The sequence below is a fragment of the Arachis stenosperma genome, chromosome 5 (assembly GCF_014773155.1).
Source record: "Arachis stenosperma cultivar V10309 chromosome 5, arast.V10309.gnm1.PFL2, whole genome shotgun sequence".
In the NCBI taxonomy this organism is placed as follows: domain Eukaryota; kingdom Viridiplantae; phylum Streptophyta; class Magnoliopsida; order Fabales; family Fabaceae; genus Arachis; species Arachis stenosperma.
Genome location: NC_080381.1, coordinates 132,191,792 through 132,328,404, shown reverse-complemented (window position 1 = coordinate 132,328,404; position 136,613 = coordinate 132,191,792). Strand labels below are relative to the sequence as shown.

Below are 136,613 nucleotides of genomic sequence, written 5' to 3'. Positions count from 1 at the left end.
CATTTCTCTTATTTTTTGACAAAAATGCCCTTCATCCATCATTTACCCTCATTTGTTCTTTTTTCTTCAACAACACAAACAGAGTTACAGAGAGGAGGGAGAGCAAGAAACAAAGAAAAGAAGATAGGGAAGGGTGGAGAACGAAGAGGAAAAAAAAAGAGAAGAGGAAGAAGAAGGCCGACAAGAAAGGGCGTCGTTGTTGACGTTCTCCTTCGGCGCCAACTCAATCCCGTTCTCTCCTTTGACGCCGACTCTTTCTTCATTGCGCTCTTTCTCGCACAGTACCGACCTGCGTTCTTCCTCTCTCGCAGCGCCGCGCCTTCGTTCTGCCTCCTGCATATATTGTTATTGATTACCTGGGTTGAAGTTGAAATCTCCCAATTAAGTTGAATTTCTTCCCAAAAAGGAAAAACAACACATTGGAATGCGAATGTGACTAAGTAGAGAAGAGTGATGGATTGGAACTACCCTTAACTACATTATGTCGGAAAGTCAAAGCATGCGAAGGGGATAGCTCGCCTTTGAGCTTAGCAGATACTTCGTTCTTTTTTTCTGTATTAAATAGGTAAATGGATTTGGAAACATTGGTCCATTTTGGTCAATTAAATTAATCATTCTTGAATTTTTTGAAATTTTTTTATCTTGAATTTGAATGTGGTGGTGTTGTTGTTGATGAATTTTTGAATCTAAATATATTGTTATTGTTGATTTTGTGTTAGTTTTATTTGATTTTGTTGAAATTTAAAAAAAAATAGTTAGTGTTGTTGTTGAAGATTTCGGTGAAGAGAATAGAGCAGGGAGGCTGAGGAATAGTGGAATGAGGAGGGTGAAGAGGAGAGATGATGATGAAGGGTATTTTAGTCTAAAAATTTAAAAAAATGATTATTTTAAAGCATTTTTAAACATTGAGGATGATTTTAATAAGAAAAAAAGGTTGGGGACGATTTTGATTTTGACCGTATACCTTAAGGACGAAAAAAGTACTTAACCTTACATTATACAATACATTTTAGATAGATTTTAGGATAGTTTTAGGGTACTTTAGTTTTAGGTTTTCTCTCAATTTCTTTAGAGTTTAATTAAGGTTTGTAAAATTTTATACCTTCAAGTTTTGATTTTGGATTCTATCAATTTTCATTGTAAGTATTTCTTTAATTTTCTCTTTTATTAAACTACTTGTCTTACACTTTCTTATATTTTCCTTTCCTTTATCAATATATACATAATTTTGCAATTTTGAGTTTGAGTTAATGAATTTGATGGTTGATGGCTTTTATATGTTTCTTTGAGTCACTTGTGTTGATCTTGATCATTTGTGATTCATAGTTTTTATCATTTTCCCAATTTTGCTATGTTTTATGATTATGCCCACTTTATGTTTGATGAAATGTCAATTTTGATTATGGGGTAGATTTCCACCTCTTGGCTTGGAAAAATGAGTATATGGGACACTAGAGTTATAATGTTCAACATTTAGTGATAATTCTTGGGTTGTCAGTTGTTATTATTTCCACTAACGCTAGCTTCTTGCTAAGGTAATTAGTAAGTTAGTTAGGATTTGTGAATTAATAACAATTATACTCACTTGACTTACTCTTCGATGTTAAGAGTTGACTTAGTGAGATTAATCCATCATAATTATCATAGTTGTGGTTATGGCAATGAAGGAATTCCATAACTCATCCCAAGTCAAGGTTCCATTTATGTTTTGAACCACATTTTCATCATTTTAAAGCATTACTTGTCCATATTAGATAGATAGTTCCTTTATTGCTTCATTAGTTTATTAATTGCAATTTTGAGTGTTCTTTTATTTCTTTAATTGTTTGCTTTCATCATTGAAAATCTCCTTGCTTTCCACAACCAATTTTATGCACTTAGTTGGTACTAGTTCTTAGGGAAGACGACCCGAGGTTTGATTACTCTCGGTTAATTTGATTATAAATTTTTAAACTTTGATGGTGGAGTTGGTTGCTGATTTGGTCTATACTTGCAACGGAAGTTATTTTAAGTGAAAAAATCCAAACCGGTGCAAATTCTGCTCATCACTTGGGCAACTATCTTCATCTTCTTGTTGTGAAAGAAATAGGAGCATTTATTCTTTTATATATTTCCTAAAAAGAAATAAGCTGAAACCTAAACGTACTAAAAATTTAGTATTTGTCCACACTAATCTTGGTTTTCTTTCAAAAAAGATTTCACAATACAATGAAGGAGAAACTATGATGTGGAATATTATTAGAGATAATTTTTTGTCAATTGATGAAAAAATGGTATCCTTGAAGTTATCCACCTTTCTCTTTGATGAATGATGAAGCAGAGTTGAAAAGAGTAACTTTTTTCTAATGATGAAGATATCAACCATATATAATGGAAAAATAGTGCGACTTTAGATATTTTTTTGTGTACATGTGATGTACTAATTCTATTAAGACATAAGAGTTTATGATTTTATCTTTTAAATATCTATACATTTTAAGAATAACTGCATATCATACTATTGTTTTTGAAAATAGTCATTAATTTAATATTAATGAATGTATAGTATTTATATATATGTGTCCCTATGTTCGACAAATTTTTAAAACTAGTGTGTCATCGTGTTCTATGTCGTGTCGTATTTCGTATCTATATTCGTATCTGTGCTTCATATAGTTGATTGGGCTTGTTCCACTTATATAAAGGATTAGAAGGAGTCCTCATATGCTTCATATGGGCATGCTGATGAGATAAAGATAGTTCATGGCCCATGTTATATTTTTTCTTTCTCAAGATTTGAGTCCGACCCTCCGTATCATCAAGATATGCATGTTATCTATGAATTACATGCAAATCACTTCTAATCAAATCTGGAATAGTGGTAGTTATGCTGCTCTCTTTATGATTCTTGCCAAATTTAAATGTTTCTCTTTTAACACTTGCTGCCTTATTTGAATTTAAATTTTTCGGCGGTTGTGTTACCACCTTCTCCATTGTGGCCTTAACTACTTCTCTGATCGCCAAATTGCTACCGTTCTTGCAAGCCTTGGTATCATGTCCAAACCTAGAGCAAGAGTCACAAATAAGATGGAGGTTTTTATAATCAATCTCATACCTATATCTTCAACAATGATTTTCTTAATTACCGACAATTCCAAATCTATTTAAACATAAGCACGCACATAAGTTCATAACATTCTCATTTCCGCTAATTTGATTGCCAAATCAACTTTGATTGGATTATTTACTGCCGTCGTAATAAGAAGCATAGCCTCTCTCTAGTAGCAATACATTGATAAATTAGAAATTCTAATTCACACTAATGTTGAACCAAAGTACTTCTCATTTGAAATAAAATCTTGATCTCAAGGCTTTACGGCTACATAATATCTCTCAATCATTTCAACCAAATTGTGGTACATATATTAGAGAATATTTATAGTAAAAATGTGTATTCTCACTTCTCTATTTATATCTATTTCATCTTCTCTATTTACTTATTTTACAACACAAATCAATAGTCTTAGAAAAATTAATATTATTTGTTAAGTAATCTCTTTTGTTATTTAGAATAATGGCTTTAAATGATTAAATTACTAAATTAAGTTTTCAAAATAATATTTTTAAATTAAAATATACAAAATTATAATTTTTAAAATAGAAAACATATAATAATATGGGACTAGTTCAATAATACTAATATTTATTCTTAGAGTAAACTACCAAAGTATTCGAAAATGTTTACATTGCTAATAAAAATGATTCTAAAAAAGATTTTAGAGATCATATTTTAATGTAATTTTTTACAAACATCGTTAGAAAAATAATATATTTTATTTTCAAAATTTGGTAATTTTTATATCAAGTAATTTTTTAAAATTATTTTATTATGAATGACAAAATTTTTTGAAAAATAAAAAATCTAAAAATTAAATTTTGTTCCAAAATTTTTTATACATTTTCTAAATATTTATTCAAATACTATTAAAAAAATTCAAATTAAATGTATAAAACATTTTCTAAAGACAAAAACTTTTTATCATTTATAAAAAAATATAATTTACATTAATTATTTTTAAATTATTCAAAAATTATTTTATTCAATAATATTTTTTAAAAACCTTTTTTGTTCACGCTTAAATTTTTGGCGTAGAGAATTGGTAGTTAATTCTTATCCCAATCGGATTAAAGATTCGTTTGAAAAGTTTTAAAAGTAACTTTTTTTGAATTTTTGACTTATAAAAAGTAGTAGTATTAATGTCTGATACAATTTTTAAAACCAAATTGTAGCTTTCTAGTAAGCTATTTAGGAGTTTAAAGAGAAGTTAAAAAAATGACTTTTCTCATAATACTACTAATTTTTTATTGTGGGCTTGTTTGAGTGAGCTTCTAAAAAAAGATCTTTTTCGAGTTATCTTTTTTTAAAAGATCTTATGGAAAAGTAAAAGTAATTTTATGTTTGGGTATCTCATACAAAAAATCTTTTTATCTATCAATTATGTTTGGATATAATAATATAAAAGTACTTTTTGTTTATTTATTACATGAAAAACATCTTTTTTTTAAGGAAAAAAGACCTTTTAAAAAAAGATGTAAATTACAGCTTTTCAAAAAAGATGTTTTTTTTATTTTTCTAGTACTTTTACTTTTACTATTCAAAATTTGCCAAACATACTAAAAAATAAAAAAAGATTTTTTTTCATTAAAAAAGATATCTTTTTTCAAAATAATAAATCTAAACAAATATATAAATTTTTAAAACTAAAAAATCAAATATAAAATAATTTATTTATAAATTATTTTTAATATAATTATTTATTATTAAAATTATTTTTTTAAAAAAAACTTAATTAAGCAGTTTATTCAAACTGATTTAAAATTTTAAGTCCGGATCCAATTGAATCAGAACCACTTAAATACTTGAACTGGGTCCAGCACCCGGAGGTACAGTCTCAAACACAAGCTGACGTCATCTTATCGCTTTCGTCCTTCTAAATACATCACTCCACAGTCCACACCGACCCCCCACAGACCGCACACCACACCACACCACAAACAGGAGCCACTTGGAGCCCCGAGCCGCAATATAAGTGGAGCGGAGCCGAGCCAAGCTGATCCAGGCGCCAAGCGATGTGGAAAATAACGGTTTCCATGGAGAAACCACAGTCGTCGATCCTCTCTGTCTCTCTGCCAATTGTGGCGTGTCTTTTCTCTCTTGCTCCTTTCTAAGGCCCAATCTCATAAATAATCTCATCTCATCTCATATTCTTATTATCTCATAAAAAACGAAGACTTCTCTCTCTCTTTCCCTCTTGTTCTCTCTCCTTCTCTTAGGTTATCGCAGTCTTCGGTGCAGGGTAAACTTCCAATCCTTCTCGCAGTATTTATTTCTTTTTTTTTATTTAACTTGGATTTACTGCAAATAAAGTGGCTCTTCTTCTTTTACTGGGCCTGTCGCCGAGAAAGTAACTTGTAATTTATTTTATGAGCTGCTGCTTCTTCCTTTTAAATACTTTTAGGGTTTTGCTGCTCTGAATTTGAAAGGTGATAGCTTGAACGCGATTTCACCCGAATTTTTGGAGTTCGACATGTAATCCGTAAATAATATTTTGCGAATTCTTTTATGTTTTCTTTTTAGTGATTTTCTTTTTTTAAATTTTCTTTATGGGTTTTGTTTGTGGGGAGCATAAGGGTTGAGGGCAAGAACAATGGATTTGCATCTGTGGTTGATTTTAATGTTTGGATGGTAATTTAGTTTTGCTCGGGTATCCATGAATATTCGTATTGTTCTTTTGAGAATATAATGTTGTTATCTTTTCGAATTATGGGGTGTTCCAACTAACTAAAAACTGTATATGTGGCTTATCTGGTTTAAGATGGAAAAGCTAGTTGTTGTTGTCAACTTGATTGTTATTGGCGAAGCTGCACTGCAGTTTTACTGGGAAACGCTTGATTATTTTGCATAATTATGATGCTTGTGATGGTGTGATGGTGTGATTATAGATAATCTTGATCATTTTGCATTCATTACATTGTGGATAGTTTCTCTATCACAGTTGTGTTTCTTTGATTATGTGAATATTTGTTCTTTGAAAATCTGTTTTATTGAGCTCATAACTTATGATACCTTGAAACCTTTTTTTATGTCAGCATTAGTGGTAAAAATTTGGGACCAACTAACCTGGTACAAATATAAGTATGTGTTTTATTTGATTGAATTGTATACTCATTGTGAATAACCTCTTTCCTTTTGATGTATGGTGTGATATGAGCTCTGGTGTTTAAATGATACTATTAAGTGTTTGTTCTATTCTATGCTGGTTCAAAGCTTCTGCCACATAGAATTAATCTAAATTACAAGGTTTATGCTTTTTTAAAATTATGGTGTTCAATTAAAATCTTTTCTCCTGAACTTTGCTGTTGTTGTATTTATGCAATAATTGTAGAACTTAAATGGTAATTTTGCATACCAAAATTGCTGAAAATGCAATAATTGTAGAAATTAAATGGCAATTTTGCATATCAAAATTGCTGCTACTTTTTTAAGTAGGGGAGTGATTGACTTGATTTTACTTTTTACTAGTAGTTTTATTAATTAAAGTTTCATTTTGTGTGTAGAAAATAACTATTCTTTTATGGAAATTGTAGATCGCTCATGGAAAATGGTGATATAATTGATTTCATCTTCTATTGGTGATTGCCAGATAACTTAGAATGAAATATGTTTATTGAGTGCGAACAAGGTGGTGTTTTGCTCAATACCGGTATAGTGTTTTTTTGAATCATATTCCTTTGTAACCATGGCTGCTGATCAGAGGAGAAAACGGTTAAATGGTGCAAGCATTGTCAGTTATGGTTCCAGAGAGCAACAAAGGGCTAAGAGAAAAAATTTGGGATTGATGCAGCATGACTTAAGGATGAAATCTCACATCACTGTTGAGTGGGACAGTAGTCAGAAAAGGGTTGTTGCCAAACAGGAACAGATTGGCATCACCTGGAGACAAATGAAACCATTTTTCAATTTTGTATCCAATGATCACAATGTCCTGGCAGATGTGTTGACCGTACCTAAAGAATTCTTTGACCTGGATAATTTAAAGGAAGTGCTTTCATATAAGGTAATATATACTGTCGCACTCAGTTTCTATTTATATCAGCTAAATTAACCTTAATTTTTTTTCTAGTAATTAAATTATTAAATAATCTTTTGTTACAATTTTGGAAATTTGCAGGTTTGGAAGAACCATCTTTCAGAAAATGAGAGAAACCTTCTTGTGCATTTTCTTCCTCATGGCTTGGAGCCACATCAAGTTGTGGAAGAATTACTTGCTGGGAATAACATTCACTTTGGAAACCCCTTCTTGAAATGGTAATATCGCTTCTAATTTCTTTATATTTCTTTCTTTAGCTCTTTAGAGACATGGTCTGCTGTTTGTAGCATTTACATCTAATCTTGCAGATTATATTATACTACATGTTATATTTTGATTATTTTCCATTTTTAACGATTGATTGGATATTTGTTGTTGATATATTGTTGAGTCTAGATGACGGCCTGATATTAATTTGTTGGGTTGAGTTCACCAGCTTTACCAATTATATATTATATATTTAGTATAAATTAAGTTGTGTTGAACTTTTTTAATTCAGTCTAGGTTTAACTATTCTTGCAGCATGCTTGACCAGTTTTCTTGAATTAGCCTTTTGTTGCATTAGAAACACTCGTCTATTTTTCGTTACTTGAAGTTGTCTTGTTTGGTGGAAGTTTTGCTTTGATCATCATTCGTAGTTTCTATTTTTCACATTTTACTTTGTTTTATCTGACTACCTGTTAGGATTAGAAACAAATTCCTCAATGGGCTATAAGTTTGTAAGTGTAAGAAATTCAGGGGAAGTTTGGGGTTTACTCAAAATCAGTTTAGGGCAGGATTGAGTGGGACCTTAGAGCCTAACTACCTTTTTTTGGGGAGTGAGGAATGAGAGACTCCCAGTTTGGCAGTAGAATATGTTATGAGGAAAACCTGTACACAGACAAGGTAGGAATTGGCTAGGAGAGTGAGGTGGCTACAGTGTCTCATTTCGCCCTTCTACTTTGCTAATTCTGATATGTTTTCTTCTCAAGCAGTAGAGCTGAGACCCCAGCGTACTGTGATAAATAATACACCATACGTATTCTTTCTGTTTTATTGTGTGGTTCCTTACAATACCACTTATATGCCTGTCTAATATAGGTTCTGATTATCTTTCAGCATGATCCTTTTGCGTTTTACTATTGTCATATTGTTAAACATGGAATACCTTTCTTCCCTTGGTTTGCTGATCCTTTGTGAAATTAAACTAATTGTTGTGTACAAAGAAAATACAACTAAATCTTAAGGAAGATTTTTACTGAACCGCTATAAGAGCAGCACGGGATTGAATCTTGGATGGTGAAAATCCTACTTGAAAATAAGCTAATGGTCAAAGATGAGGGTGTCACATTGCGTGACTCTCACATTGGACTAGGTAGAATTGGAAATGTACTTTAGAGAAAGTTGTGGTAGCATTTATTGTTGAAAAGATTGTAGAATCTTGAACGTGTGACAGGACACCATGGTGTCACTTGACCCGTAAAGTTCTGTCCCATCAGGCCATCCCTGGGAGGTGGGAAAGGCTTAGTTGTTGTTACTTTTCATGAAAATCTTCTCTTCAAAGTCACAAGTAGCTTATAAATATATATTTGCAGGGGTGCTTCACTTTGTTCAGGTGATCTTCATCCTGATGTAATTGTTGATCAGGAGCGGCATCTGAAGTCTGAGAAGAGGGCATACTATTCACAGTTGCATAATTATCATAATGAGTAAGTCATCCATTGATATCCACTGTTCATCAGCTTGTGTGATTGTGTCTTTTTGGCATGGCACTTAATCCAGTATTGACACTGTTCTTTTTCAGTATGATAGGATTTCTTGTTAAGTTGAAGGAAAGATGGCAAAGCTGCAAAGATCCAGAAAAGGATATTGTGCAGAAGATATGGAGGTTGATGCTTGCAAGACTTTCTATCCATTTTATTTGTTCGCAACACACCTGCACACACAAAGTCAGACAGGACATATAGTAGAAGCATGCCTTTTTACTCTTTGCTGCTTCCAATGCTTGCATTAGTGGTTCAGTAGTACTTCAGTAAGAAAAAGCTGCTCATTGCTGTAGAAGCAGGGGAGAAAATAACTGGAAGATATCCTAAAAATTGCTCACATGATTTTTGGTTTATGGAGAGATAATCTGAAATGTCATCTTACCCTATATACATATGTATAATACTTGGAGAGAATTCATGTTGAATATTGAGCTTTGTTGTTATGGGGAACCTTCTTTATTTGAATTTCAGACTTCATTGATGTCATTCCCATTTTCGTTGTACTATGCAGGTCAAAGAATGTAGAGAAAAGAGTGTCCTCAAATGTGAATGACTTGAAAGTCTATGATCATGATGGAAATTTTACAGTTACATCTGAGTCGTGTTCCTGGGATGCAGAGGAGAAGGAATTTAGTTGTGACAATCAAATTTTCTCAGTGAAAAGGGATGAAAAACTCCAAAGAAGGTAACTTGTGAATTTGGATGGTTTGTTCACATAAGGGTTGGCCTGCAACATGTATGATAATTGTTTACAAAGTTGATTAATTTGCCATCTTTTGAGCATTTTGTAAAGCTGAGATAATGTGATAAAGAAATCTATGAATTATGTACCCAAGACTGCTTAATTAATAGATTTACCTGAATGTTTGCTTAATAAATCTATGAATTCTTAACTAATACACATAGTTGCTGATGGCACTATCATGGTTTTTATGATTGTTGTCTTGTTTTGAATGATTGTTAACTTCTTCATGGGTGGTTGCTCCTTTTGGCACTATCCCCTGCTTATTGAACAATCATCAAAAATTTATTTTCTTATGAGATGCTCATTTGTATTGATGCAATGTTTATTGGTTGCTAGTCGTAGTTTTTTGTAGCATGGCAAATGCTAACCTTTGTATAAATGTTGTGTGGCTCTTGTACAATGCTTGTATACCCTATGATATGCTTTGCAATATATATAATCCCAACCTTCCCCATTGGTTGCTTTTGAATGAACTAGATGTTGTTAGGTGATGTCCAGGTTGCTTCCGATATTTGCTCATACTGTTGAGATGCTGTGAAAATCTTGAATTTGGTGACTGTTGTCTGTTGTTATTATAAGAAGTTCTTACTTTAATTTGATGACTGTCTATGACAAGCATGTTAGTATGCAACATTATTATGGAAGAATCTTAGTATGCTAAAGTTATATTGATATCATTTTGGGCACATTACTTTTCTGGCTTGTTTATTTTTCTTTGCCATAATTGTATGCTTTTGTTCGCATTGTTTAGATTTAAGACTCCTGCTCGATGCTTTGCTATGTTTCTGTCCTATTTTTGGAGTAAATAGTCAAATTTGTCTCTGAAAAATCATTTGTTCTCCAAATTGGTCCCCCGAAAGATTTTTTTTAATCAAATTCATCCTTCAAAGATTTTAAGTTCATCATATTGGTCCTTCCGTCACTTTCTTTGTTGATGGTGTCAAAATTTGTTAATTTGGCACATTAAGTGACATCACAACACACAACTAAGAGTCGTAATTGACTATTAACATAATTAAGTCTATAAAATTAGATCAAATCAAAATCTAATTGAGGGGAGAACTTGAGGCATTAGAATCCTTTAATTTGGGGTTGATTTGATCTAATTTCATTAACTTATCATGTTAGTTGCCAATTAAAACTACTAGATGTGTGTTGTGATGTCACTTAATGTACCATATTAGCAAATTTTTACGTCATTAGCAATGGAAGTGACGGAAGGACGAACATGACTAATTTTTAAATCTTTGAAGGATGAATTTGATTAAAAAGATCCTTTGAGGACCAATTTGGAGAACAAGTGATCTTTCAAGGACTGGTTTAACTATTTACTCCCTATTTTTGTCTTAATTTCTCAATACTTGTCTTTTTAATAATGCATATATAATTGTTTGGAAATTTCAGCAGGGTGCTGGAAATAGGCAGCATGAAAGGTAAATCTACAAATTTGATGGTTTCATCTGATGATGTGCATAATGTTGGAGAGAGGCTTAAGAAAGGGGACAAACTGTCCAAGCGCAATATTCACTCCACTGACGGTGACAAATACATGTCGTGTATCAAGGTTAGACCATCCTACCTTGTTTCTGAGATATACTGTGATGGCAGGGAGAGAAGTCCTGGTAGAATGGTCAGTTGGTTCACTCGTGTCAGTAATTAGAGGGAAAGCCAAAATTTGTTTCCAGTTACGTGTATTATTTTCATTTCTTATGGGTTCTTAGGTTATATTTTGACCGACATTATTGGTGTACTTGTTTCCTTATGAAGTATTTATTCCAAGGGAACATGCTATAATGTTTAGGATCTCCTAGCCTTTGTTATAGATATAATTATTAACCTTTTCTTTATTTACTTCTTCCGGTAACTTGCTAAGAGTTCTTTACAATAAAGAGTTTTTTAACTTGCCTGAGTCTTTTCCTTCAAGATGAGGAGACCAAGGAAAATTTTAAATTTTAACTATGAATGTTTTTAATATTCTCATAGGTTAATTTATGTTTCTTCTGTGCTTCAGATTAGTAAGCAGCAGCATGAACTTGTTAAGAGTATGAAGCAGTCTGGTAGAATCATTCAGTCTAAGACCCTTAACCGTGTTTTGGGCAACCTTGATAACATTCATGTGCAACCATATGAAGTTTTTGTCAAAGAAGAACAGAATAAGTTGCATGAGCATTGGTTAGTGAGATTTGAGCACTTTATTTTTTAGTAGTTATCATTTCAACATATGATTTTATCAATCTTTTTGAAAATTTCATCTGTATTTCTTAGCAGACTCTGTTTTATTTCCATAGGTTAGAGTTGGTGAACAAAGCCCTTCCTGCAGCATACGCAAATTGGATGGAGAGACACAGACAGAGACACGCAGTGATAAATTCGTTGCTGGTGGAGGTGAAGGAAAAATCTAATCCACTCGGCGAGGTCTGTTATAGTGGTTCCTTTTCTGAATTCATATTTCCTATGAGCAAGATTGCTCGTCTTCTATAAACTTCTCAAATGCTTTGAATATCTTATTACCAGCATTTATTTCTGGTAATGCCTTCATTTCCATTTATCATTTATACTTCAGGAAGAGGACAGTTTTAGCCCAGCCAGCGAGCTTCAGGATAAGGATGAGACTAACATGAGCTCCGGGGATGATCTTCAAGATCAGGATGAAGCAAACACGACATCAAGTGGTGAGCTTCCGGATAAGGATGAGGATGACGTGACATCAGGGGGTGAGCTTCAGGATAAGAATGAGGATGACATGAAATCAAGCAGTGGGCTTCAGGATTCGGGTGATGATAATACAGCAGGTAGAAAGATTCAAGGTCATGATGAGGATGATGTGAGCTTGGAGAATGAGCTTCAGGAACTGGCAGAGGATGAAGTTCAAAATGATAAGTCTAGCCTGAAAGATGAAGTTTCTGTTGCAAGGACCCCAGAAAACCAATCCCCACATGACACTTATGGTGGTAGGATTGACGAGTTCAACTCAATGAGTATGAAGTTAGAAAAGAATTTAATTTCCCCAACATTGGGCAATGCATCACAAAATAAAATAGATTATCCAGGGGATAAGAACACGCGGGATGTTTCTATTGATGAAGGACGCCCTTTCAATTCTAGCAGTGATGTATGGCAAGCAGTTGAAATGCCACATCCATTCTTTGATACTGCTGGGACCCATGAGTACACAACCCATGGATTATCATTGGCGAATCCTAGAGAGAATGAAGAACGAGCTTGTTTGATTGACCTTGAAGCTGGGTTACATCAGGAAGAGACTGGTAAAGAATTGTTACACAGACAGTTACATGATCAAACCTTCAGTTCTTACCAAAGCCAGGGTCGAAGTGACTTGCTTCAATCTTTCCTCAAGGGAGATGGTGTGATATCCTATCATCATGAGCAAAAAGGATCCGAAATGAACTTCCAGGCTTCGAACAATGTTATAATGGGGGATAGCCAATTATCTAGCCATTTTAAGGACCCTTTGCAGACATCACTGTCTTTGGACCAGGGGCAGAGGAGAGCTAATGAGGTTTACACATCAGAAAGCATGCCACAGAATATTTATTCCAATGGAGGAAGGTACTTAGTCCCCAGGCAAGCTCGGTTAGTTCCCGGGCAAGATTCATTGGCCGCTGTAAATATGCCGGATTGGAGCTCCAATACTGCTCGCACACCTTCCCAGTCTCACTTAAATACTGCAGATTTTAGTGGTCATCATTGGTTTCCTGCTGATCAAGTTCATGGTGGCTGGAATGGATCTGATGGCAGCAGTATTTCAAGTCACAGTCTTGGCACTGCAACAAACTCTGATCAGAGCTTATTTAGTATTCTATCACAGTGTAACCAGTTACATCCGCGTAGCTCTTATGATTCGTTCCGAAACACTGATGACTTTCTAGCACAAAGACCTTATGGAGTAGTAGATACTGATACCTCCAGGACCAATGCTGTTGCTCCACAGGCTTCTCATCCGCTAGAATACTTCAGTGGACGCGAGGCACCTAGTAGTGGCCTGGTACCTGATGATATGGCATGGATGAGCTTGCCACATCAGAATGATCAAATGGGAAAGCCATACTTGAGATCTTGGAATCGGTAATGAATGTTTTTTTACCCATTGGTGGCATTGTGAGATGAAATACGCACACCCATGTGTGATTGTTCTTTGCGAGTAAAGCCACAAGCTGGGAAGATGAGATAGGTTTGTGTACATACAAGACCGAGTTCAACTCAACACCATGTACATATCTAATTATTAGACGAGCAGGAAAGAAGGCAATGGGGTAAATATAACCTTCAAGAATTTCAGCTTGTTACTTTGGAAAGTTTTACATAATTTTAGGTTTTTTTTTTTCTTATTGTCTTTTTCCCCCTTTGTTTCTGGAGAGGTATTTTTTAAAAATAATTTTGGAAGGTAAGAAATGCTGGAGGCTGGTGCCTTTCTCAGTTATAATTTGTTGCTCACATCAATAATTTCGTCCTATATTCATAATGCCGAGACAACAAATGTGCTTGAAATAATCGCCTAATTTGTTCTTTTATAAGTTTCGCTAATTGTAATCGACTATTGTGAAGATAACATTCAAGAATTACAACTGTTGTTACTTTGCCAAGTTACGTTATATAATTGTCGTATTGCTTTTGATTCTTTTTCCCTTTTACCTTTCTCGAGTTATACTTTTGTCGTCACATTAATCATTTAGCCCCGTTCACTGTAGACAAAGGGGATTCGCAACTTGTTACATAAAAAACACCGGGAAGATTAATCGATCGCAAATTTAGCCTTATGCAACAAGTCACCTCATCCTTGCATGATCTGAAATCGAAAGGGTTGGAGACTTGGAGCCGTGTAGTGTGGTTTTCTGGATGGCTTTTTTGGTTTTGGAACCTCCAATAGGAGTGAGTGTGAGGAATAACAAACACTTTTAAAGATATTGCTTAATAGTGATAAGTTATTTTGGAAGTATAACACTGATGGTGTGTATTTGGTAAAATACTCACTTCGACAGTAGAAGGGGTTTACAGTTTACTCCACGGTCATTATGAATTTCGTCAAATTTCGGAGTCAATATGGTGTGGGATAACACCTCCTAAGGTGTTTTTGTTTGGTTTGTATGTAGAAATATGGTGAATTCTATAGTACCTATAATATGATATCTAATTTTTGTTTAATTTGTTACTGTAAGTTTTGAATATTTAATAATTATTTATTTTTATATTTTTAAAATTAAATATTAATTTTTAACTTTTTTAAAAAGTTAAGCAATCACCTAAAAATATATCAATGTCAAGTCTTGGTGACCAAGTTTATGGCTATAGGTGGCTAGATTTTGGCCAACCCATAATAGCTTAACATGTGGCATGAGTGAAGGGTAATTTACATGTGACAGTCTCTTAATAATGTTTAGTGCAGTAAACACAAATTTTTTATCACAAGGTTATTTGTGGAAATTAATGATATATGGGGTATAACTGTAACTTGACATTAGGTAGTGTCGGAAAGGTGTGGTTGCAGGCGTAACTGCCAAGTGCAGGCAGCCATGGTTGCAGGTTGACGCTATTGGAAAGGAGAGGTTATTTTTTTTTCCTTTTTTTTTTCGCCGAAGGAAACGGATCCTTAGTCTACTCTCGATCTAGTCCTCAGAGATCCGTGTTAACTCGCTGATCTTCACGATCGTCTCCTCCGCCATCCCAATTAAGCTGCACCGCTTGCGCTGTCGGAGGTTCTGCTGCTGGTTCCGATTTTGAAGACGGCGAACGAGCTTCACTGCGCCGCACCTCTGGCTTCCCTTATAGTGAGCGAGCTTCTATTCCTCTCTTGATGAGCTGCTGCCTCTGATGACGGCAATCAATCTTTGCTCCTTGGCAGTTCTCACAGCTCCATGGAAATCCAGACGGCACTGCTGCTGCGGCCAGAGCTTGACGGTTGTGCTTTGTGATCGAGCTTTCTAAACCAATCTGGTCGTCTCTCTATCCACGGTCACTTGCTCCATCCTCCGCCTCCATTATTCCAATTAGAACTTGACGGAGGCAGAATCCAGCGGAAGTAGGAGAGGCTTTTTCTTTTTGGCCGTGGGGAGGGAAGGGTTGAATAAGATAGTAGGTTGGTGCTATTTAGTATTTAAGGACGGTAATGGGTCTCCACTGGGCGGGGACTCTCCCCCGGCCCGCTGTCCTTTGTCCCGTTTAGTAAGATATTTCGGTTTTAATTTAATTTTTGTCTCAGATTTTTATTTTTATTTTTGGGGAAGATAGATATTTGCAGGTATTTATGAATATACTAAATTTTAATTTTTTTAAATTTATACAATCATGATAAATTCTATACAATTTAATTAAATATATTAAATTAAATACAAATTTAATATAATAATATATATATAAAATTTTTAATATATAAATTAAAATAAAATAAAATAGAATTACTTACATAATTTATATATAAAAATATTTAAATAAATGTTTTTTAAAAAATTTTACAAGTCTTCGTAAAATGAGTACCTCAATCTCTGTCTCGATTTCTATTTATTTGTGAGAATAAATTTTTATTTTTGTTGAGATTTTACAAATTTTTGTTAAATTTTTTGTCACGAATAATTCTTAAGGGTGTGGATTTTTTTGCCATCCTTAGTGCTATTGGGTTTTAATTTTTTTAAAAGAATTGAGATTTTTGGATTTAATTTTTATCTGAATAAATTCTCATTAAAATAGGATCTACCTAAGAAAAAGTACTTGTCATTAAATAGTTATTAGAGGCATCTTAAAAATGTACATATTAAAATATGGCTTTTAAATTAAGTTTTGAATTAACTAAAAAATCGACCGAGAATCGATTGGTTGAATTGGAACCTGGCCGGTTTTGGCAAAATTCACAAAAAGACATTGTTTTAATCTTTAAGAATTAAAAAGAATATAAAAAATCAAGAAATCCTAAATCCCTCTTCCACAGTCATTGAATGACAACGCAAGGAAGAATAAATTCAAATAGTAATAAATAAAGACAAACAAACCAATTAGAAGCAGATTCAGACAACTGTGAGCACACAGGAGATACACATTGAGAGCATAAAAGCAGAATAGTAACACGAGCAGAAGCAGATTGAGACAGTGTGAGTAAGAAAAAAGGTTATGACAATATTTGAAAGGGAGAGGTAGAGCTAGAATGACAATGGCGATGATGAGTACATGTCTTGGAGGAGAGGCAGAGCTCGATGACTAAGTATTAGAGAGAAGGTACTTTGAACAGCTTCATAGAGAAAGAAGAGGAGTGATTAATTTAAGGTTGGATAGAAACAATATCTTCTGCTAGGTTTAGCTTAAGTTGGGTCTCCATCCTATTAGTTGGTATATAGAAAAAGGCGAAAAAATTTTGGTAATCTTTTTCTATATGTCAGTCAACAGGGCAGAAGTCCAACCCAAGCTAAAACAAAATATAGGGTACAATGGATTGCTTAGAATAGTAAAGCGGAGTGGACTAGCGGGTTTGGAGCTAACTTGGAGAATCGCAATGTAACGCAAAAAAAGAGATCATTTTATCCTTAAAAATTTGGTAATTTGTGTCCATTGATTTTTTTTATTTTTATTATTATAAATGATTGAAATTAAAAAAAAATGATATCTCTAAATGAAATCTACAAATATTAAAAAAAATTCAGATCAAATGAATAAGTTATTTACTAAAAGCAAAAGTCGTTTGCCTTTTATAAAAAAATATGTTATTGTTTGTATTTTTAGAAGTTTGATAACGATATAAATTTTTGTGCACTATTTTTTAGTTTACCATTTTTGGTTAAAGAATAAATTATGCGTATCTTTCCTTAATATAATCACTTACTAATAGCCAAAATTTTGTTTAAGTGAGATGCGTATGCTCCAAGGACACCCAACTGAGCTCTGCTTGTATGATAACAGTACTTCAGACAATCAAACTCTACAATTCTATACTTCACAACTCACCAAATACTATAATTCTTCACCCCCTATATACACAGTTTTCTTGCTTCTAAATTAGTGGCCCACCCTGAATTTAATGTCCCCGTCCAAGTTGTATTCATCTTCTACACCATAAATACTTCAAAGTGGATCCTCTTCTGTCACATCAAGTTCCAATGTCTACTAGTAGTTAAGTACACTAGATAGGTCCTAAAGTGAAAGCAGTGCAGGTAACAGAAATCTCCATCTCAATGTAGTATTCGCTATAAATTTATCTTCCTCAGAACTACTGGAGGACCCTTCGGTCTCAGTAATATATTCCTTATGTGACTCAAAGTCCTCCTCCATGTATTCTCTTGGTGTAGCGTAATGCTATGGAGATGCAGCAATCGATGATCTAATGCTGGTGATATAGACGGGCCTGTTCTATCACCACCAATCTTATTTGACACATAGCTCCATGACCTGCCGCGCTAAGAGTCTCCCATGAACCTCAAACATCACACGCACGTGTTTATCGCCTAAATCCAAAAAGAGACTAAACTTGAAGTTTCGATTTGCCAACACTGTGAGAAACCTGTACCCGATCCTCATAACCTCCCTCCAATTATGAACCACATATTTATCAAAATCAATTTCTTTAGAGCCTTAACAGTATCAACCCAAAGGGTTCAAAATAACACAGGATCGAGAGATTCAAACACAACCCCTTTGTCATTATCTCTTATACAACTATTTGCATAAATACTCACAATAATATACTCATTACTAGACATGTTGAGAGAATATGAGGAAAAAATTAAAATGAGAATGGTTAGAATGACATGAATAAGCTCCTTATATAGTAAAAAAAATTGTTTGTCTCGTGCATATCACATGCACATAAATAACAATGTGCTTAAACACATATCTCGTCATCAATATGCATAAGATAAATTTAAATGTATCTCGTCCTCAGCGCGAATGAGATAGCACCAGCTCATATTAAAAAATATATCACAATTGTAAACATGATACGATGCTTGTGTTTTATACATATCTTGTCCCTAGTGAGACCGAGATACATTAATATTTAAATTATTTTTTATGAGGACGAGACATGTAATGAAGGGGAAGAATGTAAATTTCTAAACCCACGACTTTAGTTGTAAATTTAGTATTTATTTTATTTATTAAACAAAATTTTGTAGTATAATACATATAATCTAAATATTAAAACATATAGTATACATTTTTTTGAAAGAAAAAGCTCCACACAATAAGAATGACACCTTTTAATCAGTATATAATTCAGATTTTGGTGATTTTTAGAAAAATGGTATAATATCATTATTTACTGAGATATGTTGATCAAAATTCGCCCATAATATATTATAATTGTAAAAACGTAAAAAAAAAACAATTGGCATCCAGCAAATTTGCTTTTTTAAAATTAAAAAAATAAAATAACCTGTGACGATTCACAGTCAGCGATTACTTTTTGAAAATTACAAAAGAAATATAAATTGAAACTAGCTAAACACAAGAGTGGTTATTTTTTAAAACATAAAATACATTTGTTTAACTCACTTTCTTTTTGTGTTTCTTTTCCTACATCTCTACTTGATAACCAACTTCATGTTCCCTTTAATTTTTTCAAATGGTCCCACCAATGGAAATCTAGATGATATAATGACTATTTAAGATAATTGGTTGGATCGTTGGTCAGAAATTATTTTAAATATAGAAAATTAAGTGGTGTTTTTTGTTAAATATTGGTGTTTTAGGTGCTTTACAGAAATGTGAATTTGTCAGATTTACTTTGACAACACACAACCTGCGTGATAACTTTAGCATAGATTCGAAGCAGCTTGAACAGGGATTCTCAGCAGAAATTCGTCACGTGTCAAGCCCTCGTTCAACATGCACCATGCGTGATAGCTTTACAGAGATTCCATGCACTTTCCCAAAAACACTTTAGCAAAGATTCTCAGCAGGGATTTGACACGTGGCAGCATCCCCTCAACACGCAGGCTGCATGATTTCACTTGGCTGCTTCCCACCAGCACGAAAGTCGCGTGTTGACCGTGCAACCAGGCTGGTCTAGGACACATGGCAGCCTCCTAACAGCACGCATGGTGCGTGTTGGCTGCTGCTTCTCGAGGTGTTTCCATGCAGGAAACAACACATGCAACGGAAAGTGTCCTGAGTAAATGCATGCGAGGTTGGTGAAGGGTAGGTTAGTGTATTGGCGTGTATAAAAAGGTAGGGGTGTTGGGGTTTTGCTGTGTGTGAGGGTGTTTGTTGTGTGTGAGTGAGGGTTGAGGTTTTACTGTGTGTGAGGGAGTTTTGTTGGGTGGCGGAGTTTTGTTGTGTGTGAGGGAGGGTGGAGGGTGGGTGGTAAAGGTTTTAGAGAGTGTAAGGGTTTTGGTGAGTTTGGAGAGGGCTGAGTGTGTAACACCCCAATTTTCCTAAGCTTTATCTCTAGCCGTAAAGCAAAGGTCAATCAGAGGTTACGACAGTCCTAAGGCTCATACATAGGATATATGTAGAAGAAATAATATAATCTAGAAGCCTGATGAAGGATATAACTCAAACACAGGATTTAAAAGCGCAAAGCAAACTAACGAAGTGTCCAACTTAAATTACAAGAATAGATGTGATATAAACAAGGATAATAGCATAGTAGTGTAATATCATAAGAAACTAGTCATTGCTCGTGGAGTTTAAGCCGGCTAGCCAAACATACAGACAAGAGGAAACTGAAGTTTTAAATGACTTATACAAGTTTTATTCTCCCTTAAATACAGGCCTCTAGGCCAAAAAAAAAAATATAAAAGCAAGAGACAAAAACAAAACAAACAAAAAAGACTCCAAAAGGTATCCGGATCCCCCGCTTCTGTCACCAACCAAATAACTCACCGAGGTGGGTTGCGACCTGCATCTGAAAAATAATAACAAAGTATGGGATAAGAACCGGAGGTTCTCAGTATGGTAACAGTGCCCAATGATGCAAGATGTAAGGCCCCGGGACGCCGAAGGCAATCCTAGAGCTTCACATCGCATACGGGTATTCAAGCTTAGAACAAAATAAATATATACATAAAGAACTTAAACCATAAATCGGGTTATCTAACTTAGGGAAATTCTAACTAATGCTAATAACACCGCTGTGTCCCACAGCCTTCGCCAACCTAACCTCCGTGCGATCCCATCGCCACCGCCTACCTAACCTCCTCAGCACCAGACAAGCACAAATAATGCAAGCAAGTAATACACAGATAATAATCATATATAGCAAGTAATTCAAGAAGCAAGTAGGCATATTATACAAATAGGCAAGCCCAAGTAGTCAAAGCAAGCAAGCACATAAGAGATGCATATGATGAATGCCTATCCTATTGGCTCGTGATATCACTTGTCGGTCCGTAAATGCCAACCCGACACATCCTTCCGGATGTAGCCTTTTCTGCCACGTCAGAGATATAGTTTCCTGCACACTCATACAGCAGCAGTCTGCTGCGTCAGATATATAGTGCCCTGCACACTCCTGTAGTAGGGAGTCTACTATGTCAGGGATATAGGCCCCGCACACTTCTTGCAGCAGAGAAAGAACCGTCCACAAACAATTCATGTAGCAGAACAATATGCCACGCCGGAGATATGGGCCCCGCACACTCTCAACATTCAACTAAACATGCAACAGACACATCTGCCACGTCGGAGATATAGGCCTCGCACACTCTCATGTGGTCCAACATTTCCTCATTATTCATTTCCAAGTTTTTAACTCATCACAGCCATCATCCCTTCATCACTTTCATTCCGAGCTCATTAGGTCATCAACTTCCCAACACATTGTCAATGATCACCATATGCACCACTCTTCCTTCCCTCTCAACTAACTCATCCGTAATATACCAGAAACCTAACCTCTGTTTGCTAACTTTTCACAATAATCATTAACTAAGGCCCTTATCTTATTTCCCATATTCCCATACTCAAAATTAGTCCTAAAAGCCTTAAAATGGTGTTATAGAAGCTTACAACCTTGTTGGGAAGGTGAAATGGTTGAAAACAAGTTTAAATTTGTGAACCAGGACGTGTGCATCCACACAGGGGTGTGCATGCGCATGCCCAGGACGATTTTCAAAGTGTGCATATGCAAAGGTACAAAATTTTATAAGGTCTGTGCACTCGCACAAGGTGTGCTAGCGCCCCCAATAAAGTAACCTTCCCAATGTGTGCGTGCGCACAGGTCTGTGCGTATGCACAGGTTACAATTTTTCCTTGATGTGCGCACGCACAAGCTGTGCTAACGCTGCAAGTAGAATGCCTGCCTCTGCGTGTGCGTGCACACAGGTCTGTGCGTCCGCAGAGATCATGATTTTCACAGAGTTTTGCGTGCGCACAAGGCTGTGCGTCCGCACATATGAGAAAATCCTGAAATTCTGCAACCTTGCAGAATCTTAGTTTTTCAACACCAACTTTGAATGATCATAACTTCTTCTACAAAATTCCAAATTTTGTAAACTTTATATCAAATTGAAAGGTTTTCAATAATCTTTAATTCTAATCCAATTTTAACAAATTTTGAAAAACCGACGCAGAAGTTATGATCAGACAAAGATCACCAAAAATTCATTTTTACCCAAAAACCACATAAGCTCAATTTAACCACCTTTCAAACCAAAACCAATTCAAAATCTACCCAATCATCATAAACCACCACCACACATAACACATTACCTCTTCATATCATTCTCCTCAATTTTACTTAAATTATTCAACCATTATACCATATTTCACTACCAAATCCATAATTTCCTTCTTAATCATAATTCCACACTCATAATCATAATCAATCAACAACAACCTCAAATACCAAAACAAATCTTCATGAATTCCACTAATCATTATCAAACCCTATCCATCATTAACCAAATCCATCATAAAACTCATCAATCACCAATGATATCCAATAATCCTCAACAACCACAATAACCAACAATCACATATCATCATCAATATATGTCATCAAATATCATAATCATCAATATCCTTTAATCCAACCCACCATAAATATTTTACATTAACTCATCATCTTAATTTCTCAAAATGCTCATTATCCATCAATATAAATAATCATCATCAATACTTATCAACATCAATAATCTCCAACAATCATCATCATCCACAATAGTTCCATACACTAACAATTAACATTAATTCACATATAATTACTCATACACCCACAACATTCAATCCTATCTTAGGGTCAACTAGCCTAAGTGTCCATGAACATTACATATTACATAAAAGAAACTGAAACCATACCTTGGCCGATTCCCAAAACACTCCAAACACCACAACGAAACCACCAAACTTGATCCAAAGCCTCAACCAACACCCACAAGCACCAAGGCTCACACTAACAACACATATATCATCAAAATCAAAACCTAAGATACACTAAACAACTAGACACAAGGGTTTAGTAGATCCTTACCTTATCAAACGAGAGTAGGGGTAAAATCTATCAATTATCCGCTACTAAAAATCACCTAAACAAGCAAAACCACAAAATCTACTCAAAACTCATAACCAAAATCACGCAGAACTTAGGGCAGAGAACTAGGAAGTGAGGCATAAGTTCTTACCAGATTTCTTTACATAAAAATGTAGAGCTCGACAAGAGCTTCGCGTGACCACAAACGACTCGTCAATCAGAGCTCCGGATCAAAAGTTATGGCTTCCGGAAGGTGGAGGTGAAAAGAGAACTCTCTCTTCTTCCTCTCCTCTCTAAAACCGCGGCCCTCTCTCTCTTAGGGTTGGAAAAATGAGCTCAAAGCTCATTAAATGAGCTTATATATGTTGGGTCTTGGGCCCGGTTTGGGTCCAGTCCAACCCATTAATATTTTTGGGTCCGTTTGGCCTACCTTGAGCCAAAACCTTTAAGATTAGTGTCCGGTTTTCAATTCAAAAATTATTTTTGTCCTTTTAAAACAATAAACTAATTTTCCAAAATCTTATTTTTCTAAAAATACAGCACCGGACAGACTTAAATTGGTTCGACCGGTTCGGCTGTCGGTCTGCGGCTTCTCTCGATTTTTCTCAAAAAATAGATTTTTCAATTCAGAAAAATTCACTGAAATCAAATTTCACATTTTTATTTTCAAATTAAAACTTCTAAATTTTGAATCTATTCCGAGCACTAAAATTATTTTATTAAAATGATTTTACGTGAAAACGCTGGTTCTTACAGAGTGCAAGGATTTAGTGTTAGGTTTAAACTGAAAGTGACTTTAGCACGTCTAACATGGTACATGATTATACGTCTCCGAAAGATCATATTATCAACTATTTGGGACATCCTAATTATGTAAATTTGTTATTTCTGTTAATATGAATTGTGTAATATAATTAATAATATTTTGTGATATAAAATGAATATTAATTCTGTATTTTTTTGGGAATTAATAATATTAAGTTTTGGATTTTATATTAATATTTTATGTTGTAATATTCTTTTTATTTAGTTGTAATATGTATTTTTTTATTTTTAATAACTTGTAATTTGTATTTCAATTGTCCTGTACCTAGGCTAACAGGAATATTCTGCCTTGTAAACTTGATCCGCCGGAATAGTGGCACCCGGTGGTTGAACAGGCTTTACAAACCACAGGATTCTACCATATATCGAAAGTGGGATAGATCATAGGGCATTCCGGCTTGCTATCTGCTCTTGTGGAAAGGTGGAGGTCGGAGACTCATTCCTTCGTATTGCCAGCCGGTGAGGTTACAGTGACACTGGAGGATGTGTTACACATATTTGGCCTACCAATTGACGGAGTGGCTGTGACCGGTTAGACCGATAGCAGTAAGGACTTCTTGGTTAGCAACAGCATGGCAATTTTTGACTCAGAACCCGTCTTGAGTAAATCATCTAAAAGTTACATAAAGTTGTCCTAAGTTTGCCATATCAGAGACACACAGCCTCTAGAGACTTGAGATTCTGTTCAGTGATACGTTAGGTGTCACATATTCTATCTGTTGGGAACTACCCTCTTCACGGATAAGTCAACTACGTATGCCCACGTGAAGTATCTACCACTTTTTTAGAATTTTGAGCAGATCAGCAGTTACAGTTGGAGATCAGTAACTCTTGCACATCTTTACAGGACACTATGTCGTGCATCGCCGTACGATTGCAAGGAGATGGACGACCCGCTTGATTTGTTGTTTATTTGGGTGTGGGAATGAATGCCGTTTCTTGCGCCCATTTCGAGACATCAGCTTGGGCCCGTTGTGATACTGGTTGCACGCAGGTAACACCGTAATAGTACATAGTTTATTGTTGATTGTCTTGCTTTTTATTCATGTTTTACTATCAAGACATAGTTTAAACTTTGTTATAACATTGTGCATTGCAGGTGGAGTCATCATCCACGAACCAATGCGTGGACTTCGAGGAAAGCGGCGTCTATTAGGCACGACATAGACTACATGGAAGAGGTCAGTATTGGTATTAATTTATTAAGAATAATTTACGGTATTAATAATCTAACTTAGCCCATGCAATCTTTTGGCAGTTTATGTTTCGACCATATCTCGGCATCCTCATCTCGACTGAGTTACAGCACCACCTTGATGTGTGTGACACAGTAGGGTCATTGGTTTGGTTCAAGTGTGTTGAATGGCATCCTGTGGATCGAGTGGTCCGCCAGTACGGGTATGCAAGGTTCCCTTCCCCATTTGCCGGCACAGGAGTGTAACTTGACCGTCATCCCTATTCTACATGGGTTCTTGCAAGTCCTTGACGGGATAGTATTGAACCACAAGCTTGATGTTCCAACCCTCTCTCTTGGTACAAAGCTATACAAAGCCCCTAAACAGCAATTCTAAGTTTGGTGTTAGGTAGCCATCATCAAGCACCGAGGATAAAGGTACTAAGAAGAAAGTACCTAAAGGCTGGAGGGACAAGAAAATCCCCACTGAAGGCCTCTCACCTGGTATGAAAGTTGTCTTCACTGAAAAGCCAATCATTCCACATACTGTGAACAAAATCCTGTCTCTAGAATTTTACTGTAAGGGGAGAAATTCTGAGCCCCTATCTAACTCTGTAAAGAAGCTAACCGTCAAGCTAGTGACATTAAAGAAGCGCTTGTTGGGAGGCAACCCATCAATAATTAGAGTTTTCTTATTTTTCTTTAAGTTTATTTCAGTTATATCAGTTTAATTTTCATATTTGTTTCTCTAAGTTGTGATCATGTACAGTAGTTAAAACAGAAATAGAGACAGTCAGAAACGAAAACAGAACACCCTGGAGCAGGTACCTTACTGGCGACAAGGAGGCATGAATCATGAATGGGCGCTCAACGCCTAAGAAGAGCATCATTGCTGGTGTTGAACGCTAGGATGGGAACCCTTATTAAGCGTTCAATGCCCAAGGGGTGGCAGTAACCTGGCATTGAACGCCAGGATGGAAATCCCTAGAGGGTGTCCAATGTCCTAAATAGAGCGTGCAGCGGGCGTTTAGCAAGAGCTGGGCGTTCAATGCCTACAAGGGGGCAAAAAATTTGATTCCCTAGCCTATTAGAACCCCACCTTCTTCTCTCTCTTACTTTCGCTCTTCCTCACACACTCTTCCCCATAAACCCTCAACCAATCACATCCATATCTCTTCCCAAAACCATCATAACTCTCACCAACCCCCACCCACTTCAAATTCAAAATTTCTCACCCAACTCCCCCTCATCGAACCCTACCCCATCTCACCCTTGTAAATACCTCCCTCATGCCACCTTTCAACACACAATTCATACACATAAGCCCCCATTTAGCTGAACCCCTATCTCCATCCCTCTCCACCCATTCACTTCTTCTTCTACTCTTTTGTTCCATTATTTGCTCGAGGATGAGCAAAGCTTTTAAGTTTGGCGGTTGAAAAGCCTTGATTTTTGCTTTTTATTCACACTTATGGCACCCAAAGTCGGAGAATCCTCTAGAAAGAGGAAAGAAAAAGCCATAGCTTCCGCCTTCGAACCTTGGGAAATTGAGAGATTCCTTACTAAAGTCCATCAAGACCACTTCTATGAAGTAGTGGCAAAGAAGAGGGTGATTCCTTAAGTCCCCTTTAGGCTAAAAAAGAATGAGTATCCGGAGATCTGATAAGAAATCCGAAGGAGAGGTTGGGAAGTCCTAACTAATCCTAACCCGGAAGTTGGAATCTTGATGGTACAAGAGTTCTATGCCAATGCATGGGTTACTAAACATCATGATACAAACGTGAACCCAAGTCCCGAAAATTGGAGCATCATGATCCAAGGGCAACCCTTAAATTTCAGCCCGGAAAGTATAAGGTTGGCACTCCATTTGCCAGTAATGTAGGAGACCCACATCCCTACACTAGAAGAATAAATTTTGATCAAAGGTTGGACCAAGTCTTTTCAGACATTTTTGTGGAAGGAGCATAATGGAGAAGGGATGCTCATGGCAAGCCTATCCAATTAAAAAGGCTTGACCTTAAACCCGTAGCTAGAGGATGGTTGGAATACATCCAACGCTCTATCATATCTACTAGCAACTAGTCTGAAGTGACCATTGACCGAGCCATCATGATTCGCTGCATCATGCTTGGGGATGAGGTAGAGGTACATAAGGTGATACCTCAAGAGCTGTACAAGGTGGCAGAAAAGATTTCCACTCAAGTCAGGTTGGCATTCCCTCACCTCATATGTTACTTATACCATTCAGATGGAATTGTCATAGAAGGAGACATTCCTATTGAAGAGGACAAGCTCATCACTAAAGAAGGATGGAGCATGTCAAAGAGCCTACACATGCACCTCAACAAGAGCATGTGGAGCCGCCTCAACAAAAAATCCCTGAAATGCCTCAAAAGATGCACTTTTCTTCCCAAAACTATTGGGATGAACTGAATACCTCAATAGGGGAGCTAAGCTCAAACGTGGAACAACTGAGGTTGGAACATCAAGACCAAGTCACCATCCTCCATGAAATAGGATAAGATCAAAGAGCCATGAGGGAAGAGCAACAAAGACAAGGGCGAGACATAGAGGAGCTTAAACGCTCCATTGGATTCCAAAAAGGGAATAGTAGCCGCCGTCACTAAGGTGGTCCCGTTTCCTTAATCCTCTTGCCTAAGTTATTTTTATCTATTTTCCATTATGTTTTATGTCTTATTGTCTGTTTCTAGTGCATGATCATTTTTACATGTCTTATGTTATGAAATATTTCATGCATCTCTTACCTTACTTGAAAGAAAATTTTATTTGAAAAAGAATAGGGAGATACTTGAATTTCGAGTTGTATCATAAGAATAGTTCAATTATTTTGATGTGGTGGCATTGCTTTTACTTTCTGAATGCATGAATGAACAGTGCATGTTTGATATTGGAGTTAAGAATGTTGGCTTTTAAAAGAATGATGAAAAAAGAGAAGTATTAGAAAGAAACGAAAAAAAAGCAAAAGAAAGAAGAGAAAAAGACAATAGCTCTTTAAACCAAAAGGCAAGAGTAAGGATCCAAGGTTTTGAGCATCAATGGTTAGGAGGGCCTAAAAGAAACAAAATCTTGGCCTAAAAAGTTCAAAAGAGCTGATTCCCCTAACTATATGCTTGTTGTGTGAAGGTGTTAAGTGAAAAGCTTGAGACTAAGCAGTTAAAGTCGTGATCCAAAGTAAAAGAGTGTGCTTAAGAACTCTGGACACCACTGGCTGGGGATTCTAGCAAAGCTGAATCACAATCCTAAGAGGTTCACCAGTTAAGTGTTTGTGGCATTTATGTATCTGGTGGTAATACTGGACAACAAAGCGCTTAGGACCACGGCCAAGAGTCAAAAGAAGCTGCATTCAAGAATTAAAAAGAACTAAACTAGGAGTGTCAATAATATCATTTGGATTCTGAGTTCCTAAAGGTGCAAGTTATTCTGAACTTTAAAGGAAAATGAGATGCCAAAACTATTCAAAAGTGAATAGCCACTAGTCCTATTCATCTAATTAAAACTGAGCTTCATTGAAATCTCTGAGATTTATTGTATTCTTCTCTTCTTTTAATCCTACTTTATTTTTTATTGCTTGGGGACAAGTAACAGTTTAAGTTTGGTGTTCTGATGAGCGGATATTTTATACGCTTTTTGGCATTATTTTCATATAGTTCTTGTTATGTTTTGTTTAAGTTTTATTATATTTTCATAAGTTTTAGTGCAAAATTCACATTTTTGGATTCTACTTTGAGTTTGTGTGTTTTATGATGATTTCAGGAATTTTTGGCTGAAATTGAAGATTTTTGGCAAAGTCTGATTCAGAGGCAAGGAAAGCGTAGCAGAAGCTGTCAGGATCTGACCTCCGTGCACTCAAATGAGCATTTCTGGAGCTACAGCGATCTAAATGATGCGTTCTCAATGGCACTAAAAAGCTAACTTTCAGAGCTTTCCAGCAATATATAATGGTCTATACTTTTCTTCGACGGATCCTGCCCATTCTAGGCATTGAACGCCAAGGAGTTATCCCTTAGCTGGCGTTCAACACCTCAAAGGAGATCCAAAGTTGGCGTTGAACGCCAACCATCCCCTAGTGGGCATTCAATGCCCAACACAAGCACAAGGCAGCGTGGTTCACCTCCTATTCGGCCAAGTAAACGCCAAGCCTAGCCCATGTACTCAACCAAAGTGGGCCCAAGATGGATTTCACACCTCTAGTCTATTCTATCATATTTTTGTACTTCTTAGTTATTAGATTAGTATATATAGAACAAGGATCACCCTTGTTCAGGACTTTATGCCATATTTTCGAATACATTACTACTTTCTTTAAGCTATGAGTCACTAACCTCCTAGGTTAAGGTTAGAAACTCTGCTGAGTCTTATTAATTAATAATATCATTGTTTTATTTCAATCTATGCTTGATTCTATTGTAAGATGTATCTTCATTCTTCATCCTAATGAATTGGGAGTGTAACTTGATCATCATCCCTATTCTACATGGGTTCTTGCGAGTCCTGGACGGGATAGTACTGAATCACAAGCTTGATTATACATTTATTAGATGGCTAATCCACAACTTCGTTAGGAACTTGGAGACTAGCCAAACCCGACATGTTCGGTAGCTAACCCTAGACAGTTCCTCCGTGCACGTATTCCCAAGAGTCTATGCATAGTACCACAATCAATCAAACTCATTAGGGGAGGGGAGTTAAAGTGCCTTGCCACATCTTGCGATGTAGGGTCAATAGAGTATCGAGTCTCAACTTGGAGCAAGTAGTGACAAGCCACTGCATCTACCTAGAGAAACTCGTATCTCAAATAATAGAAGTGCAAAGCCATAATTATTCAATATCAATCAATTGTTGTTAATACATCCTTTATTCATTTCACATTCAACATTTCCACAGTTCTTAACCGCAAATCACCACTTCTTCATCTTTCTTCACCACCAAATTAACACCCCTTCTAAGTTTACCCCTCTCCCTATGGTTAGGAACTAAATTTGGGACATTATAAGGTAACTATAAAGGTTTAGAGGTTAGAAAATAGGTTTAAAATATGAACACACAACTTTTCCAAAACAGGGTGGTCATGCGTACGTATGGATGCAATTCTACCATATTCGCGTACGCATACACATCGTCGCATATGCAGACATTGAAAACTGGGCATTCTCACATATGCATGCATCATGCATACGCATGATTTCAAAACTTGCAAAATTTGCGTACGCGTTCACCCCATGCATACGCGAATGTGTTGGAACAAAGAGAATTCTCACATACGCATGTATGTGTCTGTGTACGCATGCCCTACATTTTTCAAAAATGTTGCCAAGTCTGCAGAAATCCATGTTATGCACCAAACCTCAACGCACATAACTCTTTTATTAAAAATTATTTTTAGTCCGTTATTCGAATGGCATAAACTTCTCGAACCCATTTTTATTTGAAAATAAGTTTGCTACAAATTGAGGGCCCAAAAGGTGAGTTATGACCCGATGAAGTTTGGTCAAAATCAAATTTTACAAAAAAATGCCAAACCTTTATTTTTACCAAACTTTCTTTCCAAAACCAAAGTATTACACCTCAAAATAACACTAAATACATCCAACACATTTCCATACCCATTTCATATCTTCCACAAACTACTAAATCTCAATTTTGGCAAATTTTATTCCAGACAATTCTCAATCAACACAAAATAATTCATCAATTTATCAACTTTAATAACTCATATTCATCATCCTCATCAATCATCATCAAAATCATCAATCATCAACTCATTTTTAAGATATCTCAACATTTTCATCAATATTACTAACCCTTAACATACTTACATGATTCAATCTATGCTATGGTCATCTAGCCTAAGTTTTCACATGACATTATATATTATCTATGAGAAACCAAAACCATACCTTGATCGATTCTTCCTTAAGCCCAAAACACCTCAATTATCACCATTCAATAACCATCCAAGGCTCCAAACGTACATTAAACAGAAAATCCAGCCTCCAAGGTCCAAATTTAAGCTTTTACTTCCATCAATTTATCTCCAAAAACTCATAATTCAATCCAATACCATATAAACATCACTAAATCAACATAGGATTTGCTATACCAATAATTACATAAGAGTTAAAGGTTTCTCACTTTACCAATGATGGTTTGAGACAAGACCATCAAGTCTCCATAGTTAATTCAGCTTTAAAGCACCAAAATCACATAATCCCTCAAAGTTTGGACCGTGATTGGTTGGATCAATCTAGTTAAAATGGTTCCTTAGTAAGCAGTAAAATGTATGAAATGTTATTTTTCATGAAATTTTTTTAAAAACAAATATGAGTTTTAGATTTGGATAATGAACTCATGATCACTGCCATTGAAAATTGTTTTATTTAAAATATCTTCTTATGACAATTCTTAAAAACCCTCTATTGAGAACCAGCAAGGACGATGTTTTTATCTCCCTACAAATTTCTCTTTTTAGGACGGACGAGGAAGCTGATGAAGTTTTTGCTAAGTCCTTAGTTGTACTATTTTTGTTAATATATATATTAGTCATAGTTTTTCCCTTGCCTTTGTCATTATAATTTTGTAAGAGGGATATGAGTTATATAATTTGTATGTATATAATATGTATAAGTTACTTGTGTAAGAAGTTTTGTATATATGTATATGCATGTTGGTGAAAATTTAAAAGTATTTTCCAGTTGTTCCAAGAAAACAGCGATGTGGTTTTGAGTTAAAGGCTCATATCTTATTATTAAATATACGGAAGTCGTCGTAATATTCCAGCTATCAAAGTGGCGTAGTTAGAAGCGTGACATTCTAATAGCGAGGGTGTTACAACCACAACCAATGTCGAGAACTTTGTTGGCAACTCAAAACTCAGTTCCCCTTTCTTCCACCTCCTCTCACACACTAACAATTAGAATTAGAAGAATAAGAGAAAAAAATATAAAAGTTTTGACAGGGTTGAACTTGTAGTGAATAGGGGAAGCAGGGCAAGCAAGATGGTAGATTTGTGGTGCATAACCCACAAACTAACCGGCAAGTGCACCGGGTCGTACCAAGTAGTACCTCAAGTGAATGAGGGTCGATCCCACGAGAATTGATGAACTAAGCAACAATGTTAAGTGATTTACTTAGTTAGACAAACAGAAAATGGTGTTTGAAGGTTCAAGAGCATTAACAGTAAATTCAGAATATTAGAAAGCAAGCAGTAAACAGGTTGTGAATAATATATGGAGAAACAATTAAGGCTTCAAACTTATCTATTTTCCGGATTGACTTTTCTAACTAACTATTTTAATCATGCAAGATTTAATTCATGACAAACTATACCCTAATTCCTTAGACCTTTTTAGTCTCCTCTAACTCTCATCAACCGCCGGATGAAGTTTAATTCTAGTTATATGCCACAAAAATCTTAATTCCCCAAATATAAGAGGATTATATGTCACGTATCCCGTTAAGTCCAGATAATTAGAAATTTAGGAGAATATATTTTCAAGTTGTTGTTCAAGTAAAGAGCTTTTCCAAGTTATACAATAACTCAATTAGAAAAAGGGTCATACTTCCGTTCCACCCAAATTCATAAAATATAGAACGAAAACAATTCTTGAATTATAAACCAGCACATTAATTAAAATAGAAAATAATAGTATCAATCCATACAATAGACAGAGCTCCTAACCTTAACAGTGGAGATTTAGTTGCTCATAGTTCAGAGAGAAAACTAGGATTATGAAAAACTGTAAATTGCGAAATGAGGTCGAAGAGAAGAGATTGAGCCCGAAGGGCTTATTCTTTTTCCTTTTATATCTAATCCTAATTAATGTAAAATATATTTCCTAAAAACTAAATAATATCTTTTTCTAATTATAAATTAAATAAAAGTTTAAATCAAAATTAATTTAATCAATCCGTGCGGCTTTTGGAATGAATTGGGGACCACTTGAGTCATTAAGGTCCACGCTGAACTTGGAAATTCTCAAGTTCAGCGTGGATGAGGTAGTGTATTTCCTTTGTTTTCCTTGAATCCACGCTGAACTTGGATGGTGTGCGCATTCCCCCCTTTGGAGTCTTCAAGCTAGCGCTAAACTTGGAAGGAGCCAAGTTCAGCGTGGAGGAGGCAGAGCGAGTTCCTTTGAAACTTTTCATGTTGGCGCTGAACTTGACCATTGTCAAGTTCAGCGTGGAGGTCACGCGTGGGTTCCCTTGGAGGTGTTGATGTTGGCGCTGAACTTGAATAATTTCAAGTTCTACGTGAACGAGGCAGCATGTATTCTTCACTCTCTCCATTCTCTAGTCTTGATTTAAACTCCATGAAATTCGTTCAAAATACTACCTGAAATAAACAGAATTGCACACAACTCAAAGTAGCATTCATTGTGGCTAAATTATATTAAATCTTGATTAAACTTATCAATTCAAAAGCAAATTCACTAGGAAAAGACAGAGAAGACGCTCACGCATCACAACACTAAACTTGAATTGTTGCTTGTCCTTAAGCAACCAAAATCAGTACATGATTAAGATATGAATTTGCATGAGAGGTGAGAGCTTAGTTAGGTTCATGTCTCTTCTTGAAGTGGGGTTTACTATTGTAATTCTGAACAGTTTTGGCATCTCACTCTCTTTTGAATCAGAGGAACGTCACTATCATTCGGAATTAGGATCTGGATCATATTATGAATTCTCTGATCTTTATACTTTAGTTTAATCGTTGAACACAACAAATTTTCTTTAATTCTCTTTTCTTAGGTGCTTTGCACCTTGAGCCTAACCGTGATTTTAAATATTTTATCTTAAGCTTTACTTGACACAAAAATACCACAAGTACTTAACTGGGGAACTCTCTTTAGGTTCTGATTTTTCTTTCAGTTACTCCCAGACAGTGGTGCTCAAAGCCCTTGGCATACTCTGTTAAATACCCTTGATCTTGACTCTTAGTACTTTACTTGACACAATTACATCACAAGCATATGACTAGGAAAACAACTCTTTGAGCTTTTAATCATGTCTGACCTTCCTAGTTATTGATGCTCAGAGCCTTGGACCTTGCATTTATTTTTCTTTTGCTTCAAGGATTAAGCTTTTGTTTAATTCAAAAAATTCATAATAGTTCTCTAAATTCCTATTCCTTATGCACCAACATCCCTTGATTCAAATTCAACTATGCACTGTTCATATCATGTATTCAGAATCACAAATAATACCACTACATTTAAGTAAATAAGACTACTCTTAAATATAACTCAATTTCTCATGTAATACATCACTTCTTTTCTTTTCTTTTTAGATTCAAGTTCAGTGAGCGGCACATGAGACATTTTTTAACTAAAAGCAAATAACAGAATGAAACTAAATCTAAGAACTGAAAGTACTAAAGATCATGCAGACAATCAAAGCAACAGAAAACAGAAGACAATAAAATAAGAACGAAAGGGGAAATAGAATGAAAGGAACTCAACCACCTCAGTTATGCTGGTGGCCATCTCATTCCTCCAGCTGTACTTCTCCAACACCAAACTTAAAAATTTGCTTGTCTCCAAGCAAAGAAAAACTCCAGGGTGTCAAAAATTCTTTTTAATTGCTCCTGTTCCTGTTCTAATCACTCTGCATGACCAAAACACATGTAAAACATGAAAAATTCTAAAAAAAGTGAGATAAAATAATTTAAAACTAGAACTAAAATAACTATAATGCTAAAATAAAAATAACTACAAAATTAAAACCAAAGTAACTGCAAAACCAAGGATACTAGTAGTTGGGTTGCCTCTCAACAAGCGCTTCTTTAATGTCACTAGCTTGACGGTTGATTATTGATTTTTCTTCCTCTTCTTCTAGTTGGTTAAAAGAAATGAATCCAAGGGAGAAGAGGGAAAAATTAGTTCCCCTTATATAAATTCCTCCTAACAAGCTTTCTTGTATTGTGATTAGCTTGATTCACCCTGCTTGTTGGGGTAGAGGTTAGATTATTTTTTGCTGACCTTCTCTTTTTCATAGATATTTTCTTCTGTTTCTTGGTCACAATCCCCTTTTTAGTGCTTTCCTTTGTTGCCTTCACTTATTTGATTTCAAAATTTGGGTGTTGTGTGATGGTTGGAGTGTACCCTTCATCAAGAACTTCTTAAATTGGTGGTTCAATAAACTCACCCTCTATGCCACCCTCTGCTTCATTGGAGTGTAGATTTCCATAATTATTTTCATCCCTTACAACCTCCTTTGTTTGTGCATCTTCCTTCTTTGCTTGTGCATCTTCCTCTTCTTTCATGTGTGAGGGTGAAAAGTTCTCTAATTCACTGGAGTATGAACTCCTTTGATTGATTTTCTCACTTTCTTCCATTGGATCTTGCATTATATCTCTTGGGAAGGAATTTGCTTGTTCCTCTTTCTAGGGTTTGATAATCATCTGCACATATTTCTCTACATTTTTGACACTCATTCTCATATCATGTATGCATTCTTTCAAGAGAATCTCAAGAGCTGAAGGTTCTTGATATGAATAAGGAGATGGTGGCTCTTGATATGAATAAGAAGAAGATAATGGTTCTTGATAAGAGTAAAAAGAGGATGGTTCTTGGTATGAATAGGTAGATGGTGGCTCTTGATATGGGTAGAAAGATGATGGTTCTTGATATGGATAGGGACCTGGTGGTTCTTGGTATGAATATGGAGATGGTGGTTCTTGATAGTTAGAACATGGAGCACTGAAGTTTCTTTGATTTTGACTTTGCCAACCAAAATTCTGGTAGTTCCTCCATCCACGATAATATGAATCACTCCTTGGGTGTGAGTAGTAACCCATGTGATCTCTCTCTATTAATTTTTTTTCTTAGCACAAAATATCAAACAGAATTAAATGCACCATGTGGTAAACAAGCAAGTAAAGAAGAAAGAGCATAAAGAAAAATAAAATAAAATATAAAAGAAAATGAAAATAAAAGAAAAATAAAATAAAGAAAATAAATTGAATAATTAAGAAAATAAAATAACTAACAAGCAAAAAAGAGTATAAAATTTAAATTCAATAAGTAAAATAACTAGGAAGAATAAAACAACTAGGGAGACACCAAACTTAATTTCAGAAATTAAACGAAAAGAAAAAAATAGTATTTTAAATAAAATAAATCTAAATATATATTTTTATTTTTTATTTTTTTAAATTTAAAGAAATAAGTTAAATGAAATTAAAGCAAAAATGCCTAATCTAAGAAATCAAACAACCAGTAGTTGTTAATCACAGTCAATCTCCGGCAACGGCGCCAAAAACTTGATGTAAAATTTATAACCCACAAAGTAACCGGCAAGTGCACCGGGTCGTACCAAGTAGTACCTCAAGTGAATGAGGGTCGATCACATGAGGATTGATGGACTAAGCAACAATGGTTAAGTGATTTACTTAGTTAGGCAAACAGAAAATGGTATTTGAAGGTTCAAAAGCATTAACAGTAAATTCAGAATATTAGAAAGCAAGCAGTAAACAGTTTGTGAATAATATATGGAGAAACAGTTAAGGCTTCAGAGTTATCTATTTTTCGAATTGACTTTTCTTACTAACTATTTTAATAATGCAAGATTTAATTCATGACAAACTATATGTGACTAAACCCTAATTCCTTAAACCTTTTTAGTCTCCTCTAACTCTCATCAACCGCCAATTCCTTGGTCACTTAATTCCAATTAGAGGGTGAAGTTCAATTTTAGTTATATGCCACAAAAATCATAATTACCCAAATATGAGAGGATTATATGTCACGTATCCCGATAAGTCCAGATAATTAGAAATTTAGAAGAATATGTTTTCAAGCTATTATTCAAGTAAAGAGATTTTCTAAGTTATACAAGAACTCAATTAGAAAAAGGGTCATACTTCCGTTCCACCCAAATTCATAAAATAAAGAACGAAAACAATTATTGAATTATAAACCAGTACATGAATTAAATTAGAAAAATAATAGTATCAATCCATACAATAGATAGAGCTCTTAACCTTAACAGTGGAGATTTAGTTGCTCATGGTTCAGAGAGAAAACTAGGATTCTGAAAAACTGTAAATTGCGGAATGAGGTCGAAGAGAAGAGATTGAGCCCGAAGGGCTGATTCTTTTTCCTTTTATATCTAATCCTAATTAATGTAAAATATATTTCCAAAAACTAAATAATATCTTTTTCTAATTATAAATAAAATAAAAGTTTAAATCTAATCTAATTTAATCAATCCGTGCGGCCTTTGAAATGAATTGGGGACCACTTGAGTTATTAAGGTCCACGCTGAACTTGAAAATTCTCAAGTTCAGCGTGGATGAGCTGAACTTGGATTAGACCAAGTTCAGCGTGGAATGGTGTGCGTATTCCCTCTTTGGAGTCTTCAAGCTGGCGCTGAACTTGGAAGGAGCCAAGTTCAGCGTGGAGGAGGCAGAGCGAATTCCTTTGGAACTTTTCATGTTGGCGCTGAACTTGACCATTGTCAAGTTCAGCGTGGAGGTCACGCGTGTGTTCCCTGGGAGGTGTTGATGCTGGCGCTGAACTTGGATAATTTCAAGTTCAGCGTGGACGAGGCAGCATGCATTCTTCACTCTCTCCATTCTCTAGCCTTGATTTAAACTCCAATGAAATTCGTCCAAAATGCTACCTGAAATAAACAGAATTGCACACAACTCAAAGTAGTATTCATAGTGGCTAAAATATATTAAATCTTGATTAAACTTATCAATTCAAATGCAAATTCACTAGAAAAAGATAGAGAAGATACTCACGCATCAATTCGGTCAACTTCGAGCAACAATGATTCAACGACGTCGTGTCATATTAGCTTAAATCTAGGGTTCCCAAAATGGTGTATCACGTTCTTCTTTGTCCAGTGAAGAAATTATCAACAACAATAACACTATCCCCTCTCGTTATCAACTAATCCACCAAGTGGGACCTAATAGACCTAACTCCTCTAGTGACTACAATTCTGAGGCCTTTCTTTTTTATTCCAAGTGACACTTTCCCAAAGGAATGAACTACTGCCACGTGAAGTTTGTGATTGTAAATGTGTCGTATTGATTAAGGTTGGTGTTGTGGGAAGGGAGGAAAGTGCAGAAGGTTGTGGCGATGAAGATTCCGAGGAGGATGAAGAGGAGGTGCTGCTTGCAGAGGAGGTAGTTGATGTGGTTTAGAGTGAATGAGAGCCATCACTTGTTTGTTTTTTTAGAGTAGTTATTGTTGATTGGTAGCGATTTGTGGCCTCTGAAGATTAGTTCTGAGGAACCACCCAATGCTGTTATTGATGGAGCGTTGAAGAAGAAGAACAAGAAGAAACTTGTGGAATTCATCCACCATATGGATATATTCTTCACCCAATTTCAAACACTGTAAGGGATTAATTTGTCGAATAAAGCTCTACATCCAAACAAAATATTTAACCATGTCTAACCAAGTTGTTATGACATTTTTTCAAATCACACACCTTCTTCTTCTTTTTTTTCTCCTTCTCCATTTCATTCTCCTTCTCCATTTCCTTCTCTGTCTCTTTTTCCTTCTCCTCCTCCTCGTTCTTCTTCTTCTTCTTCTTCTTCTTCTTCTTTTCCAAATTCGTACACGCAGGTCCTCCTCCTCCTCCTCCTCCTCCTCCTCCTCCTCCTCCTCCTCCTCCTCCTCCTCCTTTAAGTAATTTTTTAACTGTTTGTTCATATATGAATCAAATTACTAATAAATTAGAAGCAGAAATTTAAAATAGATCAGGAAGAAATAGATCATAGGTTTCAAAATAATGAATGATTCTAGTTCAAATAAGTTGAATGAGAGCAATTTAGATTTTTCTTCTAAATCAAATCAAGTGGACGAGGTTTGAATTATTCAATTTTAAATTGAATGGAATGGAATACAATTGCTAAATTCAGTTGTTTATGAACACCATTTTTGGTTCATTTGGTATTATACAACAATTTTTTTATAATATTTTCTATTCATTCGATACGCAGGTGTTTCTGAATTCGAATTTATATAATAGACAATTTTTGGTTCATTTGGTATTATACAATGATTTCGTTTTGATAATATTTTTAGTTCATTCGAGACACATGTGTTTCTGAATTCGAATTTATATAATAGACAATTTTTAATTCATTTGGTATTATACAATGGTTTTATTTTGATAATATTTTTGGTTCATTTGAGACGCAGGTATTTTTGAATTCGAATTTATATAATGGACAATTTTCGGTTCAATTGGTATTATAAAACGGTTTGGTTTTGATAATATTTTCGGTTCATTCGAGACGCATGTATTTTGAATTCAAATTTATATAATGGACAATTTTCGGTTCATTTGGTATTATACAATAGTTTCGTTTAGATAATATTTTTGGTTCTGAAATAATTTAATGATGTCACCACACAAAATCAGAATCAATAAAGATGTTACCAAAATGTTGGTATTATTAATGATGACGATAACGAAAGAGAAAAATAAAAAAAAGAAAAAGAAAGAGAAGAAGATAAACACCGGGGAAGAAGGAGGAGGAGGAGGAAACGGAGAAGGAAAAAGAGAAGAAGAAGACGAAAAAGTTGTGTTATTGAAACGCGTGTGTGATACACGTTGGTGTGATAAAAGTGATTTTTGTTGAGTTTGCGCCAACTTGGTTGTCAAAAATACTTGGATGTGTAGCTGAGCTGTAATTTGTCTTATTTGCACACGTGGACAACTAACTTTTATATGTGTTAATCCAGGTCTTTATGTTAGTATTTTTTGTTTGTCATTAATGAAAAAACAAGGTCAGAAACTGATTTGTCTGTTAAAATTAAATGTAAAAAAGTTTTTTGTGTATTTTAAAAATTAGAGAATTAAAATATCTAATTTAAAAAATATCTGAAACTGATTTGAGTAATTATTCTAATTTTTATAATTATAAATAGATTATTAATCTGATGTTAAGCATATCTTAAATTTAATCGTAGAATATTGAATCTATATAGAAGTTAAATTGACACTTGATCCAAATCCTAGAAATTAAAATAGTAATTTAACAAAAGATAATATTAGAATGGGGTTACTAAGAAGGAGATGATTACTAAGTTTGATGTAGTGCAATTTTGGGGTAGTGATGCGGTGTGTTTGGAATTTATGGGATCAGAAGATGTTTCTGGAGATTTATTAATAATGGGGGATGATATAATGTTTAAGTTGAGTAATTATCACAAAAAGGAGAGATGATTGTGTATAAAAAGGGAATTGACAAACAATAATTTTCATTTGTGTATTTGGTTGTTTATGGTGCGTATACATGGGTGTCTTCAATGACCGTTGAAAGAAAGGAAATGCGCTAGTGCATTAAGAGCAACTGGTGGATATAGAACTGAATGACTGTAAGTTTACGTGGTTCAGGAGCCAATCGTGCAGTCGATTTGATAGAATGTTAGTGAGTTTGGTTTTATTGTTATCATTTGGAACACTTGGGTAAAAAGGAATGACAGAATCTTTAGAAATCAAAAAATGAGTGTTGTAGGAATAGTCAACAGGTCGATTAGGAATTACAAAGAGTGGAGTGATATTTAATTTTTTAAGTTGTTGATAGGAATTAGTTTATTTTATCTGTTTAATATTTTTTTGCTATGCTCCATCTTGTTGTATTGAGCTTTTTTGTTTCAAAAAAACAAAAAAGGGTTTAGCTTATCCCAAAAAAAAAATAAAATTAAAACGGATTAGATTAAACTAGAATTAGAAATAGGAAATACCGAAAAGAGTACACTAACAAACTTGTAGATAATAGACAGCGACATTAGGTCCGACAGCACTTCCCTGTGCGCATATGAACCTTCTTTGGCGTTTTCTTTCGCGGGACCTCTTTTGACTCTCTCTCTCCGCTTTCTGCATTCAGGTACCTACCACTCTCTCTCCACTTCCACATTCTGGCAATGCTCCTTCTTCTTGTGCTTCTAGATCCAGCCAATGCTTTTCTTGATTCCACCGTTTATCTCTAGCGTTTGACACCGAACCAACTTCGATTTTCTTCGGAAGCAGCTGCAACTGGTGCTGGAGGGAACAAAAAACCCTAGATCTGCGATGCTCCATCTCCGGCAACGGCGGGATTCTACTCCGGCCACCACCAGGTGGCAAAACAAGGTAATGCTGCGCCATTTGCGGTGGAGTGTATCTCAAAAAGCCGTTATTTAATGGTTTCGTTTTTGGTGATTGTGCAGTTTGAGGAGAATTTGGAGCAGTGGCCGCACCTCAATGAGCTTGTTCACTGCTACACCACTGACTGGGTCAAGGATGAAAACAAGTACGGCCACTACGAGAGCGTTGGAACGCCTTTGTTTCACAACCAGATATATGAAGGCCCTGACACTGATATTGAGACAGGTAGTTTTCTTTTCTTTTTTTCTTTGTTGTTGTTAAATAAAAGTGACGAGATGCGATTTGAAATGGTCTCTCTCTACTTGTTTAGAAACACTAATTGCATGGTTGGTTTTTGTATTACCTGATTCGCAATGTGGCTGCTTTACATGAATTTTTCTTTACTGATTCATTGGTTGTAGCTAAGTTTCTCTCTGTACTTCAATGCTGTGCACAGAAATGCGCCTTGCTGGGGCGAGACGAACAAAGGGTGAAGACATTAGTGAGGATGACATCCCTAGTACTTCAGGAAGGCAGTTTATGGAGGCTGCAGAGGGCGACATGCCCCATTCGGATGTCCCAAAGGTTGTTGTAGTGGTTTAGTTGTTTTTCAGATTAGCTTATTTCCTTCCAATTTAAAGTAAATTTCAATAGGTTTCCCTTGTCTTTCTTTCTTTATTCTTAATATGCACTTATGCAGCATGTTGGTCAATCTCCTCTTCCTGCTTATGAACCCGCATTTGATTGGGAAAATGAGAGGTCGTTGATATTTGGACAAAGGATACCGGAAACTCCTATATCACAGTAAGAAACCCCTCAAATGGTTGTTCATGAGTAAAATGTTGATATCATCAGTCTTTCCTGATTGTTTTACCGTAACTGGGTTCTGCCTTATCTTTCCTTTTCTGGCATCTCAGTGGAATGAAGATCTCTGTAAAAGTTCAGTCTTTGCAGTTTCACGCCGGATTAGTTGGTGAGCATTATGCCATTGATATTTATGGGATGATTAGATTAATTGCTCCCTTTGAGTGTGCTATTGCCATTTTGATTTTCGTGTTTATGCTGAAAGCAGATTCAAGTTTCTGAGTTGGAATCCTGTTTTTGATTCGTCTTGCAGAGCCCTTTTATGGTACAATTTGCTTGTACAATAGGGAGAGAAGAGAAAAGTTATCAGAAGACTTTTACTTTTCTGTCTTACCAACAGAAATGCAGAATGTAAGCTATGCAAGACTATTTTTTTAACATATATTCTTGGTTAATTTTTTTTTCCAATGCATGAAATCAGTGGGTGATTTTGAAGTAATGATGAATCTTACTTTTTTCTTTTTCAATTTTTAGGCTAAAATTACATATGAACCACGTGCAGTATTTTATTTAGATGCACCATCTGCTTCAGTTTGCTTGTTGATCCAGTTGGAAAAGCATGCTACAGAAGAAGGCGGGGTTACTCATTCTGTTTATTCGCGGAAAGATCCAGTATGTATTAATATCTTTCTCACTTTGTTTAGTTTTTGCATTCTTTCTCTTATTTGTCCATGATATTTGAGTTATTTTTCTATTTTATGCCCCTGCATATTGTATAGCCATAGGGATCATTAAATGAGTTGTGCAGTATGTTCTTTAGTTATCTTTTAAATCGTTTAATATATCTAGCAGATAAATTAGAGAAACTCTTCTGTACAACATCATTTTTTTATCTTTTTGATTTTTCAAAATTGTTGATTAGAAAAACAGAGACACGGGCATGTAAATATGCATTTTCTAGTTTGGACTTGAGTTTGAAATTAGTAGGTTCTCTGAATATTGGCTTTCCGGCAGTGGTGGTTGCTAGTTTTAGTTTATACTTCAAGTATTCATATTTTTGGTACATTTGCTGAGGGAAAAAGAAAAAAGCCTGAATCATATTTGTGCATGAAATGATATTTCGTCAGAAAATTTGTTTAGGGTCTTCCTTTCATTTGGGACAGGTGCACTTGACTGAGAGAGAGAAGCAAAAACTTCAGGTGTGGTCTCAAATCATGCCATACAAAGAGTCCTTTGCGTGGGCCATGGTATCATTATTTGATAGCAGCACAGGTGCAGCTTCAGTGGGGCCTGCTTCCCCAAGCAGCCCTCTTGCTCCGAGTGTATCTGGTTCAAGTTCTCATGAAGGTGTTTTTGAGACTAGTGCGAAGATCTCCTTAGACGGGAAGCTGAGTTACTCAAATGGAAATTCTGTTGTAGTTGAGGTTTCGAACTTAAATAAAGTTAAGGAGTGCTATACTGAGGAATCACTTCAGGTTTGTGGCCAATTCCCCATTTGCATGAGGAGGTTGCATTTAGGGGGATTTACCCTCTTCTATGAGTGACTAAATTCAAGTTATAGAAAGTCTGGCTAGAGTTTACTGCTATTTCTTTAATGTGTGATGATTTTGATTCAATCTGTATAATGCATTGAAATTATTTATTATAACTTTAACTATTACTTTGTAGTTTGTTTTCTGCTTTAGAATGTTTTGTTATTTTGTTCCTCCATCTGACTTAATTTATTCTGTGATCACATCATTCACTATGATCATTTGTTTATATTATTTCACATGAAATGCAAATTTATTTTTATTTCCATGTATTTATTTGGTTTCAAAACTTAGCAAAATATACATAAAAGGTTAGTGTTTCCGCATGTTTATTTTCTTTGGCTGATGTTTCTTACTAAATATTCAGGACCCCAAACGCAAAGTGCATAAACCTGTCAAAGGTGTTCTGAAGCTAGAAATTGAAAAGCACCAGATTTCCCAGTCTGATTTGGAGAATGTGTCAGAAAATGGCAGTACAACCAATGATTCTGTTGACCCAGGTGATCGTATTGCAGAATCATCTGGAAAGTATCCTGTTAATGTTGGTGATGATCCTCAGGGTAGTATCTCCAAGTGGAACTTCCATGATGGGAAAGACATTTCAGCAAATGGAGCAAATCAACATGGAAGCGCAGATTTTAATGCTGATGATGTAAGTATCTGATGTCTTTTGATTGTGTTACAACCACTAGTTCCCTGTTGGGGTTACTTTTTTTAGACCTCGCAAGATTAATTTCTCATCACAGTGGGCATCACTATGTCATTTACTTTTAAAGTTTTAATTTTGTGAAATAAATTGATAAGTCTGGCATTTCTCCCCCTATTTCTCTAAGAAAAACCAGTAGTTTCTTGGTTCTACTAAAGAGCGTTTCCATGTGGTCGAATTTCACCAGGGAATATAAGATTGCCATCCATGCGTGAATATCTGCATTTAAAAGAATATTTTTGGTATGGAAAGTCACATATGTTTGGATAAACTAAATGATAGGCACATAGAATCAAGGGCTTTTTTTTAGTATTGGAAAGGCTATAGAAATACGCCCTACCCCCAATTGTAACCAGATCTATACATTATTTTCTATTAAACTGATTACTGCAGTTTTGCATCTCTATCTTTTTCTTAAGTTGACAGAAGTTTGATTCTTTGCTAAATGTTCTTTCAAATAGAAATACAGAACACATTAACCAGTAAAAGAAACTGTATTATTGAATAATGCTCCTTTTTATATGGTCCCACTCTAGCTCGTATTCCAAACTCTTGAAGCTTCCACGTGTGCGACTTCTTTCTAATGGTTTCTACAACCACATACAACTTTTGTCAAACAGGCTGGGGTTGGGTGTAATAGCCCTGTAGGGTGAGGCAAGGGAGTGCTCTCGGTTGGGACATACCCAGCCCAATGTGTTGCTTTCCTTTAATAAAAATATAAGCAACGTATGGATGAACGGGTGTGGGGCAGTGTTGATTGTAGCTCTTACTGTTAGGCAGTCCCACCCCCCCCCCCTCCCCTCCCCCAAGGACCTGATACCTTACCGCAGTCCTCATATTTGGAGTAGGGGATTCACAGGTATGAAGCACGAATCCATAAGGGAGCGTGGGGGTTGGTGTGGCTATTCTTGATTTTAAAAGACTAAGGCTTCTACCTTTCCTAATTGATTCAAGCTTGTATTCCCTTGAGGGAAGAGGGTGATGGGATTATAGGTCTAGTAGGGGTCCTAGGGGAGACCCTAGTTCTAGGAAGAATGTACTTATGCATAGTTTGAGACTTTGGGTAATGTAGGAGACATCTCTTTTTATTCCCCTAGGGAATCCAATCCTTAGAATTACCATAGCTTAGCTTTCAAGTTGCCTTTGTTTAATTGGATTGGAAATCTTGTATTTTACATATCCATACAATTGAGTCCTTGGATTTTTGAAATACTGTAAAGTGCTTTGAAATAGTCCAACAGTCTTTGCTAGTGCGTAGTATGTCAAGAAATCTAGATCAATGATATTTGGTTTAGGGCATATTTGGTTCAAAACATTCTGTTAGGATTCCAATAGCATGCGAGTTAGTTATCTTTCAAGAGTTAGTTAAAAGTGGTAATCCTTTTGAGTAATTATGAGTTTTAGGAAGTCGAGAATTCTCTCGTTTACCCTTTCTATCATTGTAATTCATCAATAAGCACTGCTTTTTGATTCCACTTCCTGCCAAAATCTTTGTCAAGGAGTTGATGAGTTACTGGTTGTGATGGAGATGGATGTTTGAGAGTTTATAATCAATAGAACAGCTTATATCCTTGTGGGTACAATAAGTAAGGATATGTTTTAAGTGTACATTTAGTTGTTTTGTTGTAACATACTAACATAATTTAGTAGATCAAGAAATGAAATCCATGCTGTTAATGCTTCTCAATTGTGGTTACTGCAATTATGGGTAATGTATATGCTGCATTTTGGTTTGCAACTGTTTCCGTGTTTCGACGTTAAGTTTGTGCTTACTTGCATGTAGGAAAAATCACTTATGAGCTTTCAAATTTTAGCCTTTTCAATAATTTAACCATATACATGCTTGGAAGAATAAAGTTATGTCTTAAATAATGATATGGAGGGTGGCATGTTGGGTAATGATACTTGTTGACAGGAATTACAAGTGGCTGGTCATTTCAAATTTAACCCTGGTACTTGATGGAATTATATGCCCTTGATATTGATTCTCAATATCTTTTTCATATTGCATCCATGGTTGGATGTCCTATTTTGGAGTGGCATCTTGCTAACCTAGTGCTTTTGGGTGGTAATGCTAGATCTGTACTCTTTCGGGATCCTGTTGTGGAAAAGATTTCAGTGTCTCCTGGTTTTGAAAGGGATTACTTCTCTTTAGGTGGTCAATCACTCTGATTTAGTAATGCCTCTCTCTTGTAATCCATTTTATTTCTTACCTTGTTTCTTATTCCTATGGAGTTGCTAATTCCATTGAAAAGATTATGAGATTATTTTATGACTAGGAAGTTTTTTGGTGTCATAGAAAGGAATGAGGCTTGGGTCTTGGTAACATTTTGTCTAAGAACATTACCTTGCTTGTTAAATAGCTGTGATGATTTCCCTTAGGGTGTGTTCACAAGTTGCGAGGGAAAGGAAATGGAATATTTTGAAGGTGGAGGAAGGCAAATGAAGGGAGATCTTAAGATTTTCAAATCCCCCCCTCTTGTTCAAGTTTAAAATAAGTAAGAGGGATTTTCAGGGCTTACTATATATTTTTTTACAATTTTATCTTTTATTAGGATATTTGGAATAAAAAGGTAAATGACAATAAGTAGTAATACAATAATTTATCAGGATAAAAGGATAAATTAAATTAAAGTATGATAAAAATCTCCTAAAGCCTTAGCAACTTTCCTTAAACTAAACCCATGAGCCCCCTATGGCATAAAGTAATCGAGAGCAAGTATGGCTTGGGCAGATGGTTGTGGATGCTAATGTTGCTTTACTCATTCTACCTGTTTTAGGGTTCAGGGTTTAGCAATGTTACTTTTAAATGCTTTCTTTCTTTGAAGGTATGTCTGGTTATCGTTTTCCCTTTGCGAATCTCTTAGATAGTTAGCTTAACCTTTCCTCATCTTCATCACATATATTTGCATAAACCCTTATTCAGGTTTCTCTATTGCACAAGGGCATTTGCTTGGGATTTCGACTTTTTTTTTCATGACCTAAATGATAGAGTCCTCCAAATGAATGCTACTTTTGTATGTCCTTGTTATTGCTTCTTCCCCTAATGTTGTGTTATGTATTGGGAAAATTTAGAATCAATTTCACATCAATTTTTACATTGTCCTCTGGCTGTTCATTATGGAATTTGCTGTTTGGTTTCTTTGGTGAATGGTAGGTCTGTAGTTTAACCTTAAATCAGTTTCTCTTGGCTAAATTTGGTGGCTTTGGTAGTATGAAAGAGGCAAAATCTAGCCTAATACATTTCTCTGAGTATTTTACTGGAGTGCAATTAATGCATATTCGATGACAGATTTTCTGACAAACAAGTTTTATGGGATAGGATTATTCATTTGGTATGTATTTGGTGTAACACTCACGATTTTGTTTGGAGGAGTTTCCCTCTCTAACATGTTCAGAGATTGAAAAACAATGCTTTAATGATAGTTCTTCTTTTGGTTGTGTTTGGAGGACTGCCTGTCCTTCATATTCTTCTTTTATTAATTAAAAAAATTGTTGCTTTTGTTGTCACTTATTGACTGATATGCAAATCACATTACTCTATAAATTCTGATGTTGCTTGATATGGTTACAATGATATAATGTTCCATGAATTACTGTGATTTGAATTTAATTTCATTGTTATTGATATATATTTGGCTCTTTACTAATCTCCTGCACATTGATTTACATATAGTTCCATGCTTTTGACTTCCGCACTACAACAAGAAACGAGCCGTTTTTGCAACTTTTTCACTGTCTGTATGTGTATCCATTGACTGTAAGTTTGAGTAGGAAGAGGAATTTATTCATACGGGTTGAACTGCGGGAGGATGACGGTGATGTTCGTAGGCATCCATTGGAGGTATGACCTTCATTTTGATTTCCTTATGGTGTGATGAATTTTCTGACTTTCTATCTTGTTTCTTTGGTATGGCTACTCTGTGCAGGCAATGTATCCAAGAGATCCAGGTCTTGATGCCTCATTTCAGAAGTGGGCCCACACCCAAGTTGCCGTTGGGGCTAGAGCTGCTTGCTATCATGATGAAATCAAACTTTCCCTTCCTGCCATGTGGACACCAACGCACCACCTTCTGTTTACTTTTTTTCATGTTGATATGCAAACAAAACTTGAAGCTCCGAAGCCAGTTAGTTCCATCTAATTTTGTGTTTTATTCCTGCTCTTTATTTATGGCTGGTTTTCTGGGGCTTATTGATCATTCTGTTTAATTGATTATCCACTTCCACTTCAATGTTTTCCAGGTAGTGATTGGATATGCAGCACTTCCTTTATCGTCACATGCTCAGTATGTTCTCTTGATTTGATGTTTAATTCATTGGTTAAACTTTAGTGTTTGCTTTATTGTTGGACTTTCTTGCTTGTCTAGTTTTGCATAAGTTGAACCAAAATGAACTTCTTGTGATGGAAGTTAAATTTTTGTTCGTTATGATTTTCAGAAGTTCATATAAGTGCATTTAGGATATTATAAAATTAGTTATGATACAGAAGTTAATTGTGAATATCCTGCAATTATATGTAATTGTATATTTTTTTGTTATATATAAATCAGACTCTGCTATCTGGTAAAACCCACAAAATTCAATCCATCTTTTCCTCGTCTCTTCTTTCTTGATATGGTATCCTGAGCTAAGATAGATAGAAAAACTATAAGGATATCTAATGATGATCTTCTTGTTGTCTAAATGTCTGATGTTATCTCCAAAAGAGTGGTGCATGTTTACACAACTTCTGTGGTTGTATTCTGACAACCTACTATGATGGTATTTCCAAAGAGACGAGAACAGAAGTACATTTCTGAAAACCAATGACCACTCGAAACCCTAATTTATAATTCAAACCCAAGAAGTCACTTGCAAAGTGGATGCCTTTGATGCATTGGAAATCATTACTTACGTAGTTATGTTGTCCATAAGGCACAATGAGCTTGCCTTGTGGGTTTTATATCTCCCCCATGTGAAGCTTGATGTGATTCTTCATTTATGTTTACTCTGCTCACTCATTCACTTTTATACTATTAATCACATGTTGCCTTTATCAATTTGAATCTTGATATCTGGAAGCTTATATTTCATGGTCATATACAGGCTGCGATCAGAAATAACTCTTCCAATCATGAAAGAGTTGGTTCCTCACTATCTCCAGGATATGGGACGGGTATAAGCAACTTTCATGTTTAATTGTTTTCTCCTTCTCTTTTGGTAGTGTGCAGTTCAGGATATGTTTGTATGGTAGTGAAGGGAGGGGAATTGACTGGGGAATCCCTTTCTTAAGCATTCATAAAGCATGTGGAATCCCCATCTTGGTTATTTTATATATCCAAAAGAGAGTTTAAAAGAAAAAACTTTTTACTTAACCTCTGATTTTGTTACATTTTCATTCCCTTCCACTCTAAGCATCTAACTGACCTTAAATTACCAATTCATGAGTTTTGATGATCAAGTATTTTTCAATTTCCTTTTGTATGCTTCTGTGCAACTTGTCTAATAGGTTTACTTGTTTTTATGTATCTATGTACATCCAGGTCATGTGTATTTTTTTATTTCTTTCTTCATGCATTTTCTTTCTCATTACTGTAAGCTAACTTGAGCATTAGTAATCAAACAAGATGATTTTGTCTACTTCTAGTTATCATCAATATTGGCCTTGTAAATTGTAATATATTGTTACTTGTTTGATATCATGTTGTAATGTGCTTGAGTTTATGTGGGGCGTAGGTCTTGATTGGTGTCACTGTAGGTTTGAACTTGGGCTATTTTTTTTTATTATGTTTCGTTTGTTTTGTTTTCTATTTTATTTTTTGATACCTAGGAGAGATTGGACTATTTGGAAGATGGTAAACATGTTTTCCGACTGCGTTTACGGCTATGTTCTTCTTTATACCCTATCAATGAACGCATCAGAGACTTTTTTCTTGAATATGATCGACACACTCTTCGAACAAGTCCACCTTGGGGTTCTGAACTTCTGGAGGTATAATTCTTGTCCTCCTTTGGTCTGGTTTAACTTTATCCTATTTTCTGGACCTTTTATAGGTATTTAGGTACCATTTTAGATGTTCTTGAACTCATTATTTGGGACTATGTCTATTGCCATACTTGAATTGGAACGGATATGCAGACATGTATTTTTATTTTATTTTTTTAATATTTATTTTCCCACTTAGCAGTTAGCAATTGGCATTGTGCTTGATTATGTTGCTTAACTTCTTTTCCATTAAGAAAATTGTTCTGTTGTACCAAGTTGAAATTGTTACTTGGAAATCAGTCTTTTATCTCTAATTCTCTATGCTTTTAATTGTTCAGAACATTTACATTGGTGAGTTCCTGCAATGAAATCTTTGTATCTTTACACTTTTCCTTAGCTGGGATAAATATATAAATTTGGCTTTATTTGCATGTTTGCTGATAATGTGACTTGATGCCTTGGTCATTGAAAGATTGGATCAATTTAACTAACTTCCCATATGTTTTTTATGATTTTAATTGTGTGTGCTTGCATTTCTTTTCTTAGTCGATAATTAGACAATGTTTCTTCTCAAAAAAAAAAAAAAAAGAAAAAAATTCTCCTATAGCAAAAAGTTCTGGAAATCCAACTTCTCTATGGTCTTTGGATTATAACTCCATTGGCCTCTCACATGGTCTTTGGATTTGAATTATTGACATCGCCAGTGTATACATCTTACCTGATGTAAAATTTCTCTGTTTTTTATTCGAAAAATGGGAATGACAGATGAATTATTAAGGTTGTTTTGGAATGCTGAAAAATTAAACTTATTGAGTCTTGTTTGTATAATTGCTTTTTAAAATAACTTCATTTATGAAATCAATTTATGTTGGATACTTTAGATGAAAAGTGGTTTTAAGATAATCTATTGTGTTTGGAATGGATTAAAAAAAGCTAAATTTAAGTGGATAATTAAAAAAATTTGGTATGAGATGTTTGTTACTATTATTTAATATTGGATAGTTGAAATCAAATTGGTAAAATCGTTACAATTCAAAAATAGTGAGCTTTTTCTTAGAATCATAAACTTCAAAACATTATTTTCGCCTATGAGCTGTTTTTTAGCTTAAAAATATTAGTTTTGATTATAATCTATTTTTACTTTTTTACACAAGCATACTTTCTTTTTTCAATAAGTCTTTTTATCCTATTCCCAAACATGCTTCTAAGTACGAAGTACTTTGTAATAGAGGTTCTAAATTCTTTTAGTGGACCAACTCCGCTAAAATATCTTGAACAAAAGCCTCTTACTGGCTTTGTAACGATTTACTTTGCACATCACAATGATGCATACTCAACCAAGGATTTCTTGATTATTTTATTTTGTCTGAACTCAATCGAATTTTAGATGTGGTGTTGGTATGATTGGGTTTGGATTTTGATGAATAAGGACTTTTTTCCTTTTATGTTTTCCTATTTATGAAAATGACGGGATAAAAATGATTAAATATTAAATTATGTAAATGAATGATTTTAATAAGCTGTATTTGGGTAAAATAAAAATAAAAGAACAGAAAATAATAGTAAAATAATTATATTTACCATCAAAAGAATATTTTGGTATATATATATATATATATATATATATATATATATATATAATTTTACTTACTAGTATAAATGAGGTGAACAACATAGACATGATACATTACAGGGTGAAATGGCGTTATTTGGTCTATGTGGCTGACTCCACTTAGTGAGATAACACTTTATTGTAGTTGTGTACAATTAGTTCTTATTCTACTAGGACATATCCTATTAGGGTCCGCAATCAAATGTCTAGTCATTTTTCGAATGAGGTTGTTCATTGTTGATTGTTTGATTCTTTCACTACTTTGGATTTTAGTTGGGTGCTTTACCTGTTATGTATAACCATTTTAAGCTATAGTTTGTTTATATTTCATACATCTCTTACATCCTTTATTGAAGTACCTAATTAAGATTCAGTTATTTTGATCCGTATTTCAGGCTATTAATAGTTTGAAGAATGTTGATTCCACTGCTTTACTTCAGTTTCTTCACCCAATCCTTAACATGCTGCTTCATCTTATTGGCAATGGGGGAGAAACACTCCAGGTTTGCTCATCAGTCCTTTTTTCTGTTTCCATATATTTGAGATTTGAGAAGTGCTTTGGTGCTGCAATTTTGTATATGTGTAGAAACACACACACGCAACTGTGTACACACACACATGACTAAGTTAAGCATAGTCTATGCCGAATATCATCAAAATTTAATATCAATCAATAAGGGTCTAATAAAATACCTTTATTTATGTTGTAAAACATATATATTTCACCGAGGCACTTTTAAACTACTTTTCTTTGCATGCTGTTTGCTTGTTTCACTTTATATTCATATATTTATTGTTGTCAGGTTGCAGCTTTCCGTGCAATGGTTAACATTGTTACCAGGTAGACCATTTAGTATTTTACCTTTATTTCATCTAAGTGTATATTGACTTGAATTGTATTTATATTCGCTTGAATTATACTTGTTATATATTCATATAAGTTAATATGTTCTTATAGACGGCCTTTTGCTTGTTTTAGGGGCTCTTGGTTATTATTCTATACTCTGTCCTATAATTATTTCTACCACCAGGGTTGCATGTAGAGACATTGTTTACATCAGATATCACTTTTCAGCACAGCATTTGCATCTAAGATCCTTAACTGGTGTACATTTCTAATTTCATACTGAAGTATGCAAAACATGAGATACAATTCCCTAGCAATTTATTTTATTTATGTGGATAGTAGTAAAACTAACTGCATTACATATAGAAAGGGGAGGATTGAAGCAGTCCGTAGTCTGGAAGTTAGTTTCTCTCTGTTATTACTTGTTTAATGGAATTTGTCAACTATTCAGTTGGTAAAAGCTAAGTACATATGCAAATTGTTCAATATTCTGTTGTAAGTTGTAACCAGCACAGACAGAAAATAGGGGAAAATATGACATGAAATATAATGTGGTATCAGATGCCCTGGTGAATTTGATCTGCCAAATTTGATTTTCAAAATCCCCCTCTTCTGTGGGGTGATTCTCAGTGTAAAGTTTGTGGCTGGAGTCCTGGAGCGCTGCATCCACTTAATGGATACCTGAGGTCTGAGATCGTGTCGTCTTACCTGCTGTCATAATATGGGCCTTTTCTGGAACATGTGGCAGACACCAATATTTAGTATTTGCTTCTAGCTGTATGCTGTGCACTGGGCTACAGCAAGGTAGGTTTGATGGTCAAGTTTAGGTTCTTGTTTATTGATGATCCTTTGGTCTAAACCTCACCTTTATGCTTAAAGATGAAGGATGTCTTTAGCTACAAGTTAGAAAGAGTAGCAAGGTTTTTGTAAAGACATTGTTATTGGGTAGAGATGCACCCAACGTGTTGTGTTCACCTTCAAGGATTAAGGATAAAGCCTTCTCTTCAGCTTCAATGTTCATGGAGAGTTTTATGTTATTTTTCATTTTTAACCATAATAACAAAGAAGAATAGAAGATTTGATTACAAGGTTTTAATGGTCATGGTCAGGGTCAGGGGATATGGTTATTGTTCTTGATGCGGTCTGGTGTAATAATTTTGCAAGGACTTTATCTATGTTGTTGGTGACTTCTTTATATGTTGATGCTGTACAACACACACAATCCATTTGGTTCTTGGTGTATATATATGGGTAAAAGTCTTTTGTAATGATGTCAAGAAAAGTGGTGGCAATGTTCATTTTTTTGGTAAGCATGCTGTTTTGGGGTTTTTGCCAATCTGGGAAATTAGTATAAATGTGTCTTTCAGTCAGGAAAGAAAAGAAAGCTGTCTCAGAGGTTTCAATGTGCTAAAAATTCAAAGAATAGCTATTGGCAGGCTAGTGTTAGAGTTTTGAGTAGAGAATTCAGAGACTCAGAGAGTTCCAAAAATGTGTAAAGTGTATTATGAGTGAGTTTGGCACTGCTCTGTGCTTATTTATAAGGGAGAATAGGCTGCTGTGTAGCTAGTCCTAAGGGCAAAATAGTCCTTTCATACATAAGTTAGTTGTCACAGATTTCCTATCCTTGCTGGCTTTGCTATTATAACTAACTCTTCTCTAGACTTCACTAAGTCATCCTATTATTATCACTGAAACTGGGTGCTGTGCATTTCTGAAAATCTGTAAGAAGTAGCTTATTCCTTGAAGTAAAAAACTTTGCTTTAGACACAACTTTAGTAAGAATATCTGCTGGCTGTTCATGAGTGGGATGTACAACTAGAAGCACCTTGAACAATTCTGTAAGAAGTAGCTTATTCCTTGAAGTAAAAAACTTTGCTTTAGACACAACTTTAGTAAGAATATCTGCTGGCTGTTCATGAGTGGGATGTACAACTAGAAGCACCTTGAACTTGTTAATGTTGCCATCTGGGTTTTGCTTCACTCTAAAAACCCATTTACAGTCTATGACATTGTGGTTTGGAGGAAGTGGAACTAAGGACTAAGTTGAGGTGCAATTAAGAGCCTAAATTCTTCTGTCATTGTAGCATCCCACAGAGGTCAGGCCAGAGCGATTCCTGCTGACTCAGTTCAGGTGGAGTTACATGTACCAGGGGTGAGGAGAGAAAAAAAAGGGGGGGGGGGTAAGGGAGGTTATCTTGATGTGTTTAGTGTTTGGTTTGTGTTGTGTTGTCTGGAATGGGTGGTGGGGGTGGGAAGAAGGCCATGGATCATGGGTCTAGTAGTGGGTCTATGTGCTGGAAACTAGAGTGTGAGGGTGGTGGTTTGTATGGGCTGGGTGAGGAGGTGAGAGAGGACGAGGAAGATGTTTGAGAGTATGTCAATGGGTGAATTTGTAGGTTGTGGTGAGGGTAGCAAGGGTGGGTTATGTGTAACTGGTGGGTTAGAGGGTGCTGTGTTGGCGGTAGCAGAATTCGGCAACTGTAGAGGTGCACTATGATTCAAAGATGGAGATGCAGGGAGATTGTGAGCAGTAGCAGGGGAGTTATGCAGAGTTTTTGATGCAGAATGAAGCAAATTTGGGGATGCAGGGTGGCTGTTTGAGCGAGCAGGAGTATGATGCAGCATCTGTGATGGGGTAGGATGCTGAGCTCACAGATAAGTGATGAGACAGCGATGTAGGAGGAATAATGGGTTGTGGCTGCAAAGAAGTGAGAGGATAAATGCATGAAGTCTTTGTGTTTGGAATGGAAGAAGAGGATGTGATTTGCTCCTTGTAGGGGAACATAATTTCAGGAAAAGTGATCTTTTGAAATAGAAATCTGCCACTAACATCTCAGCACCTAAATCCCTTATGTGATTAACTATATCCCAGAAAATGCATTCCGATGAGTGAAAGGCAAACTTGTGTGTATTGTAAGGGAAGCAAGGGCATCTGAAGGCCTTAAATTGGGAATAATGGTTTCTTGTGGAACAAGCATTCAAAGGGAGAGGGGAATTGAAAGGTGGAAGGTGAGGCAGTCTATTTATTGTGTGTTTCGGTTGCTATTGCCTCATCCCAAAAGGACGGGCATTGAGGCATGTACTAAGCATTCTGATGGAGAGTATGAGGGCAAGTTAATCTATGATTAATGTCCTCATGGTGAAAAATATTGGCCTAAATTCCCCTCCACAATATTATTATTCTACAGCCTTAGTCTTGCTGCCAAGCTGAAGGTTCAACAAACAGCTTTGAATTTGTAGAAAAGCTAAGAAGGCTTTAGACCTGGCTTTGAGAAAATAAACCCAGGTAAACTTGGAAGGCAATATAGTATTTGTAGCCATTGTTGGACACAACAGGGGATAGTAGGAAAAAGGCAAAATCTTTGTGGCAGTGGGCAATATAACTACCTTTGGGAGCATTTGGTTGGAGTGATACACACCTTTAGTGATAGATTTTCAGACCAGCAAGTTTTGTGGGATATGATTAGATATTGGTATCTATTTGCGTAAAGCTCATTATATTTAGAGAGGATTTTTCCCCTCCGATATATTGAGAAGTTTGAAAGCTATGTTTCATTGCTTGCTCGTCTTTTTTTGGGCTCTTGTAAGAGGATCTCTTATCCTTCTGACTTAATTATTCTTCTACACATCTTAACGATGAAACAATGGCTGCCATTCCATGCTAGATCATGTTCTCTTTTTAGAGGGATTTTTGTTTCAGTTCTGCTGAGATATTGGAAAGCTTTGGTTTTCCTTTCTTTCCCCTCCTCGCAACCCTTCTCTGGTTCCAGTTCAGGATAGGGTCTTGCTAGGATCATATATAATCTCTTGTATTTAGTTAGGGCAGTGGAGTAGCATTTAGGGGAGGATGGAATCTTGAGACTTGTTGGTTGTAATTTGACAATGCCAGCGATTGGCTGTGATATAGATGTTTTCTGTGAGAAATTTTGTTCGTAGAACTTCTAACAGTCTTTTGAATAAGTTCTATAATGTGTATTTTTAAATTGTAGGGTGCAGCAGGAATCAGTTGATGATGCTGAAAGAAATCATTTTCTAGTCAACTATGTTGATTATGCTTTTGATGACTTTGGTGGTCGTCAACCACCAGTATACCCTGGTTTGTCCACTGTTTGGGGAAGCCTGGCTCGAAGTAAGGTACTGAAATGTTCATTATCATATGTCTCTTCATCTATCTGTTGTTCCTTGTGATCATCACAACCATCATTGTTATACCGTTTCATTTCAATATGACTGAGAAAGCAGCTACTCACATGTTCATACATGCTGTTTTGGTGAGTTCAAGATGAAGTGGGAAGTTCGTCTGGTGGGCATTTTAACAATGGCTCACCAATTTGTGCATCAGCCGGCTTAATATGAGTGTGTTGGGAGGAAATTGTCTAGATTTTCTCTAATGGTATCCACCTATTTACAGGGGACCTAAAATTTCTATTATGCTTCTATTTTATCCTTTTTGCAATTTTCATTGGTAATTGTTTTATTCCTTACATTTTTAGTTGAAAATGTTCTTAGCCAGCCACATATTTTTCAAATTTAATGGAACAGGGATTAAAATGATTTTACTTATTACAAGAACAATCATATATAAAGTAGCAGTATATCATTAGTGTGTCAAACTTTTTTGTCCGTGACTAATATTTGTCCAATCTCTTGCACTATTGTAAAATTTACCATAATAAAGAAAAAACTGTTTCGGGAATCTGACTGAACCGACTGATTCAATTGGGTTAACCAGTAACCGGCGACCTGACTGGTCTGGTTCAAGGCAAAAATAGGTTGCTAGCGAAATGATAAAAAACAGTTAAAAAAACCGGTGCCATCTGTCGTTTTTTAGTGGTTAACCGGTTTGAAAAGATAAAATACAAAAAAGTCAGAAGATATATATTTCATACATAAATATATTATTTTATTATATGCAGTTCAGCCTTGGTTGAACCTAGTTCAGCCTTGGTTGAACTTTATTCAACCTTTAAACCTTTGAACCTCTAGTTTTACCAGTTTAATGATCGGTCTGGTTTTTAGACCTAAAATGGACCTCAATGTATGTGATAGCTGTTCATAATTTTTGTCTTCAGCAATAAGGCTGGCAGTATTCTATTGTTTCAGTTACTGGCCTTTTCAACATGTTTTACTGTTGCTTTTGTGTGTTTAATTGTTGTAGAGCTTCATATTTATGCAATCATTACGCACAATCAATTCATCAGCATGATTTTTTAAAAATCTTGGCTTCATATTGTTCAGGTTGTTTACTAGAATGAGTTTATTTTTCAGGCTAAAGGCTACCGTGTTGGACCTGTGTATGATGATGTTTTGGCAATGGCATGGTTTTTTCTGGAGCTAATTGTTAAATCAATGGCATTGGAGAAGACTCGCCTCTTTTATCATAGTATTCCAATAGGTAGCTGTTGAACTTTTTTTTCTGGATTAAGTATTTCCGTGTAGAAAATTTTTTTCTTTAAACCTTACATAAATAGAAACTGAAAGAAAGTGAGGGAAAATAAGAGGAACATTATCTGAAACTCTATTGTGTCACCACAAAGCTGAAACTATGAAACAACTGGTACCAAGTTGTAAGGAGGAATGGAATGGAACAATGCCAGAACTGCAGGGAGATGGAGTGACATCAGTGATTCCTCGCACCCTATTTCCTAGTATGTTTATTATTTACTGAAAGAAAATTTGAGGTATCAATGGTTGAGATTCAAGAACCTGTCCCTCTCAATTCTGGTTGTAGCCTCACTAATCACAATGCCCTCTGCCTGATTCTCACTCCCCTCATGCTCTCTCTCTCTCTCTCTCTCTCTCTCTCTATATATATATATATATATATATATATATAGGAATCCTCCTCAATTCTCATACCCACCCCACTTTAATGTAATGTAAGGGAGGTATTTTTCCCTTTTTGGATACTGGGCCCCTCTACTCTCTTTGGAGAATTAGGATTTAGTTTGTAGATGGAAATAGAAAGGACAAAGACACAGAAACATCGACACAAGAATAATTTTACATCTTCTTTTGTAGCTATGGACACAATATAATACTGTCGCATTTCTGTCAAATGTCAGCTTTACCCTTACATTACAATGATAACCCTACACCACCACCACTGTATAAAAAATGGGGAGAGAGTAACACGGCAGCGGCAGAGGACCTGGGGCAGAGGCGTAGGAACTAGGCAGGCATGATGCAAAGCAGAGGCTGTAACAGTGTATTTGTGGCACAGAGGCAAAGGCAGACGTGATGCTAACAGGTGGTAGCAAAGATGCAAAGTCAGGCGTGAAGGCGAAGGGTAGAGCCATGGGTTGAAAATCTCGTTTTTGCCAAGTACACACGGAAAGTAGGGAACCACGCCTTAAAAGCTAAAGCTAACAGATAAGAGGGAAGAACCTCTCTCGTTAAATACAACGTGAAGCATTCCATACTACTTGATGTGGGATTTTGGGCAGTCCCTATTAATAGACCGCCCCTGGAGGGCCTACGTCCTGGTGAATTCACTGTGTCAACATTGCATTGACTCAACATTGGCCACTCGACAATCAGCTGAATCTGGTATTCGCCTTAATCCAGCCTATAGGTAGCCCTTTCCATGCCACCGACAACCTGGTTCTTATACCATTGCAATTTGTGAGTAACCATGGAAAGTGGGGAACCATTTTTGCCAAAATGCATACAGGCTTTACGGTAGAAAACAAGGACTTCTTATTTAGCTTTATCAGATGTAAACAGTTTTGCTATATCTAGCATGCTTTTTTGCATTGCTGATTTTATATATGTGATTCACTGGAGAGATTAGTTGTCTATTTTTCAAAATTCTGTGTTTAAAATTAACAACATCAAAATTTCATAATATATTGGATTGTCTTGGGTACTTGCTTGAATTTTGTTCTTAATCTTTCTTTCCTTTTTGTTCAAAAGGAGAAGATATACCACCAATGCAGCTGAAGGATGGTGTATTTAGATGTATAATGCAGTTGTATGATTGCCTTCTTACTGAGGTGCATGAACGTTGTAAGAAGGGTTTAAGCTTGGCAAAGCGCTTGAACAGTAGTTTGGCCTTTTTCTGTTATGATCTTCTATCCATTGTTGAGCCTCGTCAAGTTTTCGAGTTGGTATGTTGTTGTTCCTGTCTGTCTTGCTATATATGACAAGTAGGAAGAGTCCGTTCTTATTTTTTGTATTATTCGGAAATGGGATTTGCTTGAGATTGTAAGTTTTAGAAAGGCGAGGAAGAAAAGAGAAGTTAAGGCTATGAATACTATGAAACTTTTCAATATGATAGTATGTGATGATAGACAAAATCCTAATCCTTATATATAATCATATTAGACTCCTAATCCTAATTAGATAAGGAAATAATCATGAAATTTAAATATGAAAATTAATCTTAAGAGATCTCAACGATACACTTTAGATCATCTATATTTCTTTCACTGTTACATTACGAATGTGATATGTTGCGAAGTGGATAGTAGATAATATAAATTCACTTTCCATGTAATTGAATCTGTAATTTACATTTGCATTGCAGATAAGTGATTCAATAATGAGAGATATTAATTTTTTATTTTACATTGAAGCATTACATCTCTTTAGCTTGTGCATACAAAATTCTTTTCAATTGCTTTCAGTGTATCTTCCTCTGGTTGTGTCTTAATGCAAACCTTAATATCTATTGTAGGTATCATTATATCTCGATAAGTTCTCTGGCGTATGCCAATCAGTGCTTCATGAGTGCAAACTTACCTTTCTGCAAATCATTTGTGATCATGATCTATTTGTGGAAATGCCTGGGAGAGACCCTTCAGATAGGTAGTTCATTTGGTATAGTGCTTGTTTTGATTGCTTCTGTATGGCATCATCTGCATTGTTATTGATGACGTGTCATGGTTTATAATGAGGTTGTTAGCTATGTTTACATAAACAATCTTATTCACTAGCGATGACTGTCTTTGTTTACCTATCTGATTGGCTGTTCTTTCTTTCAGTTGGCATGAAATTAATCTATATTGTTTTTATGCAAAACGTTTTCTGGAACTTATTGAATAATACCTTGAATATATCTTGCGTTTTAGGAACTACCTTTCTTCTGTATTAATACAAGAACTCTTTCTTACATGGGACCATGAAGATTTGTCTTTACGGGCAAAGGTGAGTTTAGTTAGAGTAGAGTTGTCTTGATATTTTTCTACATGATGAAAGCTATATCCTTTGTATGTGCATTTTCAGCTTAAATTTCTTATAAATATGTATAATAGTAAGACTAGTTTGTATGATTGGTAACATGATTGTGTCTGCATCTGTAGGCAGCAAGAATCCTGGTAGTGCTGTTGTGCAAGCATGAGTTTGATGTGAGGTACCAGAAGCCTGAAGATAAGTTGTATATCGCTCAGCTATATTTCCCTCTTATTGGACAGGTGTGTAAGAATTTTTTACTTTTCCTTTTAGTTGAATCTGCTTTAGTTCTTGTGTCAATATAAACCAAATTTGTGGATGTTCGCATTTTCCCCATTTCATTTACCTTATATAGTGTAATTATTTCACAATGTTATAATCCTCCGAGCAGTAATTCCTCTTTATGGTGTTTTCTAATTTATTACTGTGTTATTCAAAATGTCCAAACATTTTTATTTTAGAAACCTTAATATGTTTTAAATTCTAGGGGTATTTTTGTTGGCTCAGAATCACAATAAGCTCGTTGTAGTTTATCGTGGACAGTTCTGGCCCCAAAATTGTGTACTGGGTTGTGGTAGCCGCTCCACCAAAGATAGTGGGTACTAAAAACTTGAGACTCATTCACTAGCCACAGATCATCAAGGTTTAGATAAGGAGAGAATGTAGCTATATGAAACTTCTAAACAGAGAATGGAGGCATGGAGCTTCTGAAACAGGCATCCGAAAATCCACTTTTCCATCTCATCCCACTCACTTTCTCATCCATGACACTATTCAACAAATCCCAACTGTCTTTGATCATTAGCTTTCTTGAATAATATGCCAATCATTTTGGAAGAAAGCAAAGGGCAAATCCAAAAGACCAGGGACTTTTTCTTACTCCAAATTGAGGACAGCTTATTTCTTTTTCATTTATCAAATTATCTTTGGATTGAGTTCTGGAAAGTATTCTAACCCTGGTCAGCCATAATGAGCTCTAGCATTTTCTCCATATTACAATAAGGGTGTCTGGGTTTTTCATAAACAATCTAAGGTTCTGTGAAAGTGCTCAAGATTTTGCTATTATCTGGTGTCATAGGCTGGGAAGGAATGGCAGCATTTCAAGGGACTTCATCTCAAGAGAACATTTGGATTGGGTTTTCTTTCTTCTATGATGTTCTGCTTGTTCTAGTGTTCTTTAAAAGCCTTTCTATGTTAGACTAGATTTGAACCTGTGTTGTGCGGAATTAAAATGAATTAATTTTTATATATATGAACTATTTAATAAAAAATCTTAAAAATTAATATTAAACCTAAATAAAATTGTAAGGATATTATACATTCTAGAGTTTGAAGGAGTTCATCGCCTAATACATATGTCTAGCAAACTTAAATACTATAGTGCAAGAATGAAACTATTAGTTGAAGAGGTGTAATGCAAATATGAATATAATGTTTCAATAATTAAAAATAACATCCATATTTTCATGGATCATGACATCATGCATTTTCAACATTATTATTACAACTAAATAGTATTAAAAAATGTAAATTGTTGGAAAAAAATTGATATATAAGTGACAAAGACAATATATAATTGATAAACACAATTAGATCAAAAACAGAAAAAGAAAACTTAAAAAACATTATAAAAAAATAATAAATTATAGTGTTTTAGGAGTTCATCACCCAACATATAATGAGCAAATTGTTTATCAAACTAAAATAAAAAAACTGTGGTCATCAACCAAATTTTTCAAATAATTGTGCAAAACATTAGCAAGGATAGAGGAGAAAGAGTGAGGCATTAGATTATTTGAGAGGAGATAATGAAGATGTGTGAAGTGAATGTTGATTTCTATAGTAAACATGAATAGAAGTGAGAATAAAAAGAGAGGATGAATTATGTTTTATTAACCAATTTATATCTATTAAAGAAAAATAACATTACTATAATAGGCATAGAATAACCTACATAGAAATAAAGAGTAAAAAGCAATTAAAAGATAAGGCTAAACACTACATAAGAAGAAAAAAAACTGATGTGATAATAGAAAACTATAAATGACAGTTTCACTAAAATGTTTGTGATAATATGAGAAGTTATCTAATATGTGACAATATTACATGATTTTTCTTTTTATATATTATGAACAAATTGATAGATAGATAAATAAATAAATAGATAATTATAAAATAAAATTTATTCTCCAAATAAGATATGTAGTATTAGAATTTAGACCATTGATATGAATTAACATTTTTTATACTATATTTTTTCTTTGTAGAATTAGATAATTTAGTACGTGAAATTATGAGATTAATGTTAGATTGATTATATAGATGCTATTATCTATGGTAGTATAAATGTAGTTATAAGATAGATGTTTTTATCTATGTTATTGCAATAGATGAAAAAGAAATTTTATATGAAACTTAAAACCTTATATGTCATTCATTTACCATAACACTACTTTGGGCTCTCTTTTAATATGTTATAATAGATATGCAACGAGATTTGCATTCCTTGTTAATAAAGCAATCCCTTAAGATCAGTGTTACTTTCTTAAGCTTTCTTATTATGATGTTATCTTTTCTTTCACATCAATAATGTCTTCTGTCAGAAAGGGGGCAAAAAGCATATCTGCTCACTTCTTTGTATATAAAATAAGTTTTAATCATTTTTCTTTCATTTTTGTTCCTTGACAATCAATTTTTCCAATGTGTTCTTGGACTTTTCAGATTTTAGATGAAATGCCTGTTTTCTACAACCTGAATTCTGTTGAGAAGCGTGAAGTGGCAATTGTGATTTTACAAATAGTTAGAAACCTTGATGATGGATCACTTGTGAAGGCATGGCAGCAAAGCATTGCGCGGACAAGATTGTTTTTCAAGCTCATGGAGGAATGCTTATTGCTATTTGAGGTTACTTTTGTGAAGCTAATTTCTCTTTGTTTTGGTTATAGTCTTGTTCTTTTTAATTGTCATGATTGCTTTCTTAACTCTTTCTACTTTTACAGCACAAAAAACCTGCTGATGGAATGCTACTTGGCTCCAGTTCTCGCAACCCTGTAGGGGAGGCACCTGCTTCCCCGAAATACTCTGATAGACTCTCTCCTGCAATTAACAGCTATTTGTCTGAGGCCTCTAGACAGGAAGTAAGGGTGAGTACAATGCTGCTTAGCTACTATTCTCTGATACTTGGTGTATATTATTGTTTGTTGTAAGTTACTGCTTGATTTGTTGCCTTATCTTTAGCTTGAGTACATGTAGGTCATTCCATTTCGTGCATCTAATGCGTTGAATTTTTCTGGCAGCCTCAGGGAACACCCGATAATGGCTATTTATGGCAGAGAGTGAATTCCCAGTTAAGTTCCCCCAGCCAGCCTTATTCTTTAAGAGAAGCACTAGCTCAAGCACAGTCTTCTAGGATTGGAGCTTCTGCTCAAGCACTCAGAGAATCTTTACATCCACTTTTGAGACAGAAATTGGTATCTTTTTGTTCAAGATAAAATATAATATTCATGAATTGTTTTTTGTAAATTCCCAATGGAAAAGAAACTTTCTCTTATATAGGAGCCTAAAAAAGCTAACGCATAATTGGGAAGCAAAAAGAATGAGGAAACTTATATTATTCTTTGGTTCTCTATATATGGCAGGAACTTTGGGAGGAAAATTTGAGTGCTTCCGTCAGCCTTCAGGTTTTGGAAATGACTGAAAAATTCTCCATGATGGCAGCCTCTCACAGCATTGCTACTGATTATGGAAAACTGGATTGCATCACTGCTGTATTCATGAGCTTTTTATCTAGAAATCAGCCACTGACATTTTGGAAAGCATTTTTTCCTATATTTAATTGTGTTTTTGATTTACACGGGGCAACTTTGATGGCGAGGGAAAATGATCGTTTTCTAAAGCAAGTCACTTTCCATCTTCTTCGGCTTGCAGTTTTCCGAAATGAGAACATCAGGAAAAGGGCAGTCGTTGGGCTTCAAATACTTGTGAGGGTATGTTTTCATCTCTTTAAATTTTAATAGGTTATTGCACCCGTTATTTTATACTGATCAAACACTTGCTTTTGGTTTCTACTATTTTTGCAGAGTTCTTTTTATTTCTTTATGCAGACAGCAAGGTTGAGAGTCATGTTGATTATCACATTATCAGAGCTAATGTCTGATGTGCAAGTTACTCAGATGAGATCTGATGGAAGCCTAGAAGAAAGTGGTGAAGCACGGCGACTTAGAAAGTCATTGGATGAAGTGAAGGATGAGACCAAAAATGCTTCCCTATTATATGAGTGTGGATTACCTGAGACTACTCTTCTGACCATACCAGATAAAATGACAGAGAATAGGTGGTCCTGGTCAGAGGTGACATATCTGTCCAACAGTCTTCTTTTGGCCCTTGATGCTAGTTTGGAGCATGCACTATTGGTAAGTGTTAACTATTCCTAATTTTTGGAATTTGTTGATGTTGGGCTAGGTTCACTATTTTCAATACTAAGTCACCTCTGCAATATATTTATGGTTTAGAGACAATATCTTGTTTCCTTTCATTCATAGGATTATCCATAATAGATCTTTTTTCCTTCATTAAAAGTCAAGTCATCCCTCACATGGAGATGTTAATAATTTGAAAACTTTAATTAGAAATGGATATAAAAGTAAATCTTAATCCTTAAATTTTTCAATTTTAATCTATGGTTGGTGTTAGCATATTGGTTTATTAAGACAATAAGTACATAAAAAATAAACACTTATTGAAATAAATAACGTTAGTTGATGGAATTTGATGGTTTGGTTGTATATAAGACTTTGGCTTTTGGCAACTTATTTGCTCCATTTTATGTTGTCAAAGTGTCCTCATTTGTACACTTCACTTGCACCTTCATCATATGCTTTTCATGCTCTTGACACAATAGTCATATTGTTTTAAAATGTGAAATGGATTAGGTGAAATGTGGATAAAGTTATAATTAGGTTTTGATAGCATGTATCCTAGGTATGTGATTAATTGAAATGCAGTTTGAAAATGAAATGACCAAACAAACAAGCCATTCTTTCATTGGATAAGGAGAGAGAATTAGCTTTTGTAGTGAAAGTGAATCATACTGGTTTACTTGTCGCCGTATAATGATGGAATTGGAGTGAACCTGCCCATTTGGTTCCTTATCATCACATCATTTTTGATGGTTTTCAGTGAATTTACTTAATGTAATCTCTTTCTTTCAGGCCCCTGTGATGAGTATGGATAGGTATGCTGCTGCAGAAAGCTTCTATAAACTGGCAATGGCGTTTGCTCCAGTCCCTGATCTTCACATTATGTGGTTGCTTCATCTCTGTGATGCGCACCAGGAAATGCAGTCATGGGCTGAAGCTGCTCAGTGTGCAGTAGCTGTCGCTGGTGTTGTTATGCAGGTAGATATATGTGTTGTTTACATACGCAAAGTGCAATCTAATATTTTTATGTGATGTACAATGATGGTGATGAGCATGTTGAAGGTTCAGAGAAAGTGCTTTGTTTTGGCCTACGAAATGAATATATATTCTTCATTCTTCGCTGGGCTTTGATATCCAGTGAATTTAACCAGAGTTTATTTAATAATTTCCTTAGTCAACAGTGTAGGCAGTCTCTTCATGATTTATAATGGTGTTGCTAAGAAATGCAAAGTTACCAGTTTGTTTCTAGTTTCCATTTGAGCCCATTTCATTTCCCTAGTTTTTGAAGGAAATGGTAAAAACACTGAACAACTTATATAAAAAAAAGTAAGAAATAGTTAAAATGGGTAACAAGATTTTATTGTTTTGCTTTTTATTTTCTTTGCAATTTCTAAAATCAGGAAATGAAAATGCAAATTGAAACCAAGTAAGCACCATTGCCCATTTTGAGCTGGTGAATTTTTACTTTAGCAGAAACTGATTTGTTAGCGTTATTATTTTACCTACTTTTGTATATGCTTATATGGTTTAGAAACATGAAATTGAGTCTATAATTGTTTGTTTGTTTATTTTTAACATGGCCCCTATGGATAATCTGAACATTTTTGAGAATGCAATTGATAGGCCTCGATCTTTTTCATCTGGGAGGGAGCATGGGGATAGGATAGCTGAAAGCTTAATCTGAGTCGCAGAGTTACCTTTTTTTCTTGTGGGATCATTCTCTTGTTATTTTGATGCAGGCCCTTGTTGCTAGAAATGATGGTGTTTGGAGCAAAGACCATGTTGCTGCTTTGCGAAAGATTTGCCCTATGGTCAGCAGTGAAATCTCCTCAGAAGCCTCTGCAGCAGAGGTAGAGGGATATGGTGCTTCTAAACTGACAGTTGACTCTGCTGTAAAGTATCTTCAGCTTGCTAATAAGCTCTTCTTACAAGCTGAACTTTTCCATTTCTGTGCAAGCATTCTGGAACTTGTGATCCCAGTTTATAAAAGCAGGAGGGCATACGGACAGCTGGCTAAATGTCACACACTGCTTACCAATATCTATGAGTCAATAGTTGGACAGGAATCTAGTCCAATTCCATTTACTGATGCAACATACTACAGGGTTGGGTTTTACGGTGACAGATTTGGGAAACTCGACAAAAAAGAGTATGTATATCGCGAGCCTCGTGATATACGTCTAGGTGACATCATGGAAAAACTTAGTCACATATATGAGTCTAGGATGGATGGTAATCACACTTTACATATTATACCGGACTCTAGACAAGTAAAGTCAGAGGAGTTACAACCTGGTGTCTGCTACCTTCAGATTACTGCGGTTGATCCGGTCATGGAAGATGAGGATTTAGGAAGCAGAAGAGAGAGAATTTTCTCCCTTTCTACTGGGAGTGTGCGAGCTCGAGTATTTGACCGGTTTTTGTTTGATACCCCCTTCACAAAAAATGGCAAGACTCAAGGTGGATTGGAAGACCAGTGGAAGAGACGCACTGTACTTCAGACTGAGGGTTCATTTCCAGCTTTAGTAAATAGGCTTTTGGTAACTAAATCCGAGTCACTTGAATTCTCTCCTGTAGAGAATGCAATTGGAATGATTGAAACACGAACAGCTGCATTAAGAAATGAACTTGAAGAGCCTCGTAGTTCGGAGGGTGATCAACTTCCCAGACTACAGTCTCTACAGAGGATCCTGCAAGGCAGCGTTGCAGTACAAGTATGTAGAATAAGTCGTGCTAATGACCCAAAAAAAAATGTGGTGCTTATTACCAGATCATTTTCTGAGTGCAATCTGATAACCCTATTTAATTTGAAGCCTTGGTGGTTACTAATTGGGTCGAATACCAAATATAATTGTCGCATATATTTCTTGTTTCTGACAACATAACTACTTGTGCAGGTCAATAGCGGAGTCTTGAGTGTCTGCACTGCCTTTTTGTCTGGGGAACCTGCAACGAGGTTGCGTTCACAGGAACTGCAGCAGCTTATAGCTGCACTTCTTGAGTTCATGGCTGTTTGTAAGCGCGCCATCCGAGTGCATTTCAGATTGATTGGCGAGGAAGATCAGGATTTCCACACACAACTTGTAAATGGATTCCAGTCTCTGACCGCGGAGTTATCACATTATATTCCAGCCATTCTTTCCGAACTCTAGCGCTGGCAGTTAAGTTAGATATAATACTGCTTCCACCTTGTGTTCATATGCATGCCCTTGCTTATTTTTTCAGCATTAATGATGTGTAATTGCGTTGGCGGTTCGTATATTTAGAATCGTGCTAACCAGGCGATTCAAGGAAAACACTAACATGGTTATGTATCATCTTGTATCTAGTTTTCACGCTCCCCTTTTTGTTGTTTGTGCTTCGGGGAACAGTGTAATATTCTTGTATTATATGCTGATCGTTTCAAGTTGATGGCCACACGGCTTTGTATTCTGCTGTTTATCTTCTTTTGGGTAATCAATTGGTATCAAATCACCCTATCCAAACCTCCAACGAAGAATAAATAAAATAAAACCGAAAATGAAAATAAAAGACGAGTGATCCCAAATTATGATTGCGGTTATACACTTCTGTCCCTCAAACCAGTTTTGCCAGAAGATAACAAAGCGAAATGGTTTAGGACACCATAGTCCACAGTGTCCTAAAGGTGTTTTAGTTTAGGCCTTTTTCAGTTCTTAACTGCAACCATTATCACTACTTCCAACATAGCCACCATCTCGTTCAGTCTCAAACAACCAGCAGCTTCACCTCAATCAAAGCTGTTTTTTGACGGAACAGTTTGAAAGGAAGACTAATGTGCCTCATGGCATTTGAGGTTTCCTCCTTTTGTTAGTTAGGATGGTTTTTTTTTTTTTTTTTGAGGGGGGATAGGTTTAGGGATTTCACATATTAAAAGCATATGATTGGGAATCAACCACCAAATCATTGAGTTCGCAAAGGTTTTAGCGATGTACAAATAAGTTGATGAGCATTTTAATTACCAAATAGATTCTTGAAGAATGCACACATTGAACATTGTATCAAAGTCAACCACAGTTTTTTCACACTAATTAACCAAATGTTGGCCAATTTCCAAAACTCACAGATATTGTATCAAAATTACAAGTTTCAGTAAACAAGTGTTGCAGGAAATATAACATCCTTACATGCCAACGGAAATACTCTGGGATTACACAATTGATGGATACCATTTCCTCACCTTTCAACTCCATAACAGAGACCTACTACTAAATGCAATGCTTGGTGACTTCTATATATACTACAGTTAATACCTTGGCCCAAATTCAGCCAGACCCATTAAGGATAAAGACCCCTCAATGGTGGCCTCTTCCACTTACCCGACCTCTAGGAGATCGGGGGCGACAAGGAGCTCTAGCCTTATCTAAATAAGTAACTACCAATCCAAAATCTCTTCTACTATCTCTATGTCACTTAGAAGATAGATCCCAACAAACCAAGATAAAGGGAACGGTTATCCACCAACAAAGGTGAAACTACTCCAAAAAGATGGTTACCTTTCTACTATGAATACACTGACATCTTTCAGGTATATTCACGTCTCAATCTACCAAAAATATGCCTAAAGCCTTTACTAACTTAAGTATCAGAGTCTATTGCAGGTATCACCCCCCACCTCCTCACGAGGAACTCGGACGGCAGCATCTCGACAACAGCACAAGTCAGACGCTGCCTCATAAGGAGTTTAGACTTCATGTTCAGGTCCAAATCACTGTTTCAAGTAACTCTCGAAAGGCCGGGGACCTGAAATTCAACCCTTGATAATGGCAGACAATCAGTGCGAAGATGGTCACACAGCGTCTGAGTCAGAACTAGAGCCCCACCACGATAACCTCATGCTAGCACTACCTCCACCTTGAGAGAGAGCACATGTTTCCCACGAAAAGGAATATCGAGAAACCCTCAGCCGTGGCGGATTCAATCAGAGGTCCATTCGTCTGAAGATGAAGAACCTCCCTATCCAACGGAAATATTACGATTAGTCCACGGACTTCGCGGACGATTAGAGCAACTTGAACTGGAAGCTGAACGGCAACGGGAGGTAGAACGGAAATTTTGAAGGGAGGTATGATGACGAAAAGAACTGGAAGAAAAGCTCTTAAGGTTGGAGGCTAATCTCCGAAGGCGAAGCAATCGGGCAGATCAAGACGAAAGCCCTCTGGGAGATAAGGATTCGTTTGTTGAAGAGATCAAGCGAGCCAGAGTTTCAGAAATTTTAAAACCCCCCGACATGGATCTCTATGACAGACGATCGATCCAAGGCACCATCTCAGCCATTTCAAAATTCGAATGTATCTAACCGATGCCTCTGGTGCGACTCGTTACAAAGTCTTCCCGACAACTTTGACCAAAGCCGTAATGAAGTGGTTCGATAACTTGCCTCCCATGTCAGTGACTTACTTTGATGACCTGTCAAGAAAGTTCCTTACCAAATTCTCAATTCAGAAAGATAAAGTAAAGCATGTCCCAAGCTTTCTAGGAGTTTAAACAAAAATTCAGAGAGACACTCCGAGATTATATAGAAAGGTTAACAAAGCATGTTTGGAAATACAAAACTTACCTACTGAAGCAGTGATAATGAGATTAGTTAATGGCCTTAAAGAAGGGTTGTTTCTTAATCCATATCCAAGAGACACCCGACTTCTTTGTACGAAGTACAAGAACGGGCAGAAAAATACATCAATATGAAAAAAAATTCCTAACTAAGAGAACCTTTTTCGAGGCTTAGCCTGCCCTATCCACCTCGGAAAAAGGAGAAAGAAACCAAGAAAGAAGAGGAGTACAACTCGGTAAAACCACGAAGGTATCATAATTATACACCACTCTGAGTCTCTCTTGTAGATGTTTATAGGGAGATATGCCACACCGAGAAGCTTCCACCTCCTCGTCCAATCAAACACAAAAGGCAAGAAGCCGGAAAGAATGCTGCGAGTACCACAAACTTTATGGACATTCTACCAAGGATTGTTATGATTTAAAGAATGTCATTGAAAAGCTGGCCAGAGAAGGTTGTCCAGATAGGTACTTGGCTGAGAGGTCGGACGATCAAAGGAAAAGGAAGATAGATGAAGACGGAGGTCGGCAAGAACGCCCTCCCCAAACTCCTGAACGACACATACACATGATTAATAGGGGGTTTGCTGGAGGAGGAATCTCAAAATCATCGCGAAAAAAGTCATCTTAAAGAGGTGTACCAAGTCGAAGAAGATAACAAAACACCAGACTTACCAACTATCTCGTTCACTAAAGAAGATGATCAAGGGGTAATGGCTAGCCATGACGACCCAATGGTGATAACAATGATCTTCGCTAATGCAAACCTCCATAGAACCCTAGCAGATCAAAGTGGCGCGACAGATATACTGTTTAAGCCCCCCTTTGACAAACTCAGGCTGGAAGAGAAAGAACTAAATAAAGGCATACCAGATAACCTCTTTGGGATGGGGGATACGGCGATCCAACCTCTTGGATTTATCTCTCTATACACCCCGTTTGGAAAGGGCACAAAGTCAAGAACATTAAGTGTCGACTATATCGTGGTCGACGTCATCTCCGCATAACTAATAGGTCGGACCACTATAAATCGACTTGCAGTAGTGGTCCCTACATCTCACTTGTGTATGGAGTTTTCCACTGTAAAAGGAATTACCACATAAGAGGGGATCAAAAATTGGCACGAAAGTGATACAATGAAAGCCTTATCTACGCCCCGACCGGGAAAAAAGATAGAAGAAGTATAAATCAGAGACATCCTAAAAAGACAGCAAATATAGGGGCTAACCTGGAAGGAGGACTAAAAGCACAGCTCATTGACCTCCTATGAAGAAACTCTAATCTCTATGTTTGGAAAGCCTTCGACATGCCTAGAATAGATCCCAACTTGATGTTTCATAAGCTTGCTGTCTACTCGGATTCCAGACCTATTCCGCAAAAGCGCCAAAAACTCGGACCCGAAAGAACACAAGTCGTGAAAGAACAAGTGCGAGCGTTATTGGAAGCCGGATTCATAAGAGAGGTCAAGTATCCATTATGGCTAGTTAATGTGGTTCTGGTATAGAAGCAAAATGGAAGGTGGAGGATGTGTGTCGACTATACCGAACTCAAGAAAGCTTTCCCCAAGGACATATACCCTCTCCCAAGCATCGATGCTTTGGTTGACTAGACTTTAGGTTATCGGTACTTGTCCTTTATGGATGCATATTTAGGATATAACCAAATTCCGATGTATAAGTCGAACCAAGAAAAGACCTCTTTCATCACTCCCAATCCAAACTATTGTTACGTAGTAATGCCTTTTTGGATTAAAGAACGTCGGGCCACATACCAGCGACTGATAAACAAGGTGTTTTTTCCCCCGCTTAGAAAACTTATGGAAGTATATGTGGACGACATGCTCGTCAAAACTAAGGATGACTTAGCTCTATTGTCTGACCTCTCCGAAGCATTCTCCATAATAAGGAAGCATGAGATGAGACTAAATCTCTCAAAATGCACCTTCGCGGTAGAGGCCGGGAAGTTCTTAGGTTTCATGCTAACTCAAAGAGGCATAGAGGCAAACCCGAATAAGTGTAGAGTCATACAAGAAATAAAGAGCCCTACTTGTCATAAAGAAGTCCAACAAATATATGGAAGATTGACAGCACTATCCAGATTTTTGGCAGGATGTGTTGAAGTCCGTACCATTATATTCAATCCTCAGAAAAGGGAAGCAATTTGAATGGACCCAGGAGTGCGAATGAATCTTTCAAGGCTTTAAGAAATTTTTGGGCCAACTCCCATACTCACCCAACCTATCGTGGGAGAGAAGATGAGAATGGACAACAACCTATTTACTTTATCAGTAAAGCCTTACAAGGAGCAGAGTTGAACTATCAAAAGATGAAAAAATTTGCGTATACTCTTATCCTTACCTCCCGAAGGCTCTGACCTTATTTCTAGGCTCACACTATAGAGGTCCGCACTAACCAACCAATGAAGCACATTCTGCAAAACACGGACCTGGAAACAAAGATGCTGCAATGGGCTGTAGAACTGTCCAAGTTCGATTTGAAATATGAAGCTCAGAAAACAAACAAATCCCAGTACCTCGCCGACTTTGTGGCTGAATACACTGAAAGTCATGGATACCCGACAACGTGGAGCTTATACGTGGATGGATCATCCAATAAAGCTGGTAGTGCAACAAGTGTTATCCTGGAAAGTGAGCAAGGAACTCGGATAAAACTCTCGTTAAGGTTCGAGTTTCCTACTTTTAATAACCAAGCAGAATATGAAGCCTTGCTTGCTGACTTGAAGCTAGCTAAAGAAGTGGGGACACAAAGGTTGATAGTGTTTAGTGATCCTCAAGTGGTAGCTTCACAGATTAATGATAATTATCAAGCCAAAGACCCTAACATGTAGAAATACATAGATGAAGCACAGAAATAGCTAGCACAATTCTCATAAGGAGAGGTCTGACACAAACTCTGGAGTCAAATGCCCGAGCAGATGTCCTTTCCAAGCTAGCCAGCACCAAGTCAGGGGACAACAATAGAAGCCACATCCAGAAAACTCTCCACACACCATTAGTATCAAAGGAAGATGACAACTCGAGCATAATGGCCATATCCAACCAAAATTTAGGATGGATGACCCCTATAATCAATTGTCTTAAATTTGATAGAGGGTGGAAGGCTCATAAGGGAAGCACAAAATTATACCTTAGTACACAATGTTCTATACAAAAGAGGGTTATCAACACCTCTCCTAAAGTGCGTTCCAACCTCTAATACTAAGGAGGTCTTAGAGAAAGTACATAATGGCATTTGTGGAAACTACTTGGGAGCCCGCTCACTAGCCAAGAAAGTGATCTGAGCCGGTTTCTTCTGGCCGACCTTTAGAAAAAAAGGGGTCGAGTTTGTCAAAAAAATGCCTGCCTTGCCAGAAGCATGGCAACTTCCATGTTACACCTCCCAAAGAGTTTATCAGCATCACCTCACCATGGCAATTTGCCAAATGGAGTCTCAATCTCCTCGAACCATTCCCTCAACTTCCGAGACAAGTAAAATATCTCATAGTAGGGACTGACTATCTTACTAAATGGATCGAGGCAGAACCCTTACCGACCATCACAGCTCAGCAAAGTCGGAAGCTTCTCTACAAAAATATCGTCACAAGGTTTGGAGTTTTCCACTCCATCACCACAGACAATAGAACTCAGTTTACCGAATCGACCTTCAGAAATTTAGTGGTCAGCCTCAAAATAAGGCACCAATTCACATTGGTAGAAGTAGAATATTCCCAGGCCAATGGACAAGTTAAAGTTGCAAACAAAGTCATATTGACTGGACTGAAGCGCTGACTATAAGACACAAAGGGGACATGGGCAGACGAGCTTCCTCAAGTCTTATGGGCATATCGGACAACCCCTCATTCCACAACGGGGGAGTCACCTTTCTGACTTACTTACGGAATAGAAGTCATGATTCCTATAGAAATCGCTGAAGAAACACCAAGAGTTATATTCTACAATGAAGGGGTCAATACCCAAGCACAAAAAGAAGCTCGACCTCCTCCCAGAAGTCTAAGAACAAGCTCGGATCAAAGAGGAAGCATAAAAAAAAGGATGGCCCTAAGGTATAATCAGAAGGTGATCAAAAGAAGCTTCATCACAAACGACTTTGTACTGATCTGAAATGACATCAGAATTTAGAAGTCGGGCGAAGAAAATTTTGCTGCAAACTGAAAATGACCCTACAAGATTGTTAAAGTATTAAGAAAAGGTTACTACAAAGTGTCCGACCTATAAGGAAGGAAACTCCCGAAGTTGTGGTATGCATGTAACCTAAAAAAGTACTACAGTTCGGTAGTGCACCTTGTTCCCTGTTGTACTCTTTTTTTCAACCTTAAGATTTTTTTTTCCAAGAAGGATATTTTCTAAAGGGGTTTTAACGAGACACCATAACAAGGGCTAAGGGTCGTCAAAATCCGTAGAAGCAAATTTATGTACAGACATTTTTTTTATTTATCAATGATAAATTCACTTCTTTCTTAAAAAGTTTCCTATGAAAATGCATTAATTTAAACTCAACAAACTGCGAAAATAATTGCCTGACTTAGAATGGTTGACAAGATGAAGCGATGAGGTACAAATTAATGTAAGAAGTTATATAAACAATTCGTAAAACCGACCTCAAAATCAAGGCGGAATAAAAATAAAGTGTAAAAGTAACTTGACAAAGTCCGACTACATGAAGTCGGAACTTACGAAGGAAATCAATATATTACCCTACTTCGCTGACATCATTTTTAACTTAGCAAGAAAACAACATTAAAAGTTGGCAAAACACGATTTGCAACTAAGCAGTTGTATAGGCTAAGATCTAATTCAACAAGAAGCAATTGCTTAAAACCTATAGTCATTATCAAAATGGAGAAAGGTTCTTAAAGTAAAATTCCAAAAGTTGTTCAAACTATATCTAAAAAAGTAAAACTGTTCAGATAACTACAAAAAAATGTTCATCAAAAGACCCATATATCAGGCCATTCAAGACATGAAAATTAAAGAAAACTACAAAGGATTGAGCTCGTCGCTAGTAACAACATCCTCGGCTCAGACGAAAGGGATTGAGTCATACTCAGAAACTGGCACAGCTGGAATAGGGCTGGTCAGAGAAGGAGGGAACTTGGCACTAATGATCTGGGGAAGAACCTTGAGATTCTGGGAAGTCTGACCGACCTCTGGCCCTGAAGTTTTCGGGTCAGGCAAGGAAACCTCCTCATCTTCCTCGGGAACCAGGATGATCTTCGCATCTACTACGATGTTATCCTGGCTGATCAGGGAATGGTCCGCCTCGGGGAGCAACGATTTGGAACTGGGCCTTCAAATTTGCAAACATCTCATCTATTCCCTCAGACCATAGATTCCTCGAGCTCTGCATATTTGTCCTGAGCCTTAGCCAGCTCATCTACAAAGTCGAGCCTCTCCCCGAAGACTTGGGTATAGCTCTCTCCCGCCTTCTTCCGCAAACCCCCAACATAGCCAAGACCGCCTCCGCCTATTTTACCTTGGCCCGAGCTTTACCCAAGTCGGATACCAGTACATTCCTCTCTGCCTCAAGCCCCCTTTTTGTCTCCTTCAAAGAAGCCACCTCAGCCTGAGAAGCCACCAAAGAGCTGTGAGTGGCACTAAGAGAAGTCTTCTCCAACTCCATGGCCAAAGCAGCACATGCACCTGCCGTCCGAATTCCACCTCGGCCAGGAGCTGAAGGTGGTTTTTGATGGACACATCGTCCATGCTAATGTGGCTATAAGGAAGAATGTTCTTCTCACTCCAGGCAAGTCCATCAAAACCCTTGTCGTATATGCTTTCCAACTCAACAGTCTTTTGTCATTTAGGATTTGGTTTGGAGGAAGAAGAAGGAGGAGGACGGACTGCAATACTGTCCGAGGTAGAAAGGAGAGGAATCGGTCCAAACAAAGGGACATGTATAACCTTTCGAGAGGATGAAGTACCCGACTTCGACTTTGTTGGCGAAGGTCAGGCAGAAGTATCACCAGCTTCCTTTAATTGAATACCCCGAGCCATAACGTTCTTTCTGGTGGCCTGAAATGTTTTCAGGGCAGCAGATTTAGGAGTCATTCTTTCTGCAACACCAAAATAAAGACACATTAGTCGTCAACACAAATTTACAACCAAAATTCATAAGCAAAAAGGAAAGAGAGCTACCAAGCTTGGACCCAAGTTGACTGGGATTTCCTTAGAATTTTTTGGTGTCCAAATAAGGAGTCTGACCCTAACACTCTTGAAACAAACCAATTACACTCTTATTGAGGTCATCTAAATCATCTACATTATACTTGGCTAATACTGGTTTCTCTGCCCAATAGAACGAAAAACAGGGTTCATCGTTCTCGTCGACGAAGAAAGGTCGGACATCCTCAACAGCTCGGATTTTGAAAAAGTAATTTTTTAAATTATGGAAGGACTCGTCAAAAATGGAAAAAATCTTCCTACCCTGAACAATACGAAAGGATAGCCCACCTATCTTTTTGGAACCAAAAGGTTTGGTTAAAACAAAGAGGTAAAAGAAAACTTTTAGGGAAGGTCGGACATCAAGTTCTCGACAAAGTTGGTATATTTTCAAAAAAGTCCACGAGTTAGGGTGAAGTTGGAAAAGAGCAACATAAGTCCAGAGGACATTGATTTCAAAGTCGGAAAAAGAAAGCCTAACGTCTAGCTTAGTGAAAAAGCAGTCATAGTCGTAAAAGAAAGGGTGTTCCGACCTATCCAATGAAAAAAAATATACCCTTTTCTCGAGGTTAGCTACCAATATCTCATAATTTCGCTCATCTTCTTGGTTTTCACACAACCTATGGTGCATACGGAAGGTTTCAGCATATTCTCTATCAATAACGGGACATGAGTAATGACAGAAATATCTACCCAGGTTAAGTGAGAGGGAACTTTGGTCAACATATTGTAAATTATAGAGAAAAACATAAAAGGTATACCTACAAATACAACAAACAAATTGTTACAAAGAAGTCGGACACCAAACAAAGAAATCGGATTTTCAACAAACAGTGTGAAAAATTCAATTTCAAAAGGTTTTTTCACAACCAAATTCAAGAATTAGAAATGGCGTCACTTCTGAACTACAACAACACTATTTGGAGACAACGCCATATATAGTCCATAGCAGCAAAACAGCAACAGTTTTCAATAAACTTCAAAGACACAGCAAGTATCGACAATGAAAAAGGAAAAGCAAAGGTCCCCTTCAACATTTCAAAATCATTACTCAAGGTATCACTCAAAACTAGGAGTTACAAGTACTACCCTAAGCAATCATAACGAGAAAAACGGGCAAAAGCATCAGCCTTAGGAAGTAGAAGGGCACGTCAAGCAGCAAGAAACACAAACATTCTCTTCGAAAATGTAAAACGAAACCTTCGACAGATTCACGATAAAGAAATCTGGAACTGGAATGCAGTAACAAAGTAAGAACAAAGGAAAAAAGGCAAAGGGGTTTTTTATGAAGGAAACAAAGCAAAATAAGCGTTTTTCAGAAATGGAAAAAAGGGAAGAAGAAAGGGGCGAAGCTTTTATAAGAAACAAGGGACAAAAAAGACATTTTGCACATCCTCTTTAAAGCCATGTGCGGATCCCTAGGAAACTGCCACGCAACGTTCGCCATATCATTAAAGTGGCAATGTTTCAAAATTTCAAAACACGTCGCGTACCCGACCTCTTGAAGGTGGCGTACCCGACAATAGAGACTGAAGCCACGAATGCTTGGGTCCAACCTTATGAAAGCTCGGATTCAAGCAGGGACACTGTTCATACCCTGACCGATTAAAGATAAAGGCCACTCGAAGGTGGCCTCTTCCACTTACCCGACCTCCTAAGAGGTTGGGAGAGGTCGGGTGCGACAAAGATGTCCAACCTTACTTATCTAAATAAGTAACTACCTCCCCAAAACCTCTCCTGCTATCTCTATCTCACCTAGAAGATAGATCCCAACAAACTCGCAAGATAAAGGGAACGGTTATCCACTAACAAAGGTGGAACTACTCCAAAAATGTGATTATCTTTCTACTATAAATACACTGACACCCCTCAAATATATTCACGTCCCATTCTACTAAAAACCTGCCTAAAGCCTTTGCTAACTTAAGTATCGGAATCTCTTGCAGGTATCACCCGCACATTCTCACGAGGAACTCGGACGACGGCATCTCGACGCCAACACAAGTCGGACGCTGCCTCATAAGGAGTCTGGCCCAAATCACCGTTTCAGGTAACCCTCGAAACAACTACCAACCATTACACTAACAAAAATTCAATAGCACACAAGCATTTGGTTCAACAAAATAACATTATTAAACTTAATCGAGCAACGTGCAACCAAGCTAAACAAGCAAAATGATAGTCAATTACTCACAAACAGTTCTTTTTTCAAATAAAAAAGATCATCCAAAAGTAATAGGCATTTTCTGTGGAGGGCAAAGAATAGCACTAACCTTGTAGAGTTGTAGTTTACCGTAGCACCACCACCTCCATCCGTGCTTTGCACAAACCCGACCTTGAAACTAAGCACAGCTCGTGGACACATTATGCCCTGTGGACACAATCACACACCACCGAGCACGGCCGTGAAAAACACTAAACCCAGCCTATGCATGCAAAGCACGGTCCGTTGAAACTACTCAATCCTTGCCCCGTGGATTAAAAGCACGACTCGAGACTTCTATCACCTCAAATCTTTGGTGGATGCAACACTACAATAGCAGAGATGATTCAGTTGAGGAAATGTCTAATGAAAATGTTTAATGGGTTGTTTAGAAAGGAACAAAAATTTGGAGCCATAGGCTTGTTTAGATGCACGAACCGAAGCAGAAAGTACATGTCTTGGTCACAACTTTTATAAGCATTATTGCCTCATTCATTTATGAAATTGTTTTTTTTTTTTTTCAGTAATACTGTTGAATAATAGCAAATATCCCCCTCGTCTGATTGTGAAAGAAATCATTCATGAGAGACTCGACTATTATTTTCTTATTTTGAGCTTCAGTATTTGCATCCAAAAATTCTTTCACAAGATCTTTGTATCTTCGACCGCGACTGTATCCACAATGTTTGAACTTTGAAGAGCCTAAGAGAATATTTATTTTGAATGTCCGTGTTTATCACTTTATCTCTATTTTGAAAATTGAAGCCATTGGAAGAGATTAGGAAAGGCTCAAATTCACTATACCTACATGAATGATGAACTCAAATTCCGCTTGAGCATGTATAAAAACGTAGCCAGGAGATAAAATCAAGATCATTGTCATAATTGGAACAAAAAGAAAACCAAAAGGAAAACAGAAAATATCTACTATGCAAACAAGATGAGCAAGATAGCCACCTAACCATATCTTCCCCTACCTCTTCCTCTTCCCCTACCCCTACCCCTACCCCTACCCCTTCCCCTTCCCCTTCCCCTTCCTCCATGTGATGTTTGATGGCTGCCACCATAATCCCTTTCATATGTGAACATGCTCATTCTAATGTCTTGCACCTCAGCTTCATGGGGATCCCCTTGTACCTAATCAAGTAGCTGATGGATTGGAACAGGTACAGTGAATACAGAAAGAAAAAAAGAGAAGACTAAAGGGATTAAGCTACTGACCGAACAATCTTCAAGGTTAAATTGATTCTGAAGCTGCCTAGCAAGCTGGCCATCACGACTAATGTCCGACACCTCGTCTTTCTTCAATGGCTTTGCCTGGGCTTTTCTAGTTTCATATTCTTCAAGAGTATATACAACCGGATCTTCTTCTTTCCCTTTCCCTCTATGTTTCCGACCCTTAAAACGGCAGTTTTCCTGATTTAGTTTCTGAAGTAATTTTTGGGCAGCAGCTTGATTTTGCACAGGAACAGGTTCCACAGCTGTAGGAAGGGGTCAATATCGCGAAAAACATGAGAAACAATGTGGTACAGGCAATTATGTCTTATTTAAATGCTAAACAAGACATGGTTTTCATATTGAAGCTACAATTCATCAGTACATTCCGAAACACTGTCAAGTCTATACACATATATAGTCACAGATGTGGAAAGTCAACTTGTTAAACCATGTCATTTGTATATGGTCTCCAATAACAAGTTTATAATGTTGACATTCCTCAATGAATTGAGAAACTGATGGCATTCCATGTTTCAACTAACAGACTAAAAGAAAACTAAAGGCAAACAATATAAAACCTCATAAATTTTTCCTGTTCTGAACTTTAGCTCTATCATAGACACAAGAAGTAATTAGAAAAAGGATCAGACAAAAACACCTTCTCTGGGTCTTGGTTCTGAAGTACTAGGCTTGTCCACAGCTTTTTCTGAGGGCAATTTGGGTTTTAAATTTACATCGGAGGAGATATCTGCTTTCTGAGTATGGCCTCGGTGTGAATCAGTTGCCTTCATCTTAGCTTCAGCAACCACAGCAGTGGGCTTACTACTACTAGACTTATAATCTGCATAGCCTGCCCAATATCACTATCTTTGTCAATTCCACAAAAACAATTTGTGAGTTTTGAAATTTCAATTGCAAGGAATGCATTTGGTGTTTAAAGTCAAACTGTAACATAGTCATTCATATCAATCTTCATTTAGCATCAAATGAAATTAATAAAAGGTTAAAAGTTGAAAGACAAACTTTTGTGCCATTGATCCTACCACCATTTCTGATAGTTCTTGGTTTGGTATAACTAGCAAGAAAAAGGAAAGAAATACAAAAAGATTCCCATTTTGACCTGAGGAAGATCCAACCTGCAGCTTCACAAATGGAGGAGGTCCACCTGCGTCATGATCCTCTAGATGTCTGAGAGATGATCGGGAAAATCCTGAATATTTTTGGTTCATCTGCCACTCTTCATAGAGTGATTGCACAACGCCTCCTAAAACAGTCAATACTTTAGGATTTAAGCAAGCTATACCATTATGAACTGCAACTTTGTTTTCCAAACAGATCTGTCCAATGGCAATAAAATAGTATCGTATTACATAATGCTGATTTAGGAATACACATATAAGAATAAAGATATATAGAAAGAAAGAGATAAGGAAGTATATAGAGGTGATTTGGGTACATTTGGAAGCGTTAGTTTTTGTGAGCACCCTCATATATGGGAACCCTTTCTTTCTCTCCTGTCTAATCTGAGTATTATGTATACAGCTAGGTCTTTGATAGAAACAGGTTTACGAGCAGAAATTGAAGGAATAACTAGCATATTGATATAACCTGAATGGATACCAATAAGCTATAGCAATCAAGAAGCACAATATCAAAAACAAAAGAAAGAAGGAAACTCCCTGAGCTTTTGACGGTCCGAGCTCTTCCATGATTCTGCTAATTTCCCTAACCTTGCACATTCTTGCACTCTATACAAGTATTCCCTCAGTTACCACTAGAGGACACTTAATTCTCTTTCCTATTCCTCTCCCTCTCCCTCAATTCCTTCCAAGACCCCTCTCTCTATACCCTAAATCCTAAACTCTAGGCAAAATAAAAATAGTGTACATGGTCCTCAAGAAGAACTGATTCATTCAGATTCTGGATTTAGAATTACTTCACTACAAGGCATTTAAAGTTTTAAACAGTATATAAAATACACTAATCAATGTACTGATCTTTAAAATATAAATTTTTTAAAAATAGTAAGTTTAGTTTTGATGCACTAACCGTGTAAAATTTATGTCTAAATCACATCCGTTCTTTTCGATGACTATTCCCGCAGTCAATGTCAAAGATAGTTTATCTTTGCTAACATACTGTCATGTAATTGGATGCATGTGTAAAATTGTTTTACACTCAGTATCAAAATTAAATTCAAATACTAATTGTAACAGAAACTATGCCCTCTGTAATTATCCCATAGCAAAGAAATAAACAAAGAGAAATCAAATAAAGCATTACCTTAGTACCAGGAGCCACATTGTCAGGTATAGACGGGATGTGAGAATATTCAATACCAATTATCTCGAAGTGCCCATCAGTGAGACACAACCTAAGAAGTCTCCGGCTACCAGAATTTCTTGTTACGTCATCCACACTGCTCTTAGAAATGTCCCTCACTGAAGATATCTGCTAAAACTAACAAACACTCGGTCACCATTTCCTTTAAAACAAGAATAATTAAAATGGCACAAAGGTATATTAAGGAAGCAGCAAATCAAACCATTTGGTGTTTGAACCGCATCCAGGTCCTATTACCAGGAACCCATTAGTGTGGCTCCAAACTATATAAATTCTCATGAGCAATGCTACATGACCAACAAAATTCATTACTTTTTTGGCTAATACTTGTCAACAAAGGTATTTTTATATTTAAATTCTAAATCCTAAACCCTAATATTATAAAACTAAAGTGGTGGCCCAAAGTGATATTAATAAAAAGTGTTGGCCCTAACATTTCTCAATTCTCATATAGGGCAGTCCTACCAGGATTTTTGACATTCTCAGGAACCCTAGACCACTGAATACGGACCATAATACTTATCCCATTAACGAACCTCATTTGGTATCAAACCATAATTATAAGCTACAAAAAGAATGACTTGCAGAAAAAAAGAAAAAGTAAATATTTAAGGGAACAAAGAGACAGTTTCCATGCCTGAAGGACTTTGGGACCATGAAGATATGAAGAAGGAGAGCTACGAAGAACAGAAGGTTCGGGCAAGGACTTAGCTCCGATGGATCTAAGGTCGGCATTAAGGAGCTCCGACTCGACGGAATCGACGACCATTGAAGTGTCATGGGCCAGCGCCCGTTGAATCATGACGGTGGCCTTCAATTGATCATTTTCTTGCAGGCACCAACCCCTTCTTCTTAGGGTTTCCAGCAATGTTCCCGAATCCGAATCATAACGACTCTCTGCCATTTCAATTTTTTGGGTGTTCGCAAGTGGCAAGTCTCTTCCTTTCTCTTTTACCTTAGGGAGGCTGCAATCAATCGATTTGTTCCAGGCAAATTACCAAAATCGCCCGAATTTTAAATACGGGCGCATCTTTAAAGATGAGTAATTTACTTGAGGTTTTTAAAATTGGATGTTAATCGCACATTTTTTTATTTTTAGTATTGGATTAATAATGGTGTTTTTTTTAATTGTGATATATTGTGATTTTTTTTAAATGTGGGATGATTTAATGTACGGAGTATAAATCGGACCGTCCAATTTTTAAGAGGTACAGAAATCAGACTGTCCGATTTTTAGGTACACAAATCAGACCGTCCGATTTCTGTACTCGGACCGTCCGATTTGTGTTGAAAAAATTAAAAAAATTTGGAGTACACAAATCGGAGGGTCCGATTTGTGTACTCCAAATTTTTTTAATTTTTTCAACACAAATTGGTGGGTCCGATTTGTGTATTCCAAATTTTTAAAATTTTTTCAACACAAATCGATGAGTCCGATTTGTGTATTCCCATAATTTTGAAAAACACCACAAATCACCACGTTAAAGTATAACACTCATTCTACTACCATATCAAAATTTTTTAACCTTAGTCACATGCTCTCAAGTTTTTAATACTTAATAGGACTGTCGCAAGAATTTTTTTTCTTTGATTTAAAATACAATAAAAATATAATTTTTAATTTAAAAAAAAATTAATTCTCACATTAATGTTCAAATTAAATTAGATTAAAAAATATTTGATTTGTAATTTTATTATTATTAAAAATTAAAATGTTAAAATTGTGTCTAATAAACAAATAAAAAAGACAAATAAAAAAAATCACAAAGATAAAAATAATAAAGAACACAAAATTTATTCCATTCATACAATTAATTATTTCAAAGAGTAAACTACCATTTCTATCCATAAAAGTTGAAGATGCTGACATATTTACCCATAGAAGACGAAAATTATCATTTGTATCCACAAAAAATGGATTTTGCAAGCAAAATTATCCAAACCCTAACAAATTAAATAAAATTTCTAAACTACCCTTTTCTCCACCACTACCACTCGCGTTATATTTTTTCAATTATCTGCATTGCGTCACAAATAAGACGACTAAGAAAGAGACAAAAGTGGATAAAAGTGAAGCACTAACAAAAGCATATTAGGGTCTCTACCAGTCTTTGGGAACGAAAGAAAGAGAACAAGGTATATATAGAATCGTAAAGAGCCGTGAAAGAAGAACGAGAGATTTGGATCAGGTTAAGTGCATAAAGGATAAGGATGGAGAGGTGTTGGCTCAAGAGGATAAGATTAATGAAAGGTGAAAGAGCTACTTCTATGAGTTATTTAATGAAAGACATAAGACTCTTCCGAGCCTTGGTCGGTTATGCACAAGGGAATGAGATCAAAACTTTGACTACTATCGAATGATTCGAGGCTTCGAGGTAAAAGAGACTCTAAAGAAGATGAAAATTGGTAGGGCAGTAGAACCTGATAATATCCTGATTGAGGTTTGGAAGGATCTTGGAGGAAAATGCATCAATTGGTTAACCAAGTTTTTCAATGAGATTTTAAGGTCAAAGAAGATGTCTGATGAGTGGAGAAAGAGCACCTTGATACCTATCTACAAGAATAAGGGAGATATACAAATTTCCGAAAACTATTGAGGGATCAAGCTCATGAGCCATACCGTGAAGTTATGGAAAAGGATGATAGAACGGAGGTTGAGAAAAGAGACATAAGTAACAGAGAACCAAATTGGATTTATGCCAGGCAAATTCACCAACGAAGCGATATACCTGTTAAGAAGGATGATGGAGGGGTATCGTAGTAATAAAGGGGATCTACATATGATGTTTATTGATTTGGAAAAATCGTATGATAGGGTACCAATGGAGGTCTTATGGAAGGTTTTAGAAAAGAAGAGAATAAGGATCGTATATATTCGTGCAATTAAAGACATGTTTGATGGGGCCACAACTAATGTGAAGACTCGAGGTGGTGTGACAGAGGAATTTTCTATTGGTATAGGATTACACCAAGGATACTCTTTAGCTCCATACCTTTTCACATTAGTTTTAGAAGTACTCACAGAGCACATCCAAGAGCCTGTGCCATGGTGTATGCTTTTTGTTGATGATATCTTTCTTATGGGAGAGTCGAGGGAAGACCTAAATAAGAAGTTGGACTTATGGAGAGAAGCTCTAGAAGTGTATGGTTTGCGTATAAGCTGTAGCAAGACGGAATATATGGAATGTAAGTTCGGTCTGAGAAGAGAAAATCCTAATATAGAGATGAAGATTGGAGAAAACATCTTACGAAAAGTTAAAAGTTTTAAGTATCTTGGGTGCATCATACAAGATAATAGAAAGATTGAATATGATGTAAATCATAGAATCCAAGCAGGTTGGTCAAAATGGTGGAGTGCATCTGATTTTATATGTGACAAAAAAGTGCCTTTAAAACTTAAAGGTAAATTCTATTGCGCTACTATAAGATCGGCTATACTTTATGGTATGGAGTGTTGGGCAGACAAAGGGGAGTACGAACATAAGTTAAGTGTGGCAGAGATGAAGATGTTGAGATGGATGAGTGGTCATACGTGATTGTATAAAATAAGAAACGAAGATATAAGGAAGAGAGTTGGAGTAGCACCCATTGTGAAAAAGATGGTATAATCGCGTCTCAGGTGGTTTGGACATGTGAGAAGAAGACCGACAGAACACCCAGTTAGGAGGGTGGATGAGATGGAAGATGAATAAGGAGTGAAAGGCAAAGGAAGATCTAAGAAGACCATCCATGAGGTGGTCAAACGAGATCTACATATAAACGGTTTATAGACCATCCATGAGGTGGTCAAACGAAATCTACATATAAACAGTCTCTCTATAGACATGATACACAACAGAGCTCAATGACGTCATTTGATTCATGTAGCCAACCCCACCTAATGAGACAAAACTTTTTTATTGTTGTTGTTGTAAACTTAAAAAATATCATATCAAAGCTCAATCTACTTTTTGAGGATATTTTTAATATTTAATACTTTTTACATATTTAAAAAAAATTTGTTAGAATATTTTTGTCATAACAAAATTCAATCTACTTTTTGAGAATATATTTTTAATATTTAATATTCTTTCATATTTTTTTAGACATTATTGCGCTAAAGCTAGGTCGTTGCCCGGAAGCAACGCGCCGTATGGCTCGAGTACGGTGTCGAAGCAAGAGCCGCTGCATCGGTGCCCGGATGTAGTGTTAAATGAGCAAGGGTTCTCGCGTTTTCGTGAACGGACGAGGGTAAATAAGCTAGTTCACAAAGGAAAAGATAAAGGTCGAAGCGACAGAAGGTTGAGATTCGGGACATGGAACATAGGCACTCTAACAGGAAAGTCCATGGAGGTGGTGGACACCATGACAAGGAGGAAGATTAACATTATGTGCCTACAAGAAACGAAATGGGTTGGTGCAAAGGCTAGGGAGTTGGATACTTCTGGTTTCAAACTTTGGTATACAGGAAAGGTGAAAAATAGGAATGGGGTTGGAATAATTGTGGATAAGCAGTGGAAGAAGGACGTAGTGGATGTCAAGAGGGTGGGAGATCGGATCATCTCTATCAAACTTGTGGTGGAGGGAGGTGCTTTCCATGTGATTAGCGCCTATGCACCGCAAGTGGGTTCGGACGAACAACACAAGATAAGGTTTTGGGAGGATCTAGAGAGTTTGGTTCAAGGCATACCTTTGGGAGATAAGATTTTCTTTGGAGGAGATTTAAATGGCCATGTTGGGAGAGAAGTGACTGGATATGGGAGTATTCACGGAGGCCATGGTTTCGGGGTGATCAATGCCGAGGGTAAAACTATTTTGGACTTTTCCTCAACTTTTGATCTTCTCATCGCAAATACATGTTTTAAAAAGAGAGACGAACATCTTATAACCTATAAGAGTGGCATGACAAGCTCTCAAATCGACTTCTTCTTGTTGAGGAGAGTCGACCAGAAATTTTGCATTAACTGTAAAATTATCCCGGGAGAGAGTTTGACAACACAACATAGGGTGCTCGTCATGGATTTTCGCGTTGAGCAAAAGTTGAGGAAAAGACATCATACGAAGAACCCAAGGACGAGGTGGTGGCGGATGAAAGGTGAGGAACAAAGAAGCTTCCTAAGACAGGTAGGAGAAGAGGCAAAGTGGGATGGGAATGGAAGCGCGGAAGAGATGTGGAGGGAGATGGCAGAAGTTATTAGAAGAACAGCAAAAGAAAATTTTGGTGAATCTAAAGGAATAGGACCAAGAGACAAGGAGTCCTGGTGGTGGAATGCGAGTATACAAGAAAAGATAAAGATAAAAAGGGAATGCTTTAAAGAGTGGTCTTTATACCGCAATGCAGATAACTGGGAAAAATATAAGGCGGTTAAGAAAGAGACAAAAGTGGCTGTAAGTGAAGCAAGGACAAGAGCATATGAGGGTCTCTACCAGTCTTTGGGCACGAAAGAAGGAGAAAAATGTATATATAGAATCGCAAAGAGTCGGGAAAGAAGAACGAGAGATTTGGATCAGGTTAAGTGCATAAAGGATAAGGATGGAGAGGTGTTGGCTCAAGAGGAGAAGATTAATGAAAGGTGGAAGAGCTACTTCTACGAGTTATTTAATGAGGGACAGAAGACTCTTCCGAGCCTTGGTCGATTATGCAAAAGGGAAGAAGATCAAAACTTTGACTACTATCGAAGGATTCGAGACTTCGAGGTAAAAGAGGCTCTAAAGCAGATGAAAAATGGCAGGGCAGTAGGACCTGATAATATCCCGATTGAGGTTTGGAAGGGTCTTGGAGGAAAAGGCATCAACTGGTTAACCAAGCTTTTTAATGAGATTTTAAGGTCAAAGAAGATGCCTGATGAGTGGAGAAAGAGCACCTTGGTACCTATCTACAAGAATAAGGGGGATATACAAAGTTGCGGAAACTATAGAGGGATTAAGCTTATGAGTCATACTATGAAGTTATGGGAAAGGGTGATAGAACGGAGGTTGAGAAAAGAGACACAAGTAACAGAGAACCAATTTGGATTTATGCCAGGCAGATCTACCACTGAAGCGATATACCTATTAAGAAGGATGATGGAGAGGTATCGTAGTAATAAAAGGGATCTGCACATGGTGTTTATTGATTTGGAAAAAGCGTATGATAAGGTACCAAGGGAGGTCTTATGGAAGGTTTTAGAAAAGAGGAGAGTAAGGATCGCATATATTCGGGCAATCAAAGACATGTATGATGGGGCCACAACTAGTGTGAAGACTCAAGGTGGTGTGACAGAGGAATTCCCTATTGGTATAGGATTACACCAGGGATCATCCTTAAGTCCATATCTTTTCACATTAGTCTTGGAAGTACTCACAGAGCACATCCAAGAGCCTGTGCCATGGTGCATGCTTTTTGCCGATGATATCGTCCTTATGGGAGAGTCAAGGGAAGACCTAAATAAGAAGTTGGAGTTATGGAGAGAAGCTCTAGAAGTGTATGGTTTGCGCATAAGCCGTAACAAGACGGAATATATGGAATGTAAATTCAGTCTGAGAAGGGAAAACTCCAATATAGAGGTGAAGATTGGAGAAAACATCCTACGAAATGTTAAAAGTTTTAAGTATCTTGGGTGCATCATACAGGATAATGGAGAGATTGAACAGGATGTAAATCATAGGATCCAAGCAGGTTGGTCAAAATGGCGGAGTGCATCTGGTTTTATATGCGACAAAAAAGTACCTTTAAAACTTAAAGGTAAATTCTATCGCACCGCTATAAGACCGGCTATGCTGTATGGTACGGAGTGTTGGGCGGCTAAAGGGGAGCACGAACATAAGCTGAGTGTGGCAGAGATGAAGATGTTGAGATGGATGAGTGGTCATACGCGATTGGATAAAATAAGGAATGAAGATATAAGGGAGAGAGTTGGAGTAGCACCCGTTGTGGAAAAGATGGTTGAATCGCGTCTCAGGTGGTTTGGACATGTGGGAAGAAGACCGATAGAACATCCAGTCAGGAGGGTGGATGAGATGGAAGATGGACAAAGAGCGAAAGGCAGAGGAAGACCTAAGAAGACCATCCGTGAGGTGGTCAAACGAGATCTACATGTAAACGGTCTTTCTGTAGACATGATACATGACAGAGCACAATGGCGTTGTTTGATTCATGTAGTCGACCCCACTTAGTGGGACAAGGCTTTGTTGTTGTTGTATTCTTTCATATTTTAAAGAGATTTTTGTTAGAATATTTTTGTCAACGTATTTCGATTTTTATTAGGTTAACTTCTTTTATATATTGAGATCCAACAATTCTATGTTTTATTTTTATTTCCGGTTTCTATTTTTTAAAGTATTTTCTTCAAGAAGAAATTATATATTTCCATAAATCAAACAAACACTAGAGATTTTCAAAGTATTTTCTTCAAGAAGAAATTATATATTTGGTAAACAAGAATTTCTATGCTCTTAAAATTACAAAGAAAAGCTGCATATTTACCATCAAGGAACCAAAATAAATAGAAGTGACTATATTTTGAAATGCGGGAGCAAATGTATATTTGAATCATTTGCATAACCAGGGTTCCCTTTTTTGCCCCGACGAGGTTAAGACATCATGCAATAAACTTGCCTAAACAATATTTTACATTTTCCATTTTCCATTTGACTATCTGAATGTGGGAATTCACAAATTATCAAGAATAATCAGTATTGTATTACTTCTACTTAGTGCTTTACACCTACAAAACACAAAGCTACTTCAGCTCGCGCCTGAACCTCTTCCAGAATTTCCACAAGCTTGTCTCGACCAAAGTTACTCTCACCCTGCTCAACCAGCATTTTCCTCAGCCTTCAAAGAAAAAGAACGATGAATTAACCATCAACTAACATGTCCAAATCACATATATTAGTTGCACAGCACTTGGAAGTACCAATCCACTATGTTTGTTCCCTCTCTGCTTAGCTGTTTTCTCATTCTCAAACCGCAAGACATATCCTCACTACTGAGATAAACCATCATTTTAGCCCCCCAAATGATTTAATTTTTGAAGATCATCTCAATGACAATGCACCATTTTTTCTTTCTTCATAAGTAGTAAATAACCACATTTGACCAATTCTTTTATGACAAGATTTAGATAATAACAAGGTTATAAAAACAGGACTGGTCATGAATCCGTAAATTTATAAGTTCAAAATAATATATCATTTAACTGCTTCAAAAGGTTTTGACCGATTCACTGACCACCAATTTTTTAGCATGCAGCAGACTAGCCAGGTGATCAGCTCCCAAATATTCCGATCAAATCAGCTTTGGCTGGTCTAATCCAATTCTTAGAATCCTAGATAACTATTAAGAAGGTGCATACAAAAAATTGAACCAAAATTTATTTTTTAGACTCATTCCATTTTTCTTTGAATATTTGGGCATTTGTGTAAATAAAAATTGCAAAAATTAATCCCCTTAAGTATAAACTCACTAAATTTGCAGGATTAGAAAATCTATTTTTTTCTAAACAAATTAGCAAAGAACTGGCTTGAAATCAGGAGCCAAGATGTCATTTCTTTTTTGGGGGGTTGATTTGTCAAAAAATGAATCTTCGGAGGGTTTTAAATAATAGTTTACTCTAAAATTTTCAAGTCATAAATGTCCAATATTTAGTTCTCTAATATAACAAAAGTCTGAATATATATATATATATATATATATATATATATATATATATATATATATGCAACATAATGTGATAAAAAAGAAAGTAGAACAAAATTCTATAGATATGATAAAAACATTCTATCATATACATTATATATTTCAGACATATCCTTTTATAGAAAAAATAATTTATTTCCGGCATATCTAGACACAAACTTGCAAAGTCACACATCCGGACACCAAGTAGAAGAAATTATATATCTGAAACTATAACAATGCTGTATCATTGCAGGGTCAAACATTTATTTCCTCCCATGGCCATTGTAATAGTTCAATCAATATAGCATTCTTTTATTTATTTATTGAGAGAAGGGGGTTGGGGGAGAAGAAGAAGAAGCAGCAGCAGCAGCAGAAGAAAGAAAGAAAAAAGGCATCAATACCTGCGAACAACTGCTGTGTCTCCATGACCGGTGCAAATTATCAACATAGCATTTGTTGGCAAGGATGTATACACAGAACGAATTCTGGAATCCATGCGTGCCAGAATTTCCTTCAGTTCGGCAGGTGCACTCATCTTCCCTTTACCATTGTCACGATTCTTCTGACATGTAAATAATGCCATCATCTCTGCAAGTCTTATATTCAAGTCCTCTGAATCTTCAGCTTGTTTCTGTAAGTATGATTGTAACTCTGAAAACTGAGTCCATATAAAGTGTACCTTTTCATTCTTCACCTGACAAAAAAAGGCATAAAGAAAACGCTAGGTATATCCAGACTAAAAAAGTAAAATAAAATGAAGCTACAAGTATAATTTTAACAAGGAGAACAGTTGCAGATATAGATGGGTATAACCATCTACCTCCTTGTTGGTCTTTGCAAGTGCTTCATCATCAGAGGTCACTGGAATTGCATGAGAAGACTCGGAGGCATATCGTCTTACAATGGATATATCATCAATCAAGGAAGATATTTTGCCAGACTCGCTCAAAACAGAGAGGAGCTTTTTACGCATAAATGATGGAGGGGAACCAAAGTCGGGACCTGGTTGAAAAGTTAAGCAAATAAAGCCTGTCACATGTCATACAATATAGCAAGCCAGCACACTCTAGTTCAAAATTTGAACACAGACAAATAATAACACAGACAAATCTGTCCATCACATATGTCTGTCAAATATGAAGCTTATTTACGAGCCTGATAAAACATACAAATGATAATAATTCTTTGTGAAAGGTAACTTGTTCAAATGGATCAACCAAACAGTAAATAACAGTATGGGCATGATTGAGATACAACCTGAGTTGGGAACTCAGGGTTAGCCTATAATAATTAAAAATATAAGTGGAAGATACAAAAGTCATCCATTAATCTCAACACATTTTTTATTATAAAGGACAAATAAGCTACTAAACATATTTTGTGTAGACACATTTTTTGTTGAGACACCTATACGTATTTAATTTTGGTTAAGGACTTGTTTGTCTCTATGAAAACTGGTCAGAAATCTATTTATCCTTTACTTTCTTTTTATTTTATTTTTGATAAAAGAATAACTTCATTAAGAAGAGAGGGGCAAGAAAAAATAGAGGATAAGAGTTCTCTACACAAAATTAAAACAAACAGAAGACCTATCTATAAAGCATAGCTTTCCAATCTCTCAACACTTATCTATACAAGTTCAATAATCAATGCAGCAAAAGAAAGAAATACTTGCCATTTCTGATCTTTAATAGTGCCAATTCCATGGTTGCTCTAGCATCTTCAACACTGTCATGTCCACTTGCCAAATTCTGTATTTCCCTTGAAAGAAATCTTTTAGCAAGATGCCGCAGAGCAGTTTTATAAGAAGCTCCTCGTGGATTTTTGTATAACACCGCTGTGTCAATTATCAAGTCATGTGATATCTTCAATGCCAGTAAATCATTTTCCAAAGAATGTCCAACAAGGAAAGTCTCTTTGTAAACCAGTTCTAGAAATTCTTTCTGCAATGGGACATATGAAACAAATCAGGAAAACATATTTTCAGCTTAAAGAATCAGCATGCTTACAAAATTTTATTCCTACTAAAAAACAAGTTAAATTAAATTAAATTGAAGAGAATTCAAGTCACGCAACCTGAATATCTCTCAGCGTTGTCGTCACCCCATCTAACATCTCGTATGTTATTCCACTAAATCTGCACATGATAAATAAAACTATCACTTCCAGTTGACAATTTCAATTGAAGTCCAGAAAAAAGAAAATTCACCCTTCTTTTTAACTTTATACCAGGCTGTATTTTTCTTTTCATATTATTTTTTACATTAATACCTACTTTTAGGTTTTTTTTTTTTCCTTTTAAAATTACTTATAGATTATGCTGAAGGATCCCACTCTGTTTTGGGGTTTCTAACCTTAGTAACAACATAATATTCTGAACCATATGTAACCATTTTAGTTCTCTACAGGATTACAAAAGATTATAAGAATTGATAGATAACTGGTGAATGTCAATTCCCCACATCACTCCCACCAGAAGAAACAGGAATTCAAATACTAGGTCACTTTTGAACCATACTCAATTATTCAATTGAAGTTATAAATTTTGGATATGGAAGTGAGAGAAACATATTTTGTACAAAAAACAATTTGCTACAATGATTGATAAAAAAGGAAACGAGGAAGAATATATTATTTTTAACAGAGCAGCATATGAGATGGATCAACTGGCGATAGGGGAGGGTGTCCTTTGGTGCCAAGTTCAATTCTGAGCCATGCAATTTTTGAGAATTCAGAAAATTAATGCCTCAAATTGGCCCATCAATTTGACCAGTTCAATTGCAAGACTGGTCCAAAGGGAGCTCAACTTCATTTATTTGTTTCAAAATAATCAAATAATATATAATTAACCATTCTAGGCAGGTTGACTGAGAGAACAAACAAGAGCTACCTTGTGTTGTAATCAACGATATCATTTGATGGCTTAACCAATTTATCTATCACAACCTGGAAAGATAGGAGTAATAATATTAGGAAACAGGCCTATCTGTGCAAGTAAGTACTTATAATTCTAATCAGTTGACTTAATCAGTAAAACAGGATATGAATAATTGTGACTAGGGGAATTTATTCTTGTCTAATCCCCTTTATATGGTGGTGGCGGTGTGGGGGCGGGTGGGCATCAGGGTGGTGATGGTAGTAGTAGTAGCAGCACCAGCAGCAATTAAAATAATATAAAAAAAAGCCTGGTTAATATACCTGTCCGTTGATATTCACTAGAGTAACTCTTGTCAGCTCAAAACCCTCCGTTGTTATGCACTGTCAGGAAAAATAATAATAAACAAATAAGACCAATTGTCCATAATCAAATACATATTAGGGACAAGCAAAGTTACAGAAATGTTATAACCACTTTAATTTGCCTAGGTATAGATTGGGGACTTCCAAAATTTCAAATTTCCATTAAAACTTAGTTAATATGGTTTTCAGTTATCTCCAATCCAATGCCACGATATAGAAGTGTGACGTTTCCTCGTAAGTGAGAAAACCCCAAGTGTGGCAATGGCCAATCCCAGTCAATGATGCAACTGTGAATTGAGAAGAATCATAACATAACTAAATTCAAATGCTTGGGAGCTTATCATTCTCTCATACTACATGTCCATATTTAACGAGGTTCCAAAATTTCAAGCTCCTTTGTAACAACCAGTGTGAAGATAACAGAAAAAAAAACAATGGAACAGTCATAGAAGAGGGGAAATAGATAGAAATAGTGACAAAAGGGGGAAATGGATTGGATTCAGTAAGAATTCACCCTCCCCACTTAGTGTATTATTTGACGGAGAAAAGGAAAGGAGAAAATAACAATGGCAAAGGGATTTGAGAGCCCTGCCTCTCTCCTAACCTGAATCTATCCTCCAAATTCTCAATGCTCTCCCTCATTCACACTCACTCCGTTAAATCCCCTCTCTCCTATCTCACCACTAACAGAAGCATAATTGGATCGCACAACCTTCCCACTATCCTTGCAATGTGGCGATTCTGTTAGATCAGTGGGCCCCTCCTTCCTCTCACTCTTTTTCCTTCAGCTATAGCTAAAGGGAAGAAGGGGTATTTTCCCTCTTCTAGTAATGGGGCCCTAAGAAGGTTCTCCTTCCTCTGTTACACCTCCAGGATATGTAACATTCTTCAAGTAAAAAAACAATATCAATCTGTTCTGCAAAGTGGGAAATTGAAAGAAATTTTATTTGACATCCCACTACCTAATTAACAACTTAAAACCCTAGCAGAGTAACACTGAAAATTTCCCATAAGCACAGAAAGCTCCTTCCTACTTAAATCCAAGTAATTCATTTAATCTTTTGATAGAAGAGTATTATTGAGAGAATAAACAACAGGGACTGATATAATACTCTTTCATAAAAGTCAGCCATATAAATATGACAATGTAACTAGAATACAGGAAAGCAATATCACTTCCTTTTCCCACACTGATAGACTTACCATCTCACAATCAAGCGCTAAGATCTCATGAAAAGAAGATCCCGACGGAGCTGGCAAAGTAGAAAGAAAACCTGTACCATACAAGTATGCAATAAGCATATCATTGCCAACCTTTTTTTTAAAAAAAAAAAAGAAAGAGAGAGAAATAAATGTACAGTAAAATTGCATAGGTGAGTTCTTGCTTTCAATAGAACCATAGATACCCCAGCAACACTATATATATGCAGTTATAACTTATACGGGGATAAATACATAACAACTTTTCGAGAAAACAAGAAACGGTAATAATGACTGCTCAATGTATATGAAGCCACACAGATTAAACTTTAACAGAACGCACTAGTAACGTTCATCATGTCATTTCTAACCATTTTTCATATCAATGGAAGCTTTGGATAAACTTCAAAAAAACAAATATGTTCTTGTATGAGCACAAGTTAACCAACTCATTCTTGTGTGTAAGATCAAGAAAGATGTGGTGAGCTTGTAATCAGTCAAGAATATATATATATATATATATATATATATATATATATGACTGCTCAATGTATATGAAGCCACACAGATTAAACTTTAACAGAATGCACTAGTAACGTTCATCGTGTCATTTCTAACCATTTTCCATAGCAATGGAAGCTTTGGATAAACTTCAAAAAAACAAATACGTTCTTGTATGAGCACAAGTTAACCAACTCATTCTTGTGTGTAAGATCAAGAAAGACGTGGTGAGCTTGTAATCAGTCAAGAATATCATATATATATACACACACCAATTCCTACATGCAATACAGTTAAATACTTTCTGATTCTGATTTTTAAGAAGGGTAGATTACCAAAATAGTAATGGAAGGACTATATCGCTGACAAAAATTTGCCAAAACTCACCCAAAAGATATAGTGACCAAAATGCCCAACCATCAAGTGACTGAGCAAGCCCATTTCCAATAAAGGAAGACACTAACCTGGCAAACGTTTAGTGTTGAGATGGCAAGCATGGCTATGACATGGTATCAAGTTTTAAATAATTAGAAAAAACTGCCCCCATATTCTTATTCTTTATAATTTGGAAAGCACGCCAACAGTTGGTTTGTTCACTCCAAAGCCTCTACGTCAACAACAAAGTCAACAATCGACATTGACTCCTCCAGGCTCCAAACCACCACCACGGATACCAACACCACAACCACTAGCCTCTCCAACAACCACCACGACCACTGCCATCCGCTCCTCCAACCCACCACTATCGATGGCGAGGTGATAGAGGCAACAGAACCAGAGGTGGTGATGATGGAGATTGAAGGGTTCTCCATGTGAACATTGTTGCTGTCAAGTGTCAACAAAGAAAGAGTATGTCGAGAAGCAATGCAGCATCTTTCCGGCAAAGGGTTCTAAAGAGGAGGTGGTCAGGGTAGTGTTTGGGGAGGGGGTAAGGGAGAATGTGAAGAGGGAAGTGATGAAGAGGAGAATGAAGAAGGGAGCACGAACAGGTGTAAGAACAGGTTTTTAGTCAATACCTGATTCTACAGGGTCTGGTCAGGTTCTCAATCACATTTACCATGTCATCATCCATGTTTTACCACATCAGTGTTTTCCATGAACAAAACGGGCTCCCTTGACGGTTAGTCATTTTTGTCAAACTAATACTATCTTCTGTTTGGGGGGGGAGGGGGGGGGGGGTCTTGTCCTTTCTATGTTTCAAATTTATTTGTGTCAACGATATAATTTTTGGGGTTACCATTTTGGTAGTTTACCCTTTTAAGAAACTATCCAAAGTGTTTGCAAAAAGTTTAAGACTATCTAATTTCTTTCAAAGATATGTTTCTTATAATATATGTGAAACAACTTGGGCCATGACCATGAGATAACATATTGGTAGCACTGAACAAAAATAAAAAATCACCTGGCTGATTAATGGAATACCCATTATCTTCCAGTTCTTTCTCCGTTAGCGTATAATATGTAATAGCGAAAGGTATGTCTTTCGTAAGATCCATAAATGATAAATTCTCAATACCAGGCTTGCCTCCTCCTGCATGAATATATAACATGTTTTCATATAGTGATCATATTAATATTAATCTAGCTATTAAATTACATAATTGCATTGAAATGATGGTGATTGATGCAATCATTGTTTTAACCAGCAAAAAATCATTTTAAAATTACAAAACCATAGAGATGCAAATGATCTCATAGGCGAGGAGTAGAAACACTAGAAATTCACAAATGGAAGTGAACTAAGAGATAGTTTACATTACTTTCGTCACAGATCTAGGTAACCAAAATTTGTAACAGGAAGAAATGGAAATTCAACTAAAAAGAACATAACAAAACCACGAAAAACTGACTTCTATGCCTTACTACCCTGAAGCCTCTGATGCTTGTGGACATTACAGCATTTCTAAGAAGAAAAATTTGCTTTAGCACATGTACATAAATTTGCAGCATGAAACCATGAACAGGTGAAAAAACACGATACAAATTAGCAAGAGGCCACAATGGCAGGACCCAAGAATTGCCAACTTAGATAAATATAGTAAAGAAAATGATCTTTTACAGTTCCCTACCCCTTCACTAATATTAGAGGTATTAAAATTACAATCCAGAACAAACCTCTTCTAGGAAATTTGAATTGATGGCTTCATTTTTACAACTCATATCAGTCAATACTCATCAATTATACAAAAATTTCAATAGACAGGATTCCACGTTAATGCTAATTTTCTTGTACAGATAAGGGGGATTAATAAATAGGCAAAAATGCAGGGACAGATATTAACTGTTTCACAACTTCCAGCCATGATGATAATTCAGATACTTCAAATACAATGCCTAACTTTGCTTGAACAACATAAAGTAGAAAGCCTTAAATACAAGATATAATTGACCCCGGGGAATGAAGATCTATAGGAGTAAATACCTTGTTGAGATAACAATGCAGAATTCCTCTTAACTGAACCAGTTTGATCCCTCTTTCTTTTGACCTTGCATGTTAGGAGTGCATCTATTGTCTGCATACTATCTGATACACAGCTAACGAGAAGGGAAAAATGGGAAAAGTTATGTAAGGATAAAGAAAATTTTGAAGGAAATATAATGCAAATACATTTCCAACATACCTAAGAGCTAGGACTGGCCTTGGTTTCCCACAGTACTTTAAACTGGGAAGCATTTTAGACTGTGACAGAAACAAAGCTGCATCCAAACCTGGCATATAGAGCGTAACCACTTTGGGAATAAGAGGCTTATTCTGCAAATTGTGAAACTGCTGCATCAGTAACACTAGCAAAATACAAAAGAGATATACCATACAGACTTAAATTACGGATTATTGCAATTTTTTTTTATAAAGAGACAAAAGTGATCAATTAATTTTTTAATAGAAGATGGGTTGGCTAAGAACCTTTTCCTACTAACGATGACAACTCCAAATAATGCACAAGTTTGGGAAAAAAATGTTTTTAGTAATACTGAAATACAGATTACTAGTTGGTAGAAATAAAGAGAATTTCCTACTAGCCGACCCCACCTAGTAGGATAAGGCTTTGTTGTTGTTGTAGTTGTTGTATCTCACCATATCAAATAATATCTCCTGTAAGTTATTTATGTTCCAAGATTGGTGCATATTATCTATGTGCTCAAAATTGACAAGGAGTATCAGAAATTAGCAAAGAATCATATCATATCAAATAGTATCAAATATGATCTCTAAGGATTAGCATTGATATTTATAATTTATCATTATTCTCTGATTTTATTTCCTTGTTAATATTATGGTTTTACAATTATTATAAATAGAGGGTAGTACCAGCCAGTATTCCTCTCATGTAATACGTAACAGAAGTGCAGTATATTCTTTCTCTCGTTTGCTGAGTTACTCTTTACTCTATTGTTTTCCTGGTTAATCATGTATTTTAATGCAAGTCATGTGGAACAAAGGCTTGAATAGAATTTTTCAGAATCCATCAAAATGATATTAAGCACAATGCTATCTCACTAGAATTTGAACTACTCTAATGCTTTTCTTGTAAATCTCACAATCAGTGATTCAAATCATTTCTAAACAGAAACAGATTTTGCTTGGACAAAATAATTAGGATATCTAAACCCTGAAGCTCAAAACTATTGTCTGGACAGTTGTTAACTAGATTACTACTAATGAGAAATGACATGCTTTAAAAACAGAGGCCCCTTATTGCTTTGTCCCCTAATAATATGTATGGCATGGTTTATATTCCAAATTGGGGGCCTATCTTTTTTGCATTGCCCAAAGGCAAGATCTTGCAACAAACCAGAGAGATAATAAGGATTTAACTCCTTTTAAATATACTTATAAAAGGAGAGGAGAAAAAGTAGCAAACTGAATTTTAAATTCTGAAATTCCACATCTTTAGGCAGTAGTTATAGGATTAGATATTATAAATAGGTAGGCTGGAAAAGCTAGTAGGCAGGAAATAAGTGGAGTGAAAATCTAGAGGGAGAGAATTGACCTCTCGAAAGTCAATTATTCTTGTTTTTTTTCTGTCATTTAAATCTATAATATTATTCTGTCAGTAAGGTAATTATCACATCGATAATTCCTTCCTCTGTTCAGTTATTCTGTTCTTTCCTTTTACCCTTATCTTCTACACTCAATTCTGCCCTAACAGTAAGGATACTAGAGAAACCATAACAATTGGTATCAGAAGTTCGATCCGGGCTTCTTCCTGTGAATGGTTTCCACACGCAGCGGAGGTGCGATGGAGGATCGGGTTGAGAGTCTGGAGAAACAGTTGAATGAGTTTCGATCTGAACAAAACAGAATCATGGAAACGATGACGCAAAGGATGGATGAATTAGTAATGCGAATCCCACAACAGGATTCGAGCAGTGGGAACTCGCGCATCAACGATCCGGGTGGCGGGCATCAGCGAGATCCACCTCCAAACAGGGGCGATCTCAATCGCAGAGTGGACATTCCTTCGTTTGATGGCTCGGACGCGAGCGGATGGTTGGTTCGAATGGATCGTTATTTTCGCATATCAAGAATTCAGGTGGAAGAGAAACTTGAGTACGCGGTGCTTGCACTTCATGGGGAAGCTTTAACATGGTTTGAATGGTGGGAGTCTCAATCTACCTTCCCTTCATGGATTCGTTTTAAACAAGATTTGCTCAAACGATTTGAGCCTGGTGCAGATGCGAATCCTCTTGCACCATTATTGCAGGTGAGACAGCATGGGTCGGTTATGGAGTATCGGAGAGACTTTGAGATAGCGGCTAGGGCACATAGACATTTGGGGGGAGATACCTTGTTGTGCATGTTCCATGAAGGACTCAAACCGTCGATCAAAGCGGAGATGAGAGTTGCCGAGTTTGAAAACCTCCAGCCGCTGATGGATAGGGCCATGATGTTAGAGTCAAGGAATGAAGCGTGGCGTACAGAAGGAATGCACCCAGGAGGAAGACGAAATGAAAATACTAACCGTTTGGGCTGGAGCGGTGCCAGATCCAATAATTGGGCTCCGCACACTTCACAATCTCCTTCAATAACTAAACAGCCCACATCCATCCCTCATAGTAAAACAGAATCCAATACTTCCTCGGCCCCTTCCACCACTAATATCACAAAGCCTTCATCACGATGGATTTCAAATGAGGAATGGAGTGAGAGACAGCGCAAAGGTCTCTGTTTCCGATGCGGGGACAAGTGAAATCCTGGCCACGCATGCAAGTTCAGACATCAACAACTCATTCTCCTGGGGGAGGAGGATGAACAACCCGAGGATTGTTGCAATGATTTGGCCTCGGACGAACCTGTAGTAACCATTAACAGTCTTTCTCTTCGTCTCTCTTCTCTAAGTTATTGGGGACTTACATCACACCAAACTTTGAAGGTACGAGCTACTATAAACGGTGTTGAGGTGGTCGTGTTGGTTGACCCAGGGGCTGAGGCGAATTTTATTTCATCTTCTCTTGTCTCCATACTGGGTTTGCCATTGGTACACCTGCCTCCTTTCTGAATTGAGGTTGGAAATGGAGCAATAGAGCATGGGTTAGGTGGCTGTGAAAAAGTGGAATTATTGGTACAAGGAATTTCTATTGTGGAGGACTTCTTGGTGATGGAATTGGGACGTTCTGAAGTCGTTTTGGGTGCAGGGTGGATTGCTAGTTTGGGCAAATTTGAAGGGGATTATAATGCCTTATCCTTAAGCTGGATGTTGAATGGGAAGAAGGTGACTTTGCATGGTGATCCCTCTTTAGGGAGAAGTCGAGATAGTGCAAAAGTGACTTTAAATGCCCTGAGAAATAATGAAGAGGGCTTTCTCGTAACCCCTGTGTTCATTGCCGATTCTACAGAAGCCCAACTATCTGTTTCGTCATCAACTTTGGCTATTTTGCAGCAATTTGAGGATGTCTTTCAGTCCCCATATGGTCTTCCTCCACAAAGAACTCACGATCATGCTATAGTACTAAAAGACAGTGCAGAGATTCCAAACATTAGACCTTATAGATATCCACATTATCAGAAGGCAGAAATGGAAAAATTAATTGATGAAATGCTGCAGATTGGGATTATTCGGCCCAGCACAAGTCCCTTCTCGAGCCCGGTAATTCTGGTAAAGAAAAAGGATGGTGGGTGGAGGTTTTGCGTCGACTATAGGGCCCTCAATAAGATCACGGTGCCGGACAAATTTCCTATTCCTATTATAGAGGAGCTATTGGATGAGCTCGATGGTGCAACAGTGTTTTCCAAATTGGATCTCAAATCCGGATATCATCAAATTCGAATGAAGGAGGAGGATATTCATAAGACAGCTTTTTGCACCCACGACGGCCATTACGAATTCCTTGTAATGCCTTTTGGCCTCACAAACGCTCCATCCACTTTTCAAACTCTCATGAACACTGTACTTCGTCCGTTCCTCAGAAAATTTGCTCTAGTTTTCTTCGATGACATCCTTATTTATAGCAAGGATCTCATTAGCCACAGAGGCATTTGCAGAATATTTTTGAGGTACTGAGGCAGCACAGTTTATTGGTAAATAAAAAGAAGTGTTGTTTTGAAGCAACGAGTATTGAGTACCTTGGCCACGTTATTTCTGCCGAAGGGGTGGCGGCTGATCCTAAGAAACTAAGAGATATGCTTGACTGGCCTCCACCAAAAGATATTCGCAGCTTGAGGGGTTTCTTGGGCTTAACCGGATATTATCGACGTTTTGTAAAGGGGTATGGTACTATTGCTGCTCCTCTCACCCAACTTCTCAAAAAGGACTCTTTTAATTGGGGTAAGGATGCTGAATCTGCTTTTCAAAAGCTCAAAACAGCTATGGTTTCAGTTCCGGTTTTAGCCATTCCATGCTTTTCAAAACCTTTCCAGCTGGAAACCGATGCATCCGGAAAGGGAGTGGGTGCTGTCTTGATGCAGGAGGGTCGGCCAATTGCTTTTATGAGCCAAAAACTCTCGGAAACAGCCCAGCAGAAATCTGTCTACGAAAGAGAGTTGATGGCAATTGTTCTAGCTGTTCAAAAGTGGAAACACTATCTCATGGGACAGCAGTTCACAGTTTTTACTGATCAACAGTCCTTGAAGTTTTTATTAGATCAGCGTGTAGCAGAAGAAGGCCAGCAGAAATGGTTATCCAAGTTACTGGGATACAATTTTGACATTAAATATAAGGCAGGGACAGAAAACAGGGTGGCTGATGCCCTTTCTAGGAAATTTCATTTCTCCTCCCTGTCTTTTTCCATGGCAGCAGAATTGGATGATATGGAGGCTGAAGTATTAACTGATGAGAAATTAAATGGGATTATGCAGAAGTTGTTGGTGGGGGAAGAAACTACACCCGGTTTTGCATTAATGAATGGCAAACTCAAATATAAAGGGAGGTTAGTGCTTGCAAAAACCTCTAAATGGATTCCAAAAATTCTGATGGAATTTCATAGCTCCAAGCTGGGAGGCCATTCGGGCTTCTTTAGAACCTACAAGAGGATTTCTGCTATTCTTTATTGGGAGGGTATGAAGGCAGCAGTGATGAACTTTATTAAAGGCTGTGAAATTTGTCAGCAGAACAAGCATTCTACCTTGCAACCTGCTGGTCTCCTACAACCGCTGCCAATTCCTTCCAATGTATGGGCTGACATCTCAATGGATTTCATAGGGGGATTACCCAAAGCCAATGAGATGGATACGATATTTGTGGTGGTGGATCGCATGACTAAGTATGCTCATTTCTTCCCACTTTCACATCCCTTTACGGCAAAGGATGTTGCTGTTTTGTTCATTAAGGAAGTGGTACGCCTCCATGGTTTTCCATCATCAATTGTCTCCGATCGAGACAAAATATTCAGGAGTGCTTTCTGGACTGAAGTTTTTAAACAGGCCGGTACTACCTTGAAGATGTCCTCGGCCTATCACCCACAGACCGACGGCCAAACTGAGGCGGTGAATAAATGCTTGGAGACCTACCTGCGATGCTTAACTGGTGCTAAACCTAAACAATGGCCAGCTTGGCTTTCTTGGGCAGAGTTTTGGTATAATACCTCATACCATGGCTTTATTCGGATGACACCTTTTCGAGCTTTATATGGCAGACAACCTCCAGCTTTATTACGAGGAGGGATGGAATCTTCAGTAGAAGAAGTAAAGGTCTTATTGGAGGAACGAAATCAGATGCTAGATGAAATCCAATTTCAGCTTAATAGGGCTCAGAACAGAATGAGACAAAGTGCAGACAAGAAAAGACGTGATGTGTCTTTTGAAGTAGGAGACTTTGTGTATCTCAAACTTCAGCCATATAGGATGAAATCTTTGGCAGCCAGATCAAATCAGAAGTTAGGTGCAAGGTTTTATGGTCCTTTTGAGGTGCTAGAAAGGATTGGAGCAGTGGCCTACAGGTTGAAATTACCTGACACCGCAAGAATACACCCGGTTTTCATATTTCCCAGTTAAAGAAAAGTGTTGGACCTTCCTTACATCCTCAACCATTACCCGAAGCACTCACTGAAGAAGGGGAATTGCTGGTAGAACCTGAACAAGCCGTTGACAGCCGCTACAACAATCAGGGAGATCTTGAGGTCCTTATCAAATGGAAAGAACTGCCAGATTTCGAGAATACTTGGGAGTCAGCAGCAACATTACAGACAACATTTCCCTCTTTCCACCTTGAGGACAAGGTGGCTCTTCATGGGGGGTAATTGCAACAAACCAGAGAGATAATAGGGATTTAACTCCTTTTAAATATACTTATAAAAGGAGAGGAGAAAAAGTAGCAAACTGAATTTTAAATTCTGAAACTCCACATCTTTAGGCAGTAGTTATAGGATTAGATATTATAAATAGGTAGGCTGGAAAAGCTAGTAGGCAGGAAATAAGTGGAGTGAAAATCTAGAGGGAGAGAATTGACCTCTCGAAAGTCAATTATTCTTGTTTTTTTTTCTGTCATTTAAATCTATAATATTATTCTGTCAGTGAGGTAATTATCACATCGATAATTCTTTCCTCTGTTCAGTTATTCTGTTCTTTCCTTCTACCCTTATCTTCTACACTCAATTCTGCCCTAACAGTAAGGATACTAGAGAAACCATAACAGATCTCTTTGGATCAAGGATTTCAGCATATTTGGATAATTTGGCCTTTGTTCCATTAAGTTAAATTAGTTTCTAACCATTCTCCTAATATGATCCTTATACAAAATATAATGCCTATCTTCTTGTTCCCAATAAGAAACCACATTAAATCATTAAGAGAATCAAAGTTTGCTTAAGAGTTGTTAGTTATATTCAGTAGCTATCAACTCACAAGGGTCTACCCAAACCCCTGCCCCTAGACAAACAGACAAAGAGACAGACAGAGAAAGTGCTAAACAATCTTGATGAAAAGTCTGAAATACATGATGTAATAAACAATCAGTACAGAATTTATTTGCTCATATTCTACTCGACATTTACTGAAACTAGAAAAGGAAAACAGAAGATGGTTTGAACCTTTATAAAAACCCAAGATGGCATAAATCCTTCCCCAAGCATCCAAGTTATTAGTCCTTGAATATCCTGTTGTATAACACCAATCATAGTCATTATATAATTATTAACAATACAAACATCAACTTACATATAGCTCGCAACAACCTACATTGAGATTTAGTGTTGAATTATCTTCTGGTGACTTGAAAACAACATCTGCCTTGCCCTGCAAAAGTGCAACACATTAAACAAGTGCTGTTAACCAATATATAAATGAAATAAAAGCCTATGAAGAAGTAAACAGCCAAAGAACCACAAGGAAAAGTTTTGGGCAGGAAGCTCAGACCTCAACACTATTAAGCATCAATCGATGAAAATGCTAGCATTCAAGATATTATGATAGTCAATATCATCGCATGCAATGAAGCATTTTCACAATGAACTAATACTGCATAACATATGATATCATGGAAGAACATACTAGTGACTAACAATAAATTGAAACTCACCCAACCAGAACAAGAAACATAGAAAATTATCCGTTTATCGCTCAATTTTGAATCAAACAGAATCCAAGATCAACTCATAAACCAAGGTTCCGAAAAATGTTAGAAAGCATCTATAATAAACAATTTTGCTTTAATACAGTCTAAAATGTACAAGAAAGAAATTACCAGAAGGACATAATAGGGGGAGAACAAAGAGGAGTGTCGCGAAGAATGAAAATATAAAGAGAAAACTTACTTCGGGCCCATAGACATCGTAGAATTTGCTACTACATTTCCCGTTAGCTGTAGAATCATCTTCCTTGTTATGAAGGGATTTACTTTTCTCCCCCGACCCCAAGGATTTCATTCTATTTCTCAGTTTCTTCCGGCTACTATTTTGGAATCCAGAGACAGCTATAAAAAAAGGGGTGTGATCAGAAGAGATAGAGTTGAAATCAGTACAGCATTATAAGGGATGTACATCCAGAAATTGAGTTTAGGTTATTAAACCAAACTGATTTAAGATGATCAAACCAATCACAAATCAGTTTTAAGAAATAAACCAGATCAAAAAATGTGAACCGGTTTTCAAAAAAATATAACCGGTTTCATATCATAATAAGCAAAAAACTGGTTTAAAAATAGTTTCACATCTGGAACTGGTTTTTGACAACCGGTTTTAGTGTAAAGTTTAAACTCAATAAGAATTCTTTACTGCAAAGTAATCTTAAGCTCAACCAGACCAATAATTTAATAGAGATAAGAGATTCAAAAGAAAGAACAACACTAAAATAATTGACAAGAAGCTTTCCACAAGCACATAGATTTCACACCCATTCACTAATAAGAAAATATTTATAAAAAAAAAAAATTCACATAGTGATCCTCAAGAGAAATTGAAGCTGGGCCCACCAATTAAGCAAGATAAACAATATGAGAATTAGAATGATAAACAATCTAGTAGAAGAAAGGACCTTTAAATCCATAATTAAGTTATGTTGAATGAGAGAAAAAGAAACAACATAATCTATCTTGAATTTTTTATGTTTTCTATCAGCAAGGAAATGGAGCTACCATCCAAAGGCACGGCTGACATGAACTTGATGCTGTTTTCAGCATGTTTTCAATCAAACGTAACTAGAAGAGATCATTCAAAACAATATCATATTGGAGAGACTAATCTAAAAAGTGTGTTTCCAATCAGTAGGAATGATGTTATTTTTAAGGGTCTTTTCAAAAAATTTTAAAAACCAATCTCCTCAGCTATATGACCCTTTGCACCATGTTATATAAGAAGAACCAGCACTTACTCACATGCAATAGTCACTTGTTATTTTGTTGCTACCGATAAATGTAAATTGTTTTAGGAAAGATAAGGACCTAACCACTTTCCTTCTCTGGTTTAATGAATGAATTACACTATAAGGCATGGCAGGGAACAAACATCAAGAACCTCCAAAGCATACAGATGAATAAAAGGAAACCTGATATGATTTCCTGGACTGATCACCTTTCTCTCATCACCAGACTTTAATTCGGCCGGATACCAATACAGTGACCCTTCCTGCAAATAACAAAGCAAAAACAATTAAATTCAAATTCCTCAACCAGAAAACATCAGAGAGATTGAAAAGAGAGAACAAAATCCCCTCATGTCTTATAAAAGAGGACACTAGGCTCAACACCAGAACAAGGTGGAATAAGGTGTTCATCGATAACAGTCATCATAGAGTGCAGATATGAAACAACTCAGATTCAACTTTGTTCATATACTTCTTAATCACATATGTAGCCACTATCAATACCTGAAGTTCAACAAGAAACTACTTTTTATTCCTAATGTCAATTGTGTGCGCTACACAAATCAATTGCAAGTTGTAACACTCTTTTTAATAAAATCCTATGTTAAACTTTAAACCATAAAACTATATTAAGTGGGGTGCCACATTACTTAACGTTCCTAATCTCATTAAATAGTAGATGGAAACAAAGAGATTTATAGTTTAAGACAAAGAAGGATGGAAGAAGAGAGATTCATAACACTGAAAAATTGAAACAGGGGAAAGAAAAAAGGAACAGGAACAGACGAACAGAAAGGAACCAGAGAGAAACAGGGAACCAGTGGCAAGGAGCGGCGCCGAGCAGAGACGACGAGCAGCGGCTTCGGTTCTTGTTCGACAGAACGGCAGAGAGAATGCAAGAGAGGGAAGACGGAGAAAGAGGAAGTGGAGCCGGACGGTGGTGCCAGGCGCGCCGCCGATGGTTATTCCGGCATCATCGCAGCAGTGCAGCACAGAGAGGAAGAGGAAGCGACAGACGAAATTTTTGGGTTGGCGAGGAAGGAACACGCTGTTTTCTGAGCGAAGGATGGTGAGGAAGCTCAGGAGCTGATATGTTGCATTTAGGGTTTTAAATTATACCAAAATAACCCTCAACTTTTAAAAGAATTAGAGGAAATCCACCATTCGTATAACGAGGGCCATGCGGCCATGGCGCTGCTGCAATTGGGGTCGCTGTGGTGGCTAGGAGTGGGCACAACTCGATTTGGCTCGAAGATCCGACTCGGACCCAGAGTATTTGGGTCAAAATTGGCTCAGCGTAATTTATATCGGGTAAAATTCGAATGCAAAAATAGTAAAATGCTACTTGGTCTATCAAAAAAAAACCAAGCACGAATTAAAAGCTCAATCATCCGGTCAGGCAGAAATTTATTAAACAACACTTTTATTCTGTGTCTCTTTTTCTTAGAGATTTATAAGTCATCACTTAGAAGTTAGGAGTGTCAAAAATTTCAAGAAGTGGGTAATAGGGTCTCACAAAAAATGCGAAAAATACCGAGAATGGAAATAGGGACAATTATTCTCTCATAACAGAGAATGGAGTGGAGACAGAAATTAAATCTGAGGGCGGAGATGGAGAGCAGGAGGCATCCTCCGTCCCCGTCCTACCTCATTGACATTCCTATCATCACTCATTTCAACTCCTAAGTAATCAGAGTCACTTAACTCCTCATAGTTTCGCTAGCTTGCTGCCGGCGTCTTTTTTTTGTCGACTAAAATTCTCAAGGTCTTTAAAATTAAGTTTTGTGCACTAGCATAACCCGTGAAATCCTTTAGTAGTAAGTTTTTTGCACTAAATAGTCGCATGAAATCTCTTAGAAATATCGAAGTCCCTGGTATTGAACTTCAAATACCTCAATAGTCTTTTTACCTTTTCTAAAGTAGATTAACAATTAAAGTGATGATCTAGCACCACCATTGTCAATATAAATACTACAACCAGATAGTTAGTTGGTGTGGCAAATGAATGTTGGTGAATGGTGACTTAATGTGATAATTAAGTGTGCGTTTAGTTGGTGAGTGTGTCTATCTAAAACATAAATAAAGTGGTACATGTCTATTGTTTGATTAATGATACATAAAATACACAAAATTTCAAAAGATATGAAAAGACACAAAAGCACACAAAGATACAAAATCTGTGTATGACAGTAAGAGGTAGAATACAAATGTTGTGACATAAATACAATATTTTTAACATTTATCTTCTAACTATATCCTCAGTTATCTTCTCCTTCCTCCCTCTTCTTTTTTCCCTTCCACTCCTAAAACACAAAGACTCCTCATCTTCTCTTCTTGCCACAAAGGCCACTGTCGCCTCTCCTCCCGTTGTACCACCAGTCCACCGCCACTTCTCCTCCTCCTTTCCTTCCACCTAAACGCCTCTCCTCCCGTTGTACCACCAGTCCACCGCCACTTCTCCTCCTCCTTTCCTTCCACCTAAATCACTATCGTCTTTTCTTCCTTTCTTCCACCTAGATCTCCACTACTATTCCCCATCCTTTCCTTCCTCCCTTTTCTCCTCTCTTTTCTCGATGTGTTTTTAGATTTGCGCACCATTCTCCCTTTCTATTTCTCAATCCGCCTTCGTCTACTCTTCTATTTACAGATTCGTGTTTCTCTACCTCTCCTCTTTATCACCATCTTTCTTCACTTCTGCTTGATTTTTTTTGTATAATTTAATTTTTTTTGTTTGTTTGAATTTTGGTTAAATTTTGTTAAAATAATTTTGTATTGATTTTGTTGGATTGAATTTTTTTTAATGATACTTGTTAGATTAAATTTGTTATTTATTTTTAGATTGTTAATGGTGATTGTTTGGTTGAGATTGTGGCGGATTGTTGATGGTGGTAGTTTGGTTGAGATAGTGACTATATAGTGATAGCACTGGTAATAGTTTGTAATACGGGTTATATTGAAATTTTAATAAAACTGAGATTTGTATGTTCTATCTTGCACTTAGATACTAAACAAGTTAAAAAAATTGTGTTTTATTATGTCTATATTTTTAGTATCTATGTCTCTACGTCTATGTTTCAAAATATACACAAAACAAACACAACCTAATTTCTTTTTAACTCTAACTCTATTAAACCATCCATCTTCTTTTTCTCTGATTCTTTCTTTCTTTTTTGTCTTTTTTCTTTTTGGTCACTCATTTTCATTGCATCTAGAGTATGCTTTTTCTATTATTCATTGTGTTATTACCGTCAAGGTAGCAAAAATCGCATCTTTACTCGTATAAACGGACGATGTTACGGGTTCGCAGGTCATCTTCGTTTTCGTTTCTACTTCAGCGCCTGGTGAAGCTAGAATTCATGGAATCGCCGTGGAAGATCGTGAAATCGTGCAATCGTGCCGTCTCCACCGCGTCAAAGGAAAGGAAATCCAGAAGAAGAGGATTTGCGGGTTTGAGACGACCCGGCTGGCCCAACTCGAACCCCACTAAAAACTCTTCAATTTCTGTTACACTTCCTAAGCGGTTACTTATCTCTCCCCTTCTTTTTGAATTCCGACTCTCTCCCACTCTTCCACTATTCTCAATCTCTCATTGACCCATGGTATTTTGCATTTTTTTGAGGTTTTTATTCAACGATTTTACACTTTTTTTCTACTATTGTTAGCTTGTTGTCTTCTCAGTTCTTGTCAACACAACTTTATGAGACTGATTCCATGAGTGTGGTGGCCTCTGCATGATTCATCTCTGTTATGTGCTTGTGCGCTGCAGACCTGCGATACCTTGTGCAATTTCATCCGGTAAGTACATAATAAATTAATAACATATTTAGTAATTTATCATCATTACAAATTTACAATTAAAAAATATAATTAGTTTTAGTTTTTTTACCATCATTAACAACCAATAGTGATCAACGAGGTCCATGGATAGAGTGATGAAGTGATAAAGAAATTTATGATTTGGATTATTAATATTAAGACAGTTCAAGGAAATTTCGCTTTGCATGCACCAATTTTAGCTTGTTCTTTTCATTTTGTTATGCTCCTGATTTGTGTTGCCTCTCAAAGATTCTAATATAAATAAGGAGTACCAATATAATATATATAGTACTGAGCTCAAATATAAGAAAAGTAGAAAATGTCAACGAAACATAATTGAATTGGGATTTAGGAACTTTGTTTTTCATTTAATTTTTTTGTTCTTAAAGCTTTGCTAGTTAAGTTTTTTAATTACTACTACAACCTAAATGCTTACATAATTAATTATATATTTGTTTATAAGTTTATTTATTTAAGGAGTACCAATATAATACATATATAATACTGTGCTCAAATATAAGAAAAATAGAAAATGTCAACGAAACATAATTGGATTGGGATTTAGGAACTTTATTTTTCATTTAATTTTTTGGTTCTTAAAACTTTGCTAGTTAAGTTTTTTAATTACTACCTACAACCTAAATGCTTACATAGTTAATTATATATTTTTTTATAAGTTTATTTATTTTAGTGTAGTGAATTTGATATGGACTACAGAATTTTCTTTTAAAAATAATGTGAATTTATTGCTACTGTGATTCTCATTTTAGATTTCATAGATTATAAATGATGTACTTCTATTTGTTTAGGTTTAATATGGCTTCAAATGCGGATAATGATGAAAATAATACTGGAGTTGAAACTGATCGTGGTTGTGTATCCAAAAAGATTGCTAAAAATACTGCAGGAAATAGGAGTGACAAAGCTTGGAAGCATGGAATTTCGGTTGATGGAGATGCCAAAAAAATAAAATACAAGTATTGTGATAAGGTGGTGACAGGAGGAGTATATAGGTTGAAACATCATTTGGCAGGAACAAAAAAAGATGTTGAACCTTGCATGGGTGTTTTTGATGAGGTTAAAAAGGATATGTTTGATATTGTTGTTGGTTTGCAAAAAAATTTAGTTAAGAAGACAAGAGAATTTGAAAAAAAGATACAAAGTAAAGATGAAGGAGTAGAAGAAGAAGGGGATGCCTTAGTTGGTGAGAAGAGAAAGGGAAAAGAAATACAGACACCAGCAAGTCTCTTTAAGAAAAGGGGTGTGAGCACTCAAACAACAATCAACTCAATTTTTAAGAAGGGCTTAAGGGAAGAGGCGTGTGATGAAATTGCTTCGTTCATCTACAATAATGCTATTTCCTTTAATGTTGCAAGGTCTGAAGAATACAATAACATGTTTGAGAAGGTTACCCGCCATGGATTAGGATTCAAGCCACCTTCTTATGATGAGTTAAGAGGAAAATTATTGAAGAAGAAGGTAGAGTCAACTAAACTAACATTAGAAGAACATAAAGCTGAATGGAAAAAAACTGGATGCACTATTATAACAGATGGTTGGACGGATAAAAGAAGGAGAACTATTCTCAACTTTCTTGTGAATAGTCCTAAGGGAACTGTTTTCTTGAAATCCATTAATGCTTCTGATATATGCAAAACAGCTGAAAAGATATTCAAGATGATTGATGAAGTTGTAGAGGAAGTGGGAGAAGAGAATGTGGTTCAAGTTGTAACTGATAATGCAGCTAACTACAAAAAGGCAGGACAAATGTTAATGGAAAAGAGAAAGAATCTTTATTGGACTCCTTGTGCTGCTCATTGCATTGATTTGATGCTTGAAGATTTTGAGAAGAAGCTAGATCTTCACAAAGACACCATTGCCAAAGGAAGAAAGCTAACTACTTACATATATTCTAGGACTTCTCTAATTTCCCTTTTACAACAGCACACCAAAGGAAGAGATTTGGTGAGACCAGGTATGACGCAATTTGCTACGTCCTACCTTACTTTGGGTAGTCTTAATGAGAAGAAGAATCCAATAATTAGAATGTTCATCTCGGATGAATGGAAGGAAAGCAAGTGCTCAAAGACAAGAGATGGGAAAAACATTGAAAATATTGTTTTGGATAAAACATTTTGGGGAAACATTATCCATTGCTTGAGAGGTGCTTATCCTCTTCTTCATGTGCTTCGTATAGTGGATTCAGAGGGTAAGGCAGCTATGGGATATATGTATTCTGAAATTGATCGTGCTAAAGAAAAGATTAAAGATGCTTTTCAAAGTGTTGAACTAAGGTAATAAAACTAGTAATAAGTAAATATTTTTCTCTCAGTTTTATCATTTAATTATTTACTAATTAACTAATTGTCTAATTCACTATTTGTATGTTTTTCTTTAGTTATAAACCTTTGTGGGATATTATTGATGCAAGATGGGACAAGCAACTCTTTAGGCCTTTGCATGCTGCAGGCTATTATTTGAATCCACAAATTCATTATAGTCCTAATTTTAAGGTTGAGTATGATGTTAAAAAAGGACTTTATGATTGTTTGGATATACTTGTGAGAGATCCTGCACTCATTACAATTATTGATAGTCAACTTGAAGATTTCAAGAGTAAGGCTAAATTTTTTGGTAGAGATGTTGCCAAGAATGCTCTCAAAACTAAAACACCCTCACAATGGTGGGATTCTTATGGAGATGAACATCCAGAACTTCAAAAGTTTGCTATCCGTGTCTTGAGTTTGACTTGTAGTTCATCAGGATGTGAGCGCAATTGGAGTGCTTTTGAGATGGTAAACTTTTAATTTGATATTAACTTAGGAATTTATTTTCTAAATTATAGAATTAGTTAATTATTCAATTCTTTTTTTTTAATTAGCATATGTTAATATATTAAATAAATTCTTGTAAATTTTGATATTATTAGGTTCACACGAAAAGAAGAAATCGTTTGAAGACAAGCACAATGAATGATGTTGTTTTTGTGATGACTAATTCAAGATTGGCAAGGAAGAAGCCATCAAGAAATACTGCTGATTATAGCCTTGAAGACTTGGATTCAGATGAAGAATGGATTGTGGAAGATGAAAATATGATGGAAAATATGGAAGAATTTGACACACAAAATGATGTAAACTTAGCCCCTCAAGAAGATAGAGGTTAAGATGGGGGTCCTTTGATTGATTTGGAGATTCCTCTTTTTGATGATGATGCTTTCAATGAGCTTCTCAACTTTCCTCCTAATGAAAATCAAAATGTTGGAGCACATGATGATCTTGACGTTAATAAATTGCTTTAGTCTTTATATTTTTTAGTATGATGTTATGTTATCTATTTTATATTTGTGATGTTACATATTATTATTTTGAATTTCAGACTTGTGGTTAGTTTATATTTTTATCTTTGAACTTTACAAATGTTACATTTTATTATATATTTATGCTACTTTATCTTTATTTTATCATTATGTTATTATTTATGATACTTTTGTCAAATTTAAATTCTCATTTTTTTTAAATTATTTAATTTTATCATATTATATTACTCCTATAATTGATATTGATAAATTTATATAATTGGTAGAATCTTACGTTCCGTTTTACGATTTTACGCTTTACGATTTTTAATTAATTTTCTGATTCTATGTAAAATCTCGATTTTCGCTACCTTGATTACCGTAGTTCCTCTACACCATGTCTTCAATCTTCTTGTTGTCCTTAGTCATTGTTTTGTTCTTCATGTTATTTTGACTCAATTTAAATTTGATTTAGATCTGATATAATTGTTATCCGAAAATGATCAAATTTCATTGAATTTATAATCGAGTTAGAATTTTTCTAAATTTCGGGTAATTAGTAAATAATTAACCAATAACTTATAAAAACGCCAAAAATGAGTTTTCATTCCATTCACCCATGGAGATCCGCCGAAGAAAAGAAAATTAACTTTTAGAAAACCTAACCCTCCCTTCTAATTTCAAATCTTTATCACTTTCAATCCAGAGCTCCGATTGACGAGCCGTCAGCGGTCACACGTTAATCTCGAAATTCTCTACAAAACCTACCGAACAATTTGATAAGAAAATCTCAATTTCACACCCAGTTCTTCTTTCTCCAAATTTAAAAACTTTGAGTAAAAGTGTTGCAATTTTGTTAAATTGTTGTGTTTAGGATCAAATTAATTTTGTGGACTTGCTGGGTCTTGTCCCAAATTTCCATCGGTAAGGTGAGAAACCACTAGCTCTTGTGAACCATTGATGATTATGAACCCTAGTTTGATTTTTTTGCCGTATTTATGTAGAATTAGAGAGAGATATATATTTTACAAACAAATTTGGTAGTATCAGTGATTAGAAAGCGAACCATGGAGGTTGAATTTTTGTTCGGTGATGATTCAGAGCTTTGAACACTTGAGAAACAGAGATAATTGAGGTGCTTCAACATTAGGGAGGAATCGACCAAGGTATGATTTTGGTTTCTCGTAGATAATATATAATGTTGCGTGAAAACTTAGGCTAGACGACTTAGAATAAGTTGAATTATGTGTTGGTGCAAACTTAGTGGTTTTGATTAATGCAATATGTATTGAGTTGATATGGTTGATGTTGGTAACATGATGATTTTGATGATGAATAATGATATATTGATAATTTATATATAGAGTTGTTATGAATATGGACTATTGGGTTGAATCTTATGAAATTGTACAATTGATGTATTATGGAGTAAAAGAGGAGTGTTGAGATAAGGTTTGGTTTGGTTTGTTTTGGTGATGTTTTGAAGCCTGGATTATTGGTATTGAGTTGAGAAGTTGTAAAAATAGAGATTTGTCATGTTTGAGAAAAACTTGATTTGTAACCGAGAAACTTGATTTTTAACCGAACTTCGGCAGACCATAATTTGGTGATAAAGAAATAAAAGGATAAACAAGAAGATAAGGATTCAAACTAAATAAAAAAAGATACATTGAAATTGAAATAGAAACAAATATAATAGATTGAAATTGAGTACAAAGAGAATCACTCTAGCTACTTTTTACCCAATTTCTTGACGCAACAAGAAATTGACTCCTCAACCTAACTTGTCAACACCATAATTTAGGAATTGAATCAAAGGGACTCCTCAACCTTCTACTCAATTCTTTGATGCAACAAGAGAGGGACTCCTCAACCTCAATTGTCCACACCATAGTTTCATCACGAAACCAAAAAAGGGGTTTTCAAACCTCTAAATCATTATGTACTACGACTACCCTAATTTATGAGGTATTTATAACATCTTATTAGGTTAAAATATAGAAGACTCTAAGCCAACAAATATAAAGCTCAATCTAGTAATTAAATAAACAAAATCAAAATACATCAAATTAAATTAAAATACTCTAAAAATATAAACTAATATCTTCTAAATAACACTTGAACTCTTCATATCACGAATATTTGAAGCATGTATCACTTGCCTTCTAGACCCCCAAAATTTTCCAAACTTATTTTGAATAAAAATTGGGTCCGTGAAGTTTACGTCGTTTGAAAAACGGATAAAAAATTATTTTTAACAAAAAAGTTATGCGCGTCAAAAGTTAGGTGTATAAAATTGATTTTTAATGACTTAGCAGCTTTTTGAGGAAAAGAGAGTGTCACGTATGCGACCTGCACGCACGACGCGAGCTATGTTCACTGTTTTTTAATCTTGCGTACGCAGAGTAAGGCCTGCATGCGCTGAACCTAATTTTTGAAAGCTCATGTACGTGAGAGTACGCACGCAATGCGAGCCTCTTGTTTTAGCCAAAAAGGAGATTTTTGAACGTTAAGTCAGTCCTCTATCTTTCCAAACCTCTTTTATAATTGTTGAAGTTTGTTGTGAGTCTTTAAGCTTTAGAACGGGTATGAGTCTATTAAATAAGTTGAGGAGATACTTGAAAGGATTTTGCGAGGTGTTAATCAAATTAATGAGGCATTGATAATGTTGAATAAGAAGTAAATAATGAAAATAATGATAATAGTACTGAAATGTAGCTAAGTCGAGAGGTGTTTGATGATGAGGTTGGTAAACAGAAAGAAGAATAAGGAGAATTGAGTTTATTATGAATTTGATTGAGATATATGTGACCAGATAAGAGGTAGTGACGTTGTCCACATGCTCCGGTTAAGAGATGAGGAAGAAGAATAATTGATAAGTGTGACGGGCACTATATCCCAAGAGTGTATTGGGTACTATATCCCTCATAGATGGTGACTGTAAATGTTGAGGTTAGCGATGATTGAGTATGGCTGGATTGGCTGATATGGCAAGGTCTGGGTGAGATCCCGCTTGCATGTTACCTCAAAGATTATGTTGGCGTTTGCACCAGGTAAAGACGAAGGTTTCAACTTGTTTTGCTCGTGATTACAGTGTCGTGATAGGGACGAAAGTTTTATCCCACCCGTGGTGAGGACATGGGTTTCATTCTGCTCACGAGGTTGGCAAGTTGAGGATGAAGGATTCCCTCTCTTGTCATGATGTGGATGTGGGAAAGATGGAAAGGCACTCTCCTTCGTATTGTTTTTTCTCCCACATTCTTCTTTGGTTGCAAGGTGGAAAGACACACTAATTCGACGTGGAAAGGCACACTCCTTCATAATACCTTCAGGAGAAGGTGAAAATGCACTCTCCTTCGTTTGTGTTCCTTCTGGGGATGCGCAACTCAGAGATCATATCCGCATTAGTTACCGGCGGGTGTGTCGAGTTCTGCCAATTTAACCGACATATGAGCTCACAGCGAGTAGAAAAGGCATACATCATATGCATTTGTTTGAGTTTGCATTACTTGGGTTTGCCTATTTGAATATCTATGTTTATTTGCTATATATTCTACATGTTGTAACTGCATTCTATCTGTGTTTTCTTTGTCTGTATTATTTGTCTGTGCAACTGAGCAGCCTCTTATCTAGCGGAAGAGTGATGATGGCAGTTCTACCGGAGTTTTGAAGGGTAGGAAGAAGCAGGATTTGCAGGGTTAAGTTAGTATTTGAGATATAACTTGAAAAATCTTAGATTATGTATCTAAAGATTTGGCTTAGCTAATCTTTTAAGTTTTAAATTTGAGTGTCGGAGTTCTAGGATCGCTTCTGGCTTTTCTGGGATCTTATATATTATGTATGTTGGCACCATTACCATATTGAGAATTCTCGGTTCTCATTCAATACATATATTTGTGGGTTTTCAGATGCAAATTAGGAGGCACCACACTGAACATTCTCGAGACTCTTGGAAGCGAAGAACTATCTTGGGACTTGATGTTTGTAGTTTATTTATGTTTATATATGTATATATTTTACTTTGTCCCTCTTAGAGGGTGACTTGCAGAAAACAAGTGTTATCTTGTGTTTTGGGAAACTTTTGGGATGTATATGTATGTATTTATACTCTGGCCGGCCTTAGTTTCACAAGTCGGGCCTCAGTTTCTTCTAAATTAAACCCCTAACATCTCTCAATCACATTATTATCCATTAAAATGCAATAATTTTTTGCAAAAAATATAAACATTAAATTAAAAAGTTTTAATAACTTCTACTATACAACTTATATTTTACATATAAACTATTAAAAAATAAAAAACAAAATATAAAATATAAACAAAAATTAAAAAATAACTTTTAAAAATAATTATTAACTCGTCATAATGGGTGTCAAAAATCCCCAGCAGGCGGGGATCCCCGCGGGGACCGCCCCCAAATGGGGCCCCGATGGTGGGGAATTTTCCCCGTAGGGATGGGGATGGGGAGCAAAATTCTCCCGAGACAGGCGCGGGGACTCGAGCGGGGATCCCCGCCCCATCCCCGATAATTCCCCGAATTGTTAAACTTACTTAAATACTCTTACTTTATTTCTAACATAGGGGGTATTTTAGTAATTTCACCCATTAAAAAACCTTAACCCTATATTCCCTTCTCACCTTTGTTGCTGCGCCCTCTCTAACTCTCTATTCCCATCCAAACCCCAACTCTCCAGACTCCAGTCACTCACTCACTCTCCACTTTGTTCAAACTTCAAAACCCTCACAGCTAGCCACCGGCCACTCTTGCGCCGTCACCCTAGCAGCTTCACCGCGTCGTTCTCTCTCCTCAGGCACGGCGTCCTTCTCCTCTCCACTTCTGCGTCTGCGTGTTTGCTTCCATTCTCGTCACTGTATGTTAACATATTTGTCTCTGTTGTTTTAACAGAGAACATGGAGATGTTTGTTGGAAGTTTTATGCCGACAATAAAAGAATATTTGATGTTAAAGACTTTGTTTTATTGCTTTCTTTATAATGGAAGTTGCATTTTAAGATTTTATTTTATGGACTATGATTTGCTATGTTGTATTTCTGGACTTATAATCTTAGATAAGATATGTTTGTGTGTTTGTAATAATATTTTTTAGTTTGTTTTTTTGTTTTTTTGATATTTTTTACTATAATTTTCATATGAATGTTAAACATAGGAAGATGGGGAATGGGGCTCCGCGGGGAACGCGGGGAATGCGGGAAACGGGGATGGGGACAATTATCCCCCCATGACGGGGAATGGGGCGGGGACGGGGATTAATTCTGGGGGCGGGGACGGGGAGTAGGGAAGCATCCCCCGCCCCCGCCCCGCCCCATTCCATTGACATCCCTACGTCATATTAAAATCAATAAATAAGCATACATATGAATATTAAATAAAAATATTAAAATAATTAAAATCATGACCTATTAGTGCACATATGAGATAATTTGAAAAATACAATAAGACGAATAGTTTAAAATTTGATAATATTAATTATAAAAATTTATTAATTATAAACATTATAGGTATGAAATTATAAATATTATGAATACAAATTATGGATGTTATTAACATGAAATTATGGATGTTATGTGTAAATTTATAGATTGAATAAATTAATTTAAGAATTTAATATTTTTTTAAATTCAATTATGATAAAATTTAAAAAACATATGTGTTAACTTTATATTTACATATGTAATAACTAAAAAATGATATGTGTATGGATGTAATATCTAACAAATATGAATTTAATTTTTAGATGTTAGTTGTATGTAATTATGGATATTATGTATATGTACGTATGAATGTTATGTGTATGAACTTAGTTAGTATACAATATAATTATAAATGCACATAAAAGCATAAAAAAAATTAAATCAGTTTATTACCATACCTCATCAAAGCTAGTGTTGTTTTTCATATTCTCGAGAATTGGTTGACTGACAACAACCTCGTCGGGTGAGTCCGTCTGTTGTTCAAATTCTTCATCAGCACCTTCTACTATATGTACCGTATTAAGATCGAATTCAAATGTCATACTATTTGCAACGATAAATGCGACTTCTTGTAAAATTTCTTGACTTATGCACTATTCTGCTTGCAATGGTATTATAGTCATGATTTTTGAATGATCATAATTAAATTAATGAAAGGTATATATTACAAAGAATCAAGTGCAAATAAATGTCTTAACGAAAACAAAGAATTAATGATTTTTTTCGTATTTCCATTGATTGGTATTAAATGTCTTAAGGGAAATAAAGAATCAAGTGTAATTAACTCAATTAATGTATATAATCATTACCGTCCATTCTTATTATTATTAATAATATTTAATGTATTCTTAAATATAAACATTAAATTATAAAAAGAATATTAAGTATTGATTACAAAAATGTCTAATACTAAAAAATATAATATTATAATTAATATCATTAATAAATAGAATATGATAAGAGAATGAAATAAAAAGATATAAATAAAATAAATTATAAAAATTTTTGGCTAATTATGGCCAATCTTTAATGATTCAAGTAAACTTTACTCAACCAACACTTTCAAATTCTAGAAATGTTAAAATACCTACAGAAGAGAAACTGCACCTCTTCTGGACGTAGAAATTTTGGTAGAAGAGGCAGAAGTGAACATGCAAATCGAGGAGGCAGAGAAATTTTGAATCCTTCAAATAGACCTCAATACCAAATCTATGGCAAACTAGATCATGTGGCAAGCTACCAGGGACGGATCCAAGCATACAAATGAGGGGGCACTTGCCCCTATGATTTTTTAATTTTTGTTTTAAAAGATATAGTTATATATAATATGCCTTCACTTTAAATTTTAAATGATCCCATTATAAATAAAATAAATTTAATTAGCTAAAGTTTTAAATTTCTTTTTTTTATTTTTTTTTATCATTTTGACTATTATTTAACCTAATCAAATTTAATTATTGTACCGTCAGTTCTTTATTTTCTTAAACCATCTTCTTATTTTTATATTTTCAACCTTCTTTTTCTATTCCTTGTCTAATGGTCATCTTCTCTTCATCAAAAAGTAAATTTTAAATTCTCCAATTTTTTTATATAGCTCTCCATGACTCTATGTATCTTTCAATTTCATTATTTTTCTTTTTGATATTTTCAATTGCATTTTTTAATTCAAACAATTATAGTTTAGGTATCAATCTAATATTTTATTTTTTTCGTGACTTTATATATTTTATTTTATTCTCGATTTATTCATCCTTATTACTTATTTTTTATCTTTTGTTCTAATATATGTACCTATGTTGCATATAAAATTTTAAAATGAACTGATTAATTTACTAATTTAGAATATATTTTTTATTTTTAAAAATAATGATAAAAAATATTTTAATTATAATATATAATTAAACAGATACATAAAATATTTTATCTAATATTATATCAAAATTAAATTAAAAAATATATAACAAATTTAATTATTTTAAAAAATAAAAAAATTATAAAAATTATGTTTTTATTATTTTATATAAATATACTTTTCATATAAAGATTTAATTTTTCTAGTATTTATATATAATTCTAATTTCAAATTATAAATACTAATGTATTATTATGCGCTAATATGCCAGTTAATTCAGTCTTTTATTATTAAATGTGTATAAAAAGATTAGTTAGGATAATAAGTTATCTATAATTTAATTAAAAAATTTTAATTTTAAATTTTAGAAATAAAAAAATATTTTTTATAAATTATATATAATAAATAGTATTTTAAGAATAAAAGTGTTCGCTAACTCTTTTTAATTTTTATATCTCCATACAATTAATAATATTTAACAAAATTTATTTAATATATATATATATATATATATATATATATATATTTTTTTTTTTTGCCCCCACTCCTAAAATTTTTTGGATCCGTCACTGCAAGCTTCTGTTACTTCAGATTCGATCAACAATTCCAACATGCCCAATAAAACTCTCCCAACTCGTCAATGCATAATGCTCCTCCTCCTCTATCCTTTCATACCCCAATAGCATTAATAGCAACATAAACCTACTGAGAAGAGATATTATCTATATGACTTACTACATGTTCCATCAATTGCACATAATCTTGTAAGTGTCTTAAAATTTGCAAGAGATAATCATGTTTATTTTTTGGCCTAATTTTGTCTTGTGAAATCTCAGGCTACCAAGGAGGTTCTTCTTCGAAGAGCAGCTATTAATGACATGTATCGCTTTGAAAGAATTGTCATTCCTAAATCTGCACAATCTGAAAGTAATCCAAGTGTGTTTCTTGCTAAGTGTTTGTCTTTTGATGTGTATCATAAAAGGTTTGGACATCTAGCCAAGCCTATTATAAAACAGATTCTTTCCCAATGTTCTTTATAAATTAATAATAATGATATCACTAATTTTGTATGTAATTCATGTTGTTTGACAAAATCTCATCGATTACCTTATTCTCAATTCCTTATTGCCTACTATTATCCTTTATCTTTGATTATATCTGATATCTAGGGACCATCTCCAGTCTCTTCTCACAATGGTGTAAGATATTATGTCTCTTTTAGGTAGCATTTGGTGGAGAAATAAAGACAGAAAGACTGAGATTGAGAGACATAGACTAAGAGACAAATATCGAAATAAATCTCAGTATTCTGTTTGGTGCAAAATGAGAGACAAAAATTGAAACAAGAATGAAATTCTAATTTAATTTGCACAAAGAATAAAATTATAATTAATTAATTGAAATGAGGGTATTTTAGATATAAAATGTTATTAAAGTTTAAGTCTCCATCTCTATAAATTTTAGTCCCTTGTGTCCCCACTTTTTAGAGGTACTGAAATACTGAAATTTTGAAGACAGAGACAGAAATTTTAATACTAGTCTCTGAACCAACAAACATAATACTGAATCTCAGTCTCCCAGTCGTACCTCAAAACAAACGCTATTAATGTGTACTCGAGACATACTACTATATATTTTCTTACTCATAAATCTCAAGTGTTCACTATGTTCAAACAATACAAAAATTATATAGAAAAGTAGTTAGGTTACTCTATTATAGCTTTGCAAATAGATAATAAAAAAGAATATTTATCCATTGCATTTACAGCAGACCTTAATCAAGAGAAAATTTCTCATCGTTTGACATGTCCATACACCCTTCAGTAAAATGGTCTTGCTGAGAGGAAGAATAGACATATTGTGGAAACTCATTGGCTCTATTAGCCACTGTCTTTCTACCAATTACTTTATGGAACGAAATTTTCGCTACATCTGTATACTTAATTAATCATATGCCTACACCTATTTTTGGACATAAATCTCCTTTTGAACTGTTATATCATACCATTCCAGATTACTCTCTTCTAAAAATTTTTGGTTGCCTATGTTTTTCTCACATAAGATCATACAATGCACACAAACTAGAATACATATCAGAACCTTGTATTTTTGTGGATACTCTATTAATCAAAAAGGCTATAACTGTTTAACAAAGTCTAACAAGATCATTGTCTCAAGAGATGTTATTTTGTGATGAAAGAAAATTTCCCTCATCATTTTTTATTTCAACTACTGACAATTCCTCTCTGAGTTATGATCTTGTTTTAGATTATTTACCCCAAATTTCAACTATACCCCTATTTTCTCTTGATCCCTATTTAGTTGTGCAATCATTTCATGTCTCAGCAGATAACAAATCTAGTATTGAAGATGCTACTTTCTTCCACAATTCACACCCACAAGTGAATTCTACACCAGCAGAAACCTCAAACATTCACCCAATGTAGACATGATCAAAATCAGGTATTAAACAACAAAAAGCCTATCATGTAACATCTACTCTTGAGGAATCAGATTTAGTTATTCTCTCAAAAAGTGTAAAAATAGCCTTACAAGATCCTCTATGAAAAGAGGCTATGATAACTGAGTATAAAGTCCTTTTATATCATAAAATTTGAAATATTGTTGAGTTACCTATAAATGAAAGAGGCAATATGCAACAAAGACAAGGCTTAGATATTAGTTACTTAGTAAACAAGCTTAGCCAATACATGGCTAATCCTTATCAAGAACAGTGGATTGCTGTCAAAAGAGTTCTTAGATATCTTATAGGTACAGTTTCTTTAACTCTTCAATTTCACAAATCAACTAATTTAAGGTTTACTGTTTTCTCAGATTTTTATTGGGCATGTAATATTGAGACCGAAATCAACAACTAAATTCTGCATCTACTATGACCCTAATCTAGTATCCTGGAAGTGTAGCAAACAAGTCACCATAACATTGGCTACAGTTTTCATGGAGCTCTTTTGGATTTAAAATCTTCTCAGCGAGCTCAGGCAATTTATAATCTCCACTCCTACTATATTTTGTGATAACATGTTAATAGTATTATTAGCCTATAATCCAATTCTACACAACCGAACCAAACACTTCGAATTGGATCTATATTTTAGTTCCTAAAAAAATTAATACAAAGATCAATCTCTAAAGTTTTACTCCGGCAGTCAGTCCTCAGTTCATTTTTCGCCAGAGTAATTACCCAGTTCCAAGAATTTTAAATACGGATATTTTAGTCTCCAAAAAAAATTAATGTACAAATCAATCCCCAACGTTTCTCTCCGTTAGACATAACAGTCCTCCGTCGAAAAATAAAATAAAATAATTATTATTAATAATTGCATAATAATATTATACTATAATTTTTTGTATTTTTTGGACAAAAATAATGATAAATTTATTCATTAGAATCTTATATATATATAGTCACTCAATAATAATAATAATAATCAATAAAATTATTAGAGATTATTTTACAAAAAATTTAAAGTTAAAATCATTTAATATTTTTGTATTTAATATAATCAAAAGATGTCATATTTTAAAAAATATGTTTGTATTAAAAGAAATATGTAATTAATATAAATTCAAATTAAAATATTTTTTTAATACATATTTTCTAATACAAACATATTTTTTTAAAATAGGACATCTTTTGATTAAATTAAATATAAAAATATCAAATAGTTTTAATTTTGAATTTTTTATAGAATAATTTTTAATAATTTTATTTATTATTAGTATTATTATTGAGTGACTATATATATATATATATATATATAAAAGAATCTAATGAATAAATTTATCATTATTTTTGTCCAAAAAATATAAAAAATTATAGTACAATATCATCGTGTAATTAATAATAATTATTTTATTTTATTTTATTTTTTGGACAAATGACTGTTATGTCTAATAGAGAGAAATGTTGAGGATTGAGATATACATTAATTTTTTTGGGACTAAAATGTCCGTTTTTAAAATCTTTGACAACTAATCTGAATAATTGTTCTGCCAAAAAATTAAATAGAGACTAATTTATCTATTAAAATAAAATCTTAAGAATTAATCTGTATATTAATTTTTTTTAAAAACTAAAATATCCGATTTTAAGAAACATCGACACGGATTTGAATAGTTACTCTACCAAAAAAAATCTTCAAAAAATGTTTTAAAAATTCTACTACAGTCCCTTCGAATTATGTGTTAGTTAAATTTTTCTCTTGAATGTTTTTTCGATGTAACCCACAGAGGATTAGAAGGGAGATGGAAGGAGTTTGTTTATGTGGCCAAAATTCACTCTATAAAGAAATCTTAAAACAGCAACAGATATGTAGTTAAGTTAAAACGAGTGTGTGTATAGTTGTGTAATTTTTCCATCAAAAAATTAAAAGGAAAACGAAATGAAATGGAAAAATTCTGCTCGTCATTTATTTTGGATTATTTGGTGCCTTTGCTTGGCCCCTTCGGCCTCCATTCATTTCTTACATGGCTAGGATTCACTGTCTTCAACAAATGCTTGTGGCCACTTCCAACTTCTTAAACCCAACATCCCGGCCATTTCCCACGACGTGCATCACTTTCCGGCCACTGACCACCACCACAAGCTTCCAGCCGTACCCTCCCCCTCCTCTCAGAGCAGAAAGCAACAGCCTCAAGTGGGCCATTCAGCTTAGCCTAGCGGAGCAAAGCCCACCAAAACCCAGGCTTGACACGCAGGCACTTGTGGAGTTTCTGTATGACGATCTCCCTCATCTCTTCGACGATCAGGGTATTGATGAATCGGCCTACGACGAAGGCGTCATCTTCAGAGACCCGATCACAAAGCATGACAGTTTGAGCGGTTACCTCTTCAACATTTCCCTTCTCAGGACGCTCTTTAGGCCTCTCTTTCAGTTGCATTGGGTCAAGCAGGTCTCTTTTTCTCTTTCCTCTCATCTATGCTCCCATTTTCTTATTTTAATTTGCTTCCACTGCACTATGTCAAGATTAATTAAATTTGGAGTCCGTTTCTATCTATAAAAGTTTAAAATATTGACAAATTTACCGTCAATAGACAAAACTAACTTTATATTCATCACAGGCTAGCAACGGTCATTTCTACCTATGAAAAATTTAGAATATTGACAAATCTACACAAATAAAACTAACATTTTGGTATTTTTGTAGTATGAAAATCATCTTTCGTGGATACAAAATTAGTTTTGTTAAATTTGTCTTCAACAATATGGCACAGAGCCACAAATCACTTAAAATTTAAATTCAATTCAATTTTAATTTAATTTAAAACAACAAAATCTAAATATAAAAACACTGTATGTTTCAAAAAAAATAGAAACTGAGGTGCAGTCGACTTAACGTGAAGTTGATAGCTAAGAGCTAAGAGCTGTTAGATAAAAATGTAGTCAAATAAGTCAAACAATTCTCAACTAATCAACTTCACGTGAAGTCGGCTGCACTTGAGTGTTCACTTTCAAAAAATGACCGAGTAACAAATTTTTACACTATGTCTATGTCTATGCTCCCATTTCCCTTTGTACATACTTTTGTATACTTCTAATTATATTTTAAAAGTTTCTGCTTAAAATATTTTGAATATCTATATAGATAAAAATGGGAAGTCCATAGCAATCAATGAGTTTCTCCTACGACTTACATGGATGTGTTTTGTTCTGTCATTGAACTTGTCAACATGGTTGGATGGCAATCTTTCGAAAATTGAACTTTTTCTTAAAGTAAAATTACAATTCCGTCTGTGAAAAATTCGGTAGCCATATACAATATTGCTGCTGACCTTGTTGATATTGCAACAAGAATTGGTTTAATATATGGGGACCTTCCTGTAAAATTCAGGAATCAATTACTCTAGTTATAATTGAGTAGATTTTGGAATCAAATCATGTTATTTTCTTTTTTCAATTTTGTGACAAGTTTGTTTTCTGAAATTTTATTTGATGGGTTTTATTGTCTAGTTTGTTGCAAATTATTCTCTTTATGCAGTTGGATTGACTGAATTGCTATAGACAGGACCATATGAGATAACTACGAGATGGACTATGGTTATGAAATTCATACTACTTCCCTGGAAACCGGAGTTGGTGTTTACCGGAACCTCTGTGATGGGCATCAACCCTGAAAATGGCAAGTTCTGTAGCCATGTGGTAGGTTCAAAGTTTAAAATTCCAACTATCAAGAAGTGGTGGAAGTGATGTTACTAAAAATGCTGATCTTTTTTTACCATTAACTTTGATGGAAAGATATATTTTTGGTTTCATTTTTTTTCTTTTTCTGATCCTCAATTTTGTAGGACTACTGGGACTCAATAGAGAAAAATGACTATTTCTCTTTGGAAGGTTTATTGGATGTAGTCAAACAAGTATATCCCTGTATTTCACTCTTTAAATATGCCTTGGACTTATTGTTCTCCTGATATCTTCTTAAAGCAGAGTCTAACCATGACGACTTGATACGCAGTTGAGGATTTACAAGACTCCTGACTTGGAAACACCAAGATATCAAATATTGAAAAGGACAGCAAATTATGAGGTCTATACTGTCATTGTTTAACTTCATATATTTACATTAATAAGTTACCAATTCATTTCTCAGTCATTTTCTCTAAAGAATTGCATTAATGATTCTGTCAAAATGTAAAGTTCACCTTTCGTGATCTCACTGTCGTTAATTTGTATGAAAACGAAAATTTTCGTGATTTTACTACCACCAACCTATTTGTTGTGGCAGGTGTTGATTGTTTTTAATTTACAACAGGTTAGACAGTATAATCCATTTATAATAGTAGAAACAACGGGAGACAAGCTTTCTGGGTCTAAAGGCTTTAATGATGTGGCCGGGTTAGTTTTTATGTCTGAAATATAGCTGCATTTGTTAACAATGGAAACTTTAGAGTTTAGGCTCTCAAATGATATGCATACATGTTAATATTTTCCCCCAGGTACATATTTGGAAAGAACTCGACAACGGAGAAGATACCGATGACAACTCCGGTCTTCACTCAAGCCATAGATGACGAATTGTCCAAAGTGTCAATCCAAATAGTTCTTCCTGTAGATACAGAAACAGCGAGGTATTTCTACCTAGTCTTACAAGGCACATATTATTCAATCCTTAGTTCAGTAGAGGAAAAAATGGTAAAATATAAAGGAAAACCTTTGAATGTTTCTTCAGTTGTATTTTACCCCATCAAGAATATACAATTTAACTCATTAATCTTATTGACAGCGCTTAAATCCCCTTGCTCAGTGCCTTGTACATAACTGATTGTATTTCCTATTCTTCTCGGAAAGATTTAATCCTTCTCTTCTGAGGTTGATAAAAATAGTGATGTATTTGACATAAATAAAAAATTTCTTGGTTAAACAGACTATTAGAGTCCACTGTTGCCTCGCATTTTGCTAGGGACTATTTATATGGGCTAGCATACAAGACAAATAAGCATGGCAAGATGGCCTTTAGGTCTAACAGCTTTGTAACAGAGGAACTTTTGGAGGCAAAGGTAGTTAGCTAGAGTTAGGAATAAATAGAGGAATAATAGAATCGGTTAGGGGAGGATCATTCAAAAAGTTTCAGAGATGACTCTAATTCTCCCTCCTTGTATCTTAAAGATTTGCATATACATTCTTCCCCAATTTCTAGGTTTCTTCAACACATTGCTGAGAATCCCAATTTCTACACACTACTCCTTTATGTAATTGTTGCTTACTGGTACCAGTCCTGTCACATTTGTATGAATTTAAGATTATCTAATACATCAACCTTATCAGGTAATGCTTTCATCAATTCTCACCCCCCATGATCTGCATGAATTCCTTAAAATTTCTTAATAGATTTAGATATGCAAGTCCAATTACACAAGTGTGTGGACTAGTGGAGATACCACCTCTATTACCAGATAGCAGATGCAGTGCCTCAGGAAGAAGAGTCCTGCGGCTTCTGAGTGCAGAGCAAGCTGCATTTCCCATTGTAGCCAAGCTAGCATCAACATATTAGTTCTCCTTACTCAAAATATGTGTAAAATTTGTTTGCCACTTTCCAACCTCATCATGGCCATTCTTCCACTACTTAAGCCTTCACATGCATAAGTTTAATTAGATAACCTGCATGTTTAAAATTGATGTGGGTAAAGTGCATTTGAGGTAATCTTTAAGGGGACAATTATATTTTATCCAAAAGTAATGACAACATCTTTAGTAGAGTTTATATGTTTGTGCTTATGTTTAATATTTTGACCAGTTTACCAGATCCTAATCAAGAAACAGTCAGCTTGAGAAAGATAGATGGTGGCATTGCTGCAGTACTAAAATTTAGTGGAAAACCTACAGAGGATATTGTTCGCGAAAAGGAGAGAACTCTGCGCTCCAGTATCATTAAAGATGGCCTTAAACCTCAGATGGGTTGTTTGCTTGCAAGGTACAACGATCCAGGTCGAACATGGAGCTTTATAATGGTATGCTATGTCGCCTCCTTCAATGCTGGCAATTTATTTTTAGTGTGCAGTGTGCTTGCTCTAATACAACTAAATTCACACTACAGATACCTAACTTATGCATTGGCTAACTTCTTTTGGTCTGCATAGATTTGGTTCAAGAAATAACAAACAAAAAAGTAAACCATGTTTTGTAGAGTCCTCTCAATTTTCCATTACTCTTGCTTCAACTATACAGAAGATATTGATTTTAATTCCTTTTTGCATTGTCTGTCTACTTTACCTGCATTTAGGTCTACTATGCTAATGCAACTTAGAACGGATAAAGAATATTTCAATTTGGTATTTGTCATCTTAACTTCTAACTCTCATCTCATTTATTTTATTTTATTTTATTTTTTTGGCTGTCTATGACATGGAAGAGGAATGAAGTGGTCATATGGCTAGATGATTTCTCAATGGATTAGCATCAAAGCTGGATTCATGACTTTTTTTTGATGATCACTCTGCAAAGCAAGTTTTACCATCTTAATGTCATTCTCCAATGCGTTGGCTGAGTTCATGAAAGTTATTACTAGAGATGCACTTCTGGTCCGTATTTGGAAGAATGTTTGCAACAAAAGTGTATGTATATTCTACAGAGTAATTAAAAATGTTAAACAGGGGTGAATATGACAGATGCTCATCAGGGTGTAAAAGTATCGTTAGTGTAGTTGTGTAATTGTTTTGTTTGGAGGCCATCATGAATAGTATTATAGTTGGCACAAAAAATTGATAGACACTTATTTAAAGGCTAGCAGAAAGCATAAAAGGCATTTATGGCTAGAGTAAACATCCAATGTGCTCCTTGATGATTAGTTCCAAGGACTAAGCACCTCTTGACAAAAAAAAAAAAAAAAAGGAAGCTCAATCCGGTCCCTGTCCCTTGGTGTCATAGGACAAGGCGATTCCTCTATCATGTCTGCCATTAACTCCTAATGAAAATTGTTTAGGTGGCATGTTTGGGTGATGAGTTGGCACGTTAAGTGCTATGCTATCACTATTAAATTAGTTAAGAATTTATTTGTTCATAAATTTAAATTGGTCATGGATTTATTTATTTTTATTCACTCCAACAAAGCGATGTTTTGAGGTCAAATTGATTAAAGCCTTATTTGTTAGCAATCTATTTGTCCTAAAAGAATTTTGATACAATAAGTTTTTTCAAATTAGTTTTTTATTATTATGATATTCATTACATTAATTTTTTTAATAAATTATTAAATGTTTATTAGAATAAGTATAAATTAATGAATAAACTATTTAAATTTAAAATATAATTTATTATGAAACCAAGTAAATAATTCTAAGTGTAACTTTTAAATATATAAATAAAAAATTATGTAATAAGAGCAAAAATTATTAATGAAAATTAAAAGACAATTTAAAAACTAGTGACCACATTATTTAACATATGACATATAGAATGAAATTTATAATATTCATACTAGGCTTTGAACACTGTATATATATATAATGATTTAGATTGAAATATCTATAAATCTATATATGTAAACATCATATTATTGTTAAAAATTGATCAACTTTTTTGAAGTATGTGTTAGTTAATTTCATTGAATTGATGTGTCAATTTGCACAATACTAAAATAAACCAATCAATTAAACTGCACAACATCTCAATTTCTACCCAACTATCCAAGAATTACTTCATTTCTGTCTCCGATCCAATTTCACACTTATCATCATCATATTTCATAATTCCACCAAAATTACATACACAAATCCAATCTCAAATTAATTGCACACATATACATACTGATTCACTAATCACATCAACAATGAAATTTAATCCAAACTTATCCTATGATCAATTAATCTAGACATTCATATAACTCTACATAATACCTACTCAAAATTCAAACCCATATCTTAAACATCGACGATTCCAAACCCTCAAAACCTTGCAATCACTAAGTCAAGAGTTCTGCACCAAAATCACGCTGATCAAACTCCACTTCATGCCTATGATTAATCCAAAAAGCTCTAACCCATCTAATTACACAATTTCACATATTCTCAACCTAGGATTTTCGCATAAATTGAAAAAAAAATAGGAGAAATTGAGATTTCTTATCTTACTCCATGCAACCATGTGCTGAAACCTCAATAATACTTAAGGTTGGACTTTTCTTAAACATCAAAAATCAAAATCTTTCAACACCTAAACCCCAAAATGCAAAATAATAAGGAATGATGAACTGGACATGAAATTAAAAATTTCTTACTACAATGTTCAGTTAGATTTAAAGAAAATTCTGATAGGAACACGTGACCACAAATAGTTCGTCAATCGAAATTTCAAATTGCAAGTTATGGTCAATTTGGTGAAAGGGTGAATAGTAAACCCATCTTCTCCTCTCTTCACTCTTTCAATGCTTAATGTGTCATGTCATTGTGACAAAGGAAGGGTGGGAGATGAAGTGGTATGGGATGGGGAGGGGAGTAGATCCTCTCCAATGGAAAAAAAAATGGATGGTATTTAGGGTCTAATCTCATCTTTCATTGCTCTTTCTTTCTTATTTAGTTTTAGTCTTATTTATAAAATTAAAGGTGAGAGATCATACTTTATTCTCTCAAGTGTTAAAAAAATGGAAAGGATTCATTTTCAGGTGGAGAGTTGGCTAATGGGCCTTGGACCCAAATTGTGGCCCATGTTTTTTTAGTGCTTTTGGCCCAACTTTAAGCCAAAATCTTTAAAATAAGTATCTTAGTTTATGTTTCAAATATTTTTATCCTTTCAAATGATAAATTTTAAATTTTCAAATATTTTTTACTTATAATTTAATTTATTAACTATTAGTTCATTAATTATAATTTAACTAAATTTTACAAAAAAAAAAAAAACAAAATGGATCTGTGGGCCTAAACCTGTCATCACTAAAATTCCTTTCAATCATCTCTGTTACAATTGAATACTGGACTTACGATGTATAAAGCAAGTATGAAATTAAATAACTGGAAAAATAGATAGAAATATTAGTGATAATCCCTAATAATCTCATAAAAAACAGTTGAATATTTTGTTATCCTTCTCTTATGAACACGCTGTTCACTCCAAATGCGTCGTCACCGTGCATTGCATGCATCATGCATGCATAGGCGGATTTCACAAACGGGCACAAAAGCTTTCAGTTTTGATTTTGTTTCTCGTGCGAGAGATAAAGTTGCTTTGCAGCTAGTGACTCAATGAAAGAAAATTGGACCACAATTGGCTTTTTAAGCCCCATAAAGCATGTTATATGCCTGGGCTTTTAATCTTCTCCAATGTCACGAACTGCTACTAGATGGCCTTTCAATGGTGGCTTCCAATAGTCTTCATCTCTCGGGCCTGGACTTTGTACTTTACACTTTGTATCTTTGGATTCAGGATAACATTCAATGAAATTTTTTTTATTTTGATTTTATGATTTTGAATTTCATATTTTTGTTTTGGATATCAATTTTTTTAAGTTATTCAATGAAAAACTATATGGATGGAATTTGAATTCAGACCAACAAAAGATAATGTGTTAATGTTATTTTTCATGCTAGCTTAATATTATGTTCCTAACTAGTGTTAATCTTATTAATTGATCTATTTGCATGATGGATGAAGGGTTTGGAGTCAGCGATGAAAGAAGTAATACCACTGCACACTACAGGAACTGTGTGATTCATATCTGAAAAAATTTCATCAAATACTTCTGGGATCAACAAACTAAATAAATAGTGTGGGAATGTGCAAGGTGCACTACATTTCAAGTGATTAATAATGTAATGAAAAAACTAAAGTAAGTCAACATGGGAATTTGGGAGTATCTTCAAAAGTTTGAGCTAGCAGTGTGGACAAAGACCTACTTCAGTCATGGGGCCAAGGTTGATAATATTAAAAGAAACATGCATGAGGTGTGGAACGCTAAGATTATAGAATACAGAAAAAAAATTTTGACCATGTGCAAAGACTTACAATACTACCTAATGAGAAATGCACCAAAATCACGCTGATCAAACTCCACTTCATGCCCATGATTAATTCAAAAAGCTCTAACCCATCTAATTACACAATTTCACATATTCTCAACCTAGGATTTTCGCATAAATTGAAAAAAAATAGGAGAAATTGAGATTTCTTATCTTACTCCATGCAACCATGTGCTGAAACCTCAATAATACTTAAGGTTGGACTTTTCTTAAACATCAAAAATCAAAATCTTTCAACACCTAAAACCCAAAATGCAAAATAATAAGGAATGATGAAATGGACATGAAATTAAAAATTTCTTACTACAATGTTCAGTTAGATTTAAAGAAAAATCTGATAGGAACACGTGACCACAAATAGTTCGTCAATCGAAATTCCAAATTGCAAGTTATGGTCAATTTGGTGAAAGGGTGAATAGTAAACCCATCTTCTCCTCTCTTCACTCTTGCAATGCTTAATGTGTCATGTCATTGTGACAAAGGAAGGGTGGGAGATGAAGTGGTATGGGGTGGGGAGGGGAGTAGATCCTCTCCAGTGGAAAAAAAATTGGATGGTATTTAGGGTCTAATCTCATCTTTCATTGCTCTTTCTTTCTTATTTAGTTTTAGTCTTATTTATAAAATTAAAGGTGAGAGATCATACTTTATTCTCTCAAGTGTTAAAAAAATGGAAAGGATTCATTTTCAGGTGGAGAGTTGGCTAATGGGCCTTGGACCCAAATTGTGGCCCATGTTTTTTTAGTGCTTTTGGCCCAACTTTAAGCCAAAATCTTTAAAATAAGTATCTTAGTTTATGTTTCAAATATTTTTATCCTTTCAAATGATAAATTTTAAATTTTCAAATATTTTTTACTTATAATTTAATTTATTAACTATTAGTTCATTAATTATAATTTAACTAAATTTTACAAAAAAAAAAAACAAAATGGATCTGTGGGCCTAAACCTGTCATCACTAAAATTCCTTTCAATCATCTCTGTCACAATTGAATACTGGACTTACGATGTATAAAGCAAGTATGAAATTAAATAACTGGAAAAATAGATAGAAATATTAGTGATAATCCCTAATAATCTCATAAAAAATAGTTGAATATTTTGTTATCCTTCTCTTATGAACACGCTGTTCACTCCAAATGCGTCGTCACCGTGCATTGCATGCATCATGCATGCATAGGCGGATTTCACAAACGGGCACAAAAGCTTTCAGTTTTGATTTTGTTTCTCGTGCGAGAGATAAAGTTGCTTTGCAGCTAGTGACTCAATGAAAGAAAATTGGACCACAATTGGCTTTTTAAGCCCCATAAAGCATGTTATATGCCTGGGCTTTTAATCTTCTCCAATGTCACGAACTGCTACTAGATGGCCTTTCAATGGTGGCTTCCAATAGTCTTCATCTCTCGGGCCTGGACTTTGTACTCTGGACTTTGTACCTTTGGATTCAGGATAATATTCAATGAAAAATATTTTTTTATTTTGATTTTATGATTTTGAATTTCATATTTTTGTTTTGGATATCAATTTTTTTAAGTTATTCAATGAAAAACTATATGGATGGAATTTGAATTCAGACCAACAAAAGATAATGTGTTAATGTTATTTTTCATGCTAGCTTAATATTATGTTCCTAACTAGTGTTAATCTTATTAATTGATCTATTTGCATGATGGATGAAGGGTTTGGAGTCAGCGATGAAAGAAGGAATACCACTGCACACTACAGAAACTGTGTGATTCATATCTGAAAAAATTTCATCAAATACTTCTGGGATCAACAAACTAAATAAATAGTGTGGGAATGTGCAAGGTGCACTACATTTCAAGTGATTAATAATGTAATGAAAAAACTGAAGTAAGTCAACATGGAAATTTGGGAGTATCTTCAAAAGTTTGAGCTAGCAGTGTAGACAAAGACCTACTTCAGTCATGGGACCAAGGTTGATAATATTAAAAGAAACATGCATGAGGTGTGGAACACTAAGATTGTAGAATACAGAAAAAAATTTTGACCATGTGCAAAGACTTACAATACTAGCTAATTAGAAAAACGGCCACACACAAGAGCAAATTAGAGGCTCATACTAGTTACTTGGCCCCAGTTCAACAAAAGATGTCGGATGAGTTCATCAAGCCCAAAGTCAATAAGTGGAGAGCCATTTAGGCTAA

The 136,613-nt window shown here is 35.6% G+C and overlaps 6 protein-coding genes across 19 annotated transcripts; 4 read left to right on the top strand and 2 right to left on the bottom strand.

Annotated features, from left to right (window-relative positions):
• Positions 1–5,104: 5,104 nt before the first annotated feature.
• Positions 5,105–14,256, top strand: LOC130979470 (uncharacterized). 3 transcript variants are annotated; one of them, XM_057902921.1, is made up of 10 exons: positions 5,105–5,336; positions 6,684–7,097; positions 7,212–7,348; positions 8,705–8,818; positions 8,914–8,997; positions 9,387–9,560; positions 11,025–11,184; positions 11,632–11,792; positions 11,909–12,035; positions 12,184–14,256. In XM_057902921.1, exons 2-10 carry the CDS (start codon positions 6,780–6,782, stop codon positions 13,708–13,710), a joined length of 2,802 nt encoding a protein of 933 aa, XP_057758904.1. In that variant the 5' UTR covers positions 5,105–5,336; positions 6,684–6,779; the 3' UTR covers positions 13,711–14,256. The 3 variants fall into 3 exon arrangements, with proteins under 3 accessions (XP_057758904.1, XP_057758905.1, XP_057758903.1); XM_057902922.1 differs by having other exon boundaries at positions 6,628–7,097; positions 11,028–11,184; XM_057902920.1 differs by having other exon boundaries at positions 6,628–7,097.
• Positions 14,257–40,795: 26,539 nt separating this feature from the next.
• On the top strand, positions 40,796–68,992 carry LOC130982060 (guanine nucleotide exchange factor SPIKE 1). 3 transcript variants are annotated; one of them, XM_057905907.1, is made up of 31 exons: positions 40,796–40,904; positions 41,008–41,149; positions 41,227–41,389; positions 41,601–41,728; positions 41,844–41,947; positions 42,061–42,116; positions 42,261–42,358; positions 42,482–42,619; positions 43,111–43,422; positions 43,847–44,131; positions 47,862–48,029; positions 48,115–48,312; positions 48,428–48,471; positions 49,271–49,340; positions 49,995–50,156; positions 52,158–52,265; positions 52,566–52,603; positions 56,599–56,743; positions 57,878–58,004; positions 59,525–59,718; positions 60,288–60,418; positions 60,682–60,757; positions 60,913–61,023; positions 63,503–63,685; positions 63,781–63,924; positions 64,078–64,251; positions 64,420–64,767; positions 64,861–65,193; positions 65,992–66,177; positions 66,939–67,913; positions 68,097–68,992. In XM_057905907.1, exons 2-31 carry the CDS (start codon positions 41,090–41,092, stop codon positions 68,349–68,351), a joined length of 5,514 nt encoding a protein of 1,837 aa, XP_057761890.1. In that variant the 5' UTR covers positions 40,796–40,904; positions 41,008–41,089; the 3' UTR covers positions 68,352–68,992. The 3 variants fall into 3 exon arrangements, with proteins under 3 accessions (XP_057761890.1, XP_057761891.1, XP_057761889.1); XM_057905908.1 differs by having other exon boundaries at positions 40,798–40,904; positions 41,048–41,149; XM_057905906.1 differs by lacking the exon at positions 40,796–40,904 and having other exon boundaries at positions 40,911–41,149.
• A 10,937-nt stretch (positions 68,993–79,929) lies between these two features.
• On the bottom strand, positions 79,930–83,725 carry LOC130979384 (uncharacterized). 2 transcript variants are annotated; one of them, XM_057902816.1, is made up of 6 exons: positions 83,350–83,725; positions 82,653–82,820; positions 81,490–81,706; positions 81,028–81,210; positions 80,373–80,632; positions 79,930–80,288 (listed from the first exon to the last, which is right to left on the bottom strand). In XM_057902816.1, exons 1-6 carry the CDS (start codon positions 83,614–83,616, stop codon positions 80,109–80,111), a joined length of 1,275 nt encoding a protein of 424 aa, XP_057758799.1. In that variant the 5' UTR covers positions 83,617–83,725; the 3' UTR covers positions 79,930–80,108. The 2 variants fall into 2 exon arrangements, with proteins under 2 accessions (XP_057758799.1, XP_057758798.1); XM_057902815.1 differs by having other exon boundaries at positions 81,028–81,219; positions 83,350–83,724.
• A 6,424-nt stretch (positions 83,726–90,149) lies between these two features.
• On the bottom strand, positions 90,150–108,797 carry LOC130980251 (small RNA degrading nuclease 5). Of its 8 annotated transcripts, none has more exons than XM_057903924.1 (16): positions 108,314–108,797; positions 107,711–107,790; positions 106,483–106,640; positions 105,908–105,964; positions 105,760–105,825; positions 98,916–99,046; positions 98,717–98,829; positions 97,697–97,825; positions 95,797–95,867; positions 94,552–94,611; positions 94,244–94,299; positions 93,430–93,490; positions 93,029–93,296; positions 92,174–92,355; positions 91,755–92,047; positions 90,150–90,507 (listed from the first exon to the last, which is right to left on the bottom strand). In XM_057903924.1, the coding sequence occupies exons 3-16, from the start codon at positions 106,591–106,593 to the stop codon at positions 90,384–90,386; spliced, it is 1,722 nt and encodes a 573-aa protein (XP_057759907.1). In that variant the 5' UTR covers positions 106,594–106,640; positions 107,711–107,790; positions 108,314–108,797; the 3' UTR covers positions 90,150–90,383. The 8 variants fall into 8 exon arrangements, with proteins under 8 accessions (XP_057759907.1, XP_057759911.1, XP_057759905.1 ...); XM_057903928.1 differs by having other exon boundaries at positions 107,737–107,790; XM_057903922.1 differs by having other exon boundaries at positions 108,318–108,797.
• On the top strand, positions 108,716–114,509 carry LOC130981431 (uncharacterized). Its single transcript, XM_057905030.1, has 7 exons — positions 108,716–108,838; positions 110,835–110,974; positions 112,153–112,505; positions 112,654–112,660; positions 112,720–113,637; positions 113,742–114,138; positions 114,273–114,509. The coding sequence occupies exons 1-7, from the start codon at positions 108,716–108,718 to the stop codon at positions 114,507–114,509; spliced, it is 2,175 nt and encodes a 724-aa protein (XP_057761013.1).
• Positions 114,510–126,351: 11,842 nt separating this feature from the next.
• LOC130979457 (uncharacterized) lies at positions 126,352–131,513 on the top strand. 2 transcript variants are annotated; one of them, XM_057902902.1, is made up of 8 exons: positions 126,352–126,897; positions 128,007–128,144; positions 128,291–128,359; positions 128,458–128,529; positions 128,728–128,837; positions 128,939–129,070; positions 130,237–130,450; positions 130,852–131,513. In XM_057902902.1, the coding sequence occupies exons 1-8, from the start codon at positions 126,472–126,474 to the stop codon at positions 130,894–130,896; spliced, it is 1,206 nt and encodes a 401-aa protein (XP_057758885.1). In that variant the 5' UTR covers positions 126,352–126,471; the 3' UTR covers positions 130,897–131,513. The 2 variants fall into 2 exon arrangements, with proteins under 2 accessions (XP_057758885.1, XP_057758886.1); XM_057902903.1 differs by having other exon boundaries at positions 126,355–126,897; positions 128,755–128,837; positions 130,852–131,506.
• Positions 131,514–136,613: the final 5,100 nt, after the last annotated feature.

What these genes read in the sequence shown, in the direction of transcription:
- LOC130979384 (XM_057902815.1), bottom strand. Translation starts at nt 83,616, where the DNA reads ATGGCAGAGAGTCGTTATGATTCGGATTCGGGAACATTGCTGGAAACC. An exon ending in ATGGTCCCAAAGTCCTTCAG is followed by an intron (nt 82,821 to 83,349) that starts GCATGGAAACTG and finishes TAGTTTTAGCAG; the next exon opens with ATATCTTCAGTGAGGGACAT. An exon ending in TTAACCTTGAAGATTGTTCG is followed by an intron (nt 80,289 to 80,372) that starts GTCAGTAGCTTA and finishes CTACTTGATTAG; the next exon opens with GTACAAGGGGATCCCCATGA.
- LOC130980251 (XM_057903924.1), bottom strand. Translation starts at nt 106,593, where the DNA reads ATGAAATCCTTGGGGTCGGGGGAGAAAAGTAAATCCCTTCATAACAAG. An exon ending in CATCTTGGGTTTTTATAAAG is followed by an intron (nt 99,047 to 105,759) that starts GTTCAAACCATC and finishes CACAATTTGCAG; the next exon opens with AATAAGCCTCTTATTCCCAA. An exon ending in ATCGTTGATTACAACACAAG is followed by an intron (nt 93,491 to 94,243) that starts GTAGCTCTTGTT and finishes TATCATGTGCAG; the next exon opens with ATTTAGTGGAATAACATACG.
- LOC130982060 (XM_057905907.1), top strand. Translation starts at nt 41,090, where the DNA reads ATGCTCCATCTCCGGCAACGGCGGGATTCTACTCCGGCCACCACCAGG. An exon ending in ATTTGTCTTTACGGGCAAAG is followed by an intron (nt 60,758 to 60,912) that starts GTGAGTTTAGTT and finishes CTGCATCTGTAG; the next exon opens with GCAGCAAGAATCCTGGTAGT. An exon ending in CACTTTTGAGACAGAAATTG is followed by an intron (nt 64,252 to 64,419) that starts GTATCTTTTTGT and finishes TATATATGGCAG; the next exon opens with GAACTTTGGGAGGAAAATTT.
- LOC130979457 (XM_057902902.1), top strand. Translation starts at nt 126,472, where the DNA reads ATGGCTAGGATTCACTGTCTTCAACAAATGCTTGTGGCCACTTCCAAC. An exon ending in TATTGGATGTAGTCAAACAA is followed by an intron (nt 128,360 to 128,457) that starts GTATATCCCTGT and finishes CTTGATACGCAG; the next exon opens with TTGAGGATTTACAAGACTCC. An exon ending in GTAGATACAGAAACAGCGAG is followed by an intron (nt 129,071 to 130,236) that starts GTATTTCTACCT and finishes TATTTTGACCAG; the next exon opens with TTTACCAGATCCTAATCAAG.
- LOC130979470 (XM_057902921.1), top strand. Translation starts at nt 6,780, where the DNA reads ATGGCTGCTGATCAGAGGAGAAAACGGTTAAATGGTGCAAGCATTGTC. An exon ending in AGGAAGTGCTTTCATATAAG is followed by an intron (nt 7,098 to 7,211) that starts GTAATATATACT and finishes GGAAATTTGCAG; the next exon opens with GTTTGGAAGAACCATCTTTC. An exon ending in AATACATGTCGTGTATCAAG is followed by an intron (nt 11,185 to 11,631) that starts GTTAGACCATCC and finishes TCTGTGCTTCAG; the next exon opens with ATTAGTAAGCAGCAGCATGA.
- LOC130981431 (XM_057905030.1), top strand. Translation starts at nt 108,716, where the DNA reads ATGGCGCTGCTGCAATTGGGGTCGCTGTGGTGGCTAGGAGTGGGCACA. An exon ending in CAGAAGAAGAGGATTTGCGG is followed by an intron (nt 110,975 to 112,152) that starts GTTTGAGACGAC and finishes CTATTTGTTTAG; the next exon opens with GTTTAATATGGCTTCAAATG. An exon ending in TTTCAAAGTGTTGAACTAAG is followed by an intron (nt 113,638 to 113,741) that starts GTAATAAAACTA and finishes GTTTTTCTTTAG; the next exon opens with TTATAAACCTTTGTGGGATA.